The following is a 121,896-nucleotide window of genomic DNA, read 5'->3' on the forward strand; positions in this document are numbered from 1 at the left end:
CACAGCCTCGGCCTCTCATTGAAATATCATTAAAGGAATTTCCGGCAAACATGCCATGAAGTGGAGAGCTGCGCCACTGTGAATGAATAAACCAGATTCCAATTCCCCCCCGTTTCATGTTGGCTCTAACAGAGATTTGGCTGTATATAGAGGCTCTGGAGCAGATGGCCTCAGCAGCCGAACAAAGACACAGTGAATGAAGCAGGCATAATTCCAATGAGTCCATTTCTGGAATATCTTCATCGACATCCCGCGAACAAGAGAGTGGGCGATCTGTGATCTGTCATAAAGGCCTCAGACATTAGGGGTTGGAAGTCAGAACAGGGTTTACCAGGGGGGTAACCCAGTCATTCATGGCTATCATTTCATACAGGACAAAAACAGGCTCCAGCACAAAGAGATCTGTGATAGCAGCTGGGACTGGGGCTGTTCCCTGCTCCCACCATGACCAGACGAAACAGATGAACAGTGGTGGGAGAAATGTGAAGACTGACAGAAACCTTCCCTCCCCTCTCCTCTGTTATCAGGCATTTAATGTGAACATACAGAACTAGTTTCCCACTGATCCAGCGCAGTGCAGACCTAGTTAATTGTGCAATACCCTTCGGCGGAGACATTACGATGGGTGCAGGGCCTTGATGGGGAGGTTTAATAGCTTTCGGAAAATAAAAAAACTTGTCCTTGGCCTTTTCAGAAACTGTGGGCTGCATTCTAACAAACACAAATATGGCTAGATGTGGCTCCTCAATATTTCTAGATTTACTAGCATAATCTGATAAGAATCTAGTCGTTATTTGATTACTAGAGAAATCTAGTTATCGGCTCATTTATAGATCTAGTATTAAAAAGGCTTTTTCGAGATTATCTTTGTGATCTGTGAATAATCAATCAGATTGCAAAGAGTGGAGCCACAAGGAGTGAACTTTACAGGAATACACTCCCATAGAAAAATAGGCCATTTTTAAAGCTATTTTTCTTTTTGTTGATTATTTAGAGTACCATGAATATTCTCACTGATTAAAGGGGTTGATTTTCAGATCAAAGCTTTGATAATTCCTATTTTTCCTTGAATGGTGATAGAGGCATCTACACAGCCCTTTGGTACATAGGCAGTCAATCTACAGTAACTAAAAGCACTACAAGCAATGGAAACTGGAATTATTAGAATAGCGTGGGAAGCAAATGTACTATTTATCACTTTATGAGAGTGCATTAATACTTCAAGATGAATAATACAGATTTGTTTCAAAGTGAGAAAACATTAAAACGGAGACTGAAATGTCATCGGAAGTTTATCTATCCTGTTGTTTGGATTAGACCTTAGATGAGTCACTGTAAGTAACGAACTAGGAACTTGTAGCATGTCATACCATCACCACCTCAGACTTGGGATGAGCTGGCACAGTGTGTGTGTGTGTGTGTTACCTTTCGTGCTGCGTGGATGTTGAAGAATGGCTTGTTCCTGACACTGAAGGGCTCCTTGGTCTTGTCAATCTGTCCCGTCTTCATCTTCTCCATCCGAGGGGAGATTATCTCTTTCTCTATACACAACAGCCGAATACTGAAATCACACTGACCGACTGGCTAACCCTGAAAGACAAACAGACAAACAAATGAATCCTCTTCAAACAAACGGTGTAAGGCTTTGCGTTCCCATAATTCATTTGAGAAGGAACTGATGCAAAACCTGACTTACTAATGCAATGTCAATCAAAGTAGGGCTAATATCTCCCCCACAGTTCAGTGAATACCAATACATTTGGATATTTTCAAATGAAATCCAATCTTTCTTATCTTCCGCTTGATAGATTGTCTAAATATGACAAGGAGACCAGCTGCCAATCCAGTGCCATGACAACAGTGTACAGGTCTGAATAATCATGAACTGATGAACTGAATAGAGAGAAAGAGGGAGAGCAAAAAGAGGCACAGAGAAAGAAAGAAGACGGCGAGAGAGAGAGGGGTAAAGGGAGAGAGGGAGAGAGAGAGGGGTAAAGGGAGAGAGGGAGAGATAGAGGGGTAAATGGAGAGAGGGAGAGAGAGAGGGGTAAAGGGAGAGAGGGAGAGAGAGAGGGGTAAAGGGAGAGAGGGAGAGATAGAGGGGTAAATGGAGAGAGGGAGAGAGAGAGGGGTAAAGGGAGAGAGGGAGAGAGATGGAGGGGTAAAGGGAGAGAGGGAGAGGGGGAGAGAGATAGAGGGGTAAATGGAGAGAGGGAGAGATAGAGGGGTAAAGGGAGAGAGGGAGAGAGATGGAGGGGTAAAGGGAGAGAGATGGAGGGGTAAAGGGAGAGAGATGGAGGGGTAAAAGGAGAAAGGGAGAGAGATGGAGGGGTAAAGGGAGAGAGGGAGAGAGATGGAGGGGTAAAGGGAGAGAGGGAGAGAGATGGAGGGGTAAAGGGAGAGAGGGAGAGAGAAATCTTGTTGATTTCTCCTGGGGTAGCTAGAGCCAGGGTCATAATATAAAGAGCAATCTAAGGCAGCTAGAAGCCACAGGCAATGAGTGTCTATTCAATAAAACATTTAGTGAGGTCACCATGCCAACGGGTCTCATCTAATGTCCTCCACTCCTGTTTTTCCACACAGTTACTGAGAAAAAGAGAGGTTAGCTTCAGACGGACCGCAGTAACATTATATGTCTCCCAAACCTCAGGGCTCACAAGGGCCACACTCCACGGTCATATTCATTAGGCACCAAACGGTCAGTCCGTTTTCTTCAGTTTGGTGCCTAATCAATACGACCCTGAAAACGGACAGAAACACGGATGGACTACACGACCTGAACGTGCTAAGGAAGGAGCTGAAGGTAGCTGAGACTGAAGAAACGTAGTAGTAAAACGAACACAGCATCTTAGTGGCTTCATAAAGGCTCTTATCTGAGTTATTGTAATGTCCCCGGGAAGTCAAGTTCAAATTCAAATTCCAACGCTTAGTTATACATACAGCAAAGGGAATAAAAAACGCTGCAGCAAGAAAATAGCACAGAAAATAATATTCCCTAAAGTGAATGAAATAGAATGAGAATAAAGAAATAATGAAGTACTAATAATATCAGAGAACTGCAGTGACAATATGGCGTCAGCTAATGGGGATCCTAATATAAATTATAATTCATATTGCAGCCTTCCCTTGCCGATGGCAATCTTGTCTGCTTGGATCTGCTTCATTAAAAACACCAGCACCATTGACTCATTAGCAGGAGCGGACCACTGGAGGTGCTGACAGGCAGGCTGATGAGTGTGAACTGCATCACAGCCTATGCACCATCTTCATCATTCACTATCATCATCCTAGTCATCCTCCTCATCCTCATCATGTTCTTCATCATCATAGACTCAGCCATACAGTATTCTACTTTCTATTGACTTCTCATAGGGCCTTGATGTAGCATAGCCTACATGCAAACAGCATTGACACTGATTGTGGATTTTCTGATCTGGCTGCAGTAACACACCGGTAAGCAAAATGAAAGACATGACTGGCTGGCTGACTGCTTCAAGTTTAAATTGCAGTGGAGTAATTGGAAGGCACTCCTATTGGGTTTATAATTGCGTTTTACACAAGCTATGTATTCCTTTTTATAAACTGGGTGGTTCGAGCCCTGAAGGCAGATTGTCTGATAGCTGTGGTATATCAGACCGTATACCACGGGTATGACAAAACATTTATTTTTTACTGCTGTAATTATGTTGGTAACCAGTTTATAATATCAATAAGGCACCTCTGGATTTGTGGTATATGGCCAATATACAAGGGCTAAGGGCAACGTGGAGTGCCTTGAAACAGCCCTTAGCTGTGATATATTAGTCATATATCAAACCCCTGAGGTGCCTTATTACTACAAAGATACAGGTGCCCTTCCTAACTCAGTTGCCGGAGAGGAAGGAAACCGCTCAGGGATTTCACCATGAGGCCAATGGTAACTTTAAAACAGTTACAGTGTTTAATGGCTGTGATAGCAGAAAACTGAGGATGGATCAACAACATTGTAGTTACTCCACAATACTAACCTAATAACAGAGTGAAAAGAAGGAAGCCTGTACAGAATACTAATATTCCAAAACATGTATCCTGTTTGCAATAAGGCACTAAAGTAATACTGCAAAAAATGTGGAAACACAATTAACTTTTTATCCTGAATACAGTGTTATGTTTGGGGCAAATCCAATACAACACATTACTGAGTACCACTCTCCATATTTTCAAGGATAGAAGTGGTTGCATCATGTTATGTGTATGCTTGTAAATTGTTAAGGACTGGGGCATTTTTCAGGATAAAAAAGAAACTGAATGGAGCTAAGCACTGGCAAAATCCTAGAGGAAAAACTGGTTCAGTCTGTTTTCCTTCAGACATTGGGAGACAAATTCACCTTTCAGCAGGACAATAACCTAAAACACAAGGCCCAAATCTACAATGGAGTTGCTTACCAAAACGATAGTGACCAAGTTACAATTTTGACTTAAATCTGCTTGAAAATCTATGGCAAGACTTGAAAATGGTTGTCTGGGCCTCCCGAGTGGTGCAGCGGTCTAAGGCACTGCATCGCAGTGCTAGAGGAGTCACTACAGACCCGGGTTCGATCCGGCCGTGATCAGGAGGCTCATAGGGCGGCGCACAATTGGTTCAGTGTCTTCCGGGTTAGGGGAAGGTTTGGCCAGGGGGGCTTTACTTGGCTCATCGCGCTCTAGCGACTCCTGGTGGTGGGCCAGGCGCCTGCAGGCTGACCTCGGTCGTGTTTCCTCTGACCCATTGGTGCGGCTGGCTTCCAGGTTAAGCGTGGGCGGATGTTAAGAGGCGCGGGTTGGCGGTTCATGTTTCGGAGGACGCATGACTCGAACTTTGCCTCCCGAACCCGTTGGGGAGTTGCAGCGATGAGACAAGATCGAAATTGGGGAGGAAAAGGGGGTAAAATACACACACAAAAACTTGAGAGCTTGAAGTATTTTAAAAAGAATGGGCAAATATTGTACAATCCAACTGTGCAAAGCTATTAGTGACTTACCCAGAAAGACACACAGCTGTAGTCGCTGCCAAAGGTGATTCTAACATGTATTGACTCATGGGTGTGAATAGATTAGATATTTTTGTATTTCATTTTCAATACATTTCCAAAAATGTCAACAACTAAAAATATGTTTTCACTTTCTCATTATGGAGAATTGTTTGTAGATGGGTGCAAATCTTTTAAAATATTTAATCAATTTTGAATTCAGGCTGTAACACAACAAAATGTGGAATAAGTCAAGGGGCGGCAGGTAGCCTAGCGGTTAAGAGGTTGTGCCAGTAAGCGATAGGTTGCTGGGTCGAATACCTGTGCTGACTAGATGAAAAATCTGTCGATGTGCCCTTGAGCAAGGCACTTAAACCTAATTGGTCCTGTAAGTCGCTCTGGATAAGAGCGTCTGCTAAGTGACCAAAATAAAGTACTGTATGTGTATTCTGCACCGTTGTGTAAAGGCCATGCCTCTCCTCAAGAGTGTTATCAAAGAGCATTACAGGAGGATGAAGGTCTTACGTGTAAAGCAGGGATTCATTGATGGTACTGGGTTGGATTTGGTCCCACACACTGCATCTTTAATGTGAGCTGAATGTGGTCTAGTTTAGGGTCAGTTCAATACTTTTACGCTGGGAAAACACAGGGGCAATTAAGAATATTTCCTTTACACTTCTGAGAGCTTTATTGTGTGATATCAAAGAGCCTTACGGGCGGATGATTCTTTAATGTAAAGCGGGGGATACGGGGAGACCTTATGGTGGTGTGTTGGGTTAGAGATGGTATGCTTTTGGAGCCGACTGTGCTCTATAGGCTACTTTGGGGTCATTTCAATACTTTTCTGCTTGGAGACTGACCTAACCAAATGAATAACTGATGGACTGACTGCATTTAGGGCTTCTCGGTGCTAGCAGGAATCATAGCTGAGGAGAACATCACTGTCTAGGGACTGAGGACCATCAACGACTGAAACTTCTACGAAACAGCTCAGGGAATAATACCCCACATATCCAGAGTGCTGCTGTGAGGGCTAATTACAGGGCTGTTTGATTCAACTTTAGAGAGTGATGCTCTACAGCAGCTGTATATTACCTCAGCAGCAGCGTCAGTGACATGGCTCACCTCCAACTCTTTAACATCCTGTCTGTGTCCCAAATGGCACCCTATTCCCTATGTAGTGCACAACATTTAACCAGGGCCCATAGGGCTCTTGTCAAAAGTAGAGCACTATTTTGGAAATAGGGTGCCATCTGGGATGTAGCCACAACCTCTAAAGACGCCTATGCCTGGTAGGCTCAGCAATGTTGGTTAGGCTTTGTGAGGGCAAATACATTTACTGGGGATTATGTGAACACACAGTGAGCAAAAAGCGAGAGTATAGTTAATTTATTTTAAGAAGATTTATCAGTTTTGAATTAAATTGTCTCAATGTGCAGCCAGTGAAAACTTTCAGATTACATTCTGGCTGCAGACAATTAGAATGTGTTTAAACCACAGCAGGTTTAGGGGTCAGAGTCTTGATCAGGGGACCTCGGCCACACTGACAGGTCATTGGTAGAACAACAACCAGTAGACACAAACAAACAGCTTTTGAAGTAACCAAATCCAATTAAATCCAACCCTATTATCCTTGTGGGAGACAGAGAGAGGAGGCTGTGAAGGACCTATTCAGTTCTATGTGAGATCTAATGGTCTGGCTAGACTGCGCATCAGTTGATGCCATTTCTGCATGTTTCATAACACCACACCACGTCACTGCATGGACTGACTGAGAATGTAATCCAATGCACAGCAACTTAAAGCAGAGCTTCATGTTCCTGGAGCAACAACTGGTATCACAGCCAACCAGTTTTACACCATCTGTCAGATGCGTCATCAGGCGGAGAGAACCAGAAGGACGTGACACAGCTACAAGTGATTAAAAACAATTATTCTGGGCATCTGCAGTCCTCCCTTCAGACTCTCTGCTCAGGTACAGTTCAGAGTGCAGTATACCAGATGTAGCCTAGTGCAGTATGCCTGCTGCCAGATGTAGCCTAGTGCAGTATGCCTGCTGCCAGAGGTAGCCTAGTGCAGTATGCCTGCTGCCAGAGGTAGCCTAGTGCAGTATGCCTGCTGCCAGAGGTAGCCTAGTACAGTATGCCTGCTGCCTTGCTTTGAAAGTTTGAAAAGCGCATTCACCTGACCCGGGCACATTCACCTGACCCAGGCACATTCAAATCTCTATTGGAGTCGATTATCATAATTCATTTCATGGCATTTTATTCGTACAGTCAGAAAAGCCAAAAGAATATGCAAGGAACAGATTCAATCAATGCATGACAAATGTAGCGAGATGGAAAACAACCTAATTCAATTAATCCCCCCAAGAAAAACGAATATAGTCTCAGTATACTGAATTAATTGGATAGGCTGCATAGAATGAAGCAAGGAAATTGATAGAGGAATTATGATTATGACTAAAATTGTTAACCCCAATACTGATGATGACTGTGTGAACTGTGTTAGGGTTATCATTATAAACCCACTAACAGAGGGGGTGAGTTAGAAACTGCTGAGACAAACATTCCAGGATGAAGGGGACTGAGAAACTGGTTAAAGGCCACCTAAAGGTGGGCGGAGCAAAGTTCCTTTGTGTGAAGCATATATAAAGGCTGGTTATGTGTTTTGGCGGGAGAGCTCTCCATGATTAAACATACAGATCATTCTTGCTGGTTGTGGACCTTGAATTATTCATGATTAAAACCAGAGCCTTACAACCGCTGGTAATGATTCAAGCTTAGGTTTAATTAGAGATTGAAATTCTCGTGACAGAAATACGCTAATAATGTCAGGAATGGGTACATCAATACAGAAATAGAGTACTATGCAAACCACAATCCAGAGCATCATATAAGAACTCTTAAGGGGTAATTCAACCGAGGATGTAGGAAGGAATCTATATATAGGCCAGGGAAGTGCACCACCACAAATTAAGCTGTCCAAAACAAAATGGAGGAAGGGGAATATGGTAATTTTGGTACAACAACAACAAACAGACTGCCATGTCTATACTTGGAACTTTGCTACTCACTGAGCTAATCTGGGATGAAACACATAAAGAAAATAGTGTGAGAGTCAGGACCTGTTGTCGTTAGCAGCATAATGCATAGGTTCCCCATGGGATCTCACCATGGTGTGTTACTGTTGTTGTCAGCTCTGAAGAACTTTAAAAAGGCAGGAGCTGCACTGGAAGAATGCTATAGCAGTCAGAGAAAGGCATCTACATGCCCTAAAAGCCTTTGTAGATTTCCAATTATGCAGTAACGCTGGGGAGTGGGGACTGTTACAGCTGTGTATTCTCATAAACTCTATGGGGAGACTGCAGTGGCCAGTGACATCAAACAAAGACCAGACTCCCTGCATTGGAATTCCCCATAGTGGAACCTCAGACCCTAGCAGAGAGACAGTGGGTTGGTGTGCAGCAGAGAAGAGGCAGTCTAGAAGTGAGGCTCTCACTCTCTGAGGTGACTACAGGGGAGTGCACACACACACAGGCCCCCCTCCACACACACACAGGCCCCCCTCCAAACACACACAGATCTCCCAGGAGGAGATCTGCCATGCCACTTACTGTAGCCACCGGGTGACTGGTGAGGCGGAAGGGACTGGAGGGGACGCAGGGCTTCACACGCCTGCAGACCAGTTACCTCAGCAGGCACGACAGAGTAATGAGGCCTACCGGGTTGCCACGCAACGGCATCCCTCTGAGCATTCACTCACACACACGCAAACACCCATGCCTTATACAATGCGAACATCATTTTATTCTGCCACACCTAATGGCACACCTGACCTCAATAGGAACATTAGAGGGACATACAGTGGGGAAAAAAAGTATTTAGTCAGCCACCAATTGTGCAAGTTCTCCCACTTAAAAAGATGAGAGGCGCCTGTAATTTTCATCATAGGTACACGTCAACTATGACAGACAAAATGAGAAAAAAAAATCCAGAAAATCACATTGTAGGATTTTTAATGAATTTATTTGCAAATTATGGTGGAAAATAAGTATTTGGTCAATAACAAAAGTTTCTCAATACTTTGTTATATACCCTTTGTTGGCAATGACACAGGTCAAACGTTTTCTGTAAGTCTTCACAAGGTTTTCACACACTGTTGCTGGTATTTTGGCCCATTCCTCCATGCAGATCTCCTCTAGAGCAGTGATGTTTTGGGGCTGTCGCTGGGCAACAGACTTTCAACTCCCTCCAAAGATTTTCTATGGGGTTGAGATCTGGAGACTGGCTAGGCCACTCCAGGACCTTGAAATGCTTCTTACGAAGCCACTCCTTCGTTGCCCGGGCGGGGTGTTTGGGATCATTGTCATGCTGAAAGACCCAGCCATGTTTCATCTTCAATGCCCTTGCTGATGGAAGGAGGTTTTCACTCAAAATCTCACGATACATGGCCCCATTCATTCTTTCCTTTACACGGATCAGTCGTCCTGGTCCCTTTGCAGAAAAACAGCCCCAAAGCATGATGTTTCCACCCCCATGCTTCACAGTAGGTATGGTGTTCTTTGGATGCAACTCAGCATTCTTTGTCCTCCAAACACGACGAGTTGAGTTTTTACCAAAAAGTTATATTTTGGTTTCATCTGACCATATGACATTCTCCCAATCCTCTTCTGGATCATCCAAATGCACTCTAGCAAACTTCAGACGGGCCTGGACATGTACTGGCTTAAGCAGGGGGACACGTCTGGCACTGCAGGATTTGAGTCCCTGGCAGCGTAGTGTGTTACTGATGGTAGGCTTTGTTACTTTGGTCCCAGCTCTCTGCAGGTCATTCACTAGGTCCCCCCGTGTGGTTCTGGGATTTTTGCTCACCGTTCTTGTGATCATTTTGACCCCACGGGGTGAGATCTTGCGTGGAGCCCCAGATCGAGGGAGATTATCAGTGGTCTTGTATGTCTTCCATTTCCTAATAATTGCTCCCACAGTTGATTTCTTCAAACCAAGCTGCTTACCTATTGCAGATTCAGTCTTCCCAGCCTGGTGCAGGTCTACAATTTAGTTTCTGGTGTCCTTTGACAGCTCTTTGGTCTTGGCCATAGTGGAGTTTGGAGTGTGACTGTTTGAGGTTGTGGACAGGTGTCTTTTATACTGATAACAAGTTCAAACAGGTGCCATTAATACAGGTAACGAGTGGAGGACAGAGGAGCCTCTTAAAGAAGAAGTTACAGGTCTGTGAGAGCCAGAAATCTTGCTTGTTTGTAGGTGACCAAATACTTATTTTCCACCATAATTTGCAAATAAATTCATTAAAAATCCTACAATGTGATTTTCTGGATTTTTTTTCCTCAATTTGTCTGTCATAGTTGACGTGTACCTATGATGAAAATTACAGGCCTCTCTCATCTTTTTAAGTGGGAGAACTTGCACAATTGGTGGCTGACTAAATACTTTTTTTCCCCACTGTATGTGCATAATGTCAACTGCAGAAATGAGTTGGCCATTGACTGTTTAATTTCAAGTCAATGTCTCTCCATTATAAAATCAATTAAGTAGAAACGGTGATTAAATATGGAGATAAATCTACAGTGACATTGTGTCTTTATCACGACACAGCTCTTGGATTCTCCCCCAGTTGGTGGCTGACAGTGAGTGGCAGGGTTTAACTCTGGAGCAGACACCGACAGGACCTTTCCAGGAAAACAAAAAATGCTTATTTCATAACCCCTGGCAACAGCAGAAAATATAATTTTCTCCCCCCTTGTCTCCGGGTGGTGGTTGGGGTCAAGCTATTTCATGTTTTCGAGAGTCACCTAATCATACAAAAGGGGCCAGCATTGTGGCATCGTGTAGGATGACTGTTGACATAATGTACCGTAACAGAGTAATGCAGCATGAAGTAATAATCCATGCATATCAAACACAAACTGTAACAGTAGCCAATTGACTCTGTTCTACAACCTAAGCTTGGTATCCTCATGCTTTCAGAGTCCAGCCACATAGGCCCAAATGGATACATCATTATTACAACCCATTTGTCTTCAACAACATGTTCTCTTTTACAATAATGAACTGACCAAGAAAGAGCAATTATTCTGGCAGCAAAGCAGACAAGTGATTAGCGAATAGTGGTGATCAATTGTGTCTTGACAAAATAAGTTGTGACTGTGCCCTCCCTCCCTCAGGGCAGCAGGCAGGTAGATGGGTGACCCTCTCAGTGTGGAGCCTGGTGCCTGGGCTGGGCAGTCTGACTGGGATGATGAAGGAAGCCAATAATGGGCTGGGTACTGGGGATCAACTCTGCAGTGCTTAGTGACAGCTCGGGGAGCCATGCAGTGCTGCTAACCTCTGTACCGCCACCTCCACTGCCTCCCTCCTAGAACCCACCGCTGCCTTCACCAAGGCCCTCTACTTCCCCCCCTGTGTGAGCCACTGATCGATGGCGACAGGAGGCGACACACACTCCACACAATGGCCTCAATCCATCCTCCTGGAGATCATCATCTCTATTAATAAGACAGAACAGCGGTTAGCTGGCTGGCTGGCTGGCTGGCTGGCTGATTGGCTGGCTGGCTGGCTGGCTGGCTGATTGGCTGGCTGACTGACTGGCTGGCTGGCTGGCAGGCTGGCTGGCTGGCTGGCTAGCAGACTGGCTGGCTGGCTGGCAGGCTGGCTGGCTGGCTGGCAGACTGGCTGGCTGGCTGGCAGACTATTTAATGCAAGCTCATTCATCTCTGAGCCTGCCTGGTAAATGCCTAGCTAGCCTAGCATTGCGATTGGCATCAGCACCGGCTATGAGTTCATTAAGGCATCAGTAGGAATATTATCTGTTAATAGCCTCTGCCACCGCCTTGTTTTCCCGGACTCTTATAAAGAGAATATATGCCATTTCACCCCTGAAACAAACCGCAACAATCTCACAGCTCAGTGAAAATGAGTGATGTGGATGAAGCCAGTGAATACATAATCAACGTGGGTCCCAAGTTGTACCCTGTTCCTAATAACTAATTAGCAGTAAATTGATAATAATTAGTTTCAGTTGAGAAGAAAACCATCAAGCTCAATTCTCCTTAGCTGGGTGTCTTCAGTAGTTGGTGCATACAACGGAACTTGTGAGATAGAAAAACAAACATGTGGTTTGTGGATGCAGTTAAACATTCAGAAAGTTTTAGGACTACAAACATGTAAAACAGGATTGTGGTCAAGGGAGGCTTTTTTGCAAAAACATGTTTAGCAATTTCAGATTGGCTGCTCTGATGTTAGCACGTGTGTCCTGGACAGTGTCCTGAATCTTTATGGTCAGGTTTTACTGAGTCCTGCTGTCTGGCTGACTGGCTGACCGGCTGACCAGAGAGCGGAGGGGTCTGGGGAGCAGGCAGATTGAGCTCCGCTCCTCTCCTCCCAGGCAGCACTCATCAGTCTGACATACAGACTGGCTGCCACCATGGACAGAGGCAGGGCTAACAATGTAGATAGAGATATACACTACCGACTACCCCATCTCACCCTGTTCTCCTCTCCAGAGACCCCTCCACCTCCCTCTCTCTCAGCCACAGCCCTGGTCTGACAATCTATTCTGTCTGAGACCAGGAGCACAAGGACTAGAGAGGGGATCAGAGAGAGGTCAACACAGGGGTCAGAGGGGCTGCTGATGGAGCTTTAGTGTGCTAATGGACCTGGTGGACTGGCTGACCTTGGGCGTACTGACTAGGGAATGACAGAGAGACAGAGAGAGAGAGAGAGAGAGAGACACACACAGAGAGAGAGAGAGAGAGAGAGAGAGAGAGACACAGAGAGGCAGAGACAGACACAGACAGACAGAGACAGACAGAGACCAGAGCAAGGTGTTGAAGTGAAAACTTTCCCACTCAGACAATGAGAGGAGCATCCTGGAAAGTGCCGGTCCAACAGCGGGGGGTAACTAAGCACTCTCAAAAGGGGCCGGCTGCGTCTCCTGAGGGGTGCGTACGGCAGCCTGCGGCACAGACCAGGAAGTACCGGGGAGGGGAATGGCAAATGGCAGGCGGCGGCAGAAATAGATTTAGACATTCATTATTTAACAGCGTGGAGTTGAGAATCAGGTACATCAGAGCTGGGGAGAGGCCCAACTGACACGACTGGGTTTACAGTCACGTCACGCAACTAGGTGGTGCAGGGGCGGGAGAGAGAGCGAGAGAGAGAGAGACAATGAGAGAGAGTTTGTATGAATATTAATAATACAGTACGCACCACCATTCTGACATATTACCATAGGAACATTAAGGGAAATACTGCTTTCCCGTTATTATGACATGATTTCACTCTAGTTTGTCCTTTTAAGGGATTTTACTCATCAAATATTTACTCAAATGTGAGTGTATAAACGCAGACAAATACAAGACAACACTTATTCAAATGATGACACACTACAACGGTGAACTCCGGGGCAAACAGCTAGCTTTTATTCTCACTGACATTGGAGAAAGTTGTTATCAACAATTCAGCAGAGTGAATTGCTCTGGGGGGGGGATGAATACAGTTGTGTAGCTGTGAGTTGACCTCTGTACATACATTTACATTTACGTCATTTAGCAGACGCTCTTATCCAGAGCGACTTACAAATTGGTGCATTCACCTTATAGCCAGTGGGATAACCACTTTACAATATGTTTTTTTTCTTTCTTTCTTTGGGGTGGGGTAAGGGGGGGGTAGAATGATTACTTTATCCTATCCCAGGTATTTTAAAGAGGTGGGGTTTCAAGTGTCTCCGGAAGGTGGTGAGTGACTCTGCTGTCCTGGCGTCGTGGGGGAGCTTGTTCCACCATTGGGGTGCCAGAGCAGCGAACAGTTTTGACTGGGCTGAGCGGGAACTTTGCTTCCGCAGAGGTAGGGGGGCCAGCAGGCCAGAGGTGGATGAACGCAATGCCCTCGTTTGGGTGTAGGGACTGATGAGAGCCTGAAGGTACGGAGGTGCCGTTCCCCTCACAGCTCCGTAGGCAAGCACCATGGTCTTGTAGCAGATGCGAGCTTCAACTGGAAGCCAGTGGAGTGTGCGGAGGAGCGGGGTGACGTGAGAGAACTTGGGAAGGTTGAACACCAGACGGGCTGCGACATTCTGGATGAGTTGTAGGCGTTTAATGGCACAGGCAGGGAGCCCAGCCAACAGCGAGTTGCAGTAATCCAGACGGGAGATGACAAGTGCCTGGATTAGGACCTGTGCCGCTTCCTGTGTAAGGCAGGGTCGTACTCGCCGAATGTTGTAGAGCATGAACCTACAGGACCGGGTCACCGCCTTGATGTTAGCGGAGAACGACAGGGTGTTGTCCAGGGTCACGCCAAGGCTCTTTGCACTCTGGGAGGAGGACACAACGGAGTTGTCAAACGTGATGGCGAGATCATGGAACGGGCAGTCCTTCCCCGGGAGGAAGAGCAGCTCCGTCTTGCCGAGGTTCAGCTTGAGGTGGTGATCCGTCATCCACACTGATATGTCTGCCAGACATGCAGAGATGCGATTCGCCACCTGGTTATCAGAAGGGGGAAAGGAGAAGATTAGTTGTGTGTCGTCTGCGTAGCAATGATAGGAGAGGCCATGTGAGGGTATGACAGAGCCAAGTGACTTGGTGTATAGCGAGAATAGGAGAGGGCCTATAATTGAGCCCTGGGGGACACCAGTGGTGAGAGCACGTGGTGCGGAGACAGATTCTCGCCACGCCACTTGGTAGGAGCGACCGGTCAGGTAGGACGCAATCCAAGAGTGAGCCGCGCCGGAGATGCCCAACTCGGAGAGGGTGGAGAGGAGGATCTGATGGTTCACAGTATCAAAGGCAGCAGACAGGTCTAGAAGGACAAGAGCAGAGGAGAGAGAGTTAGCTTTAGCAGTGCGGAGAGCCTCCGTGACACAGAGAAGAGCAGTCTCAGTTGAATGACCAGTCTTGAAACCTGACTGGTTTGGATCAAGAAGGTCATTCTGAGAGAGATAGCAAGAGAGTTGGATAAAGACGGCACGCTCAAGAGTTTTGAAGAGAAAAGAAAGAAGGGATACTGGTCTGTAGTCGTTGACATCGGAGGGATCGAGTGTAGGTTTTTTGAGAAGGGGTGCAACTCTCGCTCTCTTGAAGACGGAAGGGACATAGCCAGCGGTCAAGGATGAGTTGATGAGCGAGGTGAGGTAAGGGAGAAGGTCACCGGAGATGGTCTGGAGAAGAGAGGAGGGGATAGGGTCAAGCGGGCAGGTTGTTGGGCGGCCGGCCGTCACAAGTCGCAAGATTTCATCTGGAGAGAGAGGGGAGAAAGAAGTCAAAGCATAGGGTAGGGCAGTGTGAGAAGGACCAGCAGTGTCATTTGACTTAACAAACGAGGATCGGATGTCGTCAACCTTCTTTTCAAAATGGTTGACAAAGTCATCCACAGAGAGGGAGGAGGGGGGGTTAGGGGGAGGAGGATTCAGCGGGGAGGAGGATTCAGCAGGGAGGAGAAGGTGGCAAAGAGCTTCCTAGGGTTAGAGGCAGATGCTTGGAATTTAGAGTGGTAGAAAGTGGCTTTAGCAGCAGAAATAGAGGAAGAAAATGTAGAGAGGAGGGAGTGAAAAGATGACAGGTCCGCAGGGAGTCTAGTTTTCCTCCATTTCCGCTCGGCTGCCCGGAGCCCTGTTCTGTGAGCTCGCAATGAGTCGTCAAGCCACGGAGCAGGAGGGGAGGACCGAGCCGGCCGGGAGGATAGGGGACATAGAGAGTCAAAGGATGCAGAAAGGGAGGAGAGGAGGGTTGAGGAGGCAGAATCAGGAGATTGGAGGGAGAAGGATTGAGCAGAGGGAAGAGATGATAGGATGGAAGAGGAGAGAGTAGCGGGAGAGAGAGAGCAAAGGTTGCGACGGCGCATTACCATCTGAGTAGGGGCAGAGTGAGTAGTGTTGGAGGAGAGCGAGAGAGAAAAGGATACAAAGTAGTGGTCGGAGACATGGAGGGGAGTTGCAGTGAGATTAGTAGAAGAACAGCATCTAGTAAAGATGAGGTCAAGCGTATTGCCTGCCTTGTGAGTAGGGGGGGACGGTGAGAGGGTGAGGTCAAAAGAGGAGAGGAGTGCAAAGGAGGCAGAGAGAAATTAGTCAAAGGTAGACGTAGGGAGGTTAAAGTCACCCAGAACTGTAAGGGGTGAGCCATTCTCAGGAAAGGAACTTATCAAGGCATCAAGCTCATTGATGAACTCTCCAAGGGAACCTGGAGGGCGATAAATGACAAGGATGTTAAGCTTGAATGGGCTAGTGACTGTGACAGCATGGAATTCAAATGAGGAGATAGAGAGATGGGTCAGGGGAAAAAGAGAGAATGTCCACTTGGGAGAGATGAGGATTACTGTGCCACCACCCCGCTGACCAGATTCTCTCGGGGTATGCGAGAACACATGGTCAGACGAGGAGAGAGCAGTACAACACATTGAGGCAGTTATGTATGTGCAGCACACTGAGGCAGTAACAGTTACGTACTAGGTGTGTGGGGATGTATGACTATGCTAAAGTGACTAGCAGAAGAGAAGCCTTGTGGCAGAAGGGAAAAGTTTGGTAACAGAATGTCGACACAAACAGCACAAACCGTCATTCTGTTTCAAAACTTTGCATCTGCACTGTTCTTCAAATAAATGTGCTTTTATAACATTTTCTGTGGAAATTGTTAAAACTAGTCCTTGTGCATAGAGTTGTATGGTTTGTTTAACTTTGCAATCATTGGTTTTTGTTTGACATACATTTTAAAGTGAAACATCTGAGTCTCAGTGTTATTCTGTTACCGTGGAATTGCCCAAAGGCAGATTCTGTGTGAGTAAGATTCTATGGATGAAACTCTGAGCTTAGCTGAGCCATGGTTCAGCCACAGGTTCTTTCTAAGACAGAAAGCCAGCAGCCGTCATTAACACAACAACAACGTCCTTTATCACAGGCTAGACCAGGGGTGGGCAAACTTTTTGGCTCGAGGGCCACATCGGGATTTCGAAATTCAACAGAGGGGACATTTAGTTTTGACCCCCCTCGGGCCGTAGTTTGCCCAGCCCTGGGCTAGATGGACTGTCACATCTGCAGTGTACCGCTGCTTCAAAAGCCTGCTAATGTGTTCCCTGCACAAAGACACAAAACCCACCAGCTCAATCAGTAACACTGAATTACTAAGAGGAAAAATGCACCTGCTTAGCATAAGATTGCACAGAGCAGAATAAACATCTGAGCCTGAGAGCTGGTAGAAAAGCGATGACGGCTTAAGCAAACTCACCTCCCACATAACTGGGCTGCTGTACAAAATGCCAAGCTGTGTACACAGGCATGAAGCATAAAGGCAGCTAGCTTCTTCTCTCCTCGGTCCCCATTAGGGAGAGTGATATGTGACTGGTGTCTTGTGCACCTGCTGCTTGGGGAGCGCTGGGAACTGGGTGAGGTGACCTAGTCTGCATCTAAAACGGCACCCTATTCCCTATATAGTGCACTATTTTTGACCAGGGTTCATAGTGAAGAGCACTATATAGGGAAGAGGGTTACATTTCAGATGCAGCCTAGGTCACCTCACCCAGGTCCCAGCACAAGAGAGAGATGGGACAGAAATCACAGGAAAGTATAAAGACATGGTGGGCATGCCTCGAATTTCATGGCGGCATTGACGGCCATGCCAGTCGATGCTCCCTTGTGTGGTCGTAATGCCCCCTAAAAAAATCCATGCCTTTTGTGGCCAAAGTTGCCTTTGTGCCCTTGGGCTGAATATAATAATATATAATTCCCTTCTCCCGGCTGCCAATCGCACCTCCTCGAAGCACCTCTCACTCACATGGCTCTCTCAGATATATCAATTCTTATTAGCCAATGCCCGTCATGTGATCGGGTCCTTCTTACAGGCATTGCAGCTCCGAAGTAGGCTACAAGAAAAGACAGACACATCGGGGATGCAACTGCGCGCGTCCTTCTTATCAAATTCCGAGGCGCATATTGAAGATGTTAGAAGAACTGTCCACATTTACTTTTCGTCAGCCAACAAGATGAGTAACAAACAGCAAAAGCACTAGCCTATGTTAATCTACTATCCTCCATTGTAGAAAAGTTGACCTATTCTATTGGTCAGCTTGTCCTTCTGTGTGAGAAATAAATATTCCAAACATACTCTGGGGCAGTTGTGGGACGCGATAGATCCCAAATTAATACAACCACTCGCCTCAAAAAAAGTTTTCAAAATCAGTGAGGCAGATCAGAACGTTTAGCTTCAAATGTTGATAAATGATTAGGCTATTTCTTCACATTATAAGTGCAGCAATGCGCACACAGTAGGCTATAAGCGCAAATGTTCCAAAATGTAATTAGCGGAAAAACACCCTTCTCAAAAGTGCACCACAAATGCAAGCGGTTTCATATGACAGAGATGAAAATACCCTTCAGAAATTTTGAAAAAAGAGGGAAGATCTAAAGATGCAACAACAAGCATGGGTTGTTAATATGAGTATGATTGTGTCTTTGGCTGCTGGACAATGAAAGAAAGTTGAAAACATGGGAGAAATACTGGTTTCAATAGCGTATGAGGAAGTGTTTATAAAATAATCCCTTTAACATTCCTATGGTCGGAACACAGTAAGACATGCCCAAAAAAACATCTAGGTTTTAAACAACTACGTATATGGTTAAATAGTTTCAAAATGTTGACTGCCTCCGCTCAGATTGCAAGGTGGGTGATGTTACTGTGCGCAACAGACACTGGCCTTTCTCTCCTATCTGAACGAACAGTGCCTCAAGTATGTCGACAGAATCAAGCCTTTAGATCAGCGGTCACCAACCTTTTCTGAGTCAAGATCACTTTCTGAGTCAAAATGCAAGCTGAGATCTACCACTCAGATGAAGTTTGTGCAGTCGGCTATAGGCCCAGTACATTATCACTGCATATTGGCTATGTTTGAATTGCCCTGCTAATGCTTTTCTTCACAGACAATTTTGAAATTACATTTCAACATTTTTGGTATATGATCGCACTGGTAATAGATCATTTGATGTATTACTTGTGAGAACCAGCTGAGTGAGCATAATTTTTTACTGGACTGATGGCCTGCATCTGATGATCAGTCTGAGATGAGGGAGGGAGCAGCGGTGAGGCTGCCTCTCACCCGACTTACTGTCCCTTCTCTCTCCCTCCCTCCGCTGAGAAATGAGGACACAGTCTTCCAGCTGATCGCAAAACTTATTTCTGCCTCGTGCACCAATTCATATTGATACTCCTATGACCAGAGAAAGTGAAATACTCCTCGATATTAAAAAAGACAAGCCGCTAATAATAACAACGCAAGCTTATCGGAACACTTTGCTATACTCATTCATTGCAGCTGCAGTGCTGGTTGTAGCATTTTATGGCTTATAAAAGTGTTGAACAAAGTGTTGACAGTGCTGAATAACAACTTAAACATGAACGTACTCATAAAAACAGCAGCTCTTTGCTGTATTCGTTGTCTCTCTCTAGTCATGGTTTTAGAAGTTTAGAAATCTCACAGTATCAATTTTGTTGTGCGTTCGAGGCTTCTTTTTACAGTCTATGGCGCGAGAAAACTGTGCAGACACAGTGATCTAAGCTATCTGATTGGCCAGCGGTAGGCCTATTGGTGCACTTGATTTGCTCTCTGGGCCTGCCGGGTTGGCGGAGTTCTACCTTCAGACACATGAAATGGTTCAAAATGGGAACACTTTGCCTTCCTGGACCTAGGGCTGCTGAATCAAGTGCACCTACCGCCAACAGCGCTAAACGGAAAAAAAAAATAGGTACGAGGGCTTTATCGTTGGGTTTTTTACAGAAATATTTGGTGATCAACTAGGAATACCTTGGAGATCGCGATCCACCGGTTGGTGACCACTGCTTTAGATATGAATAATTATCCTACATAGGGTTGGGTGATATTTGGGGAAATCTCTTCTATGATATGCTACTCCAAAAATGGCGATGTCCAATATAATCGCTTTGCGCTGTTATTGACTAGATAATTCCAGACTGTGCAAGTTTTTTGCTTATTTATGATATTATAGTCGCATTCTCATAAAATAATCTTAGTATGGCAAAAAAAATAAGGCTTAGTTAATTAATTTTGAGTTTATTTTCAACATATTGATACAGATAAAACTGCACTATTTTGATTTGTAAAAGTTCAAATAGAGTATAGTCTTGCAAATCACGATATAACGTCTTGCACTTCACGATATATTGTGAAATGCAAGACGATATATCGTCAATGTCAAATATCACGATATTCGATTTAATCATATATCAGGCCAACCCTAATATATATATTTGTCAAACATGACTGGCGTTTAGCCTATATATATGTAACTAAAAGTCTCATTATGTACACATAGGCTATCATGTACACTTCAACATGTAGGCTATTTATTTATGTACATTCACATACTTATGTTTTTCTTAACAGAATAGCTACTGTTTTTCAGTTTTCAAATCAATGTAATTGGCTATTTTGGTTAATGGCCTTGGTACCCTGGCAGATTGGGCACCTCTTGAAGGCCTAAAATCACAACATTCCAGGCCTGAGGGGCATGATGGACTTTCAATGAGCTTGGAGGAGTCAAGGAGATACAAGACATACACAGAGAGACAGAGAGAGAGATAAAGAGAGAGATAAAGAGACAGACCGAGACAGAGAGAGAGAGAGAGAGACAGAGAGAGAGAGAGACAGAGAGAGAGACAGAGAGAGAGACAGAGAAAGACAGAGCAAGACAGAGCAAGACAGAGCAAGACAGAGAGACAGAGAGACAGAGAGAGACCGAGAGAGACCGAGAGAGAGTGTTGGCTAAGTGAACACGGAGGTCTTTCCAGAAGGGGAATTCTAGGTTGGCTATGTGGAACACTGAGTTGTCTCTATCGATCATGTGCACCTCGTTCTTACCATTGATCAGCATCATGTACCTGCGGAAAATAGAACAAAAAAACCCATCATATAACAAGTTTGATTGCATGAAATCTAACTTCACAAAGTTTCACTCCAACTGGAATTGAATTACTTTTTACATAAAAAAAAAGAAAATAAAAAAAGATTATCATATTCAAACAGCTGCATCAGGATTACTTAGAGCCACAGATTTATCGGCATCTTTTACAGTTCAAATCAAAACATGGTTGGGTTAATAGAGTATCTGGGGAACAAAACAGAATCAAACTCCAAACTTCAAACACTGAACTCACCTCAACCTCCATCTACAGAAACAACCACATTATATTCTAGAGCACGTAGACACTTTCAAACCAATTCTCTCCTCTATTGACAAAACTGGATGACAAAAACAGTCACAGGCTCTGATATCTTGTGATGTTATTTACATCCTAAAGCCGCTCTACTTGAATGCAAATGTGCCAGCCTGCAGTTAGAGATGGCCATATCTTCAAATAGCATGATGTGCTGCTACGTTCACCGGCAGTGACGAGGTAGGCGAGTTGTTTCACTGATTGAGGAAGTTTTAGCACTAATCCTGAATTAGTTCTCTGGCTTTTGCAGGTGAGATACGGGACTTCATTTGCATGAAGAAATATGCTGCACTTTCCTTGGCCTCAGGAAGACCACATAAGCCTGCAGTACAAAGACAGTCCTTCACCGTTTTATTGTGATACCATGGATGCATATTAACGTTTGATTCGGAGAAACTTTGAGATAGCTCTTTGACTGCATCTACAGTACAGGACTGGAGGCAAAGCCATAAAAACAACGCTGATCCAGCCATCCAGAAGGAGTGGTGTTAGGCCTTAATGTATTCATAGTCAAACTCTTGAACAGCACTTTGATTCCTTTCATTCTTCAATGACCCCATCGGGGACGGACGAACGCACACACACACACACACGCACACACACACACACACACACACACTACTTTGACTCCTATCATTCTTCAATGCCACTGCCGGGACATTCAGCACCAGACGCAGCAAGTTCCTCAGGGTCACTAATTCAAATCATCCCAGTGAAACACATAAGATCTAATCCTACTGCGGAGGACCTTCGTTTAATTCGAATATTGTCATGCAATAGAGAGGCGTGTAAGACAGGATATTGCAAAAAGTCAAGTTTATCTGGGTTTTTTAAGAAGCTCCATTAACATGGATGGTGGTGGTGCAGACTGCAGACCCCAACTGTTATGTATCCGACAGCCTGTCACACCACCTCCGTTCTTACTGCCTGATCCCTCCATCAGATTGTTCTTTGCATTCTGTTGAAGGCATGGCAAAGAGCAAAGCGCAAATAAAAGCTGTCATGCCAACTGCTCCTCTGTTTGGGTAATTGAATAAACAATCTAAGTCAACATGAAAACTGTTTGGATTAAGAGGATTAAAGTAAACCCATGAAAGTAAAGTAAACCAGTGAAAGTAAAGTAAACCCGTGAAAGTAAAGTAAACCCGTGAAAGTAAAGTAAACCTGTGAAAGTAAAGTAATAACATTAAAGTAAAGTACACCCGTGAAAGTAAAGTACATTTGTGAAAGTAAAGTAAACCCATGAAAGTAAAGTAAACCCATGAAAGTAAAGTAAACACGTGAAAGTAAAGTAAACCCGTGAAAGTAAAGTAAACCCGTGAAAGTAAAGTAATCACATTAAAGTAAAGTAAACCTGTGAAAGTAAAGTAAACCTGTGAAAGTAAAGTAAACCCATGAAAGTAAAGTAAACCCATGAAAGTAAAGTAAACCCATGAAAGTATGGCATATTATTATTATTACAGTGGGGGAAAAAAGTATTTAGTCAGCCACCAATTGTGCAAGTTCTCCCACTTAAAAAGATGAGAGAGGCCTGTAATTTTCATCATAGGTACACGTCAACTATGACAGACAAAATGAGAAAATCCAGAAAATCACATTGTAGGATTTTTAATGAATTTATTTGCAAATTATGGTGGAAAATAAGTATTTGGTCAATAACAAAAGTTTCTCAATACTTTGTTATATACCCTTTGTTGGCAATGACACAGGTCAAACGTTTTCTGTAAGTCTTCACAAGGTTTTCACACACTGTTGCTGGTATTTTGGCCCATTCCTCCATGCAGATCTCCTCTAGAGCAGTGATGTTTTGGGGCTGTCGCTGGGCAACACAGACTTTCAACTCCCTCCAAAGATTTTCTATGGGGTTGAGATCTGGAGACTGGCTAGGCCACTCCAGGACCTTGAAATGCTTCTTACGAAGCCACTCCTTCGTTGCCCGGGCGGTGTGTTTGGGATCATTGTCATGCTGAAAGACCCAGCCACGTTTCATCTTCAATGCCCTTGCTGATGGAAGGAGGTTTTCACTCAAAATCTCACGATACATGGCCCCATTCATTCTTTCCTTTACACGGATCAGTCGTCCTGGTCCCTTTGCAGAAAAACAGCCCCAAAGCATGATGTTTCCACCCCCATGCTTCACAGTAGGTATGGTGTTCTTTGGATGCAACTCAGCATTCTTTGTCCTCCAAACACGACAAGTTGAGTTTTTACCAAAAAGTTCTATTTTGGTTTCATCTGACCATATGACATTCTCCCAATCCTCTTCTGGATCATCCAAATGCACTCTAGCAAACTTCAGACGGGCCTGGACATGTACTGGCTTAAGCAGGGGGACACGTCTTGCACTGCAGGATTTGAGTCCCTGGCGGCGTAGTGTGTTACTGATGGTAGGCTTTGTTACTTTGGTCCCAGCTCTCTGCAGGTCATTCACTAGGTCCCCTGTGTGGTTCTGGGATTTTTGCTCACCGTTCTTGTGATCATTTTCACCCCACGGGGTGAGATCTTGCGTGGAGCCCCAGATCGAGGGAGATTATCAGTGGTCTTGTATGTCTTCCATTTCCTAATAATTGCTCCCACAGTTGATTTCTTCAAACCAAGCTGCTTACCTATTGCAGATTCACTCTTCCCAGCCTGGTGCAGGTCTACAATTTTGTTTCTGGTGTCCTTTGACAGCTCTTTGGTCTTGGCCATAGTGGAGATTGGAGTGTGACTGTTTGAGGTTGTGGACAGGTGTCTTTTATACTGATAACAAGTTCAAACAGGTGCCATTAATACAGGTAACGAGGACAGAGGAGCCTCTTAAAGAAGAAGTTACAGGTCTGTGAGAGCCAGAAATCTTGCTTGTTTGTAGGTGACCAAATACTTATTTTCCACCATAATTTGCAAATAAATTCATTAAAAATCCTACAATGTGATTTTCTGGAATTTCTTTTCTCAATTTGTCTGTCATAGTTGACGTGTATCTATGATAGTTGACGTGTATCTAAATTACAGGCCTCTCTCATCTTTTTAAGTGGGAGAACTTGCACAATTGGTGGCTGATTAAATACTTTTTTCCCCCACTGTATTAAAGTCAACAACAGGAGAGCTGAGGGGACAGGATCAAACACAAATCGCACACACACACACACTTCCTCTTACAATCAACACAAACAAAAACCTGCTCAGCAATGTGTAATTACATGGCAGAGTTGATTAATCCAATTATATACTTCCAGTAGGCTTACCGGCAGCAGTTCTCGCTCCATCCCCAAATGACAATTGTTGAGTGATGCAGGATGTTTTAATGAGCAGCTCTGTATTGGTTAGCGTTTTATTCCTAAAGGTTAAGTAAACTAATCAACGCATCCTAAAACAGTGGGCAAATGAGCTTGCCCCCCATTACACCACTTTATAACATTAGTGCACTCATGTAGCGCTAACTGCACAAAGCTTATTCCGCAAACTACTAAATGAACACAAAGGTGGGCCGTGCCTGGCCTGTTGGATGGCGATGCGAACCCCTTCTAAAATGCAGTGACAGAGATGTACAGCTCTCCAGGGGAGAGGGGACTGGTGACAGAGATGGATGGCAGATCAATGCCAACTTTACTGCATTTTCTACATTGTGAGCAGCAGTAAGAAAAAAAAGAAAAAAAGCCTTAATCATATATGGATTAGACCTAATTAATTTGCCATCTATACCAGCTGGTTCAGAGAGCTCTGGAAGGCATCCAGGTGCCTGAGAAGTGTGGAATACAACGGTTGTGTCCCAAATGTCACCCTATTCCTAAGTCTACTAAATAGGGAAAATGGTGCATTTGGAACGCAGCCAATATGAGACAGGCCCTGAGAGAGAACTCATGAGAGAGCCTTTCAGCCTATTAAAGATGGGCATGGACTCTCATAGCCAACAAAGACCACCAAAGAGCTGGATACGATACCTCCACTTCTGACCTGCTACAGGATTACGAGCAGGGCCATGAAAAACTCCTGGCCCCAATTATGAGATACAACAGCGTGGCGTCAAAGTAAGAGGCATATAATCTTCCAGCTGGAGCTATACTAGTCCATAGAGAGGATGTCCGTTGAGCTCCTCATCCATGTGACTGAGGAGTGGTGAGCCACGTCTGCCTTGCCTTGGGGTCTTCTGCTCCTATAGGCTCTGTTCTGGAAGAACCACTGCCTTCTTGCACCTGCTCTTCTGCTACTCTGACAAAGCTTCAGGAATCTGGACAACAGCATCCCTGGTGTCCAATAAGCAGCGCTGTCTTAAACGCTTACACACAGACACACATTAATCACCATCATGTTCAGTCATCCTCTAATCTAGTCCTTTTATTCCACCCTTCATGTATATAATTCTACCCTTCATTCCCATTTTCAACAATTCACTTCCGGTCTAATTCAATTTAATGCAAGTGCTCATCAGGTATAATTCCATGATGTCAAATCTGAAAGACTCACTGACAAAATAAAGGCTACACTTTAGCATTGTATGTAGGTTCTGAACAGCAGTACTCTGTTGAACAGTGCCTGTGGATGTGCACATTATTACCACAAGGCCCTCAGCCTTGAGTGGAGTGTAGGCTATAGACCTTCTCATCTACACATATTCAACAAAAAAGCTAACAAACGGTTTCTAGCTTAATGGAGGGCTTTTAAAACACTGTGGGGGCAGTGAGAACGACCCTGTTCTCTAGGGCTGTATCCCAAATGGCACCATATTTCCTATATTTGACCTAGACTGTTTGGGTGTATGTATTGATATGTAGGCTACGAGTGCCTTAAAACATTTTTTTCATGTAGTTCTGTCCTTGAGCTGTTCTTGTCTATGAATGTTCTGTATTATGTCATGTTTCATGTTTTGTGTGGACCCCTGGAAGAGTAGCTGCTGCTTTTGCAACAGATAATGGGGATCCTAATAAAATACCAATATAGTGCACTACATAGGAAATAGGGTGCCATTTGGGATGCGGCCTAGCTCTGCTGTTCACCACCACCACTGATCAAAGGAGAGGTTGGAGGAAAAAGCTGCAGCCATTAAGCCCAGAGATACTTTTTACATACTGTTTTACCCACATCATATGTATATACTGTATTCCAGTCAAGGCCTATCCTATTTAACTATTGCTGTACATATACTATTCTATGCACGTATTCTTCAGATAACCTACATTTTCTATCCATATACTGTCCATAATGTCTATACATCCCATCACACACACACACCACACACATATATTTATACTCTGGACTCCGACATTGCTCGTCCTAATATTTCTTAATTCTATTCTTTCACTTTTTAGATTTGTGTGTATTGTTGTGTATTGTTAGATATTACTGCACTGTTGGAGCTAGAAAGACAAGCATTTTGCTAAACCCGCAATAACATCTGCTAAATATGTGTATGCGACCAATAAAATGTGATTTGCTTTGATTTGAGACAGTGAGAGGGATTGGCAGGAAAGTGAAGGAGATGGGAGGAGATTGAAATAATGATAGTGATGGAGAGGGGTGGATGATGTACAATGGAAGTTTTTCAGAACAAATTGAGAATGGTTTCTGAGCTCACTGTATTGAATGTGTTAGAGAGAGCTTGTAGACAACTGCTGATGTGAGAAAGGTGAATCGAAAATGACCCATTCGATTACAATGCAGCTCTGCCTGGCCTTGCATACAATGGCTTCAGCGAACATGAAGTTTGAAGAGACGAGACAATATCTCCTCTCCTGCAGAAGGACAATTTCAAACCACACCACTCCCATCTCCTCCCTAAAATTGGGCCGATGTTCCTAGAAAAACAACAAAAGACGAGTGTCATTATATTTTGGAAGAAAAGTAGACAGATGTGTCACCCACTGAGAAGACAACAGTTATTGCAGAAGGCTAAAGTGGTCCCCCTGTCATCTAATTGACCAATTAGCCATGTCTCTGCTGTCAAATGCCTTATGTAGTGAGTCCAGGGAGGCAGTCACTGCAGCCTAACTCTCTGAGGGGCCCTTCCTCATCAGTCATAAGCCACATTTCCCCCCCACTCTCGCTCCCTCTCAAGGCATCATGATGACGCTGTATACCCAGTGCCAAAATATAATGGATCCCAAAAATGTAGGCCCTACTACAATTCAAAATACCCTTTTATTCATATTGGCAGAATTCCCTCTCCACCTGCTGTTCTCCACCCCCCTCCTCCGGTGCGGTTCTGTAAGGCACTGATTTCCCCTCATCTACCAGCCGTGTCCCAGAGTGCTTTGATCCTAATGTTGCACAGAGGCCATTGTGTCGGCTCCTAGCAGTGGTGCCCAGAGGCCTGAGTGAAAGCAGCTCCACCCCCCTCGGGGACCCTCAGATCAGATCTAGCAGCTTTGCACATCATTAGTGAGCAGCAGAGTCCACTGGCAGGCAGGGCAGGGCTGCCACTCAAACAACCCTAACACCCCCCAGTGGTGGAGGAGTGTGGGCCTATTTCTCCTGTTTGACACCACAGTGAGAAAGGTCTTTTACATAAATAATTGGGTGGTGTAGGATCAAGCGTTGCCTCTAAGAGTGTTGTAAAGTTAGATCACATTCAACAGAAATTCTGATTTTTAATATGACTCATACCGTATATTGATCTGGGTTTGGTCTGTGTGGACTGACGTGTGTGCAATAAAATAGTCTCCAGAAAATCATCTGACAGATCACCACAAAAAGATTGTGTGAGAGAGAAACATAATAACTGGCGATATTAGATCAACAGCATGTGTCTCGGTCTCCTTTAATAGCCAGGAGATACAATCTAATCTTACACTTCTTACACCATCAGTCCTATTGATTACTCATTTTGAGAAAATGACTGCAACTAGGCTACACAAGGGAAGGGGATGAGAGGAGGTGGGAGGGAGGGAGGAGAAAGGAGGAATTAAGCTCTGAGATAAGGGCGTACCTAGAGGCCCAGGGACCACAGTGTCGCTCTTCCTCCTCAACCCATAGATCAGGACCTGGATCAAGACCCCTACGTCCCAAATGGCAGCCTATTGCATTTATAGTGCACAACTTTTGACCAGGGCCCATAGGAATAGGGCGCCATTTGGGACATAACTACTCAGACCCCCTCATAACTACTCAGACCCCTCATAACTACTCAGACCCCTCATAACTACTCAGACCTCCTCATAACTACTCAGACACACCTGCTCACCTCAGCCACCCCACTGATTAGCAGCCAGCTCTCTCTCTCCATGGAGGGAAGTAGCAGACTGTCACATTGATCGAACCACCAACTCCCTTCCTTCAGTCCAGAGAGAGGACTGATTGTATCACTTCTTCAGATTGATATTTCAAAATCCACTCACACTGCACCAAACAGGTATGATTGGAAGAGAGAAATTGAATTTCTTTGATATTTGTAAGCAGTAAAAATTAAAACAATGCTAGGAAATGAATTTCTTATGTTAACTGAGGTGACTAGTGTGAGTGGCTGGAGAGATTTGGAATAAACAAGAGGTTCTTTGTGTGAGTCACTTGAATAAGATGGAGAGAAAAAACAAGTCATGCTTACTTTGGACTGACTGACTGAGTGTGTGCGTGTGTTCACTGTTTACTACCCAGAAAGCCTCTGGGAATATGTGCAGAGCCAATCTTGCCGGACCACCTTGAGTCCAGAGACACATTTCCAATTGAAGACTCCCAATCCAGCAGTTAAAAAGTGCCCTGGATATTTAACGACAGCGATAAGCGTCAGGAATTCTCTGCATAATTCGCAAGGATAAATAAAGATCAAACTGCACGACTGCAATCAATCAGCAAGTTTCCCATGCCAAAATAATATGCGCCAGAATCCTTGAAATTCCTATTAATCTCATCACCAACGCATGACAATAATTTCACAGTTCTTAATTGCTTCTAGCATTGAAGGCTCATATTTCAGAAATGTGAACACTTATTATCCCAGTTCCTGGATTCAGGGTTGCCAGTCTAACAAACATTTCCAGATCGATGATCTCTCAAAACCTGCCCACAAGGCCTGAAAACGACACTTTTATTTTGCCGCAGCAAGAAAGGAGTTTTCACATTTATCAAATAAACCCTTTTCCATAATATTATCAAGCAAATCAAGGAACATGAACATAACTTTTAACGATATAATGACACAAATTCGGTTTTCCATCAAAATAATAATTATTGAGAGCTAAGGTGACGTAATAAAGGAATTGTCGCAAGACAAGATAAAATATAATTTGCCCTTATTTAAACTCGCCAGATAATTTTCCATCAACGGATGTCGATTTAACTCTTTTGACTGTTATGATTGTAAATAAATCCCTTTTGCACATCCGACAGGAGAGTTTGAGTGACGAAATTTGGACAGAGGATCTCGAAATCTCTGCGCAAGAAACACTTGGACAACCTTCAAAAACCAATGTTAGGCTATTTTCTGGCAACTGTGCCTTATAATTTGTCAGATGTTATGACTACAAACAGAGAGCTGTGTAAGGACATCAGGGATAAAATTGTAGACCTGCACAAGGCTGGGATGGGCTACAGGACAATAGACAAGCAGCTTGTTGAGAAGGCAACAACTGTTGGCGCAATTATTAGAAAATGGAAGAAGTTCAATATGACGGTCAATCACCCTCGGTCTGGGGCTCCATGCAAGATCTCACCTCGTGGGGCATCAATGATCATGAGGAAGGTGAGGAATCAGCCCAGGACCTGGTCAATGACCTGAAGAAAGCTGGGACCGCAGTCTCAAAGAAAACCATTAGTAACACACTACGCCGTCATGGATTAAAGTCCTGCAGCGCACGCAAGGTCCCCCTGCTCAAGCCAGCGCATGTCCAGGCCCGTCTGAAGTTTGCCAATGACCATCTGGATGATCCAGAGGAGGAATGGGAGAAGGTCATGTGGTCTGATGAGATAAAAATTGCTTTTTGGTCTAAACTCCACTCGCCATGTTTGGAGGAAGAAGAAGGATGAGTACAACCCCAAGAACACCATCCCAACCGTGAAGCATGGAGGTGGAAACATCATTCTTTGGGGATGCTGTTCTGCAAAGGGGACAGGACAACTGCACCGTATTGAGGGGAGGATGGATTGGGCCATGTATCGCGAGATCTTGGCCAACAACCTCCTTCTCTCAGTAAGAGCATTGAAGATGGGTCGTGGCTGGGTCTTCCAGCATGACAACGACCCGAAACATACAGCCAGGGCAACTAAGGAGTGGCTCCGTAAGAAGTATCTCAAGGTCCTGGAGTGGCCTAGCCAGTCTCTAGACCTGAACCCAATAGAAAATCTTTGGAGGGAGCTGAAAGTCCGTATTGCCCAGCGACAGCCCCGAAACCTGAAGGATCTGGAGAAGGTCTATATGGAGGAGTGGGCCAAAATCCCTGCTGCAGTGTGTGCAAACCTGGTCAAGACCTACAAGAAACGTATGATCTCTGTAATTGCAAAAAAAGGTTTCTGTACCAAATATTAAGTTCTGCTTTTCTGATGTATCAAATACTTATGTCATGCAATAAAATGCAAATGAATTACTTAATCATACAATGTGATTTTCTGGACCTATGATAAAAATTACAGACCTCTACATGCTTTGTAAGTAGGAAAACCTGCAAAATCGGCAGTGTATCAAATACTTGTTCTCCCCACTGTGTGTGTGTGTGTGTGTGTGTGTGTGTGTGTGTGTGTGTGTGTGTGTGTGTGTGTGTGTGTGTGTATATATATAAAATACCAGCAACAGTGTGTGAAAACCTTGTGAAGACTTACAGAAAACGTTTGACCTGTGTCATTGCCAACAAAGGGTATATAACAAAGTATTGAGAAACTTTTGTTATTGACCAAATACTTATTTTCCACCATAATTTGCAAATAAATTCATAAAAAATCCTACAATGTGATTGATTTTCTGGAAAACATTTTCTCAATTTGTCTGTCATAGTTGACGTGTACCTATGATGAAAATTACAGGCCTCTCTCATCTTTTTAAGTGGGAGAACATGCACAATTGGTGGCTGACTAAATACTTTTTTTCCCCACTGTACATATCCTTTAAAAAAAATATATTCCCCTTTATTACTTTCCAACCCCGCCACCCTTTCCCTACTTGGAGTAAACTAGTGAACAACAATGCTTAGGCCTCTATTTCCAGCTTATACTTACTATCTACATGTTATGGACACAGTCAATTTTACAATAATTATATTTTGTTTGTTTTTTCTCCTGAACTTCTTCTACTCTCAACCTCTCCGATCATTTTCATAATGTTCATCCGGTTTGCTTCTATATGCCATATCTTTCTAACTGTGCTCTTTCACAAACGCTCCCAACCTACAACCTATATACTTATTATGGACACAGTATGCTTACATTATTAGTCATCTTGTTATTATTTGTTATTAGTTGCTATTAGTCCCATCCTTCAATTCCATTCAACACCTCCCATCTATCTCTTAACACCATCCATATAGGATTTCTATTTGCCATATATATTTCAACTGTACTGTGATGTTTTACAAAAGTTCTGAACCTTTCTATTCTCATTGTTTCTACAGATTGTGAATTGAAAATAAAAATGTTTGCTAAAAGTATTATTATATTATTGATCGATTGACTATGACTTTTCAGATCACCCAGTAATGCTATCTGCAAGGTTAGCTCCAGGTAAATATTGCAATCCTTTAGCCATTCCTGGACCTGTGTCCAAAAACAAGCTACAAATGGACAGTACCAAAACAAATGATCTAATGATTCTGTCTCTTCGCAACAAAATCTGCAGAGCTGGGAAGATTGTATCCACCATATAAATAACATTCTATTGGTAGCAAGAATTTTATATAATCATTTAAATTGAAAGATTCTAAGTTTTGAATCCGGTGTCGTTTTGCGTATCAGTTCATAAACACTATGCCATGGGATCGGTACGTCATAAATATCTTCCCAACTATTTTGCAATCTATATGGGACTGCTGTCAATCCTTTGGTCCTTAAATGAAACTGGTATACTTTTTTATTTATCACAGTTTTCCTTAACAAATTATGTTCTTTAATGCAAGGCCGACAGACAAGTTCCTTACTTTCTCCCCCTTTCACTTTCCTCTTCCATTTTTGCGGTAAGGCTGCAATTATTTGGTTGTAATTTTGGGTAGAGCAGACATTTCCATATATTTTTGTTAGCTGCATGTGCGACATAACTCCACCAGTCCTACTGATGATATAATTGTTTTTTTTTTCAATTAGTATATTTGAGTTTAACCACAATATTTGTTGCATTATTTGTTCTGTCGTTTCTGGAGGATTAAATTGCAACCAACTTTCTATGGCTTGTTTTAGAAATAATAATATTTGAGAGATGATTTCCTATTCAAATAACTGAAAGTGAGTGGTTGTAATCGGAATAAAGGGAAAAAGGCCATTCTTGAACATTGGGTGAGACAATCTTACTAATTTGCTAGAGAACCAGTTTGGATTTAAGTATAACTTTTGTATGACTGAAGCTTTTAGTGATAGGTCTAATGCTTTAATATTTAACCATTTGTCCTCCGAACTCATATTCATTATATAAATAGGCCCGTTTAATTTTGTCTGGCTTGCCGTTCCAGATAAAATGGAATATTTTTTTCTCATATAATTTAAAAAACTGTTCGCTAGGCGTAGGCAAGACCATAAGCAAATAGGTAAACTGGGATAAGTATTCCGAGTATATCCACATCACCATCAGACCATTTTATTGGTAAACTACATGGTAATGTAAAAATTGTATTTTTTAGTGATCCAATACGTGATATAGTACATTTGTCATAATTTGGTTGTAATCCAGAGAGGTTAGAAAATGTATCTAGATCCTCTATGAGGCTGTGGAGGGATTCTAGTTGTGGATTTAAAGGAAAACATGAATCATCAGCGTACAATGACACCTTTGTTTTTAAGCCCTGGATTTCTAATCCCCTGATATTATTGTTGGATCTGATTTTAATAGCTAACATCTCAATGGCCACAATAAATATATATGTTTCACTCCTCTTGACAATTTAAAACTTTCTGAGAAATAGCCATTATTTACTATTTTACACCTAAAAAAATAATGTTACTATACATGATTTTGACCCATTTTATAAAAAGAGATTCTCCAAAATTGAAATGCTCCAGGCATTTATATATAAACCCCAGTCGTACTTTATCAAATGTCTTCTCGAAGTCTACTATGAATAACCTGGTTCCCAGATTTTCTATAGTGTTCTATTGTTTCCAATACTTGCCTTATATTATCTCCAATGTATCTTACATTTACATTTACATCATTTAGCAGACGCTCTTATCCAGAGCGACTTACAAATTGGTGCATTCACCTTATGATAGCCAGTGGGACAACCACTTTACAATATTATAATTTTTTTTTTTTTTTTTTTTTATCTTCCATGTAAAAAACCTGTCTGATTAGAATGAATAATATCCGACAATACCTTTTTTATTCTATGCACTATTCATTTTGCTAGAATTTTTGCATCACAACACTGAAGTGTAAGGGGCCTCCAATTTTTTAAATGGACTGGATCTTTATATTTTCCACTTGTATCCTGTTTCAGTAATAATGAGATCAGACCTTCTTCTTGAGTGTCAGATAATCTACCATTTACATAGGAGTGGTTAGAACATGCTAATAATGGTCCTCTTAGTATATCAAAAAAGGTTTGGTATACCTCGACTGGTATGCCATCCAACCCTGGAGTTTTCCCGGACTTAAAGTCTTTAATTGCATCCAGAAGTTCCTCCTCTGTAATTTCACCTTCACATGAGTCTTTCTGTATGGCTGTTAATTTGACATTATCAATAAATAAATAAAATCTCTACAATTATCTTCAGTTAGAGGAGATGGAGGCGACTGAAATGAAAATATATGCTTAAAGTACTTTGTTTCCTCCTTCAAAATATAATTTGGTGAATCATGGGTGACTCCGTCAATTGTAACCAGTTTCATTAAATTCTTTTTGGTAGCATTCCTATGTTGAAGATACAAAAATAATTGGGTGCATTTTTCCCCATATTCCATCCAGTTTGCTTTATTTTTATAATATATTACACCTGATCTTTCTTGAATAAGTTTCTCAATTTCTTTTTGTTTTTCCTCTAATTTATTCTGAGCCTCTATGTTACAGTTTTTATTGCCATCTATCTGTTCTGTTAGACTTTCTATTTCCTTTGTTAGTTTTTTTAATTTCACCTTTATTTAACTAGGTAAGCCAGTTGAGAACAAGTTCTCATTTACAACTGCGACCTGGCCAAGATAAAGCAAAGCAGTGCGATAAAAACAACAACACAGAGTTACATATGGGGTAAACAAAACATAAAGTCAAAATACAACAGAAAATATATATATACAGTGTGTGCGAATGTTGTAAGTTATGGAGGTAAGGTAATAAATAGGCCATAGTGCAAAATAGTTACAATTTCGTATAATACTGGAATGATAGATGTGCAAAAGATGATGTACAAATAGAGATACTGGGGTGCAAATGAGCAAAATAAATAACAATATGGGGATGAGGTAGTTGGGTGGGCTAATTTCAGAAAGGCTGTGTACAGGTGCAGTGATCGGTAAGCTGCTCTGACAACTGACGCTTAAAGTTAGTGAGGGAGATAAGAGTCTCCAGCTTCAGAGATTTTTGCAGTTCGTTCCAGTCATTGGCAGCAGAGAACTGGAAGGAATGGCAGCCAAAGGAGGTGTTGGCTTTGGGGATGACCAGTGAGATATACCTGCTGGAGCGCAGACTACGGGTGGGTGTTGCTATGGTGACCAGTGAGCTAAGATAAGACGGGGATTTGCCTAGCAGTGATTTATAGATGACCTGGAGCCAGTGGGTTTGGCGACGAATATGTAGTGAGGGCCAGCCAACAAGAGCGTACAGGTCACAATGGTGGGTAGTATATGGGGCTTTGGTGACAAAACGGATGGCACTGTGATAGACTACATCCAATTTGCTGAGTAGGGTGTTGGAGGCTATTTTGTAAATGACATCGCCGAAGTCAAGGATCGGTAGGATAGTCAGTTTTACGAGGGCATGTTTGGCAGCATGAGTGAAGGAGGCTTTGTTGCGAAATAGGAAGCCGATTCTAGATCTAACTTTTGATTGGAGATGCTTAATGTGAGTCTGGAAGGAGAGTTTACAGTCTAACCAGACACCTAGGTATTTGTAGTTGTCCACATACTCTAGGTCAGACCCGCCGAGAGTAGTGATTCTAGTCGGGTGGGCGGGTGCAAGCAGCGTTCGGTTGAAGAGCATGCATTTAGTTTTACTAGTGTTTAAGAGCAGTTGGAGGCTACGGAAGGAGTGTTGTATGGCATTGAAGCTCGTTTGGAGGTTTGTTAACACATTGTCCAATGAAGGGCCAGATGTATACAAAAAGTAGTTGTCGGATGGTTGCGGGGCAGCGCTTGGTGAACTGTGGGGGGGGATCTTGGAGGGCTGGTGGCCTGGCGGTTGGGAGCTTAGGCCGGTGGCTGACGGGTCGCTGGTTCGTGTCCCCGTTTTTGACTTTGTGGGAGATCTGTTGGCATGCCCTTGAGCAGGGTGTTGACCCTGGTTGCGTCTGTGGGTCGCTCTGGATGGGTGTCTGTTAGATGACTAATGTGATGTAGATGTTGAGCGGCTTCACTGCAAGTAGATTGTATGTTTTAAATATTCCCATATTATTATTTATTTTTTAATACCCCTCAAAAAAATAAATAATATGGATATGAACTGAATATGCTAGTCAACAACGGTTTTTTTCATAAGCGGTTCCATACGGTTTTCCCTCCCCACCATTTTACATTTACATTTTAGTCATTTAGCAGACGCACTTATCCAGAGCGACTTACATGAGCAATTAGGGTTAAGTGCCTTGCTCAAGGGCACATCGCCAGATTTTTCACCTAGTCTGCTCGGGGATTAGAACCAGCAACCTTTCGGTTACTGGCACAACGCTCTTAACCACTAAGCTACCTGCCGCCCCTCACTCACTCAATCAGCAACAGCCTGCCTCACTGCAGGTCACAGTGAAATAGTTTTTTTCAAATACCATGTATGATGTAATTTAGAAGTAGCTCAAAAACTCACAATTCGTGACTAATACATTTTCACCCGCGACATCGTTTTCAAAGTAGCCCAATTTGGCTAGAAAACCGCGAACATGGCAACCCTGCCTGGGATTAATTACAGCCAACGGTAGAGATTAAAAGCAGCACTAATCTCATCATCATAAAACAGGAGCATATGCTGCTTCACTAACACATTTTAGTTATTTAGCAGACACTCTTATCCAGAGCGACTTACAGTTAGTGAGTGCATACATTTTCATACCAACAGAACTAAATAAATTGACCCGGCATCCGTCCACCACCTTAGCCCTAATGAGGCTACATCCCAAATAGCACCCTACTCCCTTTATAGTGCACTACTTTTTACCAGGGGCCATAGGGTAGTGCACTATATAGGGAATAGGATGCCATTTGTGACGCATCCTGAGAGACTTATCATCCGGGCGATCTGAGGTGCTTTTCAGGCTTTATGTACCTAAACATCACCACCATTCAGAGAGGACGTCTAACCAGGCCCAGGGAGGAGGGTGTCGTAATGAGAGGACGTTTAACCAGGCCCAGGGAGGAGGGGGTTGTATTGAGAGGACGTTTAACCAGGCCCAGGGAGGAAGGGGTTGTATTGAGAGGACGTTTAACCAGGCCCAGGGAGGAGGGGGTTGTATTGAGAGGACGTTTAACCAGGCGCAGGGAGGAGGGGGTTGTATTGAGAGGACGTTTAACCAGGCGCAGGGAGGAGGGGGTCGTATTGAGAGGACGTCTAACCAGGCCCAGGGAGGAGGGTGTCGTATTGAGAGGACGTTTAACCAGGCCCAGGGAGGAGGGTGTCGTAATGAGAGGACGTTTAACCAGGCCCAGGGAGGAGGGGGTCGTATTGAGAGGACGTTTAACCAGGCCCAGGGAGGAGGGGGTTGTATTGAGAGGACGTTTAACCAGGCCCAGGGAGGAGGGGGTCGTATTGAGAGGACGTTTAACCAGGCCCAGGGAGGAGGGGGTCGTATTGAGAGGACGTTTAACCAGGCCCAGGGAGGAGGGGGTTGTATTGAGAGGACGTTTAACCAGGCCCAGGGAGGAGGGGGTTGTAGTGAGAGGACGTTTAACCAGGCACAGGGAGGAGAGGGTTGTATTGAGAGGACGTTTAACCAGGCCCAGGGAGGAGGGTGTCGTATTGAGAGGACGTTTAACCAGGCCCAGGGAGGAGGGTGTCGTAATGAGAGGACGTTTAACCAGGCCCAGGGAGGAGGGGGTTGTATTGAGAGGACGTTTAACCAGGCCCAGGGAGGAGGGGGTTGTATTGAGAGGACATTTAACCAGGCCCAGGAAGGAGGGGGTTGTATTGAGAGGACGTTTAACCAGGCGCAGGGAGGAGGGGGTCGTATTGAGAGGACGTTTAACCAGGCCCAGGGAGGAGGGGGTCGTATTGAGAGGACGTTTAACCAGGCGCAGGGAGGAGGGGGTTGTATTGAGAGGACGTTTAACCAGGCCCAGGGAGGAGGGGGTTGTATTGAGAGGACGTTTAACCAGGCGCAGGGAGGAGGGGGTTGTATTGAGAGGACGTTTAACCAGGCGCAGGGAGGAGGGGGTTGTATTGAGAGGACGTTTAACCAGGCGCAGGGAGGAGGGGGTTGTATTGAGAGGACGTTTAACCAGGCCCAGGGAGGAGGGTGTCGTATTGAGAGGACGTTTAACCAGGCCCAGGGAGGAGGGTGTCGTAATGAGAGGACGTTTAACCAGGCCCAGGGAGGAGGGGGTTGTATTGAGAGGACGTCTAACCAGGCCCAGGGAGGAGGGTGTCGTATTGAGAGGACGTTTAACCAGGCCCAGGGAGGAGGGGGTCGTAATGAGAGGACGTTTAACCAGGCGCAGGGAGGAGAGGGTTGTATTGAGAGGATGTTTAACCAGGCCCAGGGAGGAGGGTGTCGTATTGAGAGGACGTTTAACCAGGCCCAGGGAGGAGGGTGTCGTAATGAGAGGACGTTTAACCAGGCCCAGGGAGGAGGGGGTTGTATTGAGAGGACATTTAACCAGGCCCAGGAAGGAGGGGGTTGTATTGAGAGGACGTTTAACCAGGCGCAGGGAGGAGGGGGTCGTATTGAGAGGACGTTTAACCAGGCCCAGGGAGGAGGGGGTCGTATTGAGAGGACGTTTAACCAGGCGCAGGGAGGAGGGGGTCGTATTGAGAGGACGTTTAACCAGGCCCAGGGAGGAGGGGGTCGTATTGAGAGGACGTTTAACCAGGCCCAGGGAGGAGGGGGTCGTATTGAGAGGACGTTTAACCAGGCCCAGGGTGGAGGGGGTCGTAATGTTTTTCTCATCAATGCTCTTTATTCAGCACCTGCCTGTTAACTGTATCTGACAAACACACACAATTCACATATTGAACTTTGGCTATAGGCTAAACAGGCAAACATCAAACGTGTGGCTTAGTTGGTAGAGCTTGGCACTTCAAAAGTCAAGGTTGTAGGGTAACCAATATGAAAACATATGTAAGCACTAACAAGTACGCTAAACACCATATATCATTATTATATATTAAACTGTATGAGATTAAAGAAAAACACAACCAAGCACAGAAAAAGCAGCACAGCATCTCTCTGAAATAAATATTGCCCTTCTCCGACAACCTCCTCTCATTTATAGAAAAGACCTTGCCACAAATGGAGGTTGTACATCTGCTAGCCACATGAATGGCCCTGAACACGTAGTGCTATTACCACTGTGGGCTTTCAAAACGGGCCCTATTTTTCATTTCCACAAACAATAGAAGAAGACATCCAGACATGGTCTGTGGGAACAAAAATGTCCCCAGCCACAAAATAGGCTTGATTCCATTTCATCATCATCATGTGACCTTGAATCTCACCCAGCCTCCACTACCTGAGCTCCACCGCCAGCGAAGAAGGAGACAGCTAATCATGCAATATCCCCAAAAAATATATTTGTTAAACATTTAGGATTTTCTGGGAGTTGAAAGGCTTCTACAGACTGGCTCAGTTGGAAGAGCATGGAGCTTGCAACGCCAGGGTTGTGGTTAGATTCCCACTGGGGAAAAATATAACAAATGTATGCACTCACTACTTACTGTAAGTAATCTGCTAAATGACTCAAATGTAAAGGTAAGAGTCCTCTGGCTAAGTGATGAGAAGCTCTTAGGAATGGATAAAAGGAGAATGGGGTTTCACATTGGAAAGTATGTAGCTTGTAACCTTATGGAGAGACACCAGACAGCATGTAAAAGGTTAAGTAATCTTAAAGGGCGGACAGCTGCATCAGCCAGAAAGCAATCCCCCAAGGCAAATCTCAGGAAGTATCATATTCTGCTTTGATATCGCCAAGCCCTGTTGTTGGTGTACTAATGGAGCTGTACCATGCATCGTGCGATAAGACGTCTCATCTTGTGTGAAGGGCTCAATCTCCTCCAGCAATAGATCCAACATCAACAAATAAAGCAACATCAGTTTGACTGACTGACTTGCATATATTCAATTACTTGCATCCATTTCCTTTCCATTCCGTTTTTTGCTTCCCTTCCAAATGGGAAACTACGCCTGGGCCCTCCTCATGATGATGCTACTCAGTCGAGCATGAATGCACAAGCACAACTCACTCCCGATTGATATCTCAAAAAAAGAGCATCAATGAGAGCATTTAACATGGCTTCAACCCACAAGGGCTCATTTATAATGCACTTTGTAGTGCAGGCCAGGGGAAACAGATAAGCAAAAAGCCATTGAGCTGGCTTGTTTAAACTCCTGCACAATAAGTGAATGGAGATGCATTAAAGATGGAGGAATGCTGTAAGATGGAGGAATGCTGTAAGAAGTGGTTGGAGGAAAGGTGGGCCGTGGGCAGGCAGGTAGTGGTTCCACCACAGGCGAGCCGTTGCAAATTGAAGAAGGCCTGGCTGGGCTCTCAGGAGATAACGAGTTGAGCTCATTCATCTCAACACAAGGGCTGCGTCCCAAATGGCATCCTATTACTTACAGTATATAGTACACTACACTTAACCATAGCCTTGTGGCTCTGGTCAAAGGTAGTGCACTATGTAGGGAATATTGTGCCATTTGGGACACAGACAAGTTGTTTTAGATGGAAACCCATCTTGGCTCTGGAAAACATAAATCTGCTCTAAGAACGGCCTGTCATCAGCCAATGTCTTGCAGTAATGAAAAGGATAAAGATGCATGGACAGATGAGGACCCCCTCTCTGTACCAACTGAGGGAATTGCCCCTAAATGAACCAGGTGGGCCTAATTCTTCGGACTTAAATAAGTCGGAGCATCTAGGGCCGTTCCTTGAAAAGACAGAGCGCTAAAGGACCCCATCGGTGACATTGACCAGAGGTTGGTAGCTGAAGAGAGCCAAATGGACACATTAGTCCCTTCTTGGACAGATGCCAGGTCTCTACTCCCGACTGCTCGCCGTCCTCCTTCCCTCTTACAGGAAATTAAAGCACTGATAAGTAAAATTTCTCAAATTGAGTGCCTTGCTTCATGAAATATTCACCAGCGTATCGAGAGAAAGTGTTTCAGCGTAGACCACCAGAATACTAAAAACTCCATGCCCACAATGTTAGCCTCCAGGGTAATAATAAGTAGGGCAGTTTGATGTACAAGTACACCCCCTGGACAGGACACTAGCCTCCAGGGTAGGAGAGAGGCACAACTGTCTTCACACAGACAAGTGATTGAGAAGATTGTCTGCATCTGTCTGCTCCGTTGGAAGTCTTATTCTAAATGGGGAGGACGACGTGGAGACGACCACAGCCCCTGGCTACTCTTCTAGCTGCCTCGGGCCAGCCACTCTGCAACTGCAGCCATCAGTTTCCACACAACCAGAGTAGCGCTGCCATTCAAGTGCGAAGGGCTAATGAAGATGATTAAAAGCCAGGGGGGCAGTGTACGGGATCAATGTTAGTATTCAGCTAACAGTCCTGACTAATAGGCCTGGAAGATGAACTAGAAATGAAGCCAGGGAGCTCAGTGCACAATCAGATATTACCATAGAGGCATGTGCTGCTCACCCTAACATTCCTGCATATTCTCAGTGAGGACTGGAAGCTAAATACCAGGGAGACAAGGAGCCTAGCTGCTCTTACTAGAGACAGAAAACCTAGCGGTCAAACAGGGAAATGGTTCCAATCATTTTTCCACCATTCATTTTTTCCATATGGAATTTTAGAAACACTTAAAATAAGGGCTGTGTTTCGTGTAGGCTTACCCTGGTGTGATGTTTTGAATCTCTCTAGGACAAGGTGACTTTTATCAATATATTCGGCTCTATTTACTCTCAGATTCGAAAATGCTAATTAGCATCAAAGTAGACATCATGCAAAACTATACAGTGCATTTGGAAGGTATTCAGACCCCTTGACTTTTTCCACATTTTGCTATGTTACAGCCATATTCTAAAATGCATTAAATAAATAAAAATCCTCAATCTACACACAATATCCCATAATTTTTGCAAATTTGTAAAAAATGTATAACAGAAATACCTTATTTACATAAGTATTCAGATCCTTTGCTATGAGCCTCGAAATTGAGCTCAGGTGCATCCTGTTTCCATTGATCATCCTTGAGATGTTTCAACCTGTGGTAAATTCAATTGATTGGACATGATTTGGAAAGGCACACACCTGTCTATACAAGGTCCCACAGTTGACAGCACATGTTAGAGCAAAAACCAAGCCATAAGGTCGAAGGAATTGTCCGTAGAGCTCCGAGACAGGATTGTGTCGAGGCATAGATCTGAGGAAGGGTACCAAAAAAATTCTGCAGCATTGAAGGTCTCCAAGAACACAGTGGCCTCCATCATTCTTAAATGGAAGAAGTTTTGAACCACCAAGACTCTTCCTAGAGCTGCCACCAAGAACCCGATGGTCACTCTGACAGAGCTCTAGAGTTCCTCTGTGGAGATGGGAGAACCTTCCAGAAGGACAACCATCTCTGCAGTACTCCACCAATCAGGCATTTATGGTAGAGTAGCAAGACGGAAGCCACTCCTCAGTAAAAGGCACATGACAGCCCGCTTGGAGTTTGCCAAAAGGCACCTAAAGGACTCACAGACCATGGGATTCTCTGGTCTGATGAAACCAAGATTGAACTCTTTGGCCTGAATGCCAAGCATCACGTCTGGAGGAAACCAGGTACCGCTCATCACCTGGCCAATACCATCCCTAACGTGAAGCATGGTGGTGGCAGCATCATGCTGTGGGGATGTTTTTCAGCGGCAGGGACTAGGAGACTAGTCAGTATCGAGGGAAAGATGAACGGCGCAAAGTACAGAGAGATCCTTGATGAAAACTTGCTCCAGAGCGCTCAGGACCTCAGCCTGGTGCAAAAGTTCACCTTCCAACAGGACAACAACCCTAAGCACACAGCCAAGACAACGCAGGAGTGGCTTCGGGACAAGTCTCTGAATGTCCTTGAGTGGCCCATCCAGAGCACGGACTTGAACCCGATCGAACATCTCTGGAGAGACCTGAAAATAGCTGTGCAGCGACGCTCTCCATACAACCTGACAGAACTTGAGAAGATCTGCAGAGAAGAATCTGAGAAATTCCGCAAATACAGGTGTGTAATCGCTGCCAAAGGCGCTTCAACAAAGTACTGAGTACAGGGTCTGAATACTTATGTAAAATGTGATAGTTTTTTATTTTTAATACATTATCAAAAATTCATAAAAACCTGTTTTTGCTTTGTCATTATGGGGTATTATGTGTAGATTGATGAGGGGGGGAAAACTATTTAATACATTTTAGAATAAGGCTGTAACGTACCAAAATGTGGAAAAAGTCTGAATACTTTCCGAATGCACTGTAAATCCCTTCAACATCCTGCATGTCATCTCTAGCTGACACCTTTGCTAACAGGTATTGTGACAATTTAAAACTTGCACAAGACAGTTCACATAATTGTCAATTTAAAGACATTTTGCCAATTTACACCGAACAAAAATATCAACGCAACAGGTAAAGTGTTGGTCCCATGTTTCATGAGCTGAAATAAAAGATCCCAGAAATGTTCCATATGCACAAAAAGCTTATTTCTCTCAAATATTCTGCACAAATGTGTGTACATCCCTGTTAGTGAGCATTTCACCTTTGCCAAGATAATCCATCCACCTGACAGGTGTGGCATAACAAGAAGCTGATTAAACAGCATGATCATTACTCAGGTGCACCTTGTGCTGGGGACAATAAAAGGCACTCTAAAATGTGCAGTTATGTCACACAACACAATGCCACAGATTTCACAAGTTGAGGGAGTGTGCAATTGACATTCTGACTGCAGGAATGTCCACCAGAGCTATTGCCAGAGAATGTAATGTTAATTTCTCTACCATAAACTGCCTCCAATGTCGTTTCAGAGAATTTGTCAGTACGTCCAACCGGCCTCACAACCGCAGACCATGTATATGGAGTTGTGTGGGCAAGCGATTTGCTGATGTCAACATTGTGACCAGAGTGCCCCATGGTGGCGGTTGGGTTATGGTATGGGCAGGCATAAGCTACGGATAACAAACACAATTGCATTTTATCAAATGGCAATTTGAATGCACAAAAATACCATGACGAGATCCTGAGGCCCATTTTTTTTTAAGGTATCTGTGACCAACAGATGCATATCTGTATTTCCAGTCATGTGAATTTATTACAATTGACTGATTTCCTCATATGAACTGTAACCCAGTAAAATCTTTAAAATTGTTGCATGTTGCGTTTATATTTGTTCATTATATTAATTACTAAATTTAGCTAACATCAGATAGTTAATTCAGAGATTCTTACCTTTGCCTCGATTTCATCGGTCCGTCCAGATCATCATGGCATTTGTAGTTCTTTATGATAGCCACATTAGCAGCTAATTAGCATTTCATTTTGGGGGGGGGCGGGGGGGAATTCAGGCAAATATATTGATAAAAGTCACCTTGTCCTAGAGATATTATCAAAACGTCATGCCAGGGTAAGCCTACACAAAACACAGCCCTTATTTTAGTGTTTCTAAAATCCCCTATGGGAAAAATTTATGGAACCATTTCCTTGTTTGACCGCTAGGTTTTATGGGTATTATGACTCATACTGTGGTACTCTATGGGAATGCTAATATTATGCTAAACAGCTTCTTGTGACTGAGCCCTCTGGGAAGAGGAAGGAGGACACTGAAGAACAAGTGACTCACAGTATCCCATCAGCATTCCAGCTGACCTTATAGGGATTCTATTCCAGAAAGCAAAGGTTCCGCCTGTCCATGGACACAGGCTGAGCACCTGGAAACCCGGACCTAGAACACACACACAATAAAAAACTTTTTTTAATCAACTGCTTAGAGCATAAGGGACTGGAAATTCAGAAAGCGTAATAAACTTTTATGTGATTCTTCTCTTATATGAGACATTATGCGGCTTTAGAGCTGAAACAACACAATTACTCCATATGTCTAGTAAAGAAAGACTCCTCTGGCAGAACAGTCATTTTACTGGAGAAATAACAGGCTATGTTCTGCCCTGGTGTCTCTTAACAGTACAATGCTCTAAAATATAAAAATTCATTAAGAGTGGCAGGTTGACATTTATTGTCATGAATCTTGCCCTGGAGGCAGAACTGAGCGATTTCTGCTAGATGGCCCAGCTGCAAAGTTAAAATTGGCTATATCTAAAGAAATTCATGAAAATAAGAAAATGCTTTTTGGTCTTCATTTAAGGTTAGGGTTAGGCATTAGGGTTAGCAGTGTGGTTAAGTTTAGGTCTTATGATTTTGTGGCTGTGCCAGCTAGTGACCACGCTGCAGAGCTGCCTCCAGGGCAAGATTCATGACAATAAATGCCAACCTGCGTAAGAGTGGGTCACACACACATAGTGCTACCAGAAGGTATACAGTGCATTCGGAACGTATTCAGACCCCTTCACTTTTTCCACATTTTGGTACGTTACAGCCTTATTCTAAAATGGATTTTCAAAAAACATTCTCATCAATCTTCACACAATACAACATAATTGGGACTGGACTGGACTGTAGCTCAGTTGGTAGCGCATGGCGCCTGCAACGCCAGGGTTGTGGGTTCGATTCCCACGGGGGGCCAGTATGAAAAATGTATGCACTCACTAAAACTGTAAGTCGCTCTGGATAAGAGCGTCTGCTAAATGACGTAAATGTAAATGTAAACAAAGCAAAAATATGGTTAGAAATTTTTGCAAATGTATTAAAAATAACAAAGTGAAATATCACATTTACATACACTACCAGTCAAAAGTTTTAGAACACCTACTCATTCAAGGGTTTTTCTTAATTTTTTTACTATTTTCTACATTGTAGAATAATAGTGAAGACATCTAAACTATGAAATAACACATATGGAATCATGTAGTAACCAACAAAAGTGTTAAACAAATCAAAATATATTCTATATTTGAGATTCTTCAAATAGCCACCCTTAGCCTTGATGACAGCTTTGCACACTCTTGGCATTCTCACAACCAGCTTCATGAGGTAGTCACCTGGCATGCATTTCAATTAACAGTTGTGCCTTCTTAAAAGTTAATTTGTGGAATTTCTTTCCTTCTTAATGCGTTTGAGCCAATCAGTTGTGTTGTGACAAGGTGGGGGGGGGGGGGGTATACAGAATATATCCCTATCCCATATTATGGCAAGAACAGCTCAAATAAGCAAAGAGAAACGACAGTCCATCATTACTTTAAGACATGATGGTCAGTCAATACGGAACATTTCAAGAACTTTTCAAGTTTCTTCAAGTGCAGTTGCAAAAACCATCAAGCGCTATGATGAAACTGGCTCTCATGAGGGCCGCCACAGGAATGGAAGACCCAGAGTTACCTCTGCTGCAGAGGATAAGTTCATTAGAGTTACAAGCCTCAGAAATTGCAACCCAAATAAATGCTTTACAGAGTTCAAGTAACAGACACATCTCAACATCAACTGTTCCGAGGAGATTGTGTGAATCAGGCCTTCATGGTCGAATTGCTGCAAAGAAACCACTATTAAAGGACACCAATAAGAAGAAGAGACTTACCTTGCCCAAGAAACATGAGCAATGGACATTAGACTGGTGGAAATGTGTCCTTTGGTCTGGAGTCCAAATTGGAGATTTTTGGTTCCAACCGCTGTGTCTTTGTGAGACGCCGTGTGGGTGAACGGATGATCTCCACATGTGTATTTCCCACCGTAAAGCATGGAGGAGGAGGTGTTATGGTGTGGGGGTGCTTTGCTGGTGACACTGTCTGTGATTTATTTAGTATTCAAGGCACACTTAACCAGCATGGCTACCACAGCATTCTGCAGCGATACGCCATCCCATCTGGTTTGGGCTTAGTGGGACTATCATTTGTTTTTCAACAGGACAATGACACCTCCAGGCTGTGTAAGGGTTATTTTACCAAGAAGGAGAGTGATGGAGTGCTGCATCAGATGACCTGGCTTCCACAATCCCCCAACCTCAACCAAATTGAGATGGTTTGGGATGAGTCAGACTGCAGAGTGAAGGAAAAGCAGCCAACAAGTGCTCAGCATACACTACCAGTCAAAAGCTTTAGAACACCTACTCATTCAACACTGTAGAATAATAGTGAAGACATCAAAACTATGAAATAACACATATGGAATTATGTAGTAACCAAAAAAGTGTTTATATTTTATATTTGAGATTCTTCAAATAGCCACCCTTTGCACACTCTTGGCATTCTCTCAACCAGCTTCACCTGGAATGCTTTTCCAACAGTCTTGAGGGAGTTCCCACATATGCTGAGCACTTGTTGGCTGCTTTTCCTTCACTCTGTGGTCACACAACGCAACATTTAAAGCAAAAGGCACACTATGCACATTTGGAGAGAGAATTTCAGAGGGTCCCACACGGCTCTCACAGTCAGTCTGTGTGAACTGGAGCAGAACCAATGCATTCTCTCTCTCACACTCACTCTAAGTAGTATTGTTGTTTGGAACAATGTATTGACAGCATTTGACCTAACAGAACAGCAGGCAACCTTAAGGCGTCCGTATGCTTCCCAGCTGAAACAGTTCAGAAGAGTTTGTGCATATATTATGACATTTTGTGACGTTTTTGTTCGTAGTTTACGCCCCTTCATCAGTGATTGGTCAACAATAGGGATTCTTCAATAAAGTCTTTGTTGTCATTCAACGAGACGACTCGTTTTCATGCAAAAAAAATTGTTGAGAAATACTGCACCAAACATCTTAGCTAGATGCCAAATTGAGCGACTACGATCTCTGCAAAAACGTCAAAATGAATGACAGATTTCTTGAGTTATCTTAGATTAATTCTGACTTTTTTGAGGAAGTGTACACCGAATATGGCATCTCAAAATGGACAAACAGTACTATTGCCACTTTTCGTTTTTCAAGTGAAGGCCTTTTAAGGTAGTGTGCGAGCACATTCGTTCGGTTCGCCTAGCCGACTTCAGCTAGCCGCCAGCCGAACTGAAGCATGCTGATGCCTTTAGAGTGAATCTAACCATGAGAAGGAAGTGCGGTGCTAGAGTGACAGGGGGCAGGGCTTTGTGTGTGGGAAGCAGTCACAAGAGGAGCGAGAGACGACAAACAGATTATACTATAAAAACATATTACACGCGGCTGACGGGCGGTTCGAAATATTGTATGCTTCTGCGATATGGATATTGCACATTTCAATATTGCAATTTTTATGTGAATTTGATAAATTGTGCATCCCTATCCCAAATGGCAACCTATTTTCCATTGGGCTCTGGTCAAAAGTACTGCACTAAAGGGGATAGGGTGCCATTTGGGACACATCGTCTCTCCTTGGCTACAGCCTATTTCCCCAGTCCTTTCTCAGTCAGTCTCACCACTTTTATTCTCTCCTTCCTCCGTTTACCCAGCGCCGATCCAGAGGAGGAAGGGCCCGACTGAGACGACTCCTGACCAATCACGTTGCCATCATCGTCCTGGTCGTCATCGTCGAAGCACCACTCAGGCAGCGCGGGGGCGGCGGGCACGTCTTCCGTGTCTCCATAACGACGGAAGAGCTCCTTGAGGTAGTCGCCTTTGTAGATCCCAGGTTGCAAGGGCCTGAGCGAACGCTGCCACCGCCCCCTCAGCACTGACCCACATATCAAGAGAAAAAAACACATAGGATCACAACAAAACATCAGTCAGGCCCTCTGGCCTAAAAGTAGACCTCTCTAGAGACAGGAGATGTCAATTAGCTATCAAAGTGGACTACACCGTCTCAGCTCATCAATCGTCTTTGACCAATGGATAACCCTGTCAAAAATCATTCAACAACTGTTTCTGATCACATCGCTGCTTAGTAGTTGAGTAGTTATTGTATGTCCGCTGACTGATTCTGTGGCTGACAGTGTGAGAAAGGAAAGATTAACCACATGTGATATTGTCATCCAGAACCAGAACTGATGCACATCTCAGACTCTCTGTCTGTGAGTGCTGTGGGATTATTAAACCAGAGGAAATGGGGGGGATGAGGAGGAGGTCCATCCTCATCCTGTCTATACCTCCAACACTAAGCCCAAGGGAATTCACAGATTCTGCTAACCTTTTCCAGATCCAGTCTCTCTCTGCCAAAACACACATTCATCCCCTTCCTCTCTGCAGTAAATGATTCAGCACCTCTGGTGGGCTCTTCACCTCAAGCTCTGTCTTTCCCTAAGCGTGACTTCATTGATACTGACAGCATCCCTCCTTGTGACCTCACACATATACAACACAGAGCCCTTCATGCAGATGATATTGTATTATATGTTGAAGACATTTTTCATTCTCTACCTGTCCTTCTCAACATCTTTAAAAACGTACACTGCTCAAAAAAAATAAAGGGAACACTTAAACAACACATCCTAGATCTGAATGAATGAAATAATCTTATTAAATACTTTTTTCTTTACATAGTTGAATGTGCTGACAACAAAATCACACAAAAATTATCAATGGAAATCAAATGTATCAACCCATGGAGGTCTGGATTTGGAGTCACCCTCAAAATTAAAGTGGAAAACCACACTACAGGCTGATCCAACTTTGATATAAATGTCCTTAAAACAAGTCAAAATGAGGCTCAGTAGTGTGTGTGGCCTCCACGTGCCTGTATGACCTCCCTACAACGCCTGGGCATGCTCCTGATGAGGTGGCAGATGGTCTCCTGAGGGATCTCCTCCCAGACCTGGACTAAAGCATCCGCCAACTCCTGGACAGTCTGTGGTGCAACGTGGCATTGGTGGATGGAGCGAGACATGATGTCCCAGATGTGCTCAATTGGATTCAGGTCTGGGGAACGGGCGGGCCAGTCCATAGCATCAATGCCTTCCTCTTGCAGGAACTGCTGACACTCCAGCCACATGAGGCCTAGCATTGTCTTGCATTAGGAGGAACCCAGGGCCAACCGCACCAGCATATGGTCTCACAAGGGGTCTGAGGATCTCATCTCGGTACCTAATGGCAGTCAGGCTACCTCTGGCGAGCACATGGAGGGCTGTGCGGCCCCCCAAAGAAATGCCACCCCACACCATGACTGACCCACCGCCAAACCGGTCATGCAGCAGAACGTTCTCCACGGCGTCTCCAGACTCTGTCACGTCTGTCACGTGTGCTCAGTGTGAACCTGCTTTCATCTGTGAAGAGCACAGGGCGCCAGTGGCGAATTTGCCAATCTTGGTGTTCTCTGGCAAATGCCAAACGTCCTGCACGGTATTGGGCTGTAAGCACAACCCCCACCTGTGGACGTTGGGCCCTCATACCACCCTCATGGAGTCTGTTTCTGACTGTTTGAGCAGACACATGCACATTTGTGGCCTGCTGGAGGTCATTTTGCAGGGCTCTGGCAGTGCTCCTCCTGCTCTTCCTTGCACAAAGGCAGAGGTAGCGGTCCTGCTGCTGGGTTGTTGCCCTCCTACGGCCTCCTCCACGTCTCCTGATGTACTGGCCTGTCTCCTGGTAGCGCCTCCATGCTCTGGACACTACGCTGACAGACACAGCAAACCTTGCCACAGCTCGCATTGATGTGCCATCCTGGATGAGCTGCACTACCTGAGCCACTTGTGTGGGTTGTAGACTCCGTCTCATGCTACCACTAGAGTGAAAGCACCGCCAGCATTCAAAAGTGACCAAAACATCAGCCAGGAAGCATAGGAACTGAGAAGTGGTCTGTGGTCACCACCTGCAGAACCACTTCTTTATTGGGGGTGTCTTGCTAATTGCCTATAATTTCCACCTGTTGTCTATTCCATTTGCACAACAGCAGGTGAAATTTATTGTCAATCAGTGTTGCTTCCTACGTGGACAGTTTGATTTCACAGAAGTGTGATTGACTTGGAGTTACATTGTGTTGTTTAAGTGTTCCCTTTATTTTTTTGAGCAGTGTATATTCAATCTCAGGTTACAAAAATTGGTCAAAATCTGCAATATTTCTGCTGAATGAGGAGTAATAGTAAGCCATTTCAAATACCTAGGTATTGACAACTCTCCAACCTTACAGATCACCACCACTACCAATGTTAGTGTTCATAAACAAATAGAGTCAGACCTGCAAAGATGGTCTCAATGCAAAAATGTTAACTCTTTTCAGACATGCATTTCGATCGTTAAGATGAACATACTTCCACGGATAAACTTTTACAGCTCTATGATTCCAGTTTCACCACCACTGGGATATTGGAAGAAACTGCATACGTTATCTCCAAATGTATATGGAACAAACTGTCCACTTTAAAAGAGACAGGAGTGTTCTGGAGGACAAAACCTCCCCAATCTTAAATTATATTTTTGGGCCTTTATGCTAAGACCACCACGTGTGTGGTTGAACCTCAATATCCCAGTGGCCTGGTGCCCCCTGGAAGAGAATTTAGCAAAGCCGTACAGGCTCCAATATCTGGCATATTCCAACATCTCTATCAAAAAAGCCAAACTCACCTTTGACCCAATCATCAGGCAAACAATACAATATGGCGTTCAATGGGGAACCATTGGAAATACATCATTAGTCATCATCCCCATATGCCATTGTTTAATAATCACAGTCTTCTCTTGGGTGGCCAGACAATATATTTTACAGCTTGGCGTGAGAAGGGAAATCATACTCTCTCTGACATTGTGGACAGTTGTAGCTTACGTGTGTTCCAAGACTTGAAAACGCAATACAATCTGCCTGGTTCTTCATTTTTATTTTATTTGCAGATTTGTTCTGCTCTACGTGCTTATGGAACCCTGAGGTTCAGATCTAGCATCTCATCCTATTCACAAAATAATGACAGCAAGGGTAAGTAAGGGCATAGTCTCCAAATTATATATATTCTTACTCAAACCAACATATCACCAATTACCAATCCATTCAAAATGGAACAAAGATATACACTATATATACAAATGGTATGTGGACACCCCTTCAAACTAGTGGATTCGGCTATTTCAGCCACATCCGTTGCTAAAAGGTGTATAAAATCGAGCACACAGCCATGCAATCTCCATAGACAAACATTGGCAGTAGAATGGCCTTACTGAAGAGCTCCGTGACTTTCACCATGGCACCTTCATAGGATGCCACCTTTCCAACTAGTCAGTTCATCAAATTTCTGCCCTGCTAGAGCTGCCCCGGTTAACTGTAAGTGCTGTTACTATGAAGTGGAAATGTCGAGGAGCAACAACGGCTCAGTAGCGAAGTGGTAGGCCACACAAGCTCACAGAACGTGACCGTCGAGTGCTGAAGCGCGTAGCGTGTAAAAATCGTCTGTCCTCGGTTGCAACACTCACTACCGAGTTCCAAACTGCCTCTGGAAGCAAAGTCAGCACAATAACTGTTCGTCGGGAGCTTCCTGAAATGGGTTTCCATGGCCGAGCAGCCGAGCAGCCGCACACAAGCCTAAGGTCACCATGCGCAATGCCAAGCGTCGGCTGGAGTGGTGTAAAACTTGCCGCCATTGGACTCTGGAGCAGTGGAAACGCGTTCTCTGGAGTGATGAATCACGCTTCACCATCTGGCAGTCCGACGGACGAATCTGGGTTTGGCGGATGCCAGGAGAACACTACCTGCCCCAATGCAGTGCCAACTGTAAAGTTTGGTGGAGGAGGAATGATGGTCTGGGGCTGTTTTTCATGGTTCGGGCTAGGCCCCTTAGTTCCAGTGAAGGGAAATCTTAACGCTACAGCATACAATGACATTCTAGACGATTCTGTGCTTCCAACTTTATGACAACAGTTTGGGGAAGGCCCTTTCCTGTTTCAGCATGACAATGCACCTGTGCAAAAAGTGAGGTCCATACAGAAATGGTTTGTCGAGATCGGTGTGGAAGAACTTGACTGGCCTGCACAGAGCCCTGACCTCAACCCCATCGAACACCTTTGGGATGAATTGGAACACCAACTGCGAGCCAGGCCTAATCGCCCAACATCCGTGCCTAACCTCACTAATGCTCGTGGCTGAATGGAAGCAAGACCCCGCAGCAATGTTCCAACATCTAGTGGAAAGCCTTTCCAGAAGAGTGGAGGCTGTTATAGCAGCAAAGGGGGGTCCAACTCCATATTAATGACTATGATTTTGGAATGAGATGTTTGACGAGCACATACTTTTGGTAATGTAGTGTACCAGCAGTATATTTACTGGAGTAGTCTGGTCTAAGATGACATTGCAGAGTTGTCAATGAGGTGATTGATTTTGTATTGGGGCTTATCACGTGGTTTGGGCAGGCAGAGATAGTTGAAATAGAAGCCTCTGATAGAACCCAACCCAATCAACCACAAGGCTAAAGGAGTCTGCATGCTTCCCAGCCAAAACAGTTCGGTAGAGTTCGTGCATAAATCGAAGTCTACACCCCTTCATCAGTGATTGGTCAATAGTAGGGACTCTTCAATAAAGTCTTTGTAGTCATTCAACGAGAGATGACTAGTTTTCCTGCAAATAATTTCATTGAAAAACACAGCACCAAACATCTTCGTTAGATGTAAAATTGCGCGGCTAAGACCTCCTCTGCAAAAATGTCAAAATTAATTATAGATTTATTGAGTTGTCTTAGATTAGATTAATTCTGACTATTGTGAGGAAGTTTATACTGGCTAGGCGCCAGCCGAACTGAAGCATGCTGACGCCTTAAGTCTGCTTCCACTGCAACATGGCTCCACCCCCTTAGCAGACTACAGAAGTCCATCCTGAACACACAAAGGAGTGACACAAGCCAAACCACTCTGGGAATTGTGTTGGTTGTGTGGTCAATGTTGGAATCCATTAAGTGATTTGGCAGTGGGATGTACACACACACACACACAGAAGTAGTGTGTAACAAACACAGTTCCCTGGGGTGTTGCTTGATTGGAATGGCTAGACCTTACCTCCAGTCCATCTTCTCCACCAGGTATGCACAGATCAGAAAGCCTGTCCAATTGAAGCCGTTCGTGCAGTGGACACCTGTGGGAGAACAAAGAGAGACAGACACTGCATAAGTCAATAAAGCAACGTGCCCATCTGTCCCTACTACTACAATTGTGTGTGTGTGTGTGTGTGTACTCGCAATTGTGCTTCTACATCTGCATTGCTTGCTGTTTGGGGTTTTAGGCTGGGTTTCTGTATAGCACTTTGTGACATCTGCTGATGTAAAAAAGGGCTTTATAAATACATTTGACTTGAGTCCAATAACCCTGTCACTTTCCAACCATCTCTCTCCTGCAAAATCAATAGTCCTATATGTGAAGAGAGGAGGTGGTGGCCTGGCTACGCATAACGCCCACTGAATCCACCTGAGAGAGCCCTTATGCCGGGTGTTCACTACACAACTTTCAGAATCCTAACCTCGCTGAGCCTCTCACATTAAAACAACATCTTTCCTGTAGTTTGTTGTCTTGCCAAGGTAGTGGTGCGCACACTAAACGATCTGGCACAGACAGGGGGGGGTCACACACTAAACGATACTTCACTTGCTCATGAGGAATCTCGATACCACCACGCTGTCTCGCAAAAACAATGATGTGATTAGATTGTTAATGTAGCTAGAACGAGCTGTGGCTCAAAGCAGCCTCAAATGTTTTCAGTCAGACATTCATGCTTGCCATACAGAGTTGAAATATCTAGCCAACATTTTGAATTGAATAAAATTGCTTGTGAACTTCAGAGCTGTAACGATTTGACGCTTTGGTTAAAGGCAAGTACACAAACGCATAGTAGTAGTAGTCATGGCTCATGCACGAGTCTACACATTCTGGGTGATGCAAAACAACGTAGTCTCACTGGCTTCTTTGGTGAGCTCTCATTGGCTATTGCTGATCACTGTTCTCAACTTGTAGTTGCAGATCTCACACTACAAGAGTATTGCAGATATTGTGCCGATAAAATCAAACATGTTTGAAAATAATCGGGACGTCTGGACCTGCTCAAAGATAGGATCGGTAGCACTCAGATTGCGTCTCTGACACGCTAACGCCTCGATCACACCGACAGCGTCATTGCATTTTGGTACACCAGAAGTACATTCATTTTCAATGGAACGCTGCGTTTGCCGTTCAGCATTGCGTTGCAGAGGCAGTTGAGGTGCGTTCTGTGTGGTGTATACGTTGGATTTATCGAACGTATGCATCAAACTGTATGCGTAGACGGCTTGACAGAAATGGTAGCAGAAGGTTGAACTTAATTTGCACACATATCCAGATGATGCTGCGTACCATTTTGCGCAATGACGCAGTCGGTGTGATCGAGGCGTAACATTAAACGAGCGTCGTTGACAGATGCACGCCCAGAGTAGGCAACGACATGGGGATTTTGCCTCCCATCTCAAAAACATGTCTGGGACAGCTAAATCGGACCCAAAATTAGTGTAGTGTACACCTGGTTTAACGATCTGCTGGTGCTTCTCTAAGTGGGAGCCTCATGTTTAAAACCAGTTCATCAGCCAACTGGAGGTTAGCTACATACTCCAGGGCCTGTATTCTTAAAGCATCTCAGAGTAGGAGTGATTTAGGAACAGTTTTGCTTTTTAGATTATAATGAATGGACATGGAGAACCTGATCCTAGAGCAGCACTCCTACACCGAGTCACTTTATGAATACGGACGGCAGACGCAATCTAACGCTAGGGGACGGGAGAGGAAAGGGAACAGAGGGAATCGGTCCATGTTTGCTTTGATCTTCAAGGCAGGGAAGGATCATAGGGACAAACTAAATCTTCACTCCACTTTAAAATGTTCATGGCAGAGCCTTTATCAGCATTCATGTGTGGTTTGGGGGGGGAAATGGTTTGATTTTAGACGCCATGCTTCGTCAGTCTGTGAAGCATCTCCCTCGGCCATGATGCAGTTGGTCAGTTGGTCAGCCATTTCTATTCAACTTTAAAAGGGAATAATTAGAGAGTGGTATAAAATGGGAACTCACTGGTTTGACCAGCCACTAGGAGATCTCTGATGAAATCTCTGAAAATACGGTCATAGAAAGTCAATCTGGACTTATCCCAGTAATCAGGATAAGAATATTTTTCTCTCCTTCTCTGATAGTCTGAATAGTCAATGCATGGCAATCTCCATTGGGTACATGTTTCCACTGATTGACCTCAGCTTGACTGCTGTAACACCCTGTCCGTCAGACAGGACAAGATGTCTGTCTGGTAGCATAAATGGAGATGAAATCTCCAGTAATGATGATGGGGGGTCGTTAAAGGGTTACATTCACGAGCCCCCACTGTCTAATTTCAACAGCTGCATTAATACCAGAGAGACAACAGATAAAGATCAACGGGTGGCCAACAGGAGGACATCTTTATAACGACATTCATATATTCCAGCCTGAGAAATATTCATTTCCCGCTAGATGCTCAAGGACATACAAAAAAGCACAACAGGGGTGGTTGTGCATTTATCATTCATGACTGCAAGGTTTTGAAATTGGTTTATCTGCCTTCAAGCCTCTAAGCAGCAGGGGTCCAGTTGGTCCTTTCCAAACCGTGGGCTTGTGAGGTATACTCAGACAGGTCACACACTGAGCTACAACAAAGTGATTGCATACACAGATATGGTGAGCTATACTAAACATGGCCCCTGCAAAAGCCGCTACACATTTCAGGTTTCCATCCAATTTGTTTATTAATATCCTGGCATATGATCAGTACCAATTTCAGTCAGATATGAATGTGTTTCACCACCTCTATGTGCAGAGCAGACCACCAACCAACACACTTGGTTATAATTCTACAAGAACGCCTGTGGGAAGATGCAATTACTTTGACTTAATATTTAGCAAACCCATTTTATAGTTTTTACAAACAAAATGCATCTTATCACAAATAGCTGATAGAATATTAGGAAGGGAGGGTGTCTGGTTGGTACTAAAAAGATTAGAACTGTTTGGTTGTTATATTCTGGCTCTCCCTAGTGGACAAACTTGTACATACTCATACCTTGAAAATCAATTTTGCTGTTATGCTACTTGCCTAGGGTGTATTCATTACACTGATTCTGTTGCAAAACGTTTTGTAACAGAAATCGTTTACTCCAAACAGAAAAGGTTTTTCAACGAACACGAGGTCCCTCCCTGATTTCTTCCGTTTGCTATGTTTGCTTCTGTTTAGTTCTTAAACTGTAAACGTTTCCATTGCAAGACATAATGAATACACCCCTGGCTACACATCCACATGGCTCTGGCCAAACACCACGCCCACTGAGTTGTCAGGCAAATATGTTACAATACAACATCCTCTATACTTTGGGATAATGTAGCACCAAGTTCAAATGTGACTGTATTTTACCTCTTGACTGCTATCAAAACAAAACAAAAACAATGTATTCACAACATGTGTTTCTGTATGAACAACACGCCAGACACATGAACAAAGATAAGGAAATATACAGCTCCAGTAAAAAAAAAACTTGCACGCATTGCATTCCTTACCTATCAATTGCTCTGTGGCTAAACAAGGAAGGAACACCACATCAGATCAATCAACAAATTATATTATTTTCAACTAGTGGCATTTGTATGTGTAAACATGGAGAATTAATCTTGAGTTTTAAAAACAGGTCACTCATACGTACCCTTTGCACTGAAGCTTCACATATTTAACGCCCTATTTCTCGATCTGGTTGCGGTCATAGAAGCGGATAATGTTTGTTAGATCAATAAGCAAACCCATTTTAACGTAGAAAATACACAAAACATATGTTGACAGACTAGTGGTGAATTGAGCTCTGATTGATCTTTCCCAAAGAGAAACAAAAGACTAGTAAACACATTTTAACATCATGGAAGACATACCTTGACACTCTTTAAATACTGGGATAGCATGCTTGGATGAAACCTGTTCTCTTCTGCCACTTCGTCATCATACTTGGGGCCCAACAGTTTTCATTGGCAGGAATTTACCTGGTGAGACAGTGAAAAGGTAGAGTGGTCACAGACAGGTCACCACAAGACATGCAGACACCATGAAAACAGTACCACTCACTGTCCTATGTTTTCCATACGTTATGACATGGTTATTAGCTAATTTAGCTACATAAGATAACACGTATAAGGATCGCACTTGGAATATGTAAGCATGTTTCCTTTTCACTAACGTTAATCTAAACGGATGGCAAGTGACGTTTCATGTAATCTGGTTAGCTAATCCTAACTACAAAAACACACACCCTATTTAGCTGAGGTAGCTATAGAAACACTGAACATTAGTATTTGCTTTCGCTTTATTTTTAGTCAGTTAGTCTTGTTTAACACGTCATTTTAAAATGAAAACGTGTTCCTATATATTGCTACCATATTATTGCTGGTTTGTTTTGACACGTGATCTGTACTCGACCGCTTTAAGGCAGGATAACAGCATAGCTGACTAACAGTGAGTGTTTGCATAGGGATTTTGCCTCTAGTCTAAAGTGAATTGTGGTTATCGTCCACTGAATACATAGTTTATCAAACCAAAGGCCTCAAACGGGCTGAATCATTGAGTTTTGCAAAAAAATGTTAGACAGTGCGACACAACAGTGCTAGCCAGCGTTGTAGCTAGATACATTATCGTTAGCTAGCTAACAACACAACAATCTTTCGCCACTCACCTGCTACAGGTTGTCCTCTTCTAGGACTATTCCGCCATCGAGGGGGAGGATCAGTGTGTGACATTTTGTCCAAGAGTGGCAACTGTAATTTCACACACCGAGGATGTAACGTCAGCCACAGCAATTAGTCCGTCAGTTGAACATCGACGTGACGGTCCCTGGGATATCACCCTTCACCGCGGGCTCTCGTGCGCAAATGCCCTGCGGATTTTGGGCCTTGAAAATTAGCATGATTGTGTTAGATGTGGGGCCTAACCCAGGCTTTGCGGTCTGATCCAGAAATTGAGAAAATCAATCAAAATGTAGGTTTTTACTTACGATTGTTCAATGTCCAAATATCGAGGTCCATGAATGAACTACAATCATTCTCCACATTTCTCCCAGTGTGCACCGCACTATTTTGCCATTAATTGCAGTCACTTAAAATAACCACTAGCTGGTAGACTAACCCTAAAATTCCTCGTTAATTTAAGAGAAGACCTGTGATCAAATGCATTGTGTTCTTGCTGGATCTGCTGCTTACTGGTGTGGTAGCATATTTTTTTAATCATCAAATTGAACAACCGCAACCAAATATGACACAAACAGCTACTGTCAAATGTTGCTACATTAGTTCGATTTTGCTTTTAAGCATACTTAAAACAAAACAGTTAGGTGGTAGCATTTTAATAAAAATCGAATCAAAACTCGATTTTATTTGTCACGTGCTTCATAAACAACAGGTGTAGACTAACAGTGAAATGCTTACTTATGGGCCCTTGCCAACAATGCAGAGAGAAACATTTAGAAATAATAACACAAGGAATAAATGCAGAGTGAATAACGATAACTTGGCTATCTATATACATGGGGTACCAGTACCGAGACAATGTGCAGGGGTACAAGGTAATTGAGGTAGATATGTACATATAGGTAGGGATAAAGTGACTAGGCAACAGGATAGATAATAAACAGTAGCAGCAGCGTATGTGATGAGTCAAAATAGTTAGTGCAAAAAGGGTCAATGCAGATAGTTAAATAGTTAACCAAATAGCTAACTATTTAGCAGTCTTATGGCTTGGGGGTAGAAGCTGTTCAGGGTCCTGTTGGTTCCAGACTTGGTCCATCGGTACCACTTGCCGTGCGGTAGCAGGGAGAACAGTCTATGACTTGGGTGGCTGGAGTCTTTGCAATTGTTAGGGCCTTCCTCTGACACCGCCTGGTATAGAGTTCCTGGATGGCAGGGAGCTCGGACCCAGTGATGTACTCGGCCGTACGCTCTACCCTCTGTTGTGCCTTGTGGTTGGATTCCAAGCAGTTGCCATACCAAGTGGTGATGCAAGCAGTCAAGATGCTCTCAATGATGCAGCTGTAGAACTTTTTAAGGATATTTTGGCCCATGTCGAATCTTTTCAGCCTCCTGATGGGGAAGAGGTGTTGTCATGCCTTCAAGACTGTGTTGGTGTGTGTGGATCATGATAATTCCTTAGTGATGTGGATGGACACAGAGGAACTTGAAGCTCTTGACTCGGTCCACCACAGCCCCACCGATGTGGATGGGGGCGTGCCCAGCCCTCCGTTTCCTGTAGTCCACGATCAGCTCCTTTGTCTTGCTGAAGTTAAGGGAGAGGTTGTTGTCCTGGCACCACACTGCCAGGTCACTGACCTCCTCCCTGATCAGACAGGTTACTCATCACATTTTGCTTGCAGACACCTGAGACAAGACAGTAATGTGGAGAGATGCTCTGTCTGTCATAACATCTTGTTTCTAAGAGACAACATAGATGTTTTATAGGTTGAAATGTGTCTCTTAATTGCCTGCCCACCTGATTGCTCGTTCTTTTCACCCTTTGGATGCAATAATGTCAATCCGCTGCTTTCCAACAATGTTCCCTGTTTTAGGTAGGTTCTTTACATGCCTCCTCCTACATGCAGCTCTCTATTGCTGTGTTTACACAGGCAGCACAATTCTGATATTTTTCTCACCAATTGGTCTTTTGACCAATCAGATCAGCCCTGAAAAAGATCTGATATGAAAAGATCTGATGTGATTGGTCAAAAGACCAATTAGTGGGAAAAATATCAGAATTGGGCTTCCTGTGTAAATGCAGCCTATTATGCTACGTTCATATCATATGTTTAGGAATGTGAGTACTGATTGCCATATGAAAGGAATTCCAATACCACATCTCTGATCCATTCAATGCATACTTTTATTGAAGTAAATAAGATATTCTGCCCATATCATATCACTACCAAACTCATGACAGGTACAGATGTAGCAATGTCTGACCTTGTAATGTTGCTCACCTGAGTGCAATAGTGTGGTAGTCCACATGCTCATAGAACATAGGTAGTTTTAGGTTTATTAGGATCCACATGAGCTGTTGCACATCAAATCAAATCAAGCTTTATTTATATAGCACATTTCAGACATGAATGCAACGCAATGCGCTAAATAAAAAACAATGAAAATAAAAACAAAAATATTTACAACATAAACATTAGAGGATAAAAAACTAAAGAATAACAATAAAAACAGAAAGACTAAAAAAGCATCCTAAGGAAAAGAAAGGCTCAAAAGGTGTGTTTTAAGATCTCTTTTAAATATGTCCACATGCAGCAGCTACTCTTCCTGGGGTCCACATAAAACATAAAATACAGAACAGAGTACAGAACAGTTGCAGACAAGAACAACATAAGATAATATGACATTCAATTAAAAATAAAACAAGAATGATATATATCAAGACACCAAAAGACAACAAAAATACTATTTACACACTATATTAATATATACAGTGGGGAGAACAAGTATTTGATACACTGCCGATTTTGCAGGTTTTCCTACTTACAAAGCATGTAGAGGTCTGTAATTTTTATCATAGGTACACTTCAACTGTGAGAGACGGAATCTAAAACAAAAATCCAGAAAATCACATTGTATGATTTTTAAGTAATTCATTTGCATTTTATTGCATGACATACAGTGGGGAAAAAAAGTATTTAGTCAGCCACCAATTGTGCAAGTTCTCCCACTTAAAAAGATGAGAGAGGCCTGTAATTTTCATCATATGTACACGTCAACTATGACAGACAAAATGAGAAAAAAAAATCCTGAAAATCACATTGTAGGATTTTTTGTGAATTTATTTGCAAATTATGGTGGAAAATAAGTATTTGGTCAATAACAAAAGTTTCTCAATACTTTGTTATATACCCTTTGTTGGCAATGACACAGGTCAAACGTTTTCTGTAAGTCTTCACAAGGTTTTCACACACTGTTGCTGGTATTTTGGCCCATTCCTCCATGCAGATGTCCTCTAGAGCAGTGATGTTTTGGGGCTGTCGCTGGGCAACACGGACTTTGAACTCCCTCCAAAGATTTTCTATGGGGTTGAGATCTGGAGACTGGCTAGGCCAGTCCAGGACCTTGAAATGCTTCTTACGAAGCCACTCCTTCATTGCCCGGGCAGTGTGTTTGGGATCATTGTCATGCTGAAAGACCCAGCCACGTTTCATCTTCAATGCCCTTGCTGATGGAAGGAGGTTTTCACTCAAAATCTCACGATACATGGTACCATTCATTCTTTCCTTTACACGGATCAGTCGTCCTGGTCCCTTTGCAGAAAAACAGCCCCAAAGCATGATGTTTCCACCCCCATGCTTCACAGTAGGTATGGTGTTCTTTGGATGCAACTCAGCATTCTTTGTCCTCCAAACATGACGAGTTGAGTTTTTACCAAAAAGTTATATTTTGGTTTCATCTGACCATATGACATTCTCCCAATCCTCTTCTGGATCATCCAAATGCACTCTAGCAAACTTCAGATGGGCCTGGACATGTACTGGCTTAAGCAGGGGGACACGCCTGCACTGCAGTATTTGAGTCCCTGGTGGCGTAGTGTGTTACTGATGGTAGGCTTTGTTACTTTGGTCCCAGCTCTCTGCAGGTCATTCACTAGGTCCCCCCGTGTGGTTCAGGGATTTTTGCTCACCGTTCTTGTGATCATTTTGACCCCACGGGGTGAGATCTTGCGTGGAGCCCCAGATCGAGGGAGATTATCAGTGGTCTTGTATGTCTTCCATTTCCTAATAATTGCTCCCACAGTTGATTTTTTCAAACCAAGCTGCTTACCTATTGCAGATTCAGTCTTCCCAGCCTGGTGCAGGTCTACAATTTTGTTTCTGGTGTCCTTTGACAGCTCTTTGGTCTTGGCCATAGTGGAGTTTGGAGTGTGACTGTTTGAGGTTGTGGACAGGTGTCTTTTATACTGATAACAAGTTCAAACAGGTGCCATTAATACAGGTAACGAGTGGAGGACAGAGGAGCCTCTTAAGGAAGAAGTTACAGGTTTGTGAGAGCCAGAAATCTTGCTTGTTTGTAGGTGACCAAATACTTATTTTCCACCATAATTTGCAAATAAATTCATAAAAAATCCTACAATGTGATTTTCTGGATTTTTTTTTCTCAATTTGTCTGTCATCGTTGACGTGTACCTATGATGAAAATTACAGGCCTCTCTCATCTTTTTAAGTGGGAGAACTTGCACAATTGGTGGCTGACTAAATACTTTTTTTCCCCACTGTAAGTATTTGATACATCAGAAAAGCAGAACTTAATATTTGGTACAGAAACCTTTGTTTGCAATTACAGAGATCATATGTTTCCTGTAGGTCTTGACCAGGTTTGCACACACTGCAGCAGGGATTTTGGCCCACTCCTCCATACAGACCTTCTCCAGATCCTTCAGGTTTCGGGGCTGTCGCTGGGCAATACGGACTTTCAACTCCCTCCAAAGATTTTCTATTGGGTTCAGGTCTGGAGACTGGCTAGGCCACTCCAGGACCTTGAGATGCTTCTTACGGAGCCACTCCTTAGTTGCCCTGGCTGTGTGTTTCGGGTCGTTGTCATGCTGGAAGACCCAGCCATGACCCATCTTCAATGCTCTTACTGAGGGAAGGAGGTTGTTGGCCAAGATCTCGCGATACATGGCCCCTTCCATCCTCCCCTCAATACGGTGCAGTCGTCCTGTCCCCTTTGCAGAAAAGCATCCCCAAATAATGATTTTTCCACCTCCATGCTTCACGGTTGGGATGGTGTTCTTGGGGTTGTACTCATCCTTCTTCTTCCTCCAAACACGGCGAGTGGAGTTTAGACCAAAAAGCTCTATTTTTGTCTCATCAGACCACATGACCTTCTCCCATTCCTCCTCTGGATCATCCAGATGGTCATTGGCAAACTTCAGACGGGCCTGGACATGCGCTGGCTTGAGCAGGGGGACCTTGCGTGCGCTGCAGGATTTTAATCCATGACGACGTAGTGTGTTACTAATGGTTTTCTTTGAGACTGTGGTCCCAGCTCTCTTCAGGTCATTGACCAGGTCCTGCCGTGTAGTTCTGGGCTGATCCCTCACCTTCCTCATGATCATTGATGCCCCACGAGGTGAGATCTTGCATGGAGCCCCAGACCGAGGGTGATTGACCGTCATCTTGAACTTCTTCCATTTTCTAATAATTGCGCCAACAGTTGTTGCCTTCTCACCAAGCTGCTTGCCTATTGTCCTGTAGCCCATCCCAGCCTTGTGCAGGTCTACAATTTTAACCCTGATGTCCTTACACAGCGCTCTGGTCTTGGCCATTGTGGAGAGGTTGGAGTCTGTTTGATTGAGTGTGTGGACAGGTGTCTTTTATACAGGTAACGAGTTCAAACAGGTGCAGTTAATACAGGTAATGAGTGGAGAACAGGAGGGCTTCTTAAAGAAAAACTAACAGGTCTGTGAGAGCCAGAATTCTTACTGGTTGGTAGGTAATCAAATACTTATGTCATGCAATAAAATGCAAATTAATTACTTAAAAATCATACAATTATTCCATCTCTCACAGTTGAAGTGTACCTATGATAAGAATTACAGACCTCTACATGCTTTGTAAGTAGGAAAACCTGCAAAATCGGCAGTGTATCAAATACTTGTTCTCCCCACTGTACATATTAATATACTTATATACAGTACAGTTAAATTAGATCTTTAGAAAGAGGAAAGGCGCTGTGATACAATGTGTTTTTTTATTAAAGCTAAACTTGCTTTTTGCCTGAGTAGCCTCTTGTGGCAGTGCATTCCTCGATGACATGGCTCTATACATTACTGAGCGACTCATTAAATCCGTTTTCGGTTTGGCTCCCGGTAAGAAACCCAAGACCTGCGTTTACACAGGCAGCCCAATTCTGATATTTTTTTACTAATTCGCCTTTTGACCAATCAGATCAGCTCTGAAAAAAATCTGACGTGAAAAGATCTGATGGGATTGGTCAAAAGACCAATTAGTGGGAAAAAGATCTGAACTGTGTAAACACAGCCAAATGTTTCTCAAAAAGACTAGAAGAGAAGTAGTCAATCTTCAACCCTCAACCAGGAAAGACTATCAAGCATGTTGTTACACATATAGTGAGAGTACAAATATGCACATGACATATTCTATGTAGGACAATCAGGAAAAAGGAGTGTATAAGATGTGTATGAGATCAAATACATCAGACTGCATCCAAATCTTATACATCTTTACGTAGCCTCTGTGTGTGTGTGTGAAAATAAAAATGAAGAGAAGAAAATGTTGATCAGGATGACCAATTACATGCTAGAGGGTCTGTTCATGTGATGAGACTTTCCCCTAGCAACACAGACTGCAGCTGTTGCCATGCAGATTTGATGCAGCGGCTCCAACCAGGCAAGCAGGTCACGTACAAGAGCTCAGCAACAGCTTGAAAGACCTCCCTCAGTGTGATCTGAATATTAAAACTGTCCTCGCTGCCTGGATCAGAGTACAAACACATGAGGAAAACAAAACAATAATGTGTGTCTGGAAAACATCTCCCTGTGTAATGAACATCATTATATTGCTGCGTTACACAGACAGAGGCAGAAAGAAAGACAGACAGATAGATCCCCTCTGGCCACCATACTCGAAGGCTTGTACATGCAATGTTGGAAAGGGAGGGTTCTCAATAATAATAGTGGTTAACATGTTTTTTTAATGACTCCGTCATCTCTGTACCTCACACATACAATTATCTGTAAGGTCCCTCAATCAAGTAGTGAAATTCAAGCACAGATTCAACCATAAAGACCAGGGAGGTTGTTCAATGCCAACACAAAGAAGGGCACCGATTGATAGATAAATACAATATATAAAAAAGCAGACGCTGAATATCCCTTTGAGCATGGTGAAGTTATTAATTCGCCTTTGGATGGTGTATCAATACACCCAATCACTACAAAGATACAGGCGTCCTTCCTAACTCAGTTGCCGGAGAGGAAGAAAACCAAATTCCAAATTCTCTAAAACGATGTTGGAGGCAGCTTATAGTAAAGAAATGAACATTAAATTCTCTGACAACAGCTCAGGGGGACATTCCTGCAGTCACCATGCCAATTCCACGCTCCCTCAAAACTTTACACATCTGTGGCATTGTGTTGTGTGACAAAACTGCACATTTTAGAGTGTCCCCAGCACAAGGTGCACCTGTTAAATCATGCTGTTTAATCAGCTTCTTGATATGCCACACCTGTCAGGTGGATGGATTATATTGGCAAAGGATAAATGCTCACTAACAGGGATGTACACAAATTTGTGCCCAAAATTTGAGAGAAATAAGCTTTTTGTGGGTATGGAAAATGTCTGGCCTCTTTTATTTCATCTCATTAAACATGGGACCATCACTTTACATGTTGCGTTTACATTTTTGTTCAGTATAAAACACAAGGCAAATCTACACTGGAGTTGCTTACCAAGACAACATTGAATGTTCCTGAGTGGCCTAGTTACAGTTTTGACTGAAATCGGCTTGAAATTTATGGCAAGACATGAAAATGGCTGTTAAGGAATGATCAACAATCAACTTGACAAGCTTGAATAATTTTTTAAAGAATAATAGGCAAATCATGTACAATCCAGCTGTTGTAAAAGCTCTTAGAGATGTACTCAAAAAGACTCACAGCTGTAATTGCCGCCAAAGGTGCTTCTACAAAGTATTGACTCAGGGGTGTGACTACTTAAGCAAATGAGATATTTCTGTATTTCATTTTCAATAAATTCGCTAAAAATTCTAAAAACATGTTTTCACTTTGTCATTATTGGGTATTTTGTGTACATTTTACATTTTAGTCATTTAGCAGACGTTCTTATCCAGAGCGACTTACAGTTAGTGAGTGCATACATTATTTTGTATTTTATTTTTCATACTTGCCCCCCGTGGGAATCGAATCCACAACCCTAATATGTTGTTTTAGTCAAATATTATATATATTTGGGCTTCTTGCAGTCAATTTGCAGTCTACAAATTATTTGTAATTATGTTCCAGACACCTGACCATCCGCCCAATAAAAAAATCAGCCTGCGGCTGAATCTAGTTGATGATCCCTGGGCTATACCGATACGCCTGGTGCTCAAATCGATTATGTATGTTACGCAGCTGAGAATCGAGTGTGGAAACGAATTTATTCGGTTCAGTCAGTCGTCCTGCTGGCAAGAAATGGCTCTGGTTAAAACTTGTAAATGAAAGTGAGATTTATTTCTATGGGCGAAGGAGAAATAACTTGTAGTATATGTCACAAACTGTATTTGGACACCATCTCCAATTTGTTCCATCCCACTTGATTTTATTTCGAGTAGGATAGCAGCCTATATAGAATACAGATAAAATAACTTGTAGTCACCGTGATAGGCCTGCAGTCTACACTGCTCAATGGGGAGAGTTTGCGCTGCAAGCCGGCAACACAACAACACTGAGCGCACTAGCGTCCTTCACTCCCGTTTGGAGCAGTAAGGAGATGGAAGTAGCTAGATAGTGTAGCCCAGGAGTCCAACCTTTTCTAGCATGAGAGCTTGTTTCTAAAAAATGAAACAGTTCGCGAGCTACTCACTTTTTTCTAGCCTTCAAATAGGCACATTCTTCTCTTCTCCTCTCCCCTGCAACTCTTCCCCTGGTCCTTATTGTACAAGAGAAAATAGTTCACAATGTTTTCTGTCAATATACCTGGTAAAATAATGGTTAAGAAACAACTCTAAGGGGAGCCTATGAAATCTGGGATTTTCCCCCAAATTCTGTTTTATATTTTCCAAAATTGAGGCGTCAGACTTTTACTTTTTCCGAAATTGGATGTTCTGAGTCCATGTCAATGCTTAAATCACATCAGAATACGTTTTTGTTTTGGTCTGGAAGAAAGCTAACAAATTATAATTGTTTTTGTGTAATTCCCCTTTAATTAGGAATGTGCTGTCCAACGTGCAGGTCTAGCAATGGTTCTGTACTGCTGCTGCTCATTTCATGGCAAATAGATACAAATTATATATTTCCTCATGATATAGGCCTACTTCTGCCAGGTAAACCTACTTTGCAGTCAACATTTAATTAAGAAGGTTTTGGGGAAACCCACAAGATGGTTATCACAACAACTGGCTGGCTAGACACAGAGTGATATACAAATGCACGCACCACAAAGACAGACATGGGCAATATCGCTGGAAATTAATTGGCAGATTTTGTGTTAGGTTTTTGGGGCTTTTTAAGCCAATAGTGGCTAACCAGTTGTGGGATACTGTCAATGTTTTGTTGATTTGATAGTAGCTGATGGTGTCGAATAGCCACTGAAGTCGGAGATTTCCAACTTCCCAGTTGTTTTGAACGCGGCATGGGGAACTCGGAAATCTCCGACTTCCGACTTCAGTGCCTTCAAAACGACTGGCAACTCGGAAAAAAACGAGGTCCGACTGGAAAAATCGATTTGAATGGTCATCCAACTTGGATTTCCAACTCGGGAACTCGGGCCTCTTTCTAGAGCTCCGTCTTTCCGACCTGAATATCACTGACGTCCACTGATTTGACCTCGTATTTTCCGAGTTCCCAGTTGTTGAATGCGGCAATTGCCTCTCCATGTTGGAAAGTACCGATCATGAGAATGACAACATACATGACGTCATTTCGAACATGGGAGATCTGCAATTTCCGGCTTTCGAAACCAATGATTTATTTATACACTGCTTCTACCTTTTCACGGAGCACGCATTCGCGTTGACTTATAAATAAACTTTAATGGCATTTTGTTATTCTATTAGCAATTAACGTGATTTACGGCGTTAAAATCGTGTTGCTCTCATCTCCTTTGTTTGGAAATAAGTGGGCGTGTGTTTCAGCTTCCCCTGAAATACAATCAGGAAGTTGTCCTGCGCCATTTCCATCGCTTCTACGCCATCTCGAAGACCGTGCTTCTAGTTACAATAAGATTACGCCATCAACATCGTTGGACTCTTCTTCAATTGATCAAAAACCCACTGCAATCTATCTGCATCGAGGTTTTCGGACATACTTTAGTTCCACCATCTACTATGTACTAGATAACGTCGTCGTGTTAGCTAGCTGTTGTCGATTGTTGTTGTAGTAGTAGTAGTGAGGTGAACTAACGTCGTTGGCTAGCAGGTTAAAGTTAGCCTAGTTTATATTTTAGAACGATTTGCTAGTATCGTTGATGTGTCCTCCCTCTCCACTTTGAAGTCATGTTGGGCGAATCACTAAGTCATATTGAACCAAATCTGGACAACGTTGAAAACAATAAGCCATCAATTTTGACTTCCCACCACGTCGGGGCAAGCCTAGGCAAAACAAGGCAAGCACTGTTGAAGAAAGGTGGCAGAAAATTGCGTTCAACAACGTCAGGGTTGCAGCGGACACACCAGCAACCGCACCAAAAAACGCTGAGAAACAACCCCACGCGTCTTGCAGACATCAACAACAACGTCGCAGCTCCGAAAGCCCCAAGTGCCGAGCTCGCGACCAACCGGACCCAGGCGACTGTGCTGACCCGTCACCATATTAAGCAGGGGACAAAGAAAGAGGTATATATTCAGTTAATTTAGTGAAGTAGATGGTTTTCGTTCGTATTCTATGCTTGTACATGTGGTTATTTCTTTGTCCATTGTTAGTAAAACATTATGCTGTTTTTATCCTTATAAACATTATGCTGTTTTTATCCTTATAAACAACACACGCATTATGCAACTTGACACCAATTCGCTTGAAGCAGTGTGATGGATGGAGTCTTTTCCCCCTTTACTTTATTCTGAATTTGCACATTGATCTTCAGCCCACGACCCAATTGTAAAATAGTGTACTCGCTAGGTCAGGGTCCCCCCCGGGTGCACGTGTTTTGGTTTTTCCCCCAGTACTACAAAGCTGATTTAAGTAATCAAAGCTTGATGATGAGTTGGTTATTTGAATCAGCTGTGTAACTCTAGGCACAAACCAAAACGTGCACCGAGGGGGCCCCTGGACCGAGTTTGGGAAACCCTGCACTAGGTGAATGACAACTCCATTCACAACAGTATTCCAAATCAAATTTTATTGGCCAAATGCGTCGAATACAACAGGTGCAGTCATTACAGTGAAATGCTTACTTACAGCCCTTAACCAACAGTGCATTTATTTTAAATAAAAAAGTAAAATAAAACAACAACAAAAAAGTGTTGAGAAAAAGAGCAGAAGTAAAATAAAATGACAGTATGGAGGCTATATATACAGGGGGGTACCGGTGCAGAGTCAATGTGCGGGGGCACCGGCTAGTTGAGGTAGTTGAAGTAATATGTACATGTGGGTAGAGTTAAAGTGACTATGCATAAATAATTAACAGAGTAGCAGCAGCGTAAAAACATGGGGTGGGGGGGCAGTGCAAATAGTCCGGGTAGCCATGATTAGCTGTTCAGGAGTCTTATGGCTTGGGGGTAGAAGCTGTTGAGAAGTCTTTTGGACCTAGACATGGCACTCCGGTACTGCTTGCCGTGCGGTAGCAGAGAGAACAGTCTATGACTAGGGTGGCTGGAGTCTTTGACAATTTTGAGGGCCTTCCTCTGACACCGCCTGGTATAGAGGTCCTGGATGGCAGGAAGCTTGGCCCCAGTGATGTACTGGGCCGTACGCACTAACCTCTGTAGTGCCTTGCGGTCGGAGGCCAAGCAGTTGCCATACCAGGCGGTGATGCAACCAGTCAGGATGCTCTCGACGGTGCAGATGTAGAATTTTTGAGGATCTGAGGACCCATGCCAAATCTTTTCAGTCTCCTGAGGGGGAATAGGCTTTGTCGTGCCCTCTTCACGACTGTCTTGGTGTGTTGTTACCTACCCTTACCACCTGGGGGCGGCCCGTCAGGAAGTCCAGGATCCAGTTGCAGAGGGAGGTGTTTAGTCCCAGGATCCTTAGCTTAGTGATGAGCTTTGAGGGCACTATGGTGTTGAATGCTGAGCTGTAGTCAATGAATAGCATTCTCACGTAGGTGTTCCTCTTGTCCAGGTGGGAAAGGGCAGTGTGGAGTGCAATAGAGATTGCATCATCTGTGGATCTGTTGGGACGGTATGCAAATTGGAGTGGGTCTAGGGTTTCTGGGATAATGGTCTTGATGTGAGCCATGACCAGCCTTTCAAAGCACTTCATGGCTACAGACGTCAGTGCTACGGGTCGGTAGTCATTTAGGCAGGTTATCTTAGTGTCCTTGGGCACGGGGACTATGGTGGTCTGCTTGAAACATGTTGGTATTACAGACTCAGTCAGGGACATGTTGAAAATGTCAGTGAAGACACTTGCCAGTTGGTCAGCACATGCTCGGAGTACACGTCCTGGTAATCCGTCTGGCCCTGCGGCCTTGTGAATGTTGACCTGCTTAAGTCTTACTCACATCGGCTACGGAGAGCGTGATCACATAGTCATCCGGAACAGCTGGTGCTCTCATGCATGCTTCAGTGTTGCTTGCCTCGAAGCGAGCATAGAAGTGGTTTAGCTCGTCTGGTAGGCTTGTGTCACTGGGAAGCTCGCGGCTGTGCTTCCCTTTGTAGTATGTAATAGTTTTCAAGCCCTGCCACATCAGACGAGCGTCAGAGCCGTTGTAGTACGATTCAATCTTAGTCCTGTATTGACTCTTTGCCTGTTTGATGGTTCGTCGGAGGGCATAGCGGGATTTCTTATAAGCGTCCGGGTTAGAGTCCCGCTCCTTGAAAGCGGCAGCTCTACCCTTTAGCTCAGTGCGGATGTTTCCTGTAATCCATGGCTTCTGGTTGGGGTATGTACGTACGGTCACTGTGGGGACGACATCATCGATGCACTTATTGATGAAGCCATTGACTGATGTGGTGTACTCCTCAATGCTATCTGAAGAATCCCGGAACATGTTCCAGTCTGTGCTAGCAAAACAGTCCTGTAGCTTAGCATCTGCGTCATCTGACCACTTTTTTATTAACCGAGTCACTGGTGCTTCCTGCTTTAGTTTTTGCTTATAAGCAGGAATCAGGAGGATAGAGTTATGGTCAGATTTGCCAAATGGAGGGCGAGGGAGAGCTTTGTATGCGTCTCTGTGTGTGGAGTAAAGGTGGTCTAGAGTTTTTTTTTTTCCCCTCTGGTTGCACATTTAACATGCTGGTAGAAATGAGGTAGAACGGATTTAAGTTTCCCTGCATTAAAGTCCCCGGCCACTAGGAGCGCTGCCTCTGGATGAGCGTTTTCCTGTTGACTTATGGCCTTATACAGCTCATTCAGTGCAGTCTTAATGCCAGCATTGGTTTGTGGTGGTAAATAGACAGCTATGAAAAATATAGATGAAAACTCTCTTGGTAAATAGTGTGGTCTACAGCTTATCATAAGATACTCTACCTCAGGCGAGCAAACCCTCGAGACTTCCTTAGTATTTGATTTTGTGCACCAGCTGTTGTTTACAAATATACACAGACCGCCACCCCTTGTCTTACCGGAGTCAGCCGTTCTATCCTGCTGATGTAGCGTATAGCCCGCTAGCTGTATGTTATCCATGTCGTCGTTCAGCCAGGACTCGGTGAAACATAAGATATTACAGTTTTTAATGTCCCATTGGTAGGATAACCGTAATCTTAGGTCATCCAATTTATTTTCCAATGATTGAAGATTGGCTAATAGGATTGATGGGAGCGGCAGTTTACTCGCTCGCCATCTGATCCTTACAAGGCACCCCGACCTACGTCCACGATATCTCAGTCTCTTCCTCATGCGAATGACGGGGATTTGGGCCTTGTCGGGTGTCTGTAGGATATCCTTCGCGGCCGCCTCGTTGAAGAAAAATTATTTGTCCAATACGAGGTGAGTAATCGCTGTCCTGATATCCAGAAGCTTTTTTTGGTTATAAGAGACGATGGCAGAAACATTATGGACAAAATAAATTACAAATAACGCGGAAAAACACACATAATAGTACAATTGGTTAGAGGGCTGTAAAACGGCAGCCATCTTCTCCGGCGCCATTTTATTCAGTTGGTAAGAGACAAACATTCAGTAAATACTAGGAATAGATTGTCCACCATCTGTGTTATCCAGACAGAAAAGAGAAATAGGCAAAATAACATTTCGATTTAGAGCAATAAAGAAATTGAATAATTTATCTGAGCAGACCAGAAACATTTCAATATATAAATTCTAGCAATACTTTACAACCATTTTAAATATAATAAGGTGGAAGGTTGTGCAGGACTATGGTAGATGAAGGAATCAATCTATATTTTCAGACTGAGTATTTATCTGGTCAATATGTCAGTGTTATGTCTGTTTGTAACAGTGTGTTATATGTGAAAATGTGATTGTATTATAAATTGTATTTTAATGTTTAATTACTCTTGGAAGATTAGTCCAAATGAGGACTAAAAGAGATCCTAATAAAAAGAAATGACCGGTTTAAAAAAAAAAAAACTGCTTGGGTTGGGGAATGCTGTCAGCATATATACGTCACTCATTGCTTCGAGCCACACCCACCAAACGGATCAAACATACCTCAAAGAATGTTGAACGTTTTGGGGAAACTTGTTGGTCAGTACAATCCGTTACGCAACGTAGCAAATGTTTAATCGAACTGAACTCTCCCCTGCGTTCTTGAACAGACTATGGTACCTTTGGTGGGTGTGGCTTCAAGCAATGACTGACATATTTTAAAGGGCAGTGGCCATGTTGACTGTTCAAAACTCCTCCATGTTTTTCAAGTTGTCATTCAGAACTGTTTGGGTTTAATTGAATGTTGCGCACCATTTTTCCGTACTGAAAGCAGCCCTGTTGACATAGGAATTTGATACACTATGTACAATCAATGTTTATTAAAGGTTGACCTGAGGAGATGTGCTACAGGTATTTAGGTTACTTGTTATGAAGGATTTCAACGATGCTGGCGATGTGCCAGTTCCTGAGATGTTTACATATTGCATTGACACCAACAACAGATGAGGTGGAACTGGAAATGTTTCCTCAAGTGTTCTTCAGAGCAGTCAAAGTAGAAACTATTTGCGTAACAGTTAGAATGGTTCTGACAGTGTGAGATTGTAACGTTTGTTTCTCTTTCCTCCCAGCTGCTGAAGTCAAAAAGTGGGAGAGTGGAGAGGGCCACAACACCAGGTGACCAGTCTGTCCACAACCTCCATAGACTCGATCAAGCTGCCCAAAATCTCAACACCCGAAGGAGCAGGCACGTTAATGCACCTTGCAATGCTCCCTCAGTACAGAAAAATGACAACAGCTGCCACCCGAAGCCCAATTCTGCTCCCTTCCAGCTCCTCCGTAGAGAGGAGAAGAATCCCTTCAACTCAGTTGACAATGTCAAGATCGTGAATGTATCCCCAGCTGAGCTTGTACCTGAGGATGAGCTCAAAGACGGAGAGAAGATCTATGCTGGAGCTAAATTCAGCGAGCCCCCATCTCCAAGTGTCCTGCCCAAACCACCCAGTCATTGGGTCGGCGAGACTGCCCCCCAACATTCCGACCACAGCCGAGAGCAAATTACTTTTCATTTGAAGTCTCTGCTGAAGGTTCAAGATAAACCATGATCTCAATGGATGGAAAATCTTGTCAAAAGGATCCTTCTTTACCTGATCAATGACAAGAAATTTGGCACTGAAGAATTTGGACTCTGAAAGAACTGGAACTATAACTTAACAGCAACAGAATGTAATGAGTTTTTGATCTGTAATACAATTTCACATGTTGTTTTGAGCAAGCGGCCTTGTTTTTGTGGGGATTTTTTATGAACTTGTGTAAATGTATATACTGTAAACATGTAATATAAGTGTATATTTTTCATGTTATTTTAACAGAAAGTATAGTTTTGTTACTGAAGCCTAAAAAAAGATGTTCACCTTGAGCTGGTGCACTATTTTACTGTTCCAATAATAGGCCGCATTAAACGTAAGAGATTTTCTTACCAATTTGCACAAGACTGACTGAACCAACACGGGTCCCCATAGTGGCAAGCATAGAGTTGTGTGAATGTTTGGGGTTCTGTGAACCTCGGCCCACCAGTTGTGACTGCTATTGCCCTGAATGCACTGCAGGGAGGACCCACAATCTTCAGGGAACTCTCTGGAAGGATGGTCTAGAACACGGTAACCTCGGCCCTAGGCTCAACGACAGAGGGAGCCACCTGGGTGGACGAGATTAAGAAGATGGAGTGACAAATGTGAGTCTCAAAATCAAGAATTCCCCCTCCGACGAGGAGGACAACTGCCGCTGCAGGCAACAGACATTCAGCACTGACTGAGCGCCCTTTGTTTTGAATCTCTAGCACTGACACGTTTCTGTTATGTTTTCTTAGAGTTTTGGTTTTGTCTTTCATATGCCTTTCATTTGCCCCCTGATCACCAGTGTTGTGTTCCATCTAAAGCACTGAGAATGTTTACCGGAAGTAAGATGTATGATCATTTAGAGTGACATTATCTTTATTATTATGTAACACCTTTGACCCCTTCCCTCTGGAGCTAGGCAGCTGCTAATTCTTGTACCTTCACTCAGTGTCACACACAAATGATGAAATTGTATTACTGTACCAAAGACTTACACATTTTTTTTGCAAATGTTCAAAAAGTTATTTTAGTCCAGTGACTAAATTTGTATACATCTTAAAGCAATACACTCACATTGCAATTAGAACTGTTTTTTAAATTTTATGATGCATTTCATATCTAAATTCACATTAAAATATTGGCTACCCCCTATATGTTGTCTGTCTGTTACCATTCGCCTTCACAAGTTGAAAATGCTAAAATGTCAGACTTCACAATGCCTGTCAGTCTCCCCACAAGTTCATTGGTTTATTACTCTAGTAATATATTATACATCAGAGAACTAGTACTCTAGTTTCAGCATTGATTGTAGTGGTTGTGGATAAATAACTTACACAACAAAGAAATTAACCAGCAGCAAACTAAAATATAAACGCAACAATTTCAAAAATTTGACTAAGTTACAGTTGATATAAGGAAATCAGTCAAATAAAAAATTCACAATGGCCAAATCTATGGATTTCACATGACTGGGCAGGGGTGCAGCAATGGGTCCAGCAGCAAAACGGTCCGCTCGAAAGAAAGTTAATGAATTCGACCCACTAAAACTTGCCAGTACTCCGGTGGCTTCCCAACAACCTGATGGCTACCCTCCTTTCCCCCCAGACAACTCCAGTTCTATGGAAGTGGGGGGGGGATGAAACACAAAGGCTTATATTTTTGCACAAGGATTTCGTTTGAAAGAGCTAATAGACGTTGACCAATTTAAGAACCAATGAAACAAGGAGGGGGTGAACAATGGGAAGTCATTGATTTTCCTTTAAACAAAATATATAATGTAAATATAATTTACAATGTATGATATTAATCCAGTTTAAAAATAATTGTAAATATATATTTTTTCAAGCAAAAAAAACGTTACAAAACAAGAAATAATGTAAACAACTGATTGTATCTCATGAAAGAGAAAATAAACAGAGAAATCTGGTTTTAAAGCTAATCTTGTTTAAGCCTCTATGGGATCGGTGTCCCTAGACCAGACAGTTGCAGCTCAGTATGCCATGTGTGACAAAAATGGCCTTGTAAACAGCCAACCTTCCGGGACATAGACATGTCTTATATGGGCAGAAAGCTTAAAGTCTTGTTAATCTACCTGCGGTGTCCAATTTACAGTTGCTATTACAGTGAAAAAATACCATGCTATTGTTTGAGGATAGTGCACAACAACAAAACACTTTTATCACTGCAACTGCTTTGATACATTCACCTCTGAAGGTAAATAATGTACTTATATTCAGTAATCTTGCTCTGATTTGTCATCCTGAGCGTCCCAAAGATAAAATGTAGTGTAGTTTTGTTTGATAAATCCATTTTATATTCAAATGTAGGAACTGGGTTCTAAAGTTTAACACCACTGCTGTCTCTGGCTCCACACCCACCCTGCCCGGCCATCTAGAGGTGTGAAGGTTAGTGTCTTTTCTGTAGGGAAGCTAATGATCCGTCATGTATGACATTCCTGGGAGTGTGTAAACTTTCATTTTTTATTACCATAGCATTTGTGTATGTTCTCTATAGTTATGTACATGAAAATGTATACATTTACCAATTCGGCACATTTGGGAAATCTATTGGCAGACTTGATACAAAATATTGTGTAGTGATGTAATTCTTCACTGGATCAGTCTGAAACTTTGCACACACACTGCTTCTATCTTGTGGACAACATCTAAATTACATCTAGAATCCTACATCACTGTCTGGCCTTTCTCTTGCATTTCAAAGATCATGCAAAAAAAAAAATGCATGTTTTTTTTGTTTGTACTATCTTTTACCAGATCTAATGTGTTACATTCTCTTACATTAATTTCACATTTCCACAAACTTCAAAGTGTTTCTTTCCAAATGATATCAAGAATATGCATATCCTTGCTTCAGGTTCTGAGCTATAGGCAGTTAGATTTGGGTATGTCATTTTAGGCGAAAATTGAAAAAAAGGATCCGATCCTTAAGAGGTTTTAAGAACAACAAAAAAGGTGCGGCCACGGAGCGCATAGGCCCACCCACTTGGCAGCCAGGCCCAGCCAATCAGAATGAGTTTTTCCCCACAAAAGGGCTTTATTACAGACAGAAATACTCCCCAGACTATCCCGCAGGTGTAGAAGGCGGATGTGGAGGTCCAGGTTCTGGCGTGGTTACACGTGGTCTGCGGTTATGAGGCCGGTTGGATGTACTGCCAAATTCTCTAAAACAATGTTGGAGGCGGTTTATGGTGGAGAAATTAACATTCCATTCTCTGGGAACAGCTCTGTTGGACATTCCTGCAGTCCGCATGCCAATTGCATGCTCCCTACAAACTTGAGACATCCGTGGCATTGTGTTGTGTGACAAAACTGCACAATTTAGAGTGGCCGTTTATTATCCCCAGCACAAGGTGTACCTGTGTAATGATCATGCTGTTTAATCAGCTTCTTGAAATGCCACACCTGTCAGGTGGATGGATTATCTTGGCAAAGGAGTGTGGGGATCTAGATGTGATGACTAGCTTAGAAAGAATGCATTAATGATTAAACATAAAAGGTTTGTACTGTACTGATATAAATTGTTTCACATAACAAGCTGTGATTCATGTGAGGAACGTTAGGGGGTAGGATGAGATAAGACTTGCATTTCTCACAGACACGAACACTGCCTCTTTGTGATCTGTGAACCGCTCAAGGACGTGTACTGCAAATAGGTGCTGACTCTACAGGTTGTGATGATAACAATGTATACCTGGCAACAGTGAAGCGCCAAGGGGCTGGGACCAGCCTGTGCGCCAACGGATAGGCTGAGTAAGTCTAAACCACGCTCAGTTTCTACTCTGATTGGCCAGCAGGGAGCGGGAACTATCACTGTCAGAGTATTTTAAGAAGAACTCATAACAATGGCTTAGTTCTCTGTCTGCCCTGCGTGATATTTTAGTGAGCCCGTATACGAACCATCATACTTATCATACATACATTTTGCATATAATACATTTAGCTTGGATTGAATATCTCTTGATTATGTTTTCTCTTATTCCAATTCCAGATTTGAATTACGCTATTTCTAACAGGAGAAATGCTCACTAACAGGGATGTAACACATTTGTGCACAAAATTAGAGATTTTTTTTTGCTTATAGAACATCGGACTAAGACTTTATAATAATATGCCATTTAGCAGACGCTTTTATCCAAAGCGACTTACAATCATGTGTGCATATATATTTACGTATGGGTGGTCCCGGGGATCGAACCCACTACCCTGGCGTTACAAGCGCCATGCTCTACCAATTGAGCTACAGAAGACCACCTTTTCAAGATGCTTTTATGGTTTTTGTTCAGTGTATTATACGTAATGACGTGTATCTTCTTCATACTGTGCAACTAATGTCGTTTTGTATTCAGCCAGGCTGCATATCAGCCTACCATGGAAGGAGAGCCAACTGTCCTGTCTGAATTACTTTTGTAGACTGAAATACGAGGATGAGTGCCCCCTTCTGCAACATGTTTACTCAGTCTGAAGAAAATTGATCTGGCACGTGAGGTAGAGCTATTCTCCATGTAGAAATTGTTCAACTTTACAGTAGTATATAAAAACATAAACGGGTCATTTGACCAAGAATTACAACACTCCCGACAATCTGTGAGCAAGTGAGAGTTGTCACTGTCTGCAGTGCAGTGTTTAGTGCTGACTCCGTTTACTCTTTATAAATGGCTCAGCACGCAACAGATAGGCTCCTGGAGCTAAAACAAAAAGTTGGCAGTTGTATCGACGAAGCCAAAGACGGGCTTCATCGTCTTAGCAAAGACATATGGAGTTGCCCAGAACTCGCATATGAAGAAAGAAAGTCACACGACAGGTTAGTTGCCTTTTTCTCAGAGCAGAAGGGATGGACTGTGGACAGTCACTTTAAACTCGAGACAGCATTCCGTGCCATATGGGGACCCGTCGGTGGCAAGGCCAAGGGGAACAAACATGTCATAAATGTTGGTTTCTTGTGTGAATACGACGCACTGCCGGGCATTGGACATGCATGTGGCCATAACCTCATAGCTGAAGTAGGAGCTGCCGCAGCGATCGGATTAAAAGCATTGGTAGAATGCACACCCGATTTTCCTGTCCCAGTCCAGGTAAGATGTCTGAAGATATATTTTAGGCGCTTGCTCACGCACCCCCCACACGAGAGCACGAAAAACACTCACACTGGAAAATATGTAGCTATAGGATATTTAGCGTGTTTTCTGACCACTCCAGCGACTTTTAATGGTAAACGAGCCTAGCGACAAATTCAGCTACTTTTCAGGCTTGCCTTTTTGGGGAGTTTTGCCACTGAGAGGTTTTGTTGCAGAAACTGTGCACACCCTGCCAGCGAAGCACAAGGGGAGGGGTGAAAACGCTACATAGCGACTTCTTGCGATAAATCGAGGAGCCAATAGACATTCTCACTGAAAAATAGTTGCCAACACTGGGAAAATTGTCTTATCCTACTAATACATTTCTCAATAGCCTTAGGGTGCGTGTTCTCCATTTAGGAATCTGCTGTTAGTTAAAGTGATAGGATTTTTTGCAATGCAGCCCTTATCGATTTCTCCAGTCAGATTAACTCGTGGATTCCATTTTATATGTCTCTGCATCCAGTGTGAATGAAGTTAGAAGTAGTTTCGTGAGCCAATGCTAACTAGCATTAGCGCAATGACTGAACGTCTACAATCCGACTTCCAGTCATTGCACTAATGCTAGTTAGCAACTGCGCAAACGCTAGATAACAACGCAGATACATAAAAATGGTATCCACAAGTTCATCTGACTGGGGAAGTAGATAAAGGGCTTGGTTGCCGAAATCCCAAATGTGTAGCTGACTTTTACTTCTGGGTTAACCAAGAATAGCAGTGACTCATTTAACACATTTATTGTAAAGAAACTGAATGGTGTCATAGGATGAGTGTGTTAGGAGTCAAAATATGCCAATAACCATTCAATAACATAAAGCATCATTTTTGAGTGCATTGTAAAAGAGGATGTGCATTAACCTAACTCCCATTTATTTTATTATCAGCCCTCTCCACATTTATTGGCTTTTAATAGCTCTGACATGGGCCAGGACTCAGGAGTTTTTCCGTGAAATATTGACCAGCCAACTCTTCTTCCACAGGTGACAGTGTTGGGAACCCCAGCAGAGGAGGATGGAGGGGGTAAAATCGACCTGATAAGGGAAGGGGCGTTCGATGGCCTGGACGTGGTATTCATGGCTCATCCCTCACAGGAAGATGCCTCCTGGCTGCCAGACGTGGCTGAACATGAGTAAGGTTATTTCAAGGGCTCACACACAATCAAAACAGTCAATTACAATGTCTGAATCCCAAATAATGCATTCCTAAAAGGGTACATTTGGGACGCACACAATATCTTTCATAATGTATTAAGCAATACAAACATATGGATCCCATTTCTCATAGTTAATGGCTGCTAGAACGAAAACATATTAGAAAGAGATCCATTTAGTAGAGTTCAATCCATTGTTATCAGATAATATCCCCTTGTAGACTGAGATATCCATGAACTCTGTACAGGGGCCCTAGCTGCATTGCAGAGTGCTATTTCAGGCTGCAGTCACTGCCAGGCAGTCAGGCCAGTTACAACATTTAAGATACAGCTGATGTTCCCTTGGCCTACTCTCAGAATAAACCACCAGGCCAACAGCATAACTCTAAAGGCCAAAGTCTGGTTTCTGGTTTAATTTCCAGTGAAAAGCATGAGTTGTGCTGACTAACAGTATAGTAAACTTGTGTATAAATAAATAAAGATAGTCGCACACTCTAAATATACTCAATATAATTTATGGGTAAACAACAACGTTTTGGCACTTATTTTTTTCAATTTCCAGTGTCATAGTGAGGTACCATGGCAAGGCCTCTCATGCTGCAGCCTACCCCTGGGAAGGAGTCAACGCACTGGACGCTGCTGTGCTCGCCTACAATAACCTCTCTGTGCTCAGACAGCAACTCAAGCCAGACTGGAGAATCCACGGTGAGGGACAGCCCACTGAGCCCAGTTAACATTAACACATATGTTAGTCCTGGTCTTATACATTCTTTTCACAATAAGTTCAGAGGCATTTTAACCTCAGAATGAGAGGCATGCAAACTCTATGCAGCAAACATTAACTAAGATAGTTACCTATTTTGCAATGTCTATGTTATACACTTTCTCCACTTGCTCACCAGCTACAACCCCAAACAGTGTTACTTTGTGATCCTGTGCAGGTATCATCAAGCATGGAGGGGTGAAACCCAACATCATCCCTGCGTACACAGAGCTGGAGTACTATCTCCGAACTCCCACACGCAAAGACCTGCCCATTATTAAGGCCAAGGCTGAGATGTGTTTTAGATCAGCTGCCATGGCAACTGGTTGTGAAGTAAGCGCGATGACAAAGTTACCACAAAGAAAAATATATCTACGTTTACTTTTTATTTTTATTTATTCTTTACATGTGAAGAAGTCATCTTGCTGCGTGTCACACCAATTATTGTTATATTTAACAAAACATTGACTCAACATATACATTATCCAATTTTTTTTTTTTTTTTTAAAGGTTAAACTGGAGTTTGCAAGGAATGCATTTTACAACGTTCTGCAGAATCTCACCCTGCAGGGGTTGTATGAGTTAAACGGCAAGGCTTTGGGGATCGAATTTGCTAAAAATGAAGATGTTCTCAAAATCTCCTCTGGTAAGACAGCCCAACTCAATCATGCATCCCTCCCTGTGCTTTCCACAGGCCCTCTTGTGGTCATCAGAAGATGTAGGAAGCAACATTCTTGTTATGCAATGAACCTGTAATGCTGTAACGTAGAACAAAATACCTTTGATAGTTTGTTATCTCCACAGGTTCCACAGACTTTGGCAATGTGTCTTTTATTGTACCTGGAATCCACCCATACTTTTACATTGGCTCAGATGCTCTAAACCACACAGAGGAATACACTGTGGCTGCTGGTACGTCTTTATCATACACCTGAAACAAATGACAAATATATGTTGTTGTTGTTAAAGGAAACATGTAGTCTACTCCATGACATGCAAGTATGGTGTCATGGAGTAGACTACATATGTTTTTCCCCTCCAGTTCAGTTCAGTAAATCTTTATTGAGAAGTTTGAGTGCAACATAAAACCATAATAACGGTGTATTCAATCATTTTTCACAAAGGCCTATTGTGCGTGTCTCTGAATCTGTCGTCTAGGTGATGATAAAGCTCAGTTCTACACCCTGCGGGCGGCGAAGGCCCTGGCCATGACAACCCTGGATGTGCTGCTGTGTCCAGAGCTGCTGCAGAGGGCCAGGGAGGAGTTAAAGGAGGCTAATCTGAAGGAGGAGCGTGCCCTGAAAGGGGCCTCAGAGGCCAAACATTGTGGAGGGGTGGCCCAGCACTGAACCACATACTGATGTGGGATCTTAATTTGATCACCCTGTTGCAGGGGAACTTTCCTGCAGTAAAGGACATTTCAAACTTGTAGTGTATTTGAGGTTTAAAAAGGCTTCTGATGTTTTTTAATTTCTACTTTGACATTTCAGACTTGATTTTCCCTTACGGAAAATGTATCAACCCCTATAAAAATGTCAATTAATTATAATCCACATAATAATTCCCATTTCCTGTTGCTGCAGGATTATTTCCTGCTGTAGCAAACTGGCTCAAATTAAGATCCTACTGTATACTCACAGTAGGCTCTGGCAGATAGGGGAGCAGAGACCCACTCCATACCATGTCACCTCCTGCACACCTGATTCAACCAATCAACCTTGAAGACCTCATTGAGATTAATGTGTTAGTGCGGGGCTAGAACAAAACTCTGCAATCTGTAGCACTCTATTGACCAGCGTTTGTGTTCACTGATCTATCTGGTCAGTTTTGATATTCTGACAGCTGATGATTGGCTATCAATAGGAGGAAATAAAGCCTTAATAAACTTGATTTTCAGCCTTTCATAGAACCTTAAAAGCACTTATTGGCACTTCAACCAAAGATGTGTTCGCTGTGCCTGTTATGTGTGAGCACTTGAATTGTTATTCACATTATATTTTTTTGTAGGATATACCTATCCAGGCTTTGGTTGAAATTAGACTTAATTCCAAACAGATGTCATATCAATGTTGCATTAGATAAGCCTAAATGCATTGGAAAGGAAGGTTTTTATATCTCCATTCAGGGAATTGAATAATAAAATCTGACAAAAGTCTACTGATGCCCATAATTTGTTTGTTTTTCTTGGATTTCATTGCATGTGAATGAAGCAGTCATTATCTTATCTGGGCAGAAGCCTGTTAATTAAATGTAAGAACAATGTGCAGAATTTGTGAACAGCAAATAGATGAAAACATTTTAATCAATGACTTATTGTTTCAGAAACTGAATTACAAAATCATCATGTCAATAGCCCATTTACCTGTCACTTATGTTGAATCAAACTAAAATAGATGGGAAGGGTGGTCAGAAACGTAAAGAAGTCCAGGAAATAATGTAAGAACAAATATTTTTTATCAGTTGACAGATTCATTCTAAAATACTGTACAAGTACTGTTATTCAGTACTGTTATTCAGTAGTTATTCAATATATATTTAAGCATATCCAGAGAAGGGGGAACGCAATAAATATAGGTGAAATGGTCCATTTGAAACCACAATACACAAAATCATCCCGACATTGTATAGCACAGTTTGAAATAACCATTTGGAACATTTGTTTTGATATACATTACATTTCAGTTGCCAAGACATGCAATTCTGGATGCTACTATATATCTGATCTCATAATAACTGCACAATAATGTACTTATTGGTACAGAAGGTATTTGGTATAGCTTTGTTCCCTAACTTAACCAACCTCAAGGATCTATACTGGCTCACAAAAGTACAATTATTGGTGCTTTCGAGTGACCTTTACTTTGTATCTTTAACATAATGCTCACACATGCTATAATATACTGTATCTACTTGGATTGTTATTTCTTGAATTCTTGTTTTGATTAGTTGTGTATTTTTATTGTATCTGTGAGACATGCTACTGCACTGTTGGAGCTAGTTGTCACGTATATGAAGGAACCAGGAAGCAGGTGCAGTAGGAGAGTTTAATAACAATTATGCAAGGCAACTGAACAAAACAGGGGATTCGTACTGAACATGAAAACAAACCAATACTGCCTGATAACTGAGACTACTGAGGGCTAAATAAAGGGAAGGTAATCAAGGTAATGACGAAGTCCAGGTGTGCGTAATGATGGGGTGCAGGTGTACGTAATGATGGGGTCCAGGTGTGCGTAATGATGGGGTCCAGGTGTGCGTAATGATGGGGAGCAGGTGTGCGTAATGATGGGGAGAAGGTGTGCGTAATATTGGTTGCCAGTGCCGGTGGTTAGTAGACTGGCGACGTCGAGCGCTGGAGAGATGGAGCGGGAGTAGGCGTGACAGTACCCCCCACACCCGACACGCGGCTCCAACCGTAGGACGACGCCGGCCAGGAGGATGGCCCCGAGAGCGAGGAGCAGGCCGATCCGGACGGTGGAGATGGAAATCCCTGACAATGATGGGGTCCAGGAACCCAACAGCGTTCCTCTGGGCCGTACCTCTCCCAGTCCACCATGTACTGAAGCCGACCCCCACAACGTCGGGAGTCCAGTAGGGACCTGACGGGATAGGCAGGGGTCCTATCGATGTCCAGGGGAGGCGGAGGAGTGTCGTGTGGGACGGCATCAGCTAGGGGATCAGAAACCCCCAGCCTGAGGAGGGAAACATGAAAAGAGGGTGAGATCCAGTAGTTGGTAGGGAGTTTTAAACAGTACAGTGCCTTGCAAAAGTATTCATCCCCCTTGACGTTTTTCCTATTTTGTTGCATTACAACCTGTAATTTAAAATTATTTTGATTTTGATTTCATGTAATGGACATACACAAAATAGTCCAAATTGGTGAAGTGAAATAAAAAAGATAACTTGTTAAAAAAATTCGAACAAATAAATAAACAGAAAAGTGGTGTGTGCATATGTATTCACCCCCTTTGCTATGAAGCCCCTAAATAAGTTCTGGTGCAACCAATTACTTTTAGAAGTCACATAATTAGTTAAATAAAGTCCACCTGTGTGCAATCTAAGTGTCTAAGCAAGCGGCACCATGAAGAACAAGGAGCTCTGCAAACAGGTCAGGGACTAAGTTGTGGAGAAGTACAGATCAGGGTTGGGTTATAAAAAAATGTCTGAAACTTTGTACATCCCACGGAGCACCATTAAATCCATTATTAAAAAATTGAAAGAATATGGCACCACAACAAACCTGCCAAGAGAGGGCCGCCCACCAAAAGTCACAGACCAGGCAAGGAAGGCATTAATCAGAGAGGCAACAAAGAGACCAAAGATAACCCTGAAGGATCTGCAAAGCTCCACAGCGGAGATTGGAGTATCTGTCCATAGGACCACTTTAAGCTGTACACTCCACAGAGCTGGGCTTTACGGAAGAGTGGCCAGAAAAAAACCATTGCTTAAAGAAAGAAATAAGCAAACACGTTTGGTGTTCACCAAAAGGCATGTGGGAGACTCCCCAAACATATGGAAGAAGGTACTCTGGTCAGATGAGACTAAAATTGAGCTTTTTGGCCATCAAGGAAAACGCTATGTCTGGCGCAAACCCAACACCTCTCATCACCCCGAGAACACCATCCCCACAGTGAAGCATGGTGGTGGCAGCATCATGCTGTGGGGATGTTTTTCATCGACAGGGACTGGGAAACTGGTCAGAATTGAAGGAATGATGGATGGCGCTAAATACAGGGAAATTCTTGAGGGAAACCTGTTTCAGTCTTCCAGAGATTTGAGACAGGGACGGAGGTTCACCTTCCATGAGGACAATGATCCTAAGCATACTGCTAAAGCAACCCTTGAGTGGTTTAAGGGGAAACGTTTAAATGTCTTGGAATGGCCTAGTCAAAGCCCAGACCTCAATCCAATTGAGAATCTGTGGTATGACTTAAAGATTGCTGTTCACCAACAGAACCCATCCAACTTGAAGGAGTCAAATCAAAAGATACAAACCCCCCAAAAATCAATTTTAATTCCAGGTTGTAAGGCAACAAAATAGGAGAAATGCCAAGGGGGGGTGAATACTTTCGCGAGCCACTGTAAGTAACCTCATTGACCCTCCGGAGGACCTTGAAGGGTCCCACAAACCGGGGGCTCAGCTTCCGGCAGGGCAGGTGGAGCGGGAGGTTCTTGGAGGAGAGCCAGATGCGATCACCAGGATGGAACACGGGAGCTTCACTGCGGTGGCGGTCTGCTTGAACCACTCGTCCACTGCAGGGGCCTCGGTCTGGCTCGGAGTCCACGGAGCCAGGGCTGGCTGATATCCCAGGACGCACTGGAAGGGAGTCAACCCGGTGGAGGAGTGACGAAGTGAGTTCTGGGCGTACACCGCCCAGGGAAGGAACAGGGCCCACTCCCCCTGTCGGTCCTGGCAGTGACTCCTTAGGGTGAGGGGTGCTGTGATCTGCGTGATTCCAATGGTCGCTTATCCAGGGCTTGGACCAGAAAAGGAGAGGAGAGCGAGTATGAAGTTATGTTCAGGGAGGAGGCGAGGGCCTGGTCGATTAAATTCCCTGCAGCACAGGAGTCCAGTAGAGCTGTAGAGACAACTCCTGAGGGACAGCCAGCCAATGAAATGGGAACTAGAAAGGGTTTGGCGGAAAACAATGATGGTGGAATATTCAGGCCTACCCTGGGAGACGGGATCACAGGGCCGTCCCTCTGCCCTAGTGGACTCCGGGTTGGGAAGCTGGTGCCCCTCCTGGCCGCAATAGGGACAGAGCCCCAGCAGTCTCCGGCGACGCCACTCTGCCTGGGAGAGGTGTGTGGCCCCTACCTCCATGGGTTCAGGCTCTGCCTCAGGACAGCCAAAGGAAGGAGGCGAGTGGCGAGGTGGGCACCGACGCGACCGAAGAAGGTTATTCAGACAGATGGCCATCGTAATGAGTGCATCCAAGGATAGGTTGTCATCCCGACATGCCAACTCTGTCTGGACCTCTTCGCGCAGTCCTTTCCGGAAGAGAGTGCGGAGCGCCGGCTCATTCCATCCGCTGGAGGTGGGAGCGGGAGTAGGCGTGACACTAGTAACATAAGCATTTCGCTGCACCTGCCATAACACCTGCAAATCTGTGTACGTGACCAATAAATCTTGATTTGATCATGACTAACATAATGGATAGCTCTGTATGATACTGTATGATGATGATGATCAAATGTAATGTTAAGATTTTTAGGGAATGTGTTATTCTACTGTAGTGTGACTTTTGCATTATTTCTCATAGGCTTTGAAAAAATGTATCTTCCAACAATGCAATATAACATATTATATTGACAATGACAACTAAACTAAATGACAGTTTTGCAATTCTCAATGTGGATAAAAAATCAATTATGTTTTCAGCTATGCATACAAGCCAGCCCATTACTTACTAATCATTACATGAACTCATTACTTCTCCCAGACATATAAAACACCAACATATACAGTGGGGAGAACAAGTATTTGATACACTGCCGATTTTGTAGGTTTTCCTACTTACAAAGCATGTAGAGGTCTGTAATTTTTTTATCATAGGTACACTTCAACTGTGAGAGACAGAATCTAAAACAAAAATCCAGAAAATCACATTGTATGATTTTTAAGTAATTAATTTGCATTTTATTGCATGACATAAGTATTTGATCACCTACCAACCAGTAATAATTCTGGCTCTCACAGACCTATTAGTATTTCTTTAAGAAGCCCTCCTGTTCTCCACTCATTACCTGTATTAACTGCACCTGTTTGAACTCGTTACCTGTATAAAAGACACCTGTCCACACACTCAATCAAACAGACTCCAACCTCTCCACAATGGCCTCTTTGTGTTTAGTGCATGGCATGCCCTCTATAGATCAGGTACAGAAATCCAGGTACCATGGTTTAGCATTTTGCATCATCACATCGTCAGAGTTGTGGTTCCTTTCCAGGTTCATACCCTGGGTATTTTCGTAGAAATATAATAGAATTAATAGAATTCATTCTAGTTCTGTGGTATGTCTACCTCCATCCCATTCTGTGCAGCATTAGAGGTAGCAGGACCAGTAGATGATGTTGAACAGAATATAGGACCCAGGGAAGATGACCCGGGAGTACTTGTCTATGGCATGGGTGTCGATCCACATACTGCTGTAAGCGCTGGAGCCCACGTGTCCTGTGATCTGGTCATTCTCCTCAAAGTCCAGATGGACCATCATCCTTTGCTGCATCACAGCGCCATTCTCCATCGGCACACCGCCATAATTCCCTGTGTTGTTGACATCATCCTCGCTGTAGCTACCCATCATGCCTGGGTGGGTCATGCCACAGGTGCAGGGCAGCTGCAGACAGACACAGTGACTGGATTAGATACCGAGCTACAGTACCCACATTTTTCCATCTGAGACAAGCACACTTTTTCCAGAGGAATTTGAAATGGGAAACTCTTTCCCAGAGCATCTTTTACAGGCTGAGAAACTGACTTTTTGGATCCATGGAATGTTATAATGGCACTTACCCTTTCTCGTAGCTTTCTTTCCTTCCGTTCTTGCACCGTAGACAGGTAGTTCACTGCAGCGTACTCTATAACCGATAAGAACACAAACACAAAACTGACCCAGAGGTAAATGTCCACAGCTTTGATGTAGGAAACCCTGGGCATGGAGGCATTGACTCCAGTGATGATGGTGGACATGGTGAGCACCGTGGTGATACCTGGAGCACAGTACAACACACAACATCTGATCAGAAATGTTCAAACTTAGGGACGCAGCAGGATATTCTACTGAAGGCAGATTAATAGAGGTGTTTAGGCTTTGTAATTATGAAACATGAATACAGTAGAAGACAGAATCATGAGCTTCAAACAAGCGTTGACTAAAATCTTGGACTACTAGGGGCTAACTCACCAAGAGGAACCCTGGCCGGTACGGCCCGGCGGTCGATCCAGAAGGACACCCAGGACAACATGACCATCAGAGTGGCAGGGAAGTAGGTCTGGAGCAGGAAGAAGAAGATGTGGCGTCGCAGGGTGAAGTTGATGTACAGGCGGTTGTACCAGCCTTGAAAGAAGAGGATCAGATTACTACATATGTTTAGTTATATACAGTGCCTTCGGAAAGTATTCAGACCCCTTGACATTTTCCACATTTTGTTACGTAACAGCCTTATTCTAAAATGGATGAAATAAAACAAATCTACACACAATACCCCATAATGACAAAACGAAAACAGAAATACCTTATTTACATAAGTATTCAGACCCTTTGCTATGAGACTCGAAATTGAGCTCAGATTCATCCTGTTGATTGGAGTCCACTTATGGCAAATTCAATTGATTGGACATGATTTGGAAAGGCACACACCTGTCTCTATAAGGTCCCACAGTTGACAATGCATGTCAGAGCAAAAACCAAGCCATGCGGTTGAAGGAATTTTCCGTGGAGCGTCGAGACAGGATTGTGTCGAGGCAAAGATCTGGGGAAGGGTACCAAAACATTTCTGCAGCATTGAAGGTCCCCAAGAACACAGTGGCCTCCATCATTCTTAAATGGAAGAAGTTTGGAACCACCAAGACTCTTCCTAGAGCTGGCCGCCCGGCCAAACTGAGCAATCGGGGGAGAAGGGCCTTGGTCAGGGAGGTGACCAAGAACCCGATGGTCACTCTGACAGAGCTCCAGAGTGACTCTGTGGAGATGGGAGAACCTTCTAGAAGGACAACCATCTCTGCAGCACTCCACCAATCAGGCCTTTATGGTAGAGTGGCCAGACGGAAGCCACTCCTCAGTAAAAGGCACATGAAATCTCACTTGGAGTTTGCCAAAAGGCACCTAAAGCCTGTCAGACCATGAGAAACAAGATTCTCTGGTCTGATGATACCAAGATTGAACTCTTTGGCCTGAATGCCAAGCGTCATATCTGGAGGAAACCTTGCACCATCCCTACGGTGAAGCATGGTGGTGAAAGCATCATGCTGTGGGGATGTTTTTCAGCGGCAGGGAGTGGGAGACTAGTCAGGATTGAGGTAAAGATGAACGGAGCAAAGTACATAGAGATCCTTGATGAAAACATTCTCCAGAGCGCTCAGGACCTCAGACTGGGGTGAAGATTCACCTTCCAACAGGACAACGACCCTAAGCACACAGCCAAGACAACACAGGAGTGGCTTCGGGAAAAGTCTCAGAATGTCCTTGAGTGGTCCAGCCAGAGCCCGGACTTGAACCCGATTGAACATCTCTGTAGAGACCTGAAAATAGCTGTGTAGTGACACTCCCCATCCAACCTGACAGAGCTTGAGAAGATCTGCAGAGAAGAATGGGAGAAACTCCCCAAATACAGGTGTGCCAAGCTTGTAGCGTTATACCCAAGAAGACTCAAGGCTGTAATCGCTGCCAAAGGTGCTTCAACAAAGTACTGAGTAAAAGGTCTGAATACTTATTTTTAATAAATTAGCAAACTTTTCTAAAAACCAATTTTTGCTTTGTCATTATGGGGTATTGTGTGTAGATTGATGAGGGAAAAAAACGATTTAATAAATGTTTTAATAAGGATGTAAGCTAACAAAATGTAGAAAAAGTCAAGGGGTCTGAATACTTTCCGAAGGCATTGCATTGCCTGCATTACATTAGCATTACAGAAACACGACCTTGATAAATCACAGTGAACAGCATGTGTTGTGTCAGTCTTCAGTGCTGTACCTGTGCTGCTGTAGAATGATTTTTTGCTGGTGGTATGGAACTCCTGGATGAGGAACTGGGAGAGGGAGATCCTTTCGTCAGTGCTCAAGGAATTGTTCCCTTTCTTCCAGTAGAGCATCAGGTCATCATCCGTGTACGCATCTAAAAAGAAAGAGACATGCTGTTCAGTGTTCACCACTTGAAACAGTCTATGAACAGGTACAGTGGGGAAAAAAGTATTTAGTCAGCCACCAATTGTGCAAGTTCTCCCACTTAAAAAGATGAGAGAGGCCTGTAATTTTTATCATAGGTACACGTCAACTATGACAGACAAAATGAGACTTTTTTTCCAGAAAATCACATTGTAGGATTTTTAATGAATTTATTTGCAAATTATGGTGGAAAATAAGTATTTGGTCAATAACAAAAGTATCTCAATACTTTGTTATATACCCTTTGTTGGCAATGACACAGGTCAAATATGTTCTGTAAGTCTTCACAAGGTTTTCACACACTGTTGCTGGTATTTTGGCCCATTCCTCCATGCAGATCTCCTCTAGAGCAGTGATGTTTTGGGGCTGTCGCTGGGCAACACGGACTTTCAACTCCCTCCAAAGATTTTCTATGGGGTTGAGATCTGGAGACTGGCTAGGCCACTCCAGGACCTTGAAATGCTTCTTACGAAGCCACTCCTTCGTTGCCCGGGCGGCAGTGGCGGCTCCTGAAAAAAATCTCAGGAGGGGCAATTTTTCTGATGATTTAGGTGACCTACACACATTTTAAAAAAGATATGTCCAGCAACAACATGAAGACAGGGGCAGCATATAAGTCAATACCAGAAGCATTTATTGACTGATCTCAAAAGTGTTGGCTTACCAGGGTTGGTGGAGCCCTCAGTTTCATCTTTGCCTCGCAAAGCTAACTCAAACACTCCGCAAAACTTCACACACTGGATTAGCCGGCTGAGGATGTGGCGGTTCTTGCTAATGTCGTAGTAAATATATTTGTTATAGTGAATATGGAATATGATATGTTGAGTAAAATGTTGTGCTAAGATCTATTTAGGTCAGGAGCTGGTTATAAGTTCTGTTCCTATCCAATAACAATGGACAAAAGGGTCCTATCTTGTCAGCCTTGTCAGCAGGTGGCCAAGGACAACACCCACGCCATAGGCCTCTCAGTTCTTCCAACTCACGAGTTCTTGCTCTGAGGACACACACACACACACACACAAACACACACACACACATCATCACTGTTAAACACACACACACACACACACACACACACATCATCACTGTTAAACACACACACACACACACACACACAAAAATCCCCTCTCTTAGGCTGAACATTTGAAGACAGAGAACCCGACTCAGAGCCAATGCAACAGTGACAGTAGCCTGGAGGGGACCTCGCCCAACTCATCAGGACCAATCAGAAGATCAGAACTACTAGATTCAACCTACTTCATTTATTGCATAAATTTCTGCACACAATGTTTCGGGGCTCTCTTCAGATAATAATAATAATAATAATAATATGCCATTTAGCAGACGCTTTTATCCAAAGCGACTTACAGTCATGCGTGCATACATTTTTGTGTATGGGTGGTCCCGGGGATCGAACCCACTACCTTGGCGTTACAAGCACCATGCTCTACCAGCTGAGCTACAGAAAGTGGATACTCATGGATGCGCATCGCAATTGTAAAATGTCAACACAATTGGAGACACCACGTCATTTTTGGAGACATGTTATTGACAGTAAACTATTGTAGATGCGACTGCTAACTAAATAAAACATTTTAGCTGGCTAGCTAATCATCTTAGCTAAATGTGGGGCAAACAATTCAGTTATTTACCGTTAATTTGAGGGATTGGGGTGAAAGAAATCGAGTTACATAGTGATACTTTACGATATACTGTATTGACAATATCGCAATATTTTAGCGCTAGTTGGCTGTACCTGCACCAAAACACCATTATTGTTCCTTCATAGCTTGTTCTCAATCTTTTCACATTGGGAGCCAATTTGTTTTCAGCACTTTTATTTCCATGACTGATCAAAACTCGTTCTCATGGCTTTCTGATCCCTCTGCAACAGACATATGGTGCGCAATAAAATCACAGTATCGAATCGCAATACGTATAGAATCATGAGACTCGCAATGCTGATGCATATATCTTATCGTGAGGTTCCTGGCAATTCCCAGCCCAAGTTCATTTGCCACAACAAATCTCTTCGCTAGCAAACGCGATGTCTTCTCCAAAACGGCAATGTGTCTCCAGCAATGTTTACTTTTTTGACGTTCTATGGCATCTCCACTTTCCAAGCATATATGACCACATGTAATATTTTGGTAAGTGATGCAAATAGTGAACTATGTAGGGCCAGGATGTAAAATATATGTAGCTGCAGCAATTTCTCTTATCTGATATGGTAAGTAATGGGGCTTAATTTATAGCTCCCTAAGAGTTTGACGAACGGGTCCGTGCACGCGATTCCAGATATCTTTACCTCTGAATAAACTGCCTTTATTATACCATATCCACCCTGTCCAAAGTCTCTACTTGGTCTCAGTTCTCCAGTAAACTTGTGATTATCAACACTAACCTCATCGTTGTGGCGGCGGACAGCTAGCCTGTATCCCTCATCCAGTTGAGTGAGTGGCAATGTCTTTTTTCGTTCGTACCAATTTTTGGAAAATCTTCGGGTGTAGGACTTTCCGCCTTTAGTAGAAACCTGTTGAATTATTAAATTTGGTCTGGGAGGTCCTAATTGTTTCGTTGCCAATTTATCTTGATTTGTTCGCCGACAAAAAGGAACTTCTTTCAAAGACACAATCCGCTCTTTTCTCAGTTACGTTCATGGTTACGTAACGTATGACGAAAGCGCGTAAGTGCAAGCCCACAGACACCCATTGAGATTGTATTGAAGGCTCTGAAATTTGAAAAAAATAGATTTTACATGGGAGTCTATGACAGACTTCTGGGCGATTTTCAACCTGACTGAAATCGCCCCAAAAGGGGGGGGAGCCATTTGAAGCACGACTTTAGCCTGATTCGACATTTAGTGGCAGTGTGGCACTGTGGCAGATCAGACGTATAGATTACAACACTGATAACTACTGTTGCCGTGATATAATTGATTAGAAAAAAAATCCCTTCCTTTTCCCGTTTGGCAGTGCGTCGCCCATATCGCCCTATTGAACAGGCCGCCCCTGCCGGGCGGTGTGTTTGGGATCATTGTCATGCTGAAAGACCCAGCCACGTTTCATCTTCAATGCCCTTGCTGATGGAAGGAGGTTTTCACTCAAAATCTCACGATACATGGCCCCATTCATTCTTTCCTTTACACGGATCAGTCGTCCTGGTCCCTTTGCAGAAAAACAGCCCCAAAGCATGATGTTTCCACCCCCATGCTTCACAGTAGGTATGGTGTTCTTTGGATGCAACTCAGCATTCTTTGTCCTCCAAACACGACAAGTTGAGTTTTTACCAAAAAGTTATATTTTGGTTTCATCTGACCATATGACATTCTCCCAATCCTCTTCTGGATCATCCAAATGCACTATAGCAAACTTCAGACGGGCCTGGACATGTACTGGCTTAAGCAGGGGGACACGTCTGGCAATGCAGGATTTGAGTCCCTGGCGGCGTAGTGTGTTACTGATGGTAGGCTTTGTTACTTTGGTCCCAGCTCTCTGCAGGTCATTCACTAGGTCCCCCCGTGTGGTTCTGGGATTTTTGCTCACCGTTCTTGTGATCATTTTGACCCCACGGGGTGAGATCTTGCGTCCCAGATCGAGGGAGATTATCAGTGGTCTTGTATGTCTTCCATTTCCTAATAATTGCTCCCACAGTTGATTTCTTCAAACCAAGCTGCTTACCTATTGCATATTCAGTCTTCCCAGCCTGGTGCAGGTCTACAATTTTGTTTCTGGTGTCCTTTGACAGCTCTTTGGTCTTGGCCATAGTGGAGTTTGGAGTGTGACTGTTTGAGGTTGTGGACAGGTGTCTTTTATACTGATAACAAGTTCAAACAGGTGCCATTAATACAGGTAACGAGTGGAGGACAGAGGAGCCTCTTAAAGAAGAAGTTACAGGTCTGTGAGAGCCAGAAATCTTGCTTGTTTGTAGGTGACCAAATACTTATTTTCTACCATAATTTGCAAATAAATTCATTAAAAATCCTACAATGTGATTTTCTGGAATTTTTCTCTCTCAATTTGTCTGTCATAGTTGACGTGTACCTATGATTAAAATTACAGGCCTCTCTCATCTTTTTAAGTGGGAGAACTTGCACAATTGGTGGCTGACTAAATACTTTTTTTCCCCACTGTACATTACAGTGGCTTGCGAAAGTATTCACCCCCCTTGGCATTTTTCCTATTTTGTTGCCTTACAACCTGGAATTAAAATGGATTTTACAAAAAAACAGAAAACTTGAGCGCGCATAATTATTCAACCCTTTAAGCAATGTTTTTTTTCTGGCCACTCTTTAGTAAAGCCCAGCTCTGTGGGAGTGTACGGCTTAAAGTGGTCCTATGGACAGATACTCCAATCTCCGCTGTGGAGCTTTGCAGCTCCTTCAGGGTTATCTTTGGTCTCTTTGTTGCCTCTCTGATTAATGCCCTCCTTGCCTGGTCCGTGAGTTTTGGTGGGCAGCCCTCTCTTGGCAGGTTTGTTGTGGTGCCATGTTCTTTAAAGTTTTTAATAATGGATTTAATGGTGCTCTGTGGGATGTTCAAAAGTATTTTTTTTTTTTTTAACCCTGATCTGTACTTCGCCACAACTTTGTCCCTGACCTGTTTGGAGAGCTCCTTGGTCTTCATGGTGCCGCTTGCTTGGTGGTGCCCCTTGCTTAGTGGTGTTGCAGACTCTGGGGCCTTTCAGAACATGTGTATATACAGGAAGTTTACATACACTTAGGTTGGAGTCATTAAAACTCATTTTTCAACCACTCCACACATTTCTTGTTAACAAACTATAGTTTTGGCAAGTCGGTTAGGACATCTACTTTGTGCATGAAACAAGTAATTTTTCCAACAATTGTTTACAGACAGATTATTTCACTTATAATTCACTGTATCACAATTCCAGCGGTTCAGAAGTTTACATACACTAAGTTGACTGTGCCTTTAAACAGCTTGGAAAATTCCAGAAAATGATGTCATGGCTTTAGAAGCTTCTGATAGGCTAATTGACATCATTTTAGTCAATTGGAGTGTGCCTGTGGATGTTTTTCAAGGCCTACCTTCAAACTCAGTGCCTCTTTGCTAGACATCATGGGAAAATCAAAAGAAATCAGCCAAGACCTCAGAAAAAAAATTGTAGACCTCCACAAGTCTGGTTCATCCTTGGGAGCAATTTCCAAACGCGTGAAGGTACCACGTTCATCTGTACAAACAATAGTACGCAATAATAGTAAGTATAAACACCATGGGACCATGCAGCCGTCATACCGCTCAGGAAGGAGACGCGTTCTGTCTCCTAGAGATTAACGTACTTTAGTGTGAAAAGTGCAAATCAATCCCAGAACACCAGCAAAGGACCTTGTGAAGATGCTGGAGGAAACAGGTACAAAAGTATCTATATCCACAGTAAAAAGAGTCCTATATCGACATAACCTGAAAGGCCGCTCAGCAAGGAAGAAGCCACTGCTCCAAAACCGCCATAAAAAAGCCAGACTACGGTTTGCAACTGCACATGGGGACAAAGATCGTACTTTTTGGAGAAATGTCCTCTGGTCTGATGAAACAAAATAGAACTGTTTGGCCATAATGACCATCGTTATGTTTGGAGGAAAAAGGTGGGGGCTTGCAAGCCGAAGAACACCATCCCAACCGTGGAGCACGGGGGTGGCAGCATCATGCTGTTGGGGTGCTTTGCTGCAGAAGGGACTGGTGCACTTCACAAAATAGATGGCATCATGAGGAAGGAAAATGATGTGGATATATTGAAGCAACATCTCAAGACATCAGTCAGGAAGTTAAAGCTTGGTCGCAAATGGGTCTTCCAAATGGACAATGACCCCAAGCCTACTTCCAAAGTTGTGGCAAAATGGCTTAAGGACAACAAAGTCAAGGTATTGGAGTGGCCATCACAAAGCCCTGACCTCAATCCTATTGAAAATGTGTGGGCAGAACTGAAAAAGCGTGTGCGAGCAAGGAGGCCTCCAAACCTGACTCAGTTACACCAGCTCTGTCAGGAGGAATGGGCCAAGATTCACCCAACTTATTGTGGGAAGCTTATGGAAGGCTACCCGAAACATTTGACCCAAGATAAACTATTTAAAGGCAATGCTACCAAATACTAATTGAGCGTATGTAAACTTCTGACCCACTGGGAATGTGATGAAAGAAATAAAAGCTTAAATAAATCATTCTCTCTACTATTATTCTGACATTTCACATTCTTAAAATAAAGTGGTGATCCTAACTGACCTAAGACAGGGAATTTTTACTAGCATTAAATGTCAGGAATTGTGAAAAACTGAGTTTAAATGTATTTGGCTAAGGAGTATGTAAACTTCAGACTTTAGCTGTATACTGAGATCATGTGACAGATCATGTGACACTTAGATTGCACACAGGTGGACTTTATTTAACAAATTATGTGACTTCTGAAGGTAATTGGTTGCACCAGATCTTATTTAGGGGCTTCATAGCAAAGGGGGTGAATACATATGCACGCACCACTTTTCCGTTATTTATTTTTTAGAGTTTTTTGAAACAAGTATTTTTATTTATTTCATTTCACCAATTTGGACTATTTTGTGTATGTCCTTTACATGAAATCTAAATAAAAATCCATTTAAATTGCAGGTTGTAATGTAACAAAATAGGAAAAACGCCAAGGGGGATGAATACTTTTGCAAGGCACTGTATATTACGATTTGAATGTGACAGAAGAGAAAGAGTCAAAAGGGAAGTGACATCATTAGAGCGGAGACTCACAGCTCTCGATCTCCAGGGAGCAGGTCTGTGTGTCCAGAGGGAAGCGACTCAGGTCCATACTGCACATGGATGTCACCGTCACCCTGCATGAGAACACAACACGGACAGTTGAGTATACCCTGATCTGTTTGTGCTTTTGCCAGCTCCATTGCAGTCATTGCCAAGCCAATGTTTGACATTGTCACGTCTACTCCCGCTCCCCCTCTCCGGCGCTCAACGGTCTACTAACCACCGGTCCTGGCAACCCATCAGTACGCACACCTGGCAACCCTCATTACGCACCTGGCAACCCATCATGAGGCACATCTGGACTCCATCACTACCCTGATTATTGCCCCTTTATCTAGCACTCCCTAGCATCACTCTTCAGGCAGTATTGGTTCAGTTTTCATGTCCAGATGCTTCTCTTGTTTTGTAACTCTCCATGTTTGTTATTATTAAACTGACCATCTGCACCTGCTTCCTGACTCCCTGCGTCTACGTTGCAGGCATGACAATGAGTAACAAGGAGTTGACATTATAGCACAAACAGACTGGTACTCAGGCTAAGCTGAGTAGTCTATTGGTCAAGCAATACACAGAGCCAGTGGCGACCCGTCATTCACGGCCCCACCTGTTTTGAGCCCCACATGTTTAGCCCCACCTGCATGTTATTTTTGCATTAATACCTGTCACATATCAGTTTGCAAAAATGTAATAAAAAAAAAATCATTGAGTTAATAAAGCCGCATATAAACATGGTCTCTTTTTTGCTTTCTTGAGTAAGGCAGCTCCAAAATGCAGGTGTTTCAGCCTAGCTCAGTGCTTTCTGTGGTGGTGGGGTAGCCAATACGGAGAGTAGGGGTTGGTAATGTTCTCTAGTTGCGCCGTGATTGGCTCAGTGTTCTGTCACCCTACGTCGCCGCAAAATCTATGGGTAGAGCTCGAAAATTCAAGCCCCTTGGGTGCTGCCATAGAGTTACATTAGAAGTGCCCATCCAAGAAAGCTCAAGGTCATTGGCCACAGATGAAATTACGTCAAATCAAGTTATATCTACCGTAGCTTTGATTGGACTGATCATGTCAACGTCATACTTTCAAAATCTTAGCTAGCAAGCTAGCAGTCATCATCATGAATCAAGTCGACAATCTACTGGCAAATCCTTTTCAATCCTTGTTATATGAAGAGAAATTCTGAAGAGAAATGATAGATAAAACGTATTGGTGCTCATTGGCCATTGGACATAAACATTACATACGTTTGAAATCGAGAATTCAACAATGAGTGGTTTGGAAGGAATCAGTGGCTAACTGCAAGCGTTGCAAAGCAATCACTAGCCTACTATTCAGTGGAGTGGTGTGTTGTCCAAGTCTGGGTTTAAGGGTCTCTTTTCCAAGCTTAAAAGGATAAACATTCAACACCATTGGCCATAAAAAGTTGAATACATTGGCCATGCTGTCAATCCAGCATGACTTCTGCCACGTTCAAAACAACTGGAAACTCGGAACTGGGAAATCTCAGACTTCACTGAATTCAAGACAACTGGGAACTCTGAAAAACACTAGCTCTGACTGGGAAAATACGTTTTGAATGGTCATCCAACTCGGAATTCCAAGTCGGGAACTCGGGCCTCTTTCTACAGCTCCGACCTGAACATCACTGACGTCATGATTCAACCTTGTTTATTTTTCTCGAGTTCCCAGTTGTCTTGAAAGCACCATAAATCCAGAGAATGCCAGACTTTGATGACAAAATTTGCCCACGATTACAGTTGCGCCACCTTCCTGTTCAAGTGAGCACAGCACAACAAGGTGAGTCCAAAAATGTATTGTATGCTGCTGCATAAATGATGTAATATGCCAGGGAGATATGTATACTGTAGCTAAGAAAGTAATACTAAGTGTATGTTGTTTCGTAAGCTGTTAGTAGCCCATGTGCCTCAACCTAATAATTTGGTCCCTTTCTCTCTCATAATTTAGCCTCCTGTTCTGACTTGGTGGTGCACATGTAGCCTATAGCCTGTTTTAGAGAAATGTCATCATCGAATATTGTAAGAGCTTTCATTGTCTGCTTATATGCCCCCTTTATTTATCCTATGGTTCTGACTTGGTGTACAGGGAGAATACTGTAAGAACGGCCCATGTTCTGAATTCTGTCGCTGTACATTTCAAAAGTGCTGAACAAATAGTTATATTGACTACGTCCGTCCTAGCTTGCTCATGAATGTCTTAATCGAAATTACGGATTGCCTCTTATCCGCTCGTCGTCCCCTTATGTCATAGTTTGTTTGTACATCTCAATTGTCAGTAGAAACCACATTTGTTTAAGCAAGTCAGCCATATCAGCTATGTTTTTTTAAATGGCAGTAAATTAGGCTGAATGAACTGTTTTGCTGCCAGACAAGGCTCCGCTGATAGCCAGGTGTAGCGGTGGTAAGGATTCACTCCATGGTGCTGAAAAGAAAGCTCTGCTGTTGGGACAGCTTTATGTAGACCCTAACAGTTTGTGGGGGCCTACAGTGCAATTAATGTATTGTTTAGTGTTGTGTTGTGTTGTGTAGTGGCTTTGCTGGCATGCATCAAAACATTTTGGGGGGAGTTTGCCCCACCAAGATTTACATGCTAAAATCACCACTGGTCACCGTTATAGTGCAATTAATGTATTGTTTAGTGTTGTGCTGTGTAGTGGCTTTGCCGGCATGCATACATTTTTTTCGGGGGGAGTTTGCCCCAGCAAGATTTATATGCTAAAATCGCCACTGCACAGAGCAATGTAGTATAATACAATAATGGCAAAGAGTAATCAGTAGGGGATGTGGGTTAATATGTGTTGTTGTATATTATCAACTGGGTGGTTCGAGCCCTTAATGCTGATTGGCTGACAGCTGTAGTATATCAGACCATATACCATGGGTATGACAAAACACGATAAAATAATGTATGCACTAACTGTAAGTCGCTCTGGATAAGAGCGTCTGCTAAATGACTAAAATGTAAATGTAAATGTAAATGTATTTTTACTGCTCTAATTATGTTGGTAACCAGTTTATAATAGCAATAAGGCACCTTGGGGGTTTGAGGCATATTGCCAATATACCACGGCTAAGGGCTGTATCCAGGCACTCCACGTTGGGTCGTGCATAAGAACAGCCCTTAGCCGTGGTATATTAGCCATATACCAAAGCCCCTCGGGCCTTATTGTTTCATTATATTTCAGACAGATACACGCAGAGTCAGGGGTTTGAGGAGATTTGGAGCCCCCAGGTCAGGGATGAATATATGAAAATAGCAAAGATAATCCAGCACAGTGTAGAAGAGACCCACCGCTACACAGATCCTCTGGGAGGAAGGTCCACATACAGTAAACAGGAAGTTACCCTCCCAATCTGCTCCTGTCTGGAAAATAAATCTCCGGTTCCAACCCCCGGAGAGATTAACCCTACTGATGAGCCTGCATTGTATCTACAGTAGAACACACACCAACCTGTCCCTCCACAAGTCCTATACATCTGGAAGAACAGAGAAATCGTATAATCCACCTCAAGATTGGTATTTACAGATGGCCTATGTGTATACCAGGGCATAGTTCACAGTCCCAAGACCAGAGTCTGTCTTGATGGCTATTTATGGCTATTTGCACCATTCTCTTAGCATGACCGCTGACACCACCAGTGATGGAATTGTTAATGACGCTACTTACTATCAGTGCCCACAGGTGCAATAAGACTGTATGCAGTGTGTTCTGACTGCCAGCAGAGGGAGCTACTGACACAGACATCTTGATCCTGGCTCTTGTTGCCAAGCCTCTCAAATGGACCAACCGTGGATTACAAGTCTCTCTTGGCTCCAGCATTCTGATAACTCACCAAAATGACAAACTCACTCTCTGTCTGCAGCTTTACTATACTTTACTGACAAACAGTTTCTCATCACATCCATTCAATGATGTTGTCATGAAATAGAAGCTGCACTTCTATTTGGTCAGGAGATATACATTTGCCAGGACCCTGATCCATAACAGCATCACAGCATTTTTTTATTTGTGAATTGCTAATGGTTAAAAGAAAAGCATGAAAGGGTTGAATTCAGCCTGCCTCAGCTGGCAGCTATGTGATTTGCGTAATGAAATCACTTTGGGGATAAATAGTCAGTTGGCAAAGACTAGTGTTTACAACAGCACACGCTTCTCTTCAGTTGATTCCACTCCAAACAGTGATCAGACCTAGCTAGCTCATTTCACCCATAATTCGTAAGCTTTGTCTGGACTTATTTTACATAACAAGCTACTGTACCCACTAGAGTTCACAAGGGTATTTTGTGTGCCACAAAACTGTCTAAGCCTGCTGATGCCTAGCTTTGATGGTGGATGAGGTGACTATGTAAAGCGCTTTGAGTACCTCAGTAGGTAGAAAGGCGCTATATAAATCCAATCCATTATTATTAACACAAGTTTTCCAGTCTCAGGCAAGGTTACTCATCGTGCAAGTGTGGTTCACCAAACCCATTCTACACTGCTCAAAAAAATAAAGGGAACACTTAAACAACACAATGTAACTCCAAGTCAATCACACTTCTGTGAAATCAAACTGTCCACTTAGGAAGCAACACTGATTGACAATAAATGTCACATGCTGTTGTGCAAATGGAATAGACAACAGGTGGAAATTATAGGCAATTAGCAAGACACCCCCAATAAAGGACTGGTTTTGCAGGTGGTGACCACAGACCACTTCTCAGTTCCTATGCTTCCTGGCTGATGTTTTGGTCACTTTTGAATGCTGGCGGTGCTTTCACTCTAGTGGTAGCATGAGACGGAGTCTACAACCCACACAAGTGGCTCAGGTAGTGCAGCTCATTCAGGATGGCACATCAATGCGAGCTGTGGCAAGAAGGTTTGCTGTGTCTGTCAGCGTAGTGTCCAGAGCATGGAGGCGCTACCAGGAGACAGGCCAGTACATCAGAAGACGTGGAGGAGGCCGTAGGAGGGCAACAACCCAGCAGCAGGACTGCTACCTCCGCCTTTGTGCAAGGAGGAGCAGTAGGAGCACTGCCAGAGCCCTGCAAAATGACCTCCAGCAGGCCACAAATGTGCATGTGTCTGCTCAAACGGTCAGAAACAGACTCCATGAGGGTGGTATGAGGGCCCGACGTCCACAGGTGGGGGTTGTGCTTACAGCCCAACACCGTGCAGGACGTTTGGCATTTGCCAGAGAACACCAAGATTGGCAAATTAGCCACTGGCGCCCTGTGCTCTTCACAGATGAAAGCAGGTTCACACTGAGCACGTGACAGACGTGACAGAGTCTGGAGACGCCGTGGAGAACGTTCTGCTGCCTGCAACATCCTCCAGCATGACCGGTTTGGCAGTGGGTCAGTCATGGTGTGGGGTGGCATTTCTTTGGGGGGCCGCACAGCCCTCCATGTGCTCGCCAGAGGTAGCCTGACTGCCATTAGGTACTGAGATGAGATCCTCAGACCCCTTGTGAGACCATATGCTGGTGCGGTTGGCCCTGGGTTCCTCCTAATGCAAGACAATGCTAGACCTCATGTGGCTGGAGTGTGTCAGCAGTTCCTGCAAGAGGAAGGCATTGATGCTATGGACTGGCCCGCCCGTTCCCCAGACCTGAATCCAATTGAGCACATCTGGGACATCATGTCTCGCTCCATCCACCAACGCCAAGTTGCACCACAGACTGTCCAGGAGTTGGCGGATGCTTTAGTCCAGGTCTGGGAGGAGATCCCTCAGGAGACCATCCGCCACCTCAACAGGAGCATGCCCAGGCGTTGTAGGGAGGTCATACAGGCACGTGGAGGCCACACACACTACTGAGCCTCATTTTGACTTGTTTTAAGGACATTACATCAAAGTTGGATCAGCCTGTAGTGTGGTTTTCCACTTTAATTTTGAGGGTGACTCCAAATCCAGACCTCCATGGGTTGATAAATTTGATTTCCATTGATAATTTTTGTGTGATTTTGTTGTCAGCACATTCAACTATGTAAAGAAAAAAGTATTTAATAAGATTATTTCATTCATTCAGATCTAGGATGTGTTATTTTAGTGTTCCCTTTATTTTTTTGAGCAGTGTATTATACCAGTATGCTTCAAACTGAGCGCCAGTGGTCAACCATGGAGCAAAGAACAAAACCAATGTTCGACTCTGACCAGGTGAATTACCTTAAGCTGTAGAGCACCTTGCCATCAGGGTAGACTCTCAGCATGACATTATCTGTGGTGGTGTCGTGTGTGAAAGACCTCTTGGAGTGGACAAAGAACAGGTCTGGCACCCAGATCTTCTTGACCAGGCGCCCATCAAAGGTCATGCTCTTATTGGTGGTGCTGTGGAAAGAGAGGCGCTCGTCTTTCCAGTAGTGCCTAATATACAGGGTCATGGTGAAGTCCTGAAACACAGAGCATAACAATGCTGGAATATACAGGGTAATGGTGAAGTCCTGAAACACAGAGCATAACAATGCTGGAATATACAGGGTCATGGTGAAGTCCTGAAACACAGAGCATAAAAATGCTGGAATATACAGGGTCATGGTGAAGTCCTGAAACACAGAGCATAACAATGCTGGAATATACAGGGTCATGGTGAAGTCCTGAAACACAGAGCATAACAATGCTGGAATATACAGGGTCATGGTGAAGTCCTGAAACACAGAGCATAACAATGCTGGAATATACAGGGTCATGGTGAAGTCCTGAAACACAGAGCATAACAATGCTGGAATTTCAACAAAGCGATCTCATATTAATAACCGCAATGAATGGGATACACTATAAATGTCTTCCCCTCTTCTTTCCAATTCGTCAAATTAAAGTAGGCATCCTTTCATGGATGATCTATGCATCTATTGAGGACAGCTTTATTTTGGTTAACATCACAGCTCACAGAAAGTATAGAAACACTTACCATGTCAACTTCTGAGATTGTGTCCAGACTTTCTACCTGAACATCAACTCCAACTTGAACAGTATGTCCTGCAAAGATACACAACTCAACTCTTAACTGAATTAAAACAATAAACATAATACATAAGTAAACAAAACCATTCAGATATGTTAACGGTAATGTAACTTGTTTCCATAAATAGCTTAAGTTGTTAATGGTTGGGGTAGGTAGGTGTATAGTTCATTTGTTTATTTACGTCAGTCAAGCACCCAAGCTAACTGGCTAACATTGGCTAGCTTGCTAGCTACTTTACAGACACAGAGAAGTTCAGAAAACAGCTCACTCTGACCATTTTACTTGCCCTAGCAGAGCTGGTAAGACTTTTCATGTTATCAAGAGGGTTAGTGATTGTAACTGTGTTACTGGCAACAATTTAATTACATTTTTAGCTGATGTTTACTGGCACCTGTCATAACAACAGGCACGACATGTAGTTTGTAAATTCATCCATTATTCTGCACTCTGGCACTCTCAAACCAGAGTCTGGCACTCTCAAACCAGAATGCTCTGAACTCAGAGTAGATTGCCAGAGTGAATTTACGAACACATCCTATTAGCAGACAATACACACTTATATTCCCATGCCCTTATCACAGTCAACATACACATATTACATTTTATAGTAAGAATATAATGGAATATTACAAAATGAAATAGAAAGGATATTTCTTCCCAGACTGCACCATGTGTGGAACCGCGGTCATTTAAAAAAGGTGATATTTTGGAACAGGGCCCTTGCGCTCATTTTTGATAGTTAAATTGGCATGAGTGAATTTTTTTATTTTTTTTATTTTTATTTTTTTAAACAAAATTCTTAGTAGATCTAATCTCTCAATGCTCATCTCAAAGTGCACCATATTGATGCATTTAGCTGTTAAAATTCCAAATCTATTATTCTTGGGGAGGAAGCCCCCGGAACCCCCTACCAGGGTTCCCCTCTGGTTTTGGGCTAAGCCCCCAATGTTCTCAAATCCTAGAAATGTCCCTGATAGTACGCAAATCAACATAGACAAAAACAAAAAGGTCAATAGCTTGCTAAGATTATCTCTCCATTGTTGTAACAATGTAATAAAAACTGTCTGGATTACGTAGCTGTATTTAGGGGACATTTTTATCTAGACAATTCTATTTAAAACAATGAGCTTTTGCTCCTTTCGTCCCCTTCATCCAGTGCCCTGCAAAAAAACAAAACAAATTAGGCCACAGTGTTCCAAAAACCAACTCAGCCGTACCAGACACAAACATATCTGGAGGCTCTCCAATATTTAGTGGGTGCATTTTATAATCCTCCCTGGGTTGAAATTTCATATTGCAGACAGCTGAAAGAGCTCATCTCCCTTAAGGGGATTTAAAAAGGAACCACTCATTTTGTTTGTGTATCCAATGAGTTAACAAAAAAAAACATTTATTCATATCTCTTACAGTACCAGTCAAAAGGTTGGACACCTACTCATTCAAGGGTTTTTCTTTATTTTTACTATTTTCTACATTGTAGAATAATAGTGAAGACATCAAAACTATGAAATAACACATATGGAATCATGTAGTAACCAAAACAAATCAAAATATACTTTTAATTTGAGATTCTTCAAAGAGCCACCCTTTGCCTTGATGACAGCTTTGCACACTCTTGGCATTCTCTCACAAGCTAAACTAACAATTATATGTATAGCAGTAGATATATTACAGTGAGCCATGTCAAGAATCCAGTATATAAGGTGTGTATAAACAGTGTAACTAAAATGTACAGTAGTAGAAATATTAGAATAAGCTATGTCCGGTATACAGTATTTAAATACATAGTGTGACACGGGAGTGACCAGTGGTTCAATGTCTCTATAACATGGGACAGCAGCGTTGGCTGTGAGTGTGTATGTGAGTGTGTGTGTAGGTGCGTGTGTGATAGCTTGTGTGTGTGTTTTGTGTGAGTAAGTGTGCATCACCTGGTAGACGGCTAGTGGTGTTCAACAGTCTGATGGTCTGGTAATAGAAGCTGTTCAACAGTCTGATGGCCTGGTAATAGAAGCTGTTCAACAGTCTGTTGGTCTGGTAATAGAAGCTGTTCAACAGTCTGTTGGTCTGGTAATAGAAGCTGTTCAACAGTCTGTTGGTCTGGTAATAGAAGCTGTTCAACAGTCTGTTGGTCTGGTAATAGAAGCTGTTCAACAGTCTGTTGGTCTGGTAATAGAAGCTGTTCAACAGTCTGATGGTCTGGTAATAGAAGCTGTTCAACAGTCTGATGGTCTGGTAATAGAAGCTGTTCAACAGTCTGTTGGTCTGGTAATAGAAGCTGTTCAACAGTCTGATGGCCTGGTGATAGAAGCTGTTCAACAGTCTGTTGGTCTGGTAATAGAAGCTGTTCAACAGTCTGATGGCCTGGTAATAGAAGCTGTTCAACAGTCTGTTGGTCTGGTAATAGAAGCTGTTCAACAGTCTGTTGGTCTGGTAATAGAAGCTGTTCAACAGTCTGATGGCCTGGTAATAGAAGCTGTTCAACAGTCTGATGGCCTGGTAATAGAAGCTGTTCAACAGTCTGATGGTCTGGTAATAGAAGCTGTTCAACAGTCTGATGGTCTGGTAATAGAAGCTGTTCAACAGTCTGATGGTCTGGTAATAGAAGCTGTTCAACAGTCTGTTGGTCTGGTAATAGAAGCTGTTCAACAGTCTGATGGTCTGGTAATAGAAGCTGTTCAACAGTCTGATGGTCTGGTAATAGAAGCTGTTCAACAGTCTGTTGGTCTGGTAATAGAAGCTGTTCAACCGTCTGTTGGTCTGGTAATAGAAGCTGTTCAACAGTCTGTTGGTCTGGTAATAGAAGCTGTTCAACAGTCTGTTGGTCTGGTAATAGAAGCTGTTCAACAGTCTGATGGTCTGGTAATAGAAGCTGTTCAACAGTCTGATGGTCTGGTAATAGAAGCTGTTCAACAGTCTGATGGTCTGGTAATAGAAGCTGTTCAACAGTCTGATGGCCTGGTAATAGAAGCTGTTCAACAGTCTGATGGTCTGGTAATAGAAGCTGTTCAACAGTCTGATGGTCTGGTAATAGAAGCTGTTCAACAGTCTGTTGGTCTGGTAATATAAGCTGTTCAACAGTCTGATGGTCTGGTAATAGAAGCTGTTCAACAGTCTGATGGTCTGGTAATAGAAGCTGTTCAACAGTCTGTTGGTCTGGTAATAGAAGCTGTTCAACAGTCTGTTGGTCTGGTAATAGAAGCCGAGTAAACAGTCTGTGGTTCAGGTGACTGAGGTCCATGATGATCTTCTTGGCCTTCCTTTGAAACAGGGTGCTGTAGATGTCCTGGATGGCAGGCCCCCCCTGGCACCACTCCGCCAGGGCTCTCACCTCCTCCCTGTTGGCTGTCTAGTCATTGTTGGTAATCAGGCCTACCACTGTTGTGTCATCAGCAAACTTGATGATTGAGTTGGAGACATGCGTGGCCACGCATGCAGGAGGGGGCTGAGCATGCACCCCTGTGGGGCCCCCGTGTTGAGGATCATCATGGCGGAGGTGTTGTCGCCTACCTTCACCACTCGCCCATCAGGAAGTCCAGGACCCAGTTGCACAGGGAGGGGTTCAGACCCAGGGATCTGAGCTTAATGATGACCTTGAAGGGCACTATGGTATTGAAGGCTGAGCTGTAGTCGATGAACAGCATTCTTACATAGGTATTTCTCTTGTCCAGGTGGGATACGGCAGTGTGTAGTGCAATGGCGATTGTGTCATCTGTGGATCTGTTGGGGCGGTATGCAAATTGAAGTGGGTCTAGGGCAGGGTTGCCCAACCCAATTCCACGGTAACAGAATAACGCTGAGACTCTGGTTTTCCATTTTTAAATGTATGCAAAACAAAATCCATTGATTTCAAAGTTTAACAAACCATACAACTCTATGCACAAGGACTACTTGTATTATATATACAAAATACAAAATGACATATTGGTTTCCTTACCATGGAAGCAGTTAATGGACATGGTCTAACTGTAAGTCGCTCTGGATAAGAGCGTCTGCTAAATGACTAAAATGTAAATGTAAATGTATGACATCAACCCATGCTTTGGTTTTGTTTACCTGGCCACTGTTTAAAATGCTAACTGTTTAGCATTTGTGGCACAAATCCAATGCAAGTCAATGGTATCTTTAGCATCAACGAATTCACTGGGAATACATTTCATAGGATGAAGAAACAATACTCCGAGCTGCAGCTCCATACTACTTGTCAGACATAGAGAACTGATACTCTATACTCGTTGTTGGAGTGGGATTGGCGTGGGGTGTGGAGGGTCCGTGAGTGGCTTTTGACCATTTATTTGGATTCCTCATGTCTATGACTGTAAGTTGCTTTGGATAAAAGCGTCTGCTAAATGGCATATTATATTTATTATTATAACTCATTGTTTAAAAAAAAAGTGGTCCAAATCGGATGTTAGGTACTATATTTATTGAATATTATATGAATCCTATAAATGTAAATAGCCAATTTGGGTGCAATCAATTAGCTTAATTTCTCAGACATCAAATTAAATTTCAACAAAATAATGTTATCTGTTTCTAACAACAGAAACAATTTCAGAACAATCTGAGTTGGTGGTTGTCGAAATCCTCTTTCTTGTGCTTTTTGAGATGGAACGACCCATAAGTGTACATCCGCTTCTAATGTATCTGCTCCCCATGGGGTCCTTGGGAAGGGCCCGTAAGTAAACATTTCACTGTTAGTCTATACCTGTTGTTTACAAAGCATGTGACAAGTATACATGGATTTGATGGATTTCCTGAGTTCTAAGAACTGATAACGGCCAAATCTTAATTTGAGTAAAAACAGCTAGAATTTTTCTGAAATGTTTAGATGCAAGACTTACACTTAACGATGAGTCATGATTAAGTAAGAGTTGTCAGCAAATATCAGTGAACTGTAGAATGTTGCCGATGATGATGATTCTGATTTGTACGTCACACAGTAAAGCACCGTAAAAAAATCTCACCTCCAAAGCCAGGCCTCATTGTGAAGTCGTGGTCATTTATGCTTAAGAGCTGCTCTGACTTTGTCATGGTGGTTTTGGTCATATCTGGACTTCTTCTCAGTATAGGGCTGTGAGGAGTGGAGAAACATGATCAATGAAACAATCAATGTTTAAAATTACACTTCTTGTCATTGTCTCTGAACCTCTATAGCATACTGGCTAGTCCCAGATTTGTTTGTGCTCTTGCCAATTCCACTGCTGTCATTGTCAAGCCAAACATGTTTAGCATGACAATGAGTGACGAGAAGTTGGCATGATAGCACAAACAGACTGACATACATTTTTTCCCATGTTCTTACCGAAACTGGGTGCAGCACCTGTTAACCTCTGTAATATCCCTCAAAACACAGGGATGACGATTCGCACGGGATAAGTATTATCAGAGGACCTGGGAGTTTGCCGAAAAACAGTAGGATTTTAGGGCTGGGATAATAACCTCCCTGCCAAGTAAAAATTACTGACATGGCAGATTCGGACGGAACTAAAATGACGAATGTGGTGATTTGTGCTCGTTCACAAAATTACATTACCTGAGTTTCCCCATTAAATCTTATCCCTTCCGAATAGGGCTTTAAATAAATAAATAACCAAGTAAATAATCCTATGGTGATAGTTGCTTTGTTCCCCTCAATCAGATCCTCTCGACTAAACTCTTTCTGTAACACTGTATTTAGATGAAGGATTCTTACCTGCCAACTTTTTGACGTCCTTGTACAGTCGATGGTACTTCTCGTATGAATCTATAAGAAAAACGAGAACGATTAGATGTAAAGGAGACTATTTCCAACATGATAGCCCATTCCAACAGCTCATCAGAAGAGTTTCCCAAGTCCCCTGTGCATTGAGACATCTTAAAAAATAACACTAGAATCCATTTGGAACAGCACTCGTCCACTTGTTTGTAGTATTGCTGAACAGAGCATTGTTTAAGCATTGCTTGAAAGTGGGAAGTACAGTATGATAAGGCCCTGGTCAAAAGTAGTGCACTATATGGGTGATTCTACAGAAGTGGTGCAATGTTTTATTTTCATTTTCCCCAAACTTTTAGCGCACATCTCTTCCAACATATGTCAGATAGACATATCTACTACTCACACACTTTGTTTGTATTGCATGTTTGAAATATTGTCCTAAATTGCTTATCAGGCACTAAATTTGTCACTATTGAAACATACTGAAAGAGTTGCAATAAAGGGAGAACCATGCACAGTATTGATCAGATTCATTTTATACATTTTATTTGCATACAACATTTACTAAATAGTAAAAACATGATTTTTAACCAGATTTTCAAACCTTTAAATTTAATTTAGAGAAATATCACCTCTATTGTTCTCTGTAAAATGTTCAATGTTGATTGTATGAATCTGAAACCTATTGATTGATTGAATTACTTATGCATCTAAATAATTATGTTGCTAGATGTATACATTGTCACTTTTCCTAACTTTATTCTGGCAAATAACAGGCGTTTCGGTGTCATGTGTCAATCATAGAGATATATAGAGGACTCTAGATGGATATATTGCCATTGAGGGCTTCCATCATTTTAAAGTAGTCCACTGGATGGAGATTCTTATGGGTTGGGAGCGATCAGCCAATGATCAGAGAGCATTGTCTTCTTCTTCAAGTTGGGTTGCCTATGGTTTCTTAACCAAAGACTAAGGTCTTGTCCGAAATCATGAGCCAAGACCAAGATTTAAACCAGGACATTGGTCCCAAGATCCAGACCCAGACCCACTGAGTTGAGACCATGACGAGTTAAAAGACTGAATTTATGAGGTCTCAAGTGGTTTCAAGACCAAGACCACTAGATTAAGACTTTCTTTCATTGTTAGCAGTGGTGGCCGCTGATTGTCTGAATACCCAGGGCGTGAGGTGGTTGGAGTTGTCAACAAAGCAGCATGACAGAAATGTAATGCCAAGTTTTCAAACTACAGGTAGTTTCTTTGAGAAGATATATAAAGCGATATGTGCATTTGAACAACAGCATAAACACACCTATTTCACTTTCGCATGTCAAAAACCGAATGACCACTGCTGCACATGCTGCCACTGTTTGGAACAGATTAGATTATACTATTTAGAACGAGCAGCCAGCTCACGTCACGAACACACTAATGAGTGCACCAGGGAGAACGCAACAAGCATGCAGATGCAAAAAGTGAAAATACATTATCTAACTGGGGATAGCTAGCTACATAATGTCACAAAGCATGATGCTCTAGCAAGTTAACTTTCATTCTGAAATAACTTCATCTTTTCGAGTTAGTCAGATACTGTATTAGTTCAGAAAGACTTGAAATTAGCATGGGAGCTAAGTAGCAACAAGCTACCAAAGGTAGATATCTGGTTAATTTGACCAAAAAATCCACCAAACTATTTCTTAATGTTTCTCAAATTACTGTAGCCGGCTAATTCATTTTATAATGTTTTATTCCACACAACATGTCGCCCTGTCACCTACAGTAGAACCTGGTGAACAACATGGGGTGAAACAATAGAATTGGCCATGCTTCTGCGATGAGAAGGTTCTAGCTAGTGTGTCCCTCTGTCTTTCGACTCTTGTTGGATGTAGTTGTCTGGTTTATCAGGTCCCAGGCTCCCATGACTGTTATGATTATTTACTTACAAGTTAATTACAATTAGCTTTTGCTTTAGCGCCATCTGTACCTGATAGAGTAGAAGTAAGCCGTCTGGCGCGAGAGACTCATTGGGAGGGAGACTAGAGCAGACCCAGAAGTTCTGACTGAGTCCACATTTGAGTGCCCCAGGACGGTCCATTTACTTTGTGCTGTTATAATTTATGCTATGAAATCCTGTGATTTCATTGGGGCAGTTCTCCCTCATAGCGAATAGCTGGCAAAACAATCCAAGCAATGTTCGCACGGCCTATGCGCCCATGGAGGCGGAGCTGCTGCTGCTGGCAGTCACTGAGGGGCAGAGTAGTAAGTACCTGAACAGCTGGTTTTGAACAATATATTTTTGAGACAGGAAAATGTACACATTTACCACACTTTTATGAGCATTTAAAACATAATCCATGAATTATATAATCTATATTATAAAAAATATATATATAATTTGTAAGAAACTTGAGTAAAGTAGAGTTCAGTACAGTAGAGTAGAGTACAGTACAGTAGAGTAGAGTACAGTAAAGTACAGTAAAGTACAGTAAAGTAGAGTACAGTAGAGTAGAGTAGGGTACAGTACAGTAGAGTAGAGTACAGTACAGTAGAGTACAGTAGAGTAGAGTAGGGTACAGTACAGTAGAGTACAGTACAGTAGAGTAGGGTACAGTACAGTACAGTAGAGTAGGGTACAGTAAAGTACAGTAAAGTACAGTAAAGTAGAGTAAAGTACAGTAAAGTACAGTAAAGTAGAGTACAGTACAGTAGAGTAGGGTACAGTACGGTACCGTACAATACAATACAAAAAAGTACAGTACATTATAGACGTCTATTTTTGGTCGAAAAATATGTCAATGTTTGGGCTCTTGGAGGGTTGGAGACCCTGCTTGCTATGCATCTCAATACTCTACACCTTTTCCTGAAGTGTGCACTTGTCCACTACCCACATGGTGGTACTCTGTAGCTCGGTAGAGCACGTCACTTGAACTTTCAAATGGAGATAGCCTCAATGGCACTGCCTGCTGTCACAGACACCATAATGGCACAGATACAAAGATGAGACTTCTTTATATCTCTATGGTGTCAATTGTTTCGTTTGTGACCGTTTCGGTTTGGACTTTAATGAATCGCTATAGATAGTATTTGGCTGGCTAGCTTTCATTTGGACAGATCCCAGCAAAACCATACATTTTTACATTTTAGTCATTTAGCAGACACTCTTATCCAGAGCGTCTTACATTAGTGAGTGCATACATTTTCATACTTTTTCTTACTGGTCCCCCGTGGTGTTCAGTTTTGACACTTCTTTAAAAAATACATTAAGATTTAACAACTTGCTCACTAATTTTCTTGAAAATGTTTGCAGACAGACTACTCACTATGTGGCCATGCTGGAGAGGGGTGCAATCCCATCACTTGCTGATATTTGTAGGGGTGTGGCTTGTAATAATGTAATGTAATAATAGAACAACTCAAGATGTTCTATTGAATAATACTGTTACAAAAATGACCAAATTCATTAATTTCTTTATTTTCAAACATGAAGTTTAGGAGTCAGAGTGTGGGACAGCCACCTCTCAATAGAATCATGTATATAAACAATGACTTTGTACTTTATTAATTTAACAATGTGTTTGTTGGGGCCTCCCGAGTAGTGCAGCGGTCTAAGGCACTGCATAGCAGTGCTAGAGGCGTCTCTACAGATCCGGGTTTGATCCCGGGCTATGTCGACTTCGGTGGCCAGCTGTACGGTGTTTCCTCCGACACATTGGTGCGGCTGGCTTCCGGGTTAAGCGAGCAGTGCGGCTTGGCGGGGTAGTGTTTCGGAGGCTCTCGACCTTCGCCTCTCCCGTGTCCGTACGGGAGTTGCAGCGATGGGACAAGACTATAACTACCAATTGGATATCACATTGAGGAGAAAACGTAATAATTGGGTAATAAAAAATTGTTTGTTATTGCCTTGGAATGAATGATAATATATCATGATGTAATTCAATGTTTTTTCTAATAGTTTTTTTGATGTCGGACAGCAATTTACACCACTCATATAGGGAATAATAGGGTGCCGTTTGGGAAACAACATTAAAATATATTTCAGTGTTAGTTTTGTCCAGGCAGCTGCTAGGACTACTCAGCACCATTACATATGCAGGTTCAAAGCTCTATCTATGCAGATTAAAAGCTCTATATGTGCAGGTTAAAAGCTCTTTAGGAGAATATTCACCAGGCTATTAGAGCAGTCACTGCTTTAGCAGGGAGGGATTCACTGATATAATCTTTTTTTCTCTATAAATATATCTTAATCTGGGAATTATGATATGATTCTCTCATGACATACAAGTTTCATAAAAATATTTTTATTATGTAATTTGTTTTAGAACGACAGTAAGCAAATTCAGTTTACAGATGATTTTTGTATTGCTTTAGAATGCGTCAAGTCAGAGCTTGACTGTTTTGGTCCATTTACATTTTTAGTCATTTAGCAGACTCTCTTATCCAGAGCGACTTACAGGAGCAATTAGGGTTAAGTGCCTTGCTTAAGGGCACATCGACAGAGCCTTGTCGGTTTGGGGATTCTAACCAGCAACCTTTCAGTTACTGGCCCAACGCTCTAACCGCTAGGCTACCTGCCGCCTATGATTTGCAATGAATATCCAATTTAAGACAATCATATTTGTAGAGTCACTTCAACAATATAGTTTGATATCAGTATACACTAACGTAAGCCCTTTATGCCTATATACTCAAAATTATAAACATACCAAGCAGCTTTATCTTGGCAACCATAATAAAACGTCTGTCAGACTATAATAACAAATTCAAAGCGTTGGTAGAAATCAAATCGAATCAAATTAACGTTTATTGGTCGTGTACCTAGATTTGCAGATGTTATCGCATGTGCAGCGAAATCCTTGTGTTTCTAGCTCCAACAGTGCAGTAACACCTAGCAAAAGATATTACTCTGAAAGAACTCTGATGGCAAGCAGAGAGAAGCATCAGTGACCTACCTACCCAAATGTGGTCTAAAAACCAGCCGACACAGATGTGCAAACATCATGCTGTTCAAATCAGAATCATGCTGTTCAAATCCACTGGAATCATCACACACATATACAGTTCCAAGTAAATCAATGACATATTCTTCTCACAAGGTCAGAGAAGATGAATGTTGGAATATGATCCTCTCTAGGTATTTTAAAGGAAAGTAAAGGAGGAAGGTGTACACAAATCTGCTGGGTGTCACAAAGAGAAATTCTGAGGAAAACCAACTTAATCTCAACACTCTCAGCAAATGCCCCTGGGAGTTTGAGTAACTTTACAGTATCGATGATTTAATTGTTTTAGGCAGGCACTGAATGAATCGGTAATACTATGGTCTTCAATGATGATCAACAGAGTTCCCGTGCCCTTATATTGTACTAAAGGATTGGCCCATCAGCAGAAGGGTGAGGCCAGCATATCCATTTGTGGTTTAACACAGGGTTTCCCAAACTCGGCCCCCCCCCCCCCCCCCCCCCCCCCCCCCCCCCCCCGGCACTACACAGTGCACGTTTTGGTTTTTGCCCTAGCACTACACAGCTGATTCAAATAACCAACTCATCATCAACCTTTGATTATTTGAATCAGCTGTATAGTGCTAGGCCAAAAAACAAAGCGTGCACCCAGGGGGGGCCTCAGGACCGAGTTTGGGAAACCCTGTGTTAAACCACAAATGGATATGCTGGCCTCACCCTTCTGCTGATGGGCCAATCCCTTAGTACAATATGACCCAATGATGAATGTATTTTGTTGCAGCATGTGAGGTGGACTTGGATGTGTTGCGATGTGATTGGCCTGGACAAGCACTGGTCAAAAGCCATGGGGATGGCTAAACGTACTGCGACCAACATCAGTTACTGGACCTGGAGGTCACTGATGTAACTAGAACACCCGCTGTCTCAATATTCCTGGGCATTAAGTTCCTGTATGTGCCCAGCTTGCCCTGACAGTGCCCACCATTGCAGACATGATGTGAAGTGACATGAGGGGTTCAGAGCATGGTGAAGAGGCAGCAGCCACTGCTATTCTGCAAGAGTGTATAGACTATGACATAATGTATGCAGCCCAAATGGAGCTAATTCCTCATCTATAAATCAACCAATCTAGAAGGTGACATCACTGATGTATTAAAAATCACTTTTAATTACACTGGGTTTTTGCTCTTTTGCTTTCCAATCGGATAACCTCCAGACAGCAAAGCCACAACAATAACAATAAATTAAATAACCTGTGCAGGTTACGTAATCTGAGTAAGTAATTTTTCTAACCACGCACTGTCACCTTGTGTCAACCAAACAAAACCCTTTATACTGTATCAGGCATTACCATTCCATCCAAGCCACCTAAACAATACAGACTGGCACATATAAATACATAGCATAATACAGAATTGTGAAATACTGACATTTTGTACAAATATTGCTCGCAAAAATGATAACATCTGGTAACTCAGGTAATTTTTTATCTAGTTATGTAGATCTATGGTTATAGAGTAGTCTTTGGATGAATTCCAGAAAAAAATCTGTTTGGGTGAAAATCTCATTTTTAAAAGTTAATATTCTGTTACCCAAATAACGCTATTGACTCATCTTATACTCATATAATAATAATAATATGCCATTTAGCAGACACTTTTATCGAAAGCGACTTACAGTCATGTGTGCATCAATTTTTTTACGTATGGGTGGTCCCGGGGATAGAACCCACTACCCTGGCGTTACAAGCACCATGCTCTACCAATTGAGCTACAGAGGACCACATATTTGTGGCCAAAGCATAAATTGGAGAAAAAACACTTAAAAAACCCCACCTCAAACTTGTATCTCAAACAGACCATTTAAAACATGCCTGCTATTTTCACTTAGAGAATGATGTCATCTTGCCTCAATGGCTGAGCTGGCCAATCAGCGGTCTACTCGCATTAATATTTTTAAAAGGTCTAATGGCCGGGTGCTGGGTTTCTACTAAGCTAACATATGTAATTGTTTTAAGATGGTCATACCAAGGATCATTTAGCTATTTGATTTGGAATTTTAGGACCCCTGTAAGTATAAAAAGAAAACATATATAAAAGATATTTGATGAAACATTGAATTTGGCCCTCTGCTTTTAGTGCAGGATTTATTTATTTCATTTTTTTACCCATATTTAACCCCTAAAGTATTTCCATATATACTTCCATTAATTTTTTTTACTAGTACTGGGCTACCTTCAGACAAGTTTTGTGAGGCTTGTGGGCCTAGAGCAAAACAACCAACACGTATGTGTTCGTGAGAGTCACATTGGCGGATGTGGTGGATTGAGAAACAGCCCATGCAAAAATCAGATATCTCCATCTTAAACAGATGAATTTTGAAAATTCGATTTTCGAGGGGGGAATGGACATCTACTCTAGGGGGTTTAATGACCGGTATAAGCCCACAACATTATGTTGGTGGGGTATGCTGACACTATTCAAACACAGAAAATCTGCTTTTTAACATACATTTTAGTCATTTAGCAGACGCTCTCATCCAGAGCGATTTACAGGAGCAATTAGGGTTAAATGCCTTGCTCGGGGATTAGAACCAGCGACCATTCGGTTACTGGCACAACGCTCTTAACCACTAAGCTACCTGCCGCCCCATACTTCATTACAACAACAACAAAAAAAAAATATTTCACTATTGTAATTAATTATAGGTTATATTTAATAGAAATCTGGAAACACTGGACAGTTACCTTTAATCAAATATAAAGGGCATGCTGTTCCAACAGTGCAGTGCAAGTGATTGTCATCTTGAGTGTAACTGGTAGCACATAAATGGATTACAGTCCTCCCGCGCTTTTTGTCGACTGTCGTTTAGCCTATACCCGCCAATAATAGGCCTACCCACAGCACAGGTTGACACAGTTAAAACTTTCACAAGAAGAGAGAGCATGTTTCTCAGAATTCATTATCTTATAGATCCTATGCATATCAATGCACACCTTACACTGTACATCAAGTGCAGCCTGTTGGGATTGACATTATGATAATTACACTCACATCTCAGCACTCATCAATCATTTGAAGCCTAAATATTGTAGGCTACCTGATTTGGCTGTAGGTCTGACGCACGTGTCTACTCCGACCAATTGATCTCCCAGAAGCACCGACCATCCAGGCAAGTAGCAGCAGTAGGACATCCGTGCGCATAATTTCCACACTGACAGCGTTCTGGACCCAGTTGTCCAAAAGTCCAGTTTCAGAAAATAAAGGCTACAGTGAAAACTTTTTACGTGCGTCAGGCATGATCCCTGTAGGCTACCGTTCGCACCAAAACCATTTGAAAAACGATAGACACATATACACACTGAAACATACCACGGTATTTCATCTCACTGTCGGAAAGCAATTTCGCCTAAACCTATAAATCCTTCCACGTCAGATGGCTCGGATTTGCTCCCAATCCGTATATGTGAGCATATAGCCTACGTCCCGTTTTCCGTCTGTCAAGAGCGGATCCCGTTCGCACAGGTTAAAAGGTGAGGGCAGCTACAAGGCAGTTCTCAGAAATGAGATTCCTGTCCCTACTCCCTAGCCTAAAGATATTTACGTAATTGAGCACATGATATGATATTGTTAGGCTATAGGGCGGGAATTATTGCAAATGATCATGTGGGCTGGACTGCCTCAGAACACCTGACACGTGGCTAAGGAACATGCACTCTATCAAAAGTCATGAAATATACTATGACAATCTTTCTGTTTAAACAATGGCTATTCACTATTAATTGTTTTCACAACAATGTCCACTCATTGTCTTCATAATACCATATTGACAGCAGCCTATAGTCCCTATAGTAATGTACTGCATTATCATGTAGGCGTTTAAACATTACAATTACTACATTTTGTAAGATATGGGTAGGCTACATTAGCAGCCCACATCGGGGAGAGAGTTTTCACAAGGCTAAACAGAGCTGTATGCTGCTGTATGAAACATCAGCACAAACAAAATCCCCTTTTATTGAAGCCATGTTCATCTCACTGTAATGGATGTAATAGCCATTAGTGTTGTTAGATCAGTGGCCTTACTGCTGAGGATTCCAACCTGAACCACTGTCTGGTACTGTGACTACAGATGCTGGACTGGACTTTTAACAAGACATGCAGTTTATTTTGGGATAACTGTCTCCACAATAATTCCTGATGCTTTTTAAGTAAATCCAAAAGCTATTTCCAGTAGTGAGAGAAGCACAATGCCATGCCTCTGTTGACTTTAATAGAAGACAGGAGAAGAGAAGAAAAGAGAAGAGAAAGTTATTGTCCATCTCACAAAGGAAATTAGTATTTTGGCCATTTTCATTGCCCAGCCCGGGACTTTAACCAGCGACCTTCCAGCTACCAGTTTGCCTCTGGACAACGTTCCTGTTTATTCTTGATCTAAGACCAACTTAGATGTTTTGTAAGACCTGACAACACTAGCGATGGCTTGACAAACTACAATTTTTTCCCTACTGCTCCTATGCTCATTCTATCATTTGAGCTCATTTTAGTAGCGTGTTCTGGTTAATCTGTTGGCTATGTTTGGGTGGCCTGTGTGTCTGTGGGGGCCATGGGGCTTGGCTGGCTTTATGTTGTTGTCAGTTGTGCTTCTGCTTCAGGCTAGGGGATTTACCCTCAACTGCTTCCCACGAGGGCTAGCCTTTCGTGATTGTATTCTCGCCTGCGAACAACCAATTATTAATGATATATCATGTTTAGGTGAAGGACATAGAAGAATACATTGAATGTGTGACAAAGGATGACAGTGAAGGTCCCTGTGAGAGACAGCTGGTTAGTCAAGCAGCAATCATAGTGTTTGTGTGCAATGTAACTGTGTTGTAATTCTCTTTACTGATCCATTTATACTTGTCCCTTCTTGGTGATAAACTGATCAAAAAGTAGTGCTGATGAGCTTAAACAAACCCTCCAACAATCAATAAAGTTCCTTCTCCTTCAGACATGAAAGGAAAACTTCCTGAAGAGTTTATTTCCAAAACGCTATATCGACAAATTTTTCACATTTGTGTTAATTCACTAGAAATTATTGCTTATGGGTACCTTTATGTGTGCGTAACATTACTGTTCTCAGTACACTGAGTGTACAAAACGTTAGGAACACTTTCTAATATAGAGTTGCACACCCTTTTGCCCTCAGAACAGCCTCAATTCATCTGGGCATGGACTCTACAAGGTGTCGAAAGCGTTCCACAGGGATGCTGGCCCATGTTGACTCCAATGCTTCCCACGGTTGTGCCAAGTTGGCTGGATGTCCTTTGGGTGGTGGACCATTCTTGATGCACACAGTAAACTGTTGAGCATGAAAAACCCAGCAGCATTGCAGTTCTTGACACAAACCGGTGCGCCTTGCACCTACTACCATACCCCGTTCAAAGGCACTTAAATATTTTGTCTTGCCCATTCACCCTCTGAATAGCACACATACACAATCCAAGTCTCAATTGTCTCAAGGCTTAAATATCCATCTTTAACCTGTCTCCTCCCCTTCATCTACACTGATTGAAGTGTATTTAACAGGTGATATCAATAAGGGATCATAGCTTTCACTTGGATTCACCTGGTCAGTCTGTCATGGAAAGAGCAGGTGTTCCTAATGTTTTGTACACTCAGTGTATATCAATTCTTTAGCTGGAATGGAATGTTCATATACTGTATATTTGACTGTGATAGTTGGTTGTCTCACCTAGCTATCTTAAGATCAATGCACAAACTGTAAGTCGATCTGGATAAGAGCATCCGCTAAATTATTAAAATGTCAAATGTAAATGTTTTACGTACAGATCTCATATTACTGTATTGATAAATTTTTTTATAATATTTTGTTAAATATTGATGTCACAAATGTACCATTTGTACAGTTCTTTATTAAAAAAAGTACATTTTTGACTGTGTAAAGCCTATTTCTCTGAGAGTGAGGCGGATATATATAGCGTTTTGCATTATTATTTGTCTCTCTCAAATGAAACCATCAAGTGATAGATTTTAAACAAATACATGTCTGTCATTGAACAACCCCATGCCATGATTATATAGTGAAAAAACACAACAATCTCTTTCATAAGTTCTTTAAATAATAAAAGCTCATCAGAAAATGTATATATAGTGTCTTCAACTACTTGTTCCACTGATATTCTTAGGGAAAGCCATGAGTCTACATCTGCATTGCTTGCTGTTTGGGGTTTTAGACTGGGTTTATGTATAAGCACTTTGTGACATCTCCTGATGTAAAAAGGGCTTTTTAAATACATTTGATTTGATGATCTGATGATGGAGGAGTATCAGTATAATCCAGTACTCCTGATGGAGGAGTATCAGTATACTACAGCACTCAACTCCCGAGTGGCGCAGTGGTCTAAGGCTGGTTCGAATCCAGGCTCTGTCGTAGCCGGCCGCAACCGGGAGACCCATGGGGCGGCGCACAATTGGC

General features: G+C 42.9%; 3 protein-coding genes across 3 annotated transcripts; 2 read left to right on the plus strand and 1 right to left on the minus strand.

Moving 5' to 3' along the window:
- Nucleotides 1-68,307: 68,307 nt before the first annotated feature.
- LOC311108026 (proline-rich nuclear receptor coactivator 1-like) lies at nucleotides 68,308-75,285 on the plus strand. The gene is made up of 2 exons (XM_084150663.1): nucleotides 68,308-69,141; nucleotides 73,648-75,285. Exons 1-2 carry the CDS (start codon nucleotides 68,803-68,805, stop codon nucleotides 74,119-74,121), a joined length of 813 nt encoding a protein of 270 aa, XP_084006789.1. The 5' UTR covers nucleotides 68,308-68,802; the 3' UTR covers nucleotides 74,122-75,285.
- Nucleotides 75,286-78,764: 3,479 nt separating this feature from the next.
- On the plus strand, nucleotides 78,765-83,345 carry LOC311108027 (xaa-Arg dipeptidase-like). Its single transcript, XM_084150664.1, has 7 exons — nucleotides 78,765-79,225; nucleotides 80,248-80,396; nucleotides 80,980-81,122; nucleotides 81,359-81,513; nucleotides 81,691-81,826; nucleotides 81,985-82,092; nucleotides 82,339-83,345. The coding sequence occupies exons 1-7, from the start codon at nucleotides 78,806-78,808 to the stop codon at nucleotides 82,527-82,529; spliced, it is 1,302 nt and encodes a 433-aa protein (XP_084006790.1). The 5' UTR covers nucleotides 78,765-78,805; the 3' UTR covers nucleotides 82,530-83,345.
- A 4,860-nt stretch (nucleotides 83,346-88,205) lies between these two features.
- On the minus strand, nucleotides 88,206-118,619 carry LOC311108321 (gamma-aminobutyric acid receptor subunit rho-1-like; the record flags this gene model as incomplete). The annotated part of the gene is made up of 10 exons (XM_084150949.1): nucleotides 88,206-88,521; nucleotides 88,698-88,894; nucleotides 89,089-89,241; nucleotides 90,877-91,017; nucleotides 97,817-97,899; nucleotides 103,974-104,197; nucleotides 104,716-104,783; nucleotides 109,734-109,840; nucleotides 110,462-110,512; nucleotides 118,516-118,619. The coding sequence occupies 10 exons, from the start codon at nucleotides 118,617-118,619 to the stop codon at nucleotides 88,228-88,230; spliced, it is 1,422 nt and encodes a 473-aa protein (XP_084007075.1). The 3' UTR covers nucleotides 88,206-88,227.
- Between the last annotated feature and the right edge of the window lie 3,277 nt (nucleotides 118,620-121,896).

The sequence above is a fragment of the Coregonus lavaretus genome (assembly GCF_964263955.1).
Source record: "Coregonus lavaretus genome assembly, chromosome: 33".
Lineage (NCBI taxonomy): Eukaryota > Metazoa > Chordata > Actinopteri > Salmoniformes > Salmonidae > Coregonus > Coregonus lavaretus.

Coding starts and splice junctions, on each gene's coding strand:
- LOC311108027 (XM_084150664.1), top strand. CDS start 78,806: ATGGCTCAGCACGCAACAGATAGGCTCCTGGAGCTAAAACAAAAAGTT. Junction 81,827..81,984: donor TGTTCTCAAAATCTCCTCTG/GTAAGACAGCCC, acceptor TTATCTCCACAG/GTTCCACAGACTTTGGCAAT. Junction 82,093..82,338: donor GGAATACACTGTGGCTGCTG/GTACGTCTTTAT, acceptor TCTGTCGTCTAG/GTGATGATAAAGCTCAGTTC.
- LOC311108026 (XM_084150663.1), top strand. CDS start 68,803: ATGTTGGGCGAATCACTAAGTCATATTGAACCAAATCTGGACAACGTT. Junction 69,142..73,647: donor AGCAGGGGACAAAGAAAGAG/GTATATATTCAG, acceptor CTTTCCTCCCAG/CTGCTGAAGTCAAAAAGTGG.